The following is a 144,179-nucleotide window of genomic DNA, read 5'->3' as shown; positions in this document are numbered from 1 at the left end:
TCTTTCAATCCCTGCCTCAAAATATTGTAAATTTTGCTTCCCCACCCTGTAAGTGAAACTGTGCCTCTCCTGAAAACCTCATATTGTTTTTTTTTTTTCCTTTTTCCAGGAATGTAATCTAAAGTTTGATAAAGATATTGTTTAAAAAAAACAAAACAAGTAATCTGTGATGGATTACAGTTTGGATCACTGGCGGTAATACTGTGCAACACTAGCTACAGCTAAAAATCAACAAAAAACAAGTATCAACTAGGGATGCAAATTATCGATTAATCCATTAACCCTTTCATGCATAGCGGTCACTACAGTGGACAGTTATTCTACAGCTGTTCTCTTGTATATTCATGGGTTTTGTTGTTTTAGTTCCATATCAGCCAACACAGTGGACACTTACGCATCATCCATAACACTGACATTCATACCGTTACTGTAACTTTGCTGTTCTTGATAAACCTGATCTGCACTAACATGTTTGAGTGTAAATCAATTGTTATTTGTTAGACAAAAAGTTTTTTTTTTGCATATTATATCCATGAAGTGAGTAACAACAAGCATTAGAATATGTTAAAATGTGAGAAAACATCAGATTAGCAGCATTACAATGTTTTTATTTCATTGTTTTCATCTCACTTTCTGATATTGAGTTTTAAACAAATATTTCTTTACTTCAAAAATGAAATGCATGGACATTATGTAACTCCATGAAAAGAAAAAAAAACTCGATCACATTGTTTTTTTCATGCCTAAGGAGGAATAAAAACATTCAAGAAAAAAAAAATCTTGACTAAGGTTGTCGTAATTCATGCATCAAAGGGTTCATCATCAGTTGGTTGACCTTATCGTTCGATTAACGATTAATTGATAAGCAGTGATTTTCTTCAGAACCAGGATTATACAAGTGAAACTGTGCCTCTCCTGACAACCTCATGTTTTTTTTTTTTTTTCTCTCTCTCTCTGAAATGCACTTGGAGCAGATATGACTTTGAATATGGTAATACAGAGACAACGGTTGCCTGCATTGATGTATCTCAGATCCAGGTAATACAATATCTGTGTCAGATTACATGTGATGGCGAGCACGTACGCATCCCCCAAACCTCCGGGCTCAGGTGGCCTCTGTATCGCACACACAGACAACAACCGGCCCATTTCCATACTGATCTGCTTTTATCAACTTTATGTTCCATCTATTCCACCGGAGAGAGACGGCGCAAACATCCACACACAAACAGCAGAATACCAATTTTCAAATCTGCACAACTGATAGCCCACAGCTAATGGGTTTACATGCTTTTTTTTTCGTGATTTATGACGACGACAAACACACGGTATGATAAGACTTGTTCACCATACATTACACAAATTCAATCTCACAACAGAACGCAGCTCGGACGACATTAACCATCGCAAATGATCAGTAATTTCAAAGGTGGCACGTGTTATCTGTCATCATATCGAACGAGAAGGGTCGCTTTTAGTCATCTGCAGGATGAAGTGGACGGATGATAAGTGGGGCTTTAAATGGTGCATGTTTTTAATAAATACTGGCAACGAGCATTAGTATAGAAGGGTACTCAGACAAAGAAGCTCCGTATGACCTAGAGGTTTGTAAAGATGGGCTATAATAAGACATTTTCACATGACATTCAACATTCAACAAAAAAGGTAACACTTTATTTGAAGGTCTAGTTTATTATGCATTAAGTGCACATTCATAAGACATTATAATGCATTATAAAAGTCATTACTGTTTCTGGTATTATTTGTTATAGGTATTATTTGTGTGAATGTGGTATATGACATTTTGTTCATGCTTTCTTATATTCTTCATTTCATAGGTCTTATGTATCTCATTGTTGTTTTTTTTTTGTAGTTTTGTTTGTTTTGTTTTGTTTTCTTCTCTCTCTTCTGCCCAGTTTACTCAGTTCTGGTTGTAGTTATTGTCACCATTATAATTGTCTCCATGGTTGTTGCTGTTTTTATTGTTGATACTTTCTTGTGAGGGTCTTCGCCACCTTCTTCTCTCTTGTTTTCTCCCCTTCTTCTGCCCCCCCACCCCCACCCCCCATGTCAGGTCCGGCATCGAAATGTGGTTCAACAAAACTCATAATAAACACAGCAGAATATCTAAGGGCGCTTCATATACTTTATGAAGTTACCCTTGGCAAAGCAAATTTGTTCAGCACCAAAAGGAACCAGACTACCACTCTGCTGTTAGAACGCTGGACAAGACAAGTAGGAAAAAAAAGAAGAAAAAAAAAAAAAAAAGTAGTGTGAGATACTCCCTGGTAAAATGTCCAAATAAAAGAGGATACACAAGCAAAGGTGTTAGAAAAATGGGCAGCGATGACTAGGAGTACAGTTGGTGTCGGCTGCTGCCTTATCAGTACAGACAGCTGCCTGTCAGCCAGCTGAGCCCATAAAAAGAAAAAAAGAAAAAAAAGAAAAAATAAAATAAAAGTCATTACAACTATTAATGATCATGTACAGGGTGGGGAAGCAAAATTTACAATGAACATTTAGTTGTTTTTTCTCAGCAGGAACTACGTCAATTGTTTTGAAACCAAACATATATTGATGTCATAATCATACCTAACACTATTATCCATACCTTTTCACAAACTTTTGCCCATATGAGTAATCAGGAAAGCAAACGTCAAAGAGTGTGTGATTTGCTGAATGCACTCGTCACACCAAAGGAGATTTCAAAAATAGTTGGAGTTTCCATAAAGACTGTTTATAATGGAAAGAAGAGAATGACTATGAGCAAAACTATTACGAGAAAGTCTGGAAGATGCTATTAAAGAAGAATGGGAGAAGTTGTCACCCGAATATTTGAGGAACACTTGCGCAAGTTTCAGGAAGCGTGTGAAGGCAGTTATTGAGAAAGAAGGAGGACACATAGAATAAAAAAATTTTCTATTATGTCAATTTTCTTGTGGCAAATAAATTGTCATGACTTTCAATAAACTAATTGGTCATACACTGTCTTTCAATCCCTGCCTCAAAATATTGTAAATTTTGCTTCCCCACCCCGTACAACAACTTATACCAAGGTTAATAAAGTATTATAAGTGTAGGCATAATGTATTATAAATTCAGCTTTCATTATGTTTTATACATCCATACTAAAGTGACAACAGTGTTTGTAGGAAGAATCTCAAGTCCTGGGTTACAGAACACATTCTAACCATCATAACTCTAGCCAGTTATAAAGACGCTCTGACATGTAGTTTCTGAAACTGAATAATGCCGTAGAAACATCAATAATAAGTTACAGGATGGCTTTAAGAGCTTTTAATAAAGTGACAACACTGTATAAGGTTATTAGCAATTGTATGATATTATAACACAAATGTTTCTTTGTACATAAATAAAAAAAATAATGTGGAAGCTTTAAATCTTTGTTAATTCAAACACATACTTTTTTTTTTTTTAATAAAAATTAAATCTCTAAAATAGATGGGTATAGGGACCAGTGACAAAACCTAATTTTTTTTTTTTTTTTTAGGTTTTGTCACTGGTCCCTATACCCATCTATTTTAGAGATTTAATTTTTCATTCCATTATCTTCCAGCCCCGGATAAAGCGGAAGATAATGGAAGGAAAAATTAAATCTCTAAAATAGATGGGTACAGGGACCAGTGACAAAACCTAATAAAAATTCCCCAACTAAAAAACTAAATTCCTTCACACTGCTTCTCTGCCAGAATCCAAATCTCCCAATGTTTATCCGAGAACTTTAAACTTAAAACCAAGCATCTGAGGAACTAAACAATGCACTTTCAAGAACAAACCATAATCTTAATTTACATTTAATGTGCAATGGGCAGTAAAGTACCATTCTCCTTCATTTCCCTTATGCTCTCTTTAATCTTCCCTCTACACTTATAATGCTTTATTAACCTTGGTATAAGTTGTTGTACATGATCATAAATTGTTGTAATGACTTTTATAATGCATTATAAACGCATTATAATGTCTTATGAACGTGTGCTTAATGCATTGTAAACTAGACCTTCAAATAAAGTGTTACCAAAAAAAATGTTGCAAGAATATACAGTTGCAGAAAAATATTAGACCACCCCTTGTTTTCTTCATTTTCTTGTTCATTTTACAACTAAAGGTACATTTGTTTGGACAAATATAATGATAACAACAAAAACAGCTCATAGTAGTTTAATTTCAGAGCTGATATCTATCCATTTTCCATGGTTTTCTTGATAATAACCAAAATCACTTCAGTTCTTACATCAATATCTATGGCATTGTACTGACAAAAACAGTGCTTTTAGACATTCCATGTTTTCTTTTCTGTCTGTTTTAGTCACATGATACACACAGGAGTTAGTACTGGATTGCATAACTATTGTTTTTGATGACTTTTGATGATCTGATACATTTTTTCCGTGACTATAAATATAAAATTTGGCCTAAAACATTACAGTATGCTTTTATTTGTGTGTTTTTAGACTCATAACTGAAGCAACCCCCAGTCATAACACTGCCCCCACAGGCTTATACTGTAGGCACTAGGCATGATGGGTAATCAGTCCATCGCTCTGGACTCAAGAGACTACATGACCTTTTCTAACTGAAACCCAGTCCATTCATTAGTACCTCCACCAAGTGAAACGGCGGAGGTAAAAGTTGTGTTTTCATCAGGGTTTGTCAGCAAGATAACTCAAAAATTTATGGACGGATTTGGATGAAAATTTCAGGAAATATTGATATTGGCACAAGGAACAAATGATTATATTTTGGTGGTGATGTGGGGGGGGGATTTTTTTTTTTTGTTTGTCTATTAGCAAGATAACTCAAAAATTTATGGACGGATTTTGATGAAATTTTCAGGAAATGTTGATACTGGCACAAGGAACAAATGATTATGTTTTGGTGGTGATGGGGGGGGGGGGGGGGGGGGTGATCTGCCTTGGCGGAGGTCTGTGCTCTCCAAGTGCTTTACTAGTTCTCTTTCCAAACTGATGGTTGTTTAAGAAATGAGAAGCTACTCACTGCATCAGTTAAAGAACTTCAAACATATCATTCGCTGCAGTAATTATCTAATGGGAGGATCTGAACTATTTGCTGAGTTAAATCCAGATAGGGACTATTTTCTTGCAGTTTACCGTTAAACTGAAACGTTTCTTGTTATAACCATTTATTATTTATCTTATTAACCTGCCTCCTGAAGGGGAGGCAAGGGGTATTGTTTTGTTAACACTCTAGCAACAAAACTATTGGTTGAATTCATACCAAATTGGGTTTATAGATTACCAGTGATCCAGAGTAGATGTGGTTACATTTTGTGAAAAGTAGGTCAAGGTTCAAATTTTTTAGGAATTTTTTAAAATCTTTTTTTTCTCCCATTTACTTATAAGTGGCGAAATTTCACATGTCTATTAAAACATCAATTTTGTTTCAATTTACTTCAAACTTGGCACATATATAGAGGTAACTGATGTGCTGACATTAGCTGGATCGATGCCAAAATAAACTACAATATGTGCGAGGGGCGGGGTTTGTTGTACCTGGCACCACTGTCCTATAATTTAGATTAGACTGTCTTTGTGTAAAACTTATTACATAGATATTTAGATTTGAAAGTTCTCAGATATTATAACTGCACAAGGCTGTTTAAAGCAGACATATCACCCCAACAAAGGGGTCATGTCTCCATTTCATGCTATTTGATCTTGGAAAAGTAAGTCAAGGTGATTTTCAATGGGCTTCTGCTCCATGCCAAGATACATCCACAATATAAATTTGGTGCAGATATTTCAATGTATTCTTCAGATTACGTTGTTGAATGGATGAACAGACAAATGGACGGACAGATGACAAAATAATTACAATACCCCTTCAGCCCAAAGTTGGCCAAGAGGTAAAAACTCTAAAATACTGGCAGAACTGAGTCAGAAATATCTCCCTACTTCAAGTTTGTTAAACAGCAGCTTATCATGTTATGCTATGCTAACATGCTAATCCGTTTTTTGCTACAGTACCCTTCTATACAAAGTAAAGTGGAATGTAAAGTAGAAGTAAATACTTTATGAAATACAGAACACTAAAACAGGGAAATATAAATGTCCTGAAAAGCACATTTTTGCTGAAATCCAGTAAGTTTTTCTTCCACAACTGAACAACGTACTTGAACATCATCATTCAGTCTTTGCAAAATACTATCGAGTCGTAATACGGAGTTTGCATTGAAGTGCAGTTGAGCTCCCAAACTTTGTCAACGATGGAACAAAGAGCAAACCTTCCCTCTGTACATCTTTTTTTTTTTTTTTTTTTTTTTTTTGTAGCAGCTCTTCAGACTCAAAGCCCAACATGCCTTTAAAACACGGTCACAGTGTAACGCTCCTCAGACTCCCGTTAGGCTTTCGTTGAGGGTGGAGATGTGGTCAATGACGCAGAGTTGTCTCTGTCCGCGGTGGACCTGCCTGGGCCTCTGATGGAGCAGGAAGAGGCGTTTGGCGGCGGCTCGGTATTTACGGGACATCAGGTTGTAGACGACCGGGTTGATGGAGGCGCTGAGGTAGCACAGCACCATGGACGCCATGTTGAAGTTCTGACTCAACATGGCCGTGTCGTAGTCGTCCACCTGGGCGAACAGGTTCCTGCCGATGTGGTAAGGCAGCCAGCAGATGATGAAGGCCAGCACCACCACCACTGGAAGAGGTCAAAGGTCACATAGGTTTAATTTAGAGAGCATTACCTTCTTCATCATGTCAATTATAACACCTAAGAACTTTCATTACCTCCGCCAAGGAGCTTATGTTTTTGCCGGCGTTGGTTTGTTTGTTTGTCTGTCCGTGTGCAAGATAACTCAAAAATTTATGGACGGATTTGGATGAAAATTTCAGGAAATGTTGATACTGGCACAAGGAACAAATGATTAAATTTTGGTGGTGATGGGGGGGGGGGGGGGGGGGGCACTGATCTGCCTTGGTGGAGGTCTGCGAATGCTTTTCTAGTTTAATCTTTTAGCCATAAGATTCATAGTTTCACCTAAAATCCACTGGTGCCAATAAGTTTAAAGGAGTGATATTTTGCTTCTTTAAATGGAATTATACATTTTCAAACATTTCTCTGTGGTCTGCATAAACTGTAAATACTATACTTGAGTCTGAATTCTTCATTAATTCAACTCCACAGGTCCATCTTCAACCCTATTTCTGAGTAATGACACCTTCCAGTACTTTTATTATTATTATTATTATTATTCTTATTATCATGATTATTATTATTATTATTATTATTATTATTATTATTATTATTATTATTTTCTGATACAGTACTCTATTTTACAAGTGTGTATTTGTGTTTGTGCAATAACTGTTTTCATATGTTTTAGCTGTGCTTATGTTTTGTTTCTGTTTTTATTCAAGTCTTTTTTTTTCTTTGGATTCTGTGGTTCAGGGAAATGCACAAGAATTCCAATGTACCTATACTACAATGTATCTGTGCAAATGGCAAATAAAGTCTATTCTATTCTATTCTGTTTTATTCTATTCTATTCTATTCTATTCTAGAAAGGTCGTTTTGAGCGCTGGCTCTTTAAATGCAAATGAGCCACTTCATGCCCCGCCCCCTCCAGGTTGTTGGCTGTGCTGCTCTGTTCCATCCAACCAACAACTGAACATTTTAGGTAATCGGCTTGAAGTTTGGACATATTTTAATTTTTTACTACAACCGCTGCTGCTGATAAACATTTATGTCATACTTGGAGAAATATTTGTCTGAAGTCTTGACCTTATATGTGCAAATGTCGTTACGTAACTAGTTATAGATGCAACAAATTAAGCAGGAATTAAAACAGGTTGTAGAAATCCACTCGATTTTTGCCAAAATTAATATAAAGATAGCTTCGCAGCACCTGGAGGGTTCAAATTCAAACTTCACGAACTGTCAGGGTCCAAATATGCATATAAATGAACCACAAACTAGTCTATTATTAGTTAATAAAAGTGGGTTTAGCAAAATATGACCCCTTTAAGGGTGGTGGCATAATTTTTTTTGATTTTTGGTTTTTACAGGGTTGTCAACATGCTCTCAAATCGGGTGGGAATGTAAATTATGTTTTGGGTTTAATTTTGTCAGTTTTGTCAGAATATGTAGTGTACATTAGACAATTATCATTAGGCAGTTCCTGTTTATTACTATTATTCAGTCCCTCCAGAAAAACGTGATTATGCGATCACATAAATCAATGCATAATCAAGCAAACAGCGCACATTATGTAGGGGTCTGCATTTTTCAAAAAGGGCGCATATTCACCGCAATGATAGCATATTTCCAGGTAAAATATGTGAAATATGCGGGGCTTTATTTTCAAATAAATATATAAGGCTCAGATTATGTGTAGTGTTTACTTGGATTAATAATATTATTTTCTTGTCGATGGTCAGTCGAGAACATTGTCTGAAATCTGATGATTTAAGGTGGACTTACCTTATATTATGTGCTTATTATTATGTTTTATCACTCCGTCTTACGATACAGCATTAATTCAACACTATAAAAGCTGTTATCGTGGATGGAGACAACGGGAGTACGTGTTAGCTTGGACAAAGTGTTAGCTAATATCAACAAGTGACGGAAAACAAACACAAATGTCAGACTGTAAACACACAAACATGGGTAATGTCCACGTCTTTTGAGTATTATAAGCTGGGGTGCCGCTAGCAACTGTGGGCCCCATGAAAGCTAAATGATGTGGGCCCTTTATAAAATTCTGTCTTATCAATTTGTCGGAGCGGGGGGATGGGTGGGGGCAGCAGTTATATGCGTGGGGGTGCGGTCCATAACTAACGTAGCTAACACTGGTGTGAAGTGAAAATGAAACTTTACATGCTTTCAACATCCGACTCCTGGCTTTTATACCTCTATTATACAGCGGACCTTACACGAAATTTTAATAACTTCTAACCTGCGTCCGCTGGACCCCCTCCACTGCTCTGTGAGCCCCCCAGAAATGCTGGGCCCCATGAATTTGTCATGTTTAACCCTTTCATGCATTAATTATGAGAACCTTAATCAAGATTTTTTTTTTCCTGAGTGTTTTTATTCCTCTTTAGGCATGAAAAAACCCCCAATGTGATTGAATTTTTACCTCCGCCAAGGAGGTTATGTTTTTGCCAGGGTTTGTTTGTCTGTTTGTTTGTTTGTCTGTTAGTGTGCAACATAACTCAAAACGTTATGGACAGATTTTGATGAAATTTTCAGGGTTTGTTGGAAATGGGATAAGGAAGAAATGATTAACTTTTGGGGGTGATCGGGGGTGGGGGGGCCCAAGGGGGGGCCCACTGATCAGCCTTGGCGGAGGTCTGCGCTCTCCGAGTGCTTCTAGTTTTTTTTTTTAATCAACCTGTTTTTCATGGAGTTACAAAAATGTCCACTCAGCTACACCATGAATTTTATTCTTGAAACAAAGAAACATGTATTTCAAACCCAATATCATAAAGTGATATGAAAACAGTGAAATGAAACCATGTTTAATGCAGCTTATCTGATGTTTTCTCACATTTTAACATATTCTAATACTAGTTATTACTCACTTCATGGAGATAATATGCAAAAAATAAATATTAACAATTGATTTCCACTCAAGAACCAATCAAGAACAGCAAAGTTACAATAATGGTCTGAATGTCAGTGTATGGGATGATGCATAAGTGTCCACTGTGTTGGTTGATATGGAACTAAAACAACAAAACCCATGAATATACAAGAGTAAAGCTGTAGAGTAACTGTCCACTGTGGTGACCACTATGCATGAAAGGGTTAACCCCCACCACCACCACCACCACCTTTACAGTGCCCCAAATTCTAAGTCATCCAAATGGGAGCGCTTTAGTTGAAAATCAGTTTTTTAGACATAAATCAAGAAATAATAGGCTGATTGAAATAAAATCTGGTTCATATTGATTGTCTTACAATTTTATCTTTATCTTAATTTTATTTAGCCACTATTTATTAATGTCGCATTTCTCATCAAATACACAGTCATGTATAACGAATGAAACTGGAATGTGTTTATATTGTCGGTCACATGGTATGATACTCATCCTATAGCGTTGCTGTAAACATGACAGATAATCATTCTTTAATGAATAAAACTGATTATGAAAATTGGTTTTCTTTATGTAACCTGTGATGTATGGCGTATGATCACCTTTGACATTTATTAATGACCAGCAATGCTTACTTCACCCACACACACACACACACACACACACACACACACACACACACACACACACACACACACACACTGAATCCTGTAATTGGCTCCATCACTGAAGTCATATTTTATATAATACAGGCGTACGTGCATGTTAATTAGAGCACATGTACTATATAAAATAAAAAGACTCAGACTTCAGTCAGACAAATTCACCAGTTACTGGAAAAACTGGGTTAATTTGTAACACTATTAAGAGCTGATTGTACTTGATAAGAGTAACGTGCATATAGACCCATGTAAACCCTTGGTTCATGCTACACATTTTAAATGTTCAGTGTTTATCTTAAACATAAGGAAAGGATTTCTGGAAGGAAAGAATGGAATGGGAAATATACTTGTTATTTCCCATTAACTCTATTTTAAGTTTTTTTGTTTTTTTTTATTGATTTATTTCAAATATGGAAATGATACAAGCTTCCTGATCGCTACTAACTGACTTCTTTGCACAATATAATATAGAAATGAAAATTCAAGCAAGAATAAAATAATAATACACACAAAAAAGAAAAAGAAAAAGTTACTGTGTATAATTTTTCTATTTCTGTCATTGCTCCCCTGTATTAGTATGTTTGTGTTTTCTGGTTATTTTTCTTTACATATATAGAAGTTATCCCATAAAGACCCAGCGCTACTTTTGTGTCAGTTCCTGAATTCACTTTTCTCTATATTTAACATTTCTTATGTGATTTATCACCATTTATTATGACGTTATCCTCTGTATTTGGCAGAATTTCAGTGAACATCAGGTATTTTCCTGTATTTAATTCACTGATCATTTAGATTTTCATGAAAGCTCAGATTAAAGTTTAGGCTCATTATTTAAAAAACAGAGAAAACTGATGAAAAAGGGATTTTTTCAGCAAAATATATCATTTATTGAGCAAAAACCAAGCGTGTTCATTCACTATCATTGATCCATCTCCATGGGTTTTACTGGTGAATCAATGTTGTAGAAGATGACGGTGTTTCCACGTTCACTATGGAGCGTCTGAACATCCAAATGGGTCATATCTGATGACCATGAAAAGATGACAAATTGCGTTTTAAACTAATTATTAACATGTATTGATAGAATTAGTAGTTCAGAAGTTCTTAAACATTTTAGATCAGTAGATGTTTTGGTCGTAGGTGGCTGTTTGGGTCTTTATGGGTTATATACATGATGTAAAATGTTGATAAGATAAAGGTGCCTGAAAAAAAAAATAAAAAGATATTTGGGTGCTTCTATGAAACTGGAACCCAAAAACAGGACATGGGGGCTGAAAATTCAAACCAGATGTAGACTAACGTTATGAAGTAAGTTTGGAAGCACTTTGGGTCTATTTTAGAAATAAATATTTACTGAGATAAGAGAAACTATTTTTCAGATTAAACACATTTTTATATTATTTTACATTATTTTTGATACAAAAATCCGCATGTAACATGGTCAAAAGGACACGAAAATAACACGCTACTATTTTTTTCAAATATCTCTTTACTCTTTCACAGGTACATTTTGGGAATGGAACTAATTATGCAAGGCAGAGTGTTTCACAAAAATGACTGCTGTTGTAAAATCATTCGTGATTTATTTGTGTTTAAATGGGCAGGTTCTGTATGTAACGCAAGTGGACACGATGTGTTATGCACAAAACCTGGAATGAGACTGAGATTCATGAAAAACTCACATGTCTGGATTAAAAAAACCACAAGGATCATCAAATTTAACACAGTGTCTGTATTTATAGTGGTATTTAAGACCATTTACAGCCATGTTTTCCAGATCAAATACACTGACACCTAGGTAGGGGTGTGTATTGGCAAGAATCTGGCAATACAATACAAATCACAATACTAGGATCACGATATGATATATCACGATATATCATGATACTGTTAAAAAGGCAATTTTTTATTGGTTCTCTTTCTTTTTTTCTTTTTTTTTTTTTAAATTATCTCCTGGAAGAATTGAATTACACCAGAAATATGCACAAATACTAAACACATTTTTATTTGATCAGAACAGGATGTAATGTTATATCACAAAATGTTCCTCTATTAAAATTTAAATGATGTTTTACAGATATTACAGTTTAAGATCCTGCTCAGATGTTCATATTCGATTGGTTCATAGCTAATGTCACAACAAAATATAAACAAAAAGAAAAACAAAAATGAACCTCTGCAATATCTGCATTTAAATAAATACCTAAAAATATCGATACATTACTTTTTAATATCGATACAGTATTGTGAAATGAAATATCACGATAAATTGCAGAATCGATATTTTCTAACACCCCTACACCTAGGTAGCTTTTCATGTCCCAGTTTTGCTCCTATTTTTGGCCCCAATATTTGATTAAAAAATCATTAATTTTGGGATGGCTCAGAGCAAGAGTATAATTTTTTTTTGCATTTATCTGAGGTCATCATTAGGTACATCCTGGGGGGAAATATGCCTAAATTTCTCTTTTTTACTGAATCACTTTCATGGTAAAACCTATTTATTCATCTGGACTTTCTGACCAATTATAGGAAACGTAGGTGATAAGGCCAAAAAATTAATTATTACGATTATTTTTCAATGTTATATAGGTATGAGGTCATCATTAGGTACATCCTGGGGGGAATTATGTCTAAATTTCTCTTTTATTATTGGGTCAAAAAAGCTGATAAAGTGCCAGATACCAAAATGAACTCAATTTTATAGAAGCACCCAAATACAAAAAAATACCTAAAAAGATTTACTGAAGAGGGGACACATAATAGTTTTATTTATGCTTCCAAAGCCTGACATCTGCTGTGTGAGGCACTCCGAGTCCCTGCTATTGATCAGGAATCAGCCAAAGCAGATAAAATTATCATCAGTTTGTATAATGGGTGCAGTCTTTTCTGCAGCGATAATGTGTGTTAAAAATGAAAGGACATATTCAGTGTGACACTAATATATCAGTTTAATTATCTAAGACTTAACAGTAGCAGTAAATAAATGGAAGACCCTCCGTCGTGCATCCACGGAGTAAACAGACGTCACAGCATCGTCCGTAATCGATCATTTGTTGACCTATGGGAACGGCGATTAGCGCGAGACTCCTGAGACATGCGACACCCACAGATTAGAGCAGCACCCAGGACCGTGGGGGCATGTGGGTTTCCATTAAGGCTGATTAATGGAGGGCTCTGATGACAATCCAATTTGGGATTCAACAAATGTGGATACAAATGGGAACGAGTCTGGCAACATGGGCTCTGTGCAGTGTGTGCTCTGCTAATGAACGGCATTAATATCCTAATGGAGGACTGTGATTAACTATTTGGATAATCCAGATTGGCCAGGCCAGGCCAGATTGGCAGCCGGGCTGCAGATGGAGACAGTGTGTGCAGAGGCAGGACGTGATTAGCGTCATACGAAACAGAATTAATCATCAAACGCAAAACAACAACAACCAGCGACGACTTTAAACCCTTTAAGAGCCAAAGTTGCAATATTACGAAAAGCAACATAACTGAAAAAAAAAACAGCTTTTTGAAATCTTTATATCAAAATTGAATATTTTTGAAGAAAAAAAAAAAAAAACAAAGAAAAAAAACTCTGTTGCCTAAAGGGTTAACTCTCACAGACCTGGGACAGTTGTCGTGTCTGACCCGCATTTTACTTATTTTACCTATTTACTTACTTATTTTTCTATTCTATAATATCAGTCAGCATCAGGTGTCATCTGGTTTATTTAATTTTATAATTTTACACTTGCTTAGCTGGAGAATAGATACATTTATCAGAATTATATTGGAAAATTGCGCAAAAATTATGTGTTTTATTTCATCTTTTTTTACATTAACTTTATTGATTCCACAAAATTCAATGGTCAAGGCAGCAATGGAATAAAGTGTGAGAAGAAATATGCATGCTTAAAAATCATGCAAAAGACAAACAATATAAAATAAAAATCGTAATAGCACTGAGTAATAAACACTCTAATGACTATATATATATGTTTAGATTTCCAAATGCATTTTGTCTACATCTAAGCAAGCATCATAAGCAAGTTAGAGCAACGTATTGCTAAAATTATGATGAATTAAGCCATAACTCATTAATCATACTGGGCAAAAGTGCTTATTATGAATAACAATAAGATTCTAGAATCAAGAATCTGGTTTCTGTTTATGACAGATGATTAGTGCAGTAGTGAAATAAAAAATAGTGTCATTTTGAGAAAATATTAATTATATATATATATACAGGGTGGGGAAGCAAACTTTACAATAAACATTTAGTTGTTTTTTCTCAGCAGGCACTACGTCAATTGTTTTGAAACCAAACATATATTGATGTCATAATCATACCTAACACTATTATCCATACCTTTTCAGAAACTTTTGCCCATATGAGTAATCAGGAAAGCAAACGTCAAAGAGTGTGTGATTTGCTGAATGCACTCGTCACACCAAAGGAGATTTCAAAAATAGTTGGAGTGTCCATAAAGACTGTTTATAATGGAAAAAAGAGAATGACTATGAGCAAAACTATTACGAGAAAGTCTGGAAGATACTATTAAAGAAGAATGGGAGAAGTTGTCACCCGAATATTTGAGGAACACTTGAGCAAGTTTCAGGAAGCGTGTGAAGGCAGTTATTGAGAAAGAAGGAGGACACATAGAATAAAAACATTTTCTATTATGTCAATTTTCTTGTGGCAAATAAATTCTCATGACTTTCAATAAACTAATTGGTCATACACCGTCTTTCAATCCCTGCCTCAAAATATTGTAAATTTTGCTTCCCCACCCTGTATATATATATATATATATATATATATATATATATATATAAAAGTCATATTGATGTGAGAATAAAGTCATAATATTTCAAGAAATGTTCTAAGTTTTCAGAGAATACACATAGAATATAGAAAATATAAGCAGGACAGTCTGTCGCTTGCATTAAAATGAGGAATGTAATACAGCCTCTTAAATTATATTAACGTATAGGTTTCCCAAATCTTAAATGCTCAGACTTTTGGAATTAAAGTTGGAAAGACATTCACAGATTCACACTCCTGGGTTTCAACTGATAATTTTACTGTCCTCTTTTATTTTATTCTCCTAAAAACACAATTTTTTACTTGAACAATTAAGGCTTTTTCTTAAACTATCATGATATTTATGAAACACTTAATAGTCTTTTAACTCCATCTATCACCACATTACTGTCTTTTAATGTGGACACTGATAGAACACACTCAAATTAAATTTATGCCCCTCCAAAATCTGCCTGTTTTACTTTTACATGGAACAGTGTGCAGAGAAAACATTGAATCATATGTGTCTTTAAGGTAATGAAAATGTTTATTACCCTGCCCCCCAAAAGGGAGGAAAGGGGTATTGTTTTTGGTTCGGTTTGTTTGTTTGTTTGTTTGTAAACACTCTAGCAGCAAAACTATTGGTTGAATTCATACCAAATTGGGTTTATAGATTACCAGTGACCCAGAATAGATGTCATTGCATTTTGGGAAAAGTAGGTCAAAGTTTACTTTTTTTTTTTTTTTTTTTTTTTTTTTTTTTAGAACATTCTTTAATCTTTTTTTTTTTTCCCCATTTACTTATAATGGGCGAAAATTCAAATGTCTGTAGCAGCAAAACTATTGGTTGAATTCATACCAAATTGGGTTTATAGATTGCTAGTGATGCACAATAAAAGTCATTACATTTTGGGAAAAGTAGGTCAAAGTTGAAATTTTTTAGGAATTTTTTTTAATCTTATTTTTTCCCATTTACTTATAATGGGTGAAATTTCAAATGCCTATAAAAACATCAATTTTGGTTCAATTCACTTCAAACGTCACACATATATAGAGGCAGTTGATTTGCTGACACCAGCACATGCATAGACATGATGACATCAGCTGGATCGATACCAAAATGAGGTACAATACGTGCGAGGGGCGGGGTTTGTTGTGCCTGGCACCACTTGTTATATTGTCCTCTTTATTTGATGTTTTTTCACCAAAAATTCGGTATTTTCCCACATTCAATTCACTGATCATGTAGTTGTTCATCAAAGCTCAGATTAAAGTTGAGGGTTATTATATCAAAAACAGAGAAAACGCAAGAAAAAGTGACTTTTTCAGCAAAATATATCATTAACTGAACATAAAACAAGTGTCTCAGTCCACTGTCCATTACTTTTGTAGAAGATGACGATGTTTCCATGTTCACTACGGAGTCCCTGAACGTCCAAATGGGTCATATCTGATGACCATGAAAAGATGACAAACTGTATTTTACACCAATTATTTACATGTATTGAAAGGATTAGTGGATCAACAGGTATTAAACAGTTTAGATCAGTAGATACTTTTGGTCACCAGTGGATGTTTGGGTCTTTATGGGTTAAACAGGAAATGAATAATTTTTCAGAGGTTTTTGGGAAGCCCTGGGATCCAAATCCAATCATTGCCATCATTGGGGTTTCTCATGCTTTACCATCAGCCAATAAATATGAGAAAGTTGCTGTTTTGTTTGGTTGGTGATCGCTAAAAAGTTGATCCTGAGAGTGCAGAAGAAGGACTCAGTATCCACGTTTGACCTTTGGATGAGGGAACTGGCAAAGACGCTACATCTGGAAAGACTAAGATATTATAATGATGATAGAGGTGTTTTTTGTGTTTTTTTTTTTTGTTTTTTTTAACCAGTGTTTGACCAGATATGGCACCCCGTGTTAAAATTTCTTCAATGAGGTGACTGATGTGAGTGACTGACCTTGCTGTTTTCTTCATTACATACATCGTTGCTTTTCCATTGACCCTCAAATTGCGCAAATATAACTTGCACATAAAAATTTACCTAATGGAAAAATGACAATTTCACCAAAAATCTCATTTTTCGATTAAAAGTTTTTGCGCTGGCAAGAGGTGGTTTTTCAGGCGTAGTGCAAATGGGATATCACGCAAAACTGCAATGGAAAGACCTTTTTCGCAGCTAAAGTCAGGTGAATTAAAAAAACAGATGTTGACAGACATTACAGCAAGTGAAGAAGAAGAAGAAACGTGTCGGTATGTGTGGACACACCAGGAAACTGATTATTTTTTTAATTTAGTGCGAGATAGAGTGGTAATATCTAATAATAGTGAATATATCTGTAAATCAACACCGTATTTACGTTCGTCGCCATGTTTATGGAATGACTTCTTGCGATAATAAATAAACAAATCATCGCATTTGTGATTTACTGGAAAAACTGACCTTATGCACTTCTGTTTTTTCAACATTTTGTAAATATCGTTAAAGTTTTGCACAGATGTCAGATGGAAAAGCGTGTAGTGACCGTCTTCTTTACCGTTGTGCTTTAAGTTTCGATACTGCCCTATCTGTGCTTGTTGACGTCTGTTGCTTCTTTTATGTCTTTACATTTTCATTTTATTGTCCGTTTGTTAAAAAATGTAAAATCTGTTGAAAATAAAGTATAAAAAAATACAAACCTTTAACGTTACCTTGAGCAACTGGGTGCAGCCGGGCACAAAGTGTACGATTTTCTGATCAAGAGAAGTTTTGCGTACATGTCCAATGGAAAAGCGACTATTTTTCTTTCTCTTATTTGATAAACGATTGCTAATTTGTAGCATATAAATTTATTGTTGTCAGGACTGTGTTGCTGTAAATCAGGGGTGTCACACTCATTTTAGTTCAGGGGCCACATTAAGCCAAATTTGATCTGCAGTGGGCCCAACTAGAGAAATAATAACATAATAATATATAAATAATGTCAACTCCAAACTTTCCTCTATGTTTTAGAGCAAAAAAAGTAAAATTATGCAACGAAAATGTTTACATCTGCCAACTATCCTTTAAAACAATGTGAATAACATGAATAAACTGAAATTTCTTAAGAAAACTAAGTGCAATTTTAGCAATATTATGTCTCAGTGTATCATTTACGCATGTAAATTACAAAACGTACAGATCACAGTGGATCAACAAACACACAAAACATTTAATAACAGGCAGAAAATTGTTAAAATTACACTTCAGACATTTCAAAATGTTCATATTTGTTGAGGTTATTTGTGTTTTTGTGAAATGTTAGTTTGTTTTAGTGTAAATACAGTAAAATGACATGCAAATGTCTACATTTACAAAGGGAAACATTTGGAGTTGTGAGTATTTATAGGTTATTCTGATAGTATTTTACTGATCCAACCCACTGGAGATTAAATTGGTCTGTATGTGGAACCTGAACTAAAATGATTCATATCTTCAGTGTAATTTTTGCATTTCACAAATTCATCCCAGGGGCCAGACTGGACCTTTTGGCGGGCCGGATTTGGCCCCCAGGCCGCATGTTTGACACCTGTGCTGTAAATTCATTGATGTGTGGGGGGGTTGTTTTGTGTTGTTTCTTGTAAAAATGTATAAATACAGTATATTAACCCTTTCATGCATAGTGGTCACTCCAGTGGACAGTTATTCCACAGCTGTCCTCTTGTATATTCATGGGTTTTGTTGTTTTAGTTCCATATCAGCCGACACAGTGGACACTAATGCATCATCCCATACACTGACATTCAGACCATTACTGAAACTTTGCTGTTCTGGATAAACCTGATCTGCACTAACATGTTTCAGCGTTAATCAATTGTTATTTGTTTGATTTTTTTTTTTTTTTTTTTCATATGATCTCCATGAAAATAGTAATAACTAGCATTAGAATATGTTAAAATGTGAGAAAACATCTGATTTTTTTTTAATTTCATTGTTTTCATATCACTTTCTGATACTGGGTTTTAAACATGTGCCTTTATTTCAAAAGTTAAATGCATGGACATTTTTGTAACTCTATGAAAAAAAACAAACAAACTTGATCACACTGTTTTTTTCATGCCTATGGAGGAATAAAAACCCTCAAGAAAAATTTTTTAACTAAGGTTCTCATAATTAATGCATGAAAGGGTTAAATACATGTTTCTTTGCCTCAAGAATTAAATGCATGGTGTCCAGTTGAGTGGACATGTTTCTAACTCCATGAAAAACAGGTTCATAAAAAAAAAAAAAAAATCAATTGCATTGTTTTTTTTATGCCTAAAGAGGAATAAAAACCCTCAGGAGAAAAATCTCGACTAAGGTTTTCATAATTCGCGCATGAAAGGGTTAAAAAAAAAAAAAAAAAAGAAATGAAACTGTTAAATTATAATGCATGCTTGGTGTGGAAGTGGAGTAAAGTGGAGCCCACTCACCCAGGATCTTGACCGTTTGCCGGTGCGACCTCTCGCGGGCCAAAGCGCACGGTCCCTGGATGTCGTTTTTGCTTTTCCACAGTTTGCATCCGATGGAGCCGTAGAGGAAGATGAGGCAGAGCATGGGGCAGAAGAAGTAGGTGGTGGAAACCCAGATCATGATGTGCAGCTGCCCCGAGCTGATGGCGTAGCTGGTGGGTGTACACTGGCCCGTGTTGTAGTCGGGGTGCGTGTCGTTGTCGTACGCCACCCCGACCAGGAAGAGCGTGGGCGCGGCTGAAACCAACGCGAACCCCCACAGGGCCAGGATGATGTACTGCACTCGGCGTTTGGTCACCACCACCTTGCTCCTGAAGGGGAAGCTGATGGCGAGGTAGCGTTCGATGCTCAGCGCCGCGATGTGGAGGATGGTGGCCGCCGTGCAGCCCTCGAAGATGTAGTGATAGAAGCGGCACACGGCCTCCCCGAAGAGCCACGGCACATACTTCCACAGGCGGTAGAGGTCAAAGGGCAAGCACAGGAAGATGATGAGGTCCGACACCGCCATGCTGGACAGGTACAGGTTGGTGGTGGTCTTCATGTCTTTAAAATGCTGGATGATGAGGATGGTCATGGTGTTGCCGGTTACCCCGACGATGAAGATGAGGATGCAGATGACGGTGACCGGGATGAGAGCGGAGGCCGGGAACAGGGAACCCTCATAGTGGTGGTCGTCGATGTTGTACTGGTCCATTATGGTTTCTGCTCCACCAGCGTGACGCTCCACCTGGGCTCTGGTCCAAGGCATGCTGACCTCCACAGTGAGCAGCTGAGAAGAGAAAAAAAAAAACCCAGCAAAACCAGATGAAATGTGTCGGTTTATTCAGCCAAGTTGCCCTGTGGCACTGGAGGCAGCTGTGTTGCCATGGTAACTTAAGTAGCAACGCTGTGGTAGTATACACATGTTATATGGGTGCTTCTATGAAACTGGGTTCATTTTGGTATTTGGCACTTTTCCAGCTTTTTAGACCCAATAATAAAAGAGAAATTTCAACATATTCCCCCCAGGATGGACCTAATGATGACCTCATACCTATATAATATTGAAAAATAATCGCAATAATTAATTTTTTGGCCTTATCACCTATGTTTCCTGGGTTTTACCATGAAAGTGACTCAGTAATAAAAGAGAAATTCAGACATATTTCCCCCCAGGATGGACCTAATGATGACCTCAGGTAAATGCAAAAAAATTATACTCTTGCTCTGAGCCATCCCAAAATTAATGAATTTTTAATAAAAAATTGGGGCCCAAAATAGGATCAAAATTTGGACAGGAAAAGCTACCGAGGTGTCAGTGCATTTGATCTGAAAACATGGCTGTAAATGGTCTAATATAAATCTATAAATAAAGACTCTGTGTTAAATTTGATGATCCTAGTATTTTTTCTAATCCAGACATGTGGGTTTTCATGAATCTCAGTCTCATTCCAGGTTTCGTGTGTAACCCATCGTGTCCACTTGCGTTACATCAGTGGTTCCCAGCCATTTTTTGGCTTGTGACCCCATTTTAACATCACAAATTTCTGGCGACCCCAGACATTCAAAATGGAGACATTTTTCTCTTGGAGATGTCTTAGCGGGGCCAGGCGGGTGAAGTTCGGTCCGGTTTCAACTGTGCCCGGGCAGGTTGAAGCGTAGTAACGCATGCGGTCACATGAAGATATACCCATTCAGATATTATATCCTGCATTTTATTTGAACTTGATTTTTATTTGGAAAAATGTGTGGTGTTTTAATTATAATGAAATACATATTGAATCATTTAAAAATATTTTTTATTAGTAATTTATTTAATTTTTTTTTCAATTACTAGAAATTTCAGGCAACCTGACATGAATTCCAGGTGACCCCACATGGGGTCCCGACCCCAAGGTTGAAAAACACTATTGACTTGGTTGAGTGATTTTTACAACAGCAGTCATTTTTGTGAAACACTCTGCCTTACATGTTTAATTCGATTCCCAAAATGTACTTGTGAGAGAATAAAGAGATATTTAAAAAAATAGCGTGTAATTTTTGTGTCCTTTTTACCATGCTACATGCATATTTTCATCTAAAAAATAATATAAAAAGATGTAAAAATGTGTTTTATCTGAAAAATAGTTTATCTTTTATAAAATAGACCCAAAGTGCTTCAAACTTGCTTCATAACATTAGTCTACATCTGGTTTGAGTTTTTAGCCCCCATGTCCTGTTTTTGGACCAGTTTCATAGATGCACCCATATATCCATAAAACCAGAAGAACGTCGGCTGAAAGCTCGACAAAACCAAATGTTGGAAAAAAAAAACATTTAAATGGGCAAAAATCTAAAACAAGCTAACACTGTATGTCATGAATAATTTAAAATTATTATAAGAGCTAAGCTAACACTAAGCAGATCCAACAGTACAAGGATGATTTCTCTGCCGCTAAAACACTCAACAATAAGTAAAAATAAAAGTCGCATTATGAAGCGATATTTACATATTTTGTCTTACTTTTGCTGTTTTCTGATTGTAATTTGATTTTATTGGAATGAAGCTTCTGCTATGGGCTAATCCATTATTTTGTGTTACATTGAAATGATTCCCACCGGAAACAAATGGCCCAGGTTTTAACTGTTTTATGTGGAGTTTATATATTACAAAACTAGAACTATCAAACTGAGAGATCATCTTTGGTATCTCAAGTTGAATATCTGGAGTCGATAAAAAAAAAAAAAAAAAGCATTTTATATACTTTGAGATGTTGCAAATACATTTGTTGGCTAAAATTGGGTAATCCTATGATTAAATACAGGAACCATGTGAATACGAAGCATTAAAATGTGTCATTATCTGATATTATATTAATAATGTGAATTATGTGGTATTGACACAATAATGAAGCTTAAAGTGTAACTGTGATTATTAATGTAACCTGTGTGTATATGTGTGACAGTTTATCTGCAAAAAATGATGAATATCAAAGCATAAAATTAGAATGATACAAAAATAAAGGTGTGAATTTACAGTTTGATGATAGTGTTTTCTTCTCATTACATTTTTTGCCTAAGCCTTATCAATTTCCATTGACTTACATATATATAAGTTGTCATTCATCATAGCAACTGTATTTTTCAATAAAACACAGTATATAACATATATGAAAAAATACAATGCATAATAATAATAATAATAATAATAATAATAATAATAATAATAATAATAATAATAATAATAAATTGCTTTTATAACGCACTTTTCATTCAGCAGAATCTCAAAGTGCTACAGAGAGACAACAGTCCAATAGAAAATAAAATACTATATCAGGAATAACACATAATAATACATATAAATTGATGTATATAAAGTAGTAATAATACTAATGAAAGAGTAAAAGGCAACATAGAAACAAATGCTGCAGTAAAACTAAAACAAAACATAAAATATAGTAGAAAAACACACATAAGGACCATTTTACTGCACAAGGAAAACTGATTTTTCCTACTTAAGATACATTTTTCTTATAATTCTTGAATAATTTACTTAAATAAATGCAGTAGAACATTCTTTACTGTAGCAGAAGATACTATTAATAATGTATCAAACCTGATATGAGTAGGAAATATTACAAAAAATGTGAAATATAATAACAGAAAGTGTAGAAATACTTAACAGAATCAGTGCTGTGAAGGCTGAACTTTAGCAAAAAAAATCATCCCGTTGTTAAAATAATCCATTTTTTTTTTCTTTTTACCTTTGACAGGGAGCTGGAGGGAAACTTTAACTTTCTTCAGTTCCTGTTTGTCGATGGAAACGAGCGGCGGCAGCAGCAGGAGGGGGAGGATGCAGACATGAAGTGGCCGAGCTGGTCCTTGATGCTGAAAAGCCAGTCGAGCTCTGGTGAGATGAAGAAGACAGCGCCGCCTCCTCCTCCTCCTCCTCCTCCTCCTCCTCCTCCTCCTCCTCCTCAGCAGCACCCTGAGGAGTCGGGGAGCGACGTGGAGGCTGTCTGCAACGGGTGTGCGTCCAAGTCATCTTCATAATCAAATGATGACAGGACAGATGACGGTAAAAGGCAGAGGATGGAGCGAAGAAGCTTTCAGGGAACCCCCTCGACTCCTTCTTCTTGTTCTTCTGTTTCTTCTCTGGGTGAATGAACTCCAACTGAGAACCATGAGGAATAAACAAATAATAACAAACAACCACGACACACACATGGATGCACAAGACTGAGCAGCTGTTATGTTTTTTTTTTGCATCATTGTACACAGTCCTGGTGCCTCGGCCCTGGGATGGATCACTCCACACTTCCACCAGCTCAGATCTTTGTTTTTAACCCTTACGTTACCAGTCAGACTTGTTATAATAAACTAAGTGCTTCTTCTGTGACGGTTCCCACATGACTTTTTCCTCTATATTTAACCTTTCTTGAGTGATTTATCACCACTGACTGTAACATTATCCTCTTTAGTATTTTTTTTTTTTCGGTGCAAATCATGTATTTTCCTGTATTTAATTTACCGATCATGTAGATGTTTATAAAAACTCAGACTAAAGTTGAAGGTTAACCCTTTATAGAAATAATCTGAATTTCAAAATTTCAACTTTAGTGTGTGTTTGCAGGACATAACAAGAACAGATTAGTTTTGTGAAATTTTTCCAAAATATTTTATTGTCATGTAGAAAATCAAGGTCAGTGAAGTTACCATTTTTGGTTACTTACCCATAAGTGACAAAATAATAATAATAATAATAATAATAATAATAATAATAATAATAATAATAATAATAATAAATCCAAGTAGTATATAAATGTAATAAATAGAATAATAAATATATACCAGTTAAAGTTGTCAAAATTAACACATTAATGCAGATTAATCCATCATCATGATTAATCTGATTAAAAATTTTAATGCAATTAACTCATCTGTAGCACAGAGTGACTCTGAACGTCTCTGCCAACGCATTTCAGACAGTTTGTCCAAGTAGAGTTAGCGTCGTGCATGAACAACTAGGCAGTTGATCCAGTAGTGACAGGCAGCAGAACCGACTCATAAAGATGGAAGTGATTGATTGATTGATTGATTGATCGAATGATGGATGTGTTTATTTCGAATATGAATGTCAAAACAGAAGAAAATAAACACTTAAACATAAGACATATCATACATATTGGAAAAGGAGTGAGAAGAAGTACAATTTATAAACTCCCACCCCTTCTCCTTATATAATTAATAACAATAATAACCATGCCAGTCTAAGCATATCTATACTATATACTATAATATGACTGATACTTATTATTAAATAATTTGGTTTCTGGCTTTATATTATATGAACAAATACATTATGATTTGCACAAACACTAGTTGGTTTTGCAATATATTGTGATATTTCATTTCACAATACTGTATCGATATTAAAAAGTACTGTATCGATATTTTTAGTTTCACACGTTTGTCAACTGCATCAAACAGATGTGAACAACACAAACGAAAAGTCTAGATTACAGGATGTAAACCATCATTTATCATCTTTTTTTGTTTGTTTGAGCAACTTATTTTCTAGTCTTTTTTAATCATTATTCTAAGAAAAAAGTCAGAATTCTGAGAAAACAACCAGAATTCTGAGATTAAAGCCAGAATTTCCAGAAAAAAAGTCAGAATTCTGAGGAAAAATAGAATTCTGAGATTAAAGTCAGAATTCCAAGATTTAAGTCAGAATTCTGAGAAAAAAAGTCAGAATTCCAAGATTAAAGTCAGAATTCTGAGACTGAAGTCAGAATTCTGAGATTAAAGTCAGAATTCTGAGAGAAAAAGTCAGAATTCTGAGAAAAAATGTTAGAATTCTGAGATTAAAGTCAGAATTCTGAGACTGAAGTCAGAATTCTGAGATTAAAGTCAGAATTCTGAGAGAAAAAGTCAGAATTCCGAGATTAAAGTCAGAATTCTGAGGAAAAAAATCAGTATTCTCAGAAAAAAGGCAGAAATCTGAGAAAAAATAGTCAGAATTTCAAGACTAAAGTCAGAATTCTGAGATTAAAGTCAAATTAATCTCAGAATTATTTTTTTTTTTCTCAGAGAATTAAAAAAAAAATATTGGACCTTAATTTTTATTTTTTTCCCAGTGGTCCTAATCCTCTTCCGTTTGAAGCTGTCTCAACTGAATCATTAACTTTATTTTTCCTTAATCCTGTGGTCATTTACTGCTGTATTCCCATCTGAACCCAGTGTAGTCCTGATCAGACTCAGGTGTGTTTCCAGGTCCAGTCGTACTGGTTTATCCATGACCAGTTGGTTTTAACCCAGGTGAACCTCTGCCATCCCAGAATGCCTACGTGACCGGACTCACGGCCCACTCCTCCTTCCATCGTTTACTCCAGTCAAACCTACACAACAGGCAGAGCTTGTTTTGGCCTCGGCTTCGTCTTTGTTTTTACCGCGTTCCATTCTGTCTCTCAACACGAGCCGGTGTTGTACCAAGACCTAAACAAGCAAGCTCACTTTCAGCCTCATCAATCATGGCTCCGTGGCGTGGACAGAACTTGTACATCTGAGTCCGGAAGCTTTTTGAATGAACCAACGGCAGCATGGAAACCACCAAAAAGACAGAGGCTCAGATGTGGATTTGCACGTTCTGAGGCAGCAGGATTTAAGATCTAAGACCTACAGGGGGTCCACGAAGGCTCTTTATGGTTTAGAACATTTATGACAGAAGTAACTGATGAGATATGTTAACCCTTTCATGCATGACACATAGTTGAAGCTCACTTTCCAAAGGGTTATAAGGGTTTATATTCTCCTTTATACACTGTAAGTAAGTAAATTGTATTTATAGAGCACTTTTCACAGACAGAGTCACAAAGTGCTTTATCAATTCAAATCAGAATCAAATTAAGTTTACAGAGACCCAACAGAATCCTTCAGGAGCAAACACTTGTGATTGGTGACAGTGGCGAGGAAAAACTTCCCTTTAACAGCAGAAACCTCGAGCAGACCCAGACTCCTGGAGGATGGCTGTCTGCCTTGACCAGTTGGGGTTAAAGAGAGAGAGAGAGTAAAGGAGGAGAAAAGAGAGAGCGATAGAGATATAGAGAGACTGGGGGGGGGGGATGACACATGGAGTACGTTATGATGAATACATAGAGTGTAATCAGTTTGTGGTGGTCCTGGGTCAGGTGGGAGACTAAAAAGCCTTTATGAACAGGAGGGTTTTGAGGTGTTTCTTAAAGCTCTCTACAGAGTCCATGGACCGTAGGTGTAGAGGCAGGTCATTCCATAGATGTGGTGCCACAGCTTTAAAAGACCTGTCACCGCGTGTGCTAAAACAGGTGCGTGGAACCATCAGCAGGTGCTGTCCTGAAGACTGAACAAAAATATAAACGCCACACTTTTGTTTTTGCTCTCATTTTTCATGAGCTGAACTCAAAGATCTAAAACTTTTTCTACAAACACAAAAGGCCTATTTCTCTCAAATATTATTCATAAATTTGTCTAAATCTGTGTTAGTGAGCACTTCTCCTTTGTCCTTTGCTGAGATAATCCATCCACCTCACAGGTGTGGCATATCAAGATGCTGATTAGACAGCAGGATTATTGCACAGGTGTGATTTAGGCTGGCCACAATAAAAGGCCACTCTAAAATGTGCAGTTTTACTGTATTGGGTGGTCCAAGGGGGTCAGAAAACCAGTCAGTATTTGGTGTGACCACCATTTTCCTCACGCAGTCTTCTTCATGAATTCTCTGAAACACCTTTGGAGATGGCTTATGGTAGAGAAATGAACATTCAATTCACAGGCAAAAGCTCTGCTGGACATTCCTGAAGTCAGCATGCCAATTGCATATTCCCTCAAAACTTGTGACATCTGTGGTATTGTGCTGTGTGATAAAACTGCACATTTTGGAGTGGCCTTTTATTGTGGCCAGCCTAAGTCACACCTGTGCAAAAATCATGCTGTCTAATCAGCATCTTGATATGCCACACCTGTGAGGTGGATGGATTATCTCAGCAAAGGAGAAGTGTTCACTAACACAAATTTAGACAGATTTGTGAACAATATTTGAGAGAAATAAAACTTATGTGTACACAGAAAAAGTTTTAGATCTTTGAGTTCAGCTCATGAAAAATGGGAGCAAAAACAAAAGTGTGGCATTTATATTTTTGTTCAGTGTACTATGTGGTACTGGCTTGACTCAACTTGGCCTTTTTGCGTTTTCATTACGGAAAAGTACCTGGAATTTGGTAACCGGAACTACTTTTTTAGTACTCGTTCGGCTGAGGTTCCAAAATGGGTGAAGAGATACTAAAATGTGACGTGTAAACACTGCAGACCACTGACTGATCAGAGAGTTGTTTCTGCGTCATCAATACACCAAATTCAGATGCCAAAATTCGCAGTACGTCTTTGGTAGCGGACCCACGAGTTGCCTGCTTTCCTGCATTGGTGTCACATGACCAACCTGACATAACTTGATTGGCTGGCTGTTGGTTTAACTTCAGATAGAATCGAATGCTTATCCTTGGTTTCCCAGACGTTTGATCTGAATTTTATACCTGGAATTTTGGCATCTGAATTTAGCCTATTGAATTTGAGTAACTAGAATTTATATTATTTGATTTTTTTTTCTGAATTTATGAATATTAAAAAATAAAAGTGAAAATGGTGTTTTGAAAATATGAACATATTCTAGGTAACCCATAAGCCAGTGGTTTCCAACCTTTTTTGTCTTGTGACCCCCTTTTAACATAAATTTCTGGCAACCCCAGACAATCAAAACGGAGACTTTTTTTTTTGCTAATATTAATGTTTTTGATCATGTAATAGTTTGCTACACTATGTTGCAAATAAACGTTAATTTTCAATGACATTTAGTCTATATAAAGTATATTGTTATGGACGGAGGCAGAAAAGCCAGGTGTAGATTACTGCACAAAGTAAGAATTTTATTTTCTTGGTCAGGATATGTACAGTCAGTCCAGCTTGGATTTACAGGGTGGGGAAGCAAAATTTACAATGAACATTTAGTTGTTTTTTCTCAGCAGGCACTACGTCAATTGTTTTGAAACCAAACATATATTGATGTCATAATCATACCTAACACTATTATCCATACCTTTTCAGAAACTTTTGCCCATATGAGTAATCAGGAAAGCAAACGTCAAAGAGTGTGTGATTTGCTGAATGCACTCGTCACACCAAAGGAGATTTCAAAAATAGTTGGAGTGTCCATAAAGACTGTTTATAATGGAAAGAAGAGAATGACTATGAGCAAAACTATTAGGAGAAAGTCTGGAAGATACTATTAAAGAAGAATGGGAGAAGTTGTCACCCGAATATTTGAGGAACACTTGCGCAAGTTTCAGGAAGCGTGTGAAGGCAGTTATTGAGAAAGAAGGAGGACACATAGAATAAAAACATTTTCTATTATGTCAATTTTCTTGTGGCAAATAAACTCTCATGACTTTCAATAAACTAACTGGTCATACACTGTCTTTCAATCCCTGCCTCAAAATATTGTAAATTTTGCTTCCCCACCCTGTACAAGGCTGACAATTAATACTGAACAAACACGAACTCAAACTATGAATTATGCAAGAGCTGCAGCATCTGAAACTGACCACAATGAACATTTGAAAGATAAACAGTAACAGAACCACAGTGCTTCAGTTTCAGCTTCACAGTTTGTCATGTCTGTTATGGATTGGGATCGTCTGTCAACTCAACATTTTTTTTTTTTTTTTAACCTTCGCCAAGGAACGGCGGAGGTTATGTTTTCAACAAGGTTTGTTTGTTTGTCTGTTAGCAAGATAACTCAAAAAGTTATGGACAGATTTTGATGAAATTTTCAGGAAATGTTGATACTGGCACAAGGAACAAATGATTACATTTTGGTGATGACTGGGGGGGGGCTGATCTGCCTTGGTGGAGGTCTGCGCCCTCCGAGTGCTTTTCTCGTTACTAGTAAGTTTTTATTTTTATCGATTACTAGAAATTTCAGACGACCCCATTTGAATTCCACGTGACCCCACGTGGGGTCCCGACGCCAAGGTTGAAAAACACTGCCCTAAGCTCCGAAACCAAACAAATGTCCCAACACGATTAAGAATTATAAATCTTTTATTGTGCATGGATCCTTTGTAGATATCATGGCTATACAGATACACTTTAGATACATATCTATGATTATACATTTTCCCATAACGCACATTTTAAAGTGATATGTCTGGTAGTATGTATAGTATAACAAATTTTCATTTTGGAATGTACGGTGTATGAGGTAACTGCAAACAGTAAAATTACATAAAAATGGTCTCTATTTTTGTGCATATTTTACTCATTTTTGTAGCATTTTGTTAATCTCCCCAACCGAAGGTCGTAAACCCAGGGAAAGGGGTGTTAAAATGGCACACGTTGCAATTGCTATCAAAAATAGGAATTTGACTTCTTTAAATGACAAAGAGAAGACATTTGCAGAATGCCTCAAAGACCAAATCATGTAATTATTCAAGACGTTTTGCAAGGTACCTGTATTTCATTTTTATGGTTGCAACAGCAGTTTTCTGCCCAAACCAAACAACACTAGACCCTACAGCTCACAGATCACTACTGACAAGTCAGCGTTAGCAATCTGTTACGAATACTTAACACAGAGAAAAGGCAAATTTAGATTCACAGGAAGTACATGATATAACACATTTTGTATCTGCCGTCTGCGTTCCATGATTTATGAGTACTCAGGATTTATTATTTTCTCTGGAGAGTATTAACTTATATTACTTCAATATCATAAAAAAATATACTTCACACATGTATGACCTGACAAAAGAAATCAAAAGAAATCAGAAGTAATACACAGAACTACTTTCCATTTCTCTCACGATTACATATTTTTACTAACATCAAATAAATGTTACAAAAATAAAAGGAAATAAAACACGTTTTTAGAGTTTTTTATTACTTAAAAAAAAAAAAAAAAAAAAAAAAAAAAATCCGAACTTAAGAGAAATTAAGAAAATTCTCCCGAGATTTTTTTTTTTCCTCTCTCCAATTAAGGCCTCTGAAACAACTGGTACATGCCTTTTTTTCTGTCTTTTTTTTGTTTTTTTTGTTTGTTTGTTTTTTGCTGAGATAGATCAGCTGTTTCAGTGACACGTCATGTGGTACTACAACTTTTAAAACACCCAAAACACAAGTAGGGCTCACACAATCTTAAAGTGTGTTTCTATAAAATGCATCACAAGACCAAGACGCAGTCAGTCGAGGTTTTTCTTCCACTAAGGTGCAAAATGAATTACAGGGGGGGAAAAAAACAAAGCAAAGAAACAAAAAACAAAAAAAAAGAAAGAGAGAAAAAACAAACAAAATAAAATAAAAACATACAGGTAAGCATACATTTTTTGTGCTGAACAACAATATTTCAGAGTAAAGCAGCTGCATGATTGTAAAAACAAGCTACAGTATAACTATATGATAGTAAAAATAATTAGAATTCATTGTTAGTTTGGTTTTTGTTTGTTTTCTAACTTTATACTGAGCATTTTTTTTTTCTCCTCAAACTTACAGGTCCTTGTGTCTTCACTGTACAAAAATATACTAACATATCTCCAGTCATTTTTGCATCCTTAAACATTCTGAACATCAAAAGGTCGGAAAGTGCTAAATGAACGTTCGCTAATGTGAGCAAGGATTTTTGTTTCTTCTTCCGCTAAGACCCCTTTTAACTCCAGCAGGGGGTTAAGTCCCTTCATCTGGCCCTGAAGCTCTCCCAGCCGTGTACCTCTGTGGCACAAACTACATACAGTATACACATCTGGACACACACACCCCACTGTGCAAACACTGGCCCACCAGGTCCCAGGATCAAATAGCACATAGGCTAATGACACACCTACATACTATTTAAGGAACACGTCTATCAAAAACAGTTTCATACTGGACACGTAAATGGAAATATAAATAATGACTATTTCTATACACATATATATACTGTAATCAACAAGTACATGAGTCAAAGCATCCCCCACCCCACCCCTCCCCCAAAAACTCTTCCCAAAGTTAACCATTTCCTTGCTCGTCCGAGTTCCTTTTCGCGCAGGAAGCTGATCATGAGAGAACAGAAAACTAAACAGAACAACAGATACCACAACATCGGGACGGGGGCGACAAAGGCAGGAGAGTCAGGAAGGTTTCACAGGTGAAAACACTGCCTCAATCCCTCGCTAGCCCCTCCCGACCCGGCCCCCCACTGCAGCTAACGTGATTACTCTGTTGACAACAGAAAAACAGGAAATGAAGAATACAAAAACAACAGAGAAAGAGAGAGAGAGAGAGAATGGGAGAAAGAATAAAGCTATAACCCTGCAGCTGGGTAAAAAAAAACAAACAAAAAAAACAAAACAAAAAAAAAAAAAACAACGCTCATTTGATGACAAAGTACTGGATGACGAAAGCGATGAGGATGGCGATGATGGCGAAAACCATGAGGAGGAGGAACGCGCACTGCTCGTCCGTCAGGCTGCGTCGGGCCCGGATGGACTCGGCGCCGGCCCTGGAGCCGGAGCCGGCCGCGCTGCCGCTCGCCGCCGCGTCGCTCCGCTGGGGGGTCAGGGTCACCGTGGGGCTGTAGGGCCCGCTCAGCTCCGGGGCGTCCTGGCACTGCCTGATGGCGCACACCCGGAAACGGTAGTCGCTGCTGGGCTGCAAGTTCTGCACGTGGAAGGATGTGGCAGAACCTTTGTAGGCCTGAGGACCGAGAGAAGAGGAGATTAAAACCTGAACACGAGGAGGAGACGACTGAGGATTCAAGCACTTCACTACAAAGAGTTCTGTGCAGTAAACCATGTAATAAATCCAACTTCATATGTATAATCTGTATACATGTCTACATATACTACTAACAAAAAGATAAGGATATTTTTAATTTTTGGGCTATTTTTTCATTTGGGACTCTTGCACAGCGCTTTTTACTTTTTTGTGTCTGAATTGAAATGAAACACAATTTTAATGATCAGACATAGTTTTATTCACAAATGGCAAAAAAGACAAAAAAAAAGAAATACCCTTAACTTTTTGTCCGTAGTGTATATATATAATTAAGTGTGTAACTATGTGTATATAGGTGTATGCATGAGTGTGTCCCCTATCTCCTTATCCAACCTGTGGCATGTTCAGCATGTGCACAGCTGTAAACAGTATTTATAGCTTTTCTTATTTGTCTTTATTTTCGATTTTGCTCTTTGTGCTCCACTATTGCTACTGTAAATCTTGAAATTCCCCCTGTTGAACGAATAAAGGAATATCTTATCTTCATATTCAACTCATTTCCCATATAGGTCATTTTGATTTTTGATTTTTATTTTTTTGCTTTAATACAAAGGTGTCTGCTGAAAAAGTTACAACCATAAGGGCTGTAAATAGAGGCCCGTGTAGACATATAGCGGTGGAAACAACACAATGCATTTGTGATTTATCCTCCTGAGACCCGGGAAAGTCAACGTTTTGGGTTTTTTATATTAAAATAGTGTCTTGATTGGTGACAGAATGATGCAATAGTGTTTTGTGTGTTGGGTTTCCAAGCTTTGTTTACTGAATAACAGTTTTGGCCGTAAGGTGCCATCTTTCATGCACATTTGTACGTTTGATGTTTGCATGTTAATATTTTAATGTTCCTGCCAACAGAAAGTACATTGTGTGTGTTATTTTGTTTGTTTTTTTTCCAAATAAAACTTAGAAACCGTGATATGAAATTTTCATATCATTACGCCCCTAGCCTCCACAGCTAAACAGTGTATTTAGAATATAAAGAAAACCTCATATCAACTAGGAATTAATGTCAACTTTCAGTTCTTTACAATTTTGAGGCATAAAAAAACTTATCTGTCTCAAAGTTTTGGTCCATCTTGTGATTTGTTATAGTTAGACTGTTGGTTGCCTTGGCTGAGGAGGTAAGCCATCTGTCTTTGCTGTTTACCCAGCTGACACACCCACGAGTTTCTGCACAGCCTTGTGGACCTAATCTGTTTATTTGCTGGAATTAACTTTTTTCCATTCCCTACTAAGCATTTTCATATTTTTGTTTAAATAGTGTTAAGTATGAAAGTGAATTCCACACATTTACAGACTATACTCATAAACTCCACAATAAAAGGAGAACATAAGGAAGCCATGATGACTTAGGAGTGTGTGTAGGATGTTTTTACACCTCTCGGGGTATTACGAGGCTGTTTGTTATCCACCTGCCAAGTTAATCTCTGTTGTTTTGTGCAAAAAGTGAGGCAAATTGCCTCAATCAAAGATGAGTCCTTAGCAAATCAATAAATCCTTTTTTCAACATGGTTTCGCCTGCTGAGGCTGACAATAAGTACGGAAACTAAGTCATGCCACAGTCACATATTTCAAGTGGTGATTCAATAGTGAGGTCTGATGTGGTGAGATTAGCATAAAGCGGCAGCGGCCATTACTCCAGGTTAGCATGGCTGGAGGCCACGGACGAGGATGAATGAGCTGGCACAGACTAGACACCTGAGATACCTCGTGGATCAATGGCCTTTGCATAATGGGCAATTTAAAGCCAACACTGACTCATATAGAACGCCACAAAGCCACGGTGACCACATTAAAGCCCCGGATCCATCTGGAACCTGATCTGCGCTTGGTGAATGATGGCAGGTCAGCGGTAGGTAAAAGCTAAAAGACAGGAAATACAAAAGGCAAACACTAGCGCCACCTCCACGGAACAACCTCAGCACCTGTTTGAAATCGGAGTTTCCCATCATGCACTGCAAAGTGTAGATAATCGGGTCCCCTTTCATTGGTGGCAGAGCTTCCCATGTGACTTCGCAAGAGCTTTCGTCCAGACGCTCCACTTTAGGGGCTGAAGGGAGAGGAGAAAACAGACGGAATCAAAGATCAACAAGTGGTTCCAGGTACAACAAACCCCGCCCCTCGCATGTATTGTCGCATCGATCAACTCTTTCATCCATATTCAACATTTGTTAAATATAAAAATTATATGTGCCAAGTCTGAAGTAAACTGAAACAAAATTGATGTTTTTATAGACATTTGAAGTTTCGCCCATAATAAGAAAATGGGAAAAGAAAAAGACGCTAAAATTTAACAAAAATTTTTTTAAAAACAAGCTATCACTTAGATATTTTGTGGAGAGATGTCTAAAATAAATCTCTATTTCTGCAATGTTTTAAGTAAATTGAGTAAAAATTGACATTCTTATAGTGATTTCAAATTTTGCACATTATAGGTAAAAAACACAAAAAATTAAAAATTCATAAAAATTTGAACTTTGACCTACTTTTCCCAAAATGTAATGACATCTATTCTGGGTCACTGGCAATCTATAAACCCAATTTGGTATGAATTCAACCAATAGTTTTGCTGCTAAAGTGTTAACAAATAAACAAAGAAGCAAGTGGTTCCAGGCACAACAGCTGTAGCTTATTTTGGCATCGATCAACTCCTTCATCCATATTCAATATTTATTAAATATAAAAATTTTATGTGCCAAGTTTGAAGTAAACTGAAACAAAATTGATGTTTTTATAGACATTTGAAATTTCACCCATAGTAAGAAAATGGGAAAAGAAAGATTTAAAAATTTAACAAAAAATTTCAAAAACAAGCTATTATTTAGATATTTTGCAGAATGATGTCTAAAATTAATCTCTGTATCACTGCAACATTTTAAATAAATTGAAAATTTGAACTTTGACATACTTTTCCCAAAATGTACTGACATCTATTCTCTGTCACTGGCAATCTATAAACCCAATTAGGTATGAATTCAACCAATAGCTTTGCTGCTTAAGTGTTAACAAACAAATAAACAAACTAACCGAACCAAAAACAATACCCCTCGCCTCCCCTTCAGGGGGTGGGGTAATTAAAGGATACAATACAAGCTTTATGCGAGCACATAAATCTGCACAAATCTTACATATTTAACCTTTAACACATGGTTTAAAGTCACCATAACCAACTATCAAAATAATGAAAATGTAGTCTTTAGTAACTGGATACCGGATGAACACCGATATCTACATATCCTTCTGAGACACAGCAATGCATTTTTGCAGCAATGCAGGAGACAAAAGATTGTTTTACTTTAAAAAAAAAAAAAAAAGCTACACTGCAAAGGATATTCCATTCAAAAATAAAAAAAAATAAAAATAAAAAAGAATGTAAAAAATGTATCTGAAAAAACTGATGCATTATGCAGTTTCCAATCAAGACAATTGTTTAATGTAAAAAAAAAAAAAAAAAAAAAAGCTAAAATTTTCACTTCCTGGGTCTCAGGTGGATAAAAGAAGTAATTTCATCGATGCCAGTGGCTAATATTTATGTTTTTTGTTTTCAGAATTGTATGGTTGAATTTGTGCTCATTGAGAGTTAACGTAAAAACTTGAAAATTTCCCTAGAAGAAAATAAAGAAACTGAAAATAATCTCAGCATCAGCATAACTGGCATTTGCGATCCCTGCCTATAACTGATTAGAGCAATCAAAAAAATAGCCAAGACATCTTATCCTAGCTCAGAAACTACACAACTTAGTTTAACACTGACGTGACAGCAGATTTAACAAGCAGTTGCACATCAGAGGCAGCCATTTTGGTTGATTAGACAAGTGCTCGTCAGTCTGTCATCGGATCAAACCCGTCTCATACCGACGCCATCAACTGCCTCCTATGAGACGCCACCTTAGGGTGCGTTAACACTACAAACTGTCGCTCTTCGACGTGACAATGTGCTAAGCAGACCCACTGCCGAAACTGTGTTACCTCCTGCACCAGCTGGTTTCGCGAGATCACGCAAAAAAAACTCCAGCCCTTGTTTTTCGACACAGCCTTGTTTGATTTATCCGAGGCCTTCAGCGATGGCTCCCGTGGCGGCAACAATAGCGGCAAATTTCTACCAACGGACACATTACTTCAATCCCGTGGTGTAATGCGGCGTCATATCACTCAAATCTCAAACATGTCAATTTTCTTTTTCAATCAAAGCTCTAGAGGTTTGTCTGCGACAGAAACCAGTCTAACACTAGAGCAATTGCTTTGAAATTGAACTGCGCTGATGGATTGAGAGTTCATTGTAGGCAATTTATGTGGCTTTTCCCCCCCTTCAGCCATTACTGAGTCATGCACTTCCTTTGCTATTTTAAAGCCAAAAAAGATGGTTGTGTTCGGAGTGTTAGGGAAATCATAAAAATACACTGACGGGGGGATTTTACTACTTCATTTACATTGTGATTTTAGGTTTAACCCTTGTGTGGTGTTCAGATTTTTCTTATTCAGCCAGTGTTCGTGGGTCTGGTGGACCTGCTGCATTTGTGGGTTTTTAATTCAACATAATCCAACAATTTTATGTTAAAATATTCAACTGATGTTTACTTCATCCCAATTACAAGCAACAGTAAAAGCATATATGTTTAATATTTGCTTTTTGGTTTTGCTCGATCACATTTATGAATTGAAGTGCTACTCATTTTTAGTTTGTTTTTTTAATAAAATGTCATATAATCAACATTTGAGGAACAAATTCATTTTAAAAAAATTACTCATCATTTGTCTTTTAATAAAAAATGAAAACGGGTCCCACTGACCCAAACACCATACAAGGGTTAAAGGGGTCATATTTTGCTAAACCCACTTTTATTAGTCTTTGGTTCATTTATTTGTGTATTTGGACCCTAATAGTTCATAAAGTTTGAATTTGAACCCTCCAGGTGCTGAAAAGCTATCTTAATATTCATTTTGTCAAAAATCGAGTGGATTTCTACAACCTGTTTTAATTCCTGCTTAATTTGTTTTGTTTTATTACTAGTTACATCACGACATTTGCACATATAAGGCTAAGACTTCCGACGAACATTTCTCCGAGTACGACATAATTGTTTGTCAGCAACAGCGGTTGTAGTAAAAACTGAAAACGTCCAAACTTCGAGCCGATTACCTAAAACGTTCATTTGCATTGATGAACACAAGTGGCTGAACGGGACAGAGCAACACAGTCAACAACCTGGAGGGGGTGGGGTGTGAAGAGGTTCATTTGCATTTAAAGGGCCAGCGCTCAAAACAACCTTTCTGGTGTCATTACTCAGAAATAGGGTTGAAGATGGACTTGTGGAGTTGAATTAATGAAGAATTCAGACTCAAGCATAGCATTTACAGTTTATGTAGACCACAGGGAAATGTTTTAAAATGCACAATTCCATTTAAAAAAGCTAAATATCACTCCTTTAGAATAATGCTGTAAGTCTGAATTCTAACAGTCAGTAGTTGAGAGTCCACTTCACTTCACTGTTTGGGTAAACAAACAGTGCTGAGTGAAAAAGACAAACTAGGAAATGACTCAGACGAGGTTCAGCACTTAGAATAAAAGCCACGTCCTCATTAATGACAGAGGATCAAAAGAGACTGGACCGCAGTGCTGAACCGCCCGCCTCGTGATGACAACCAATCTCCCGCCGCTGCGTCTTAATCGAAAGCAAGTTGGAGCCGGGTCAACTGAGGTTAAAGTCTGAACACACTGCCTGTATGTCGAACGAGAACGTACGTGGAGTTAATAAAAGCTGATCCACGAAAGATGCGGGAGAAAAAAAAGAGGAGTGACTGGATACCTTTGACGGGGGCAGGAGGAGAGCGTGGGGTGGTGAATGTGTAAACACTGGAGAAGGGCCCTTCGCCCGCCTCATTAAAGGCCTGGATACGGAACGTGTAAGAGGTAGACTCATTAAGCCTCTGGACTTTGTGTGTGTGGCATGGTCCTTTATACAAGGATATAAACCTGAAATGAGAGGGACATGCAAAAAAGAGAGAGAGAGAGGATTTAATGAGCGACAAAAATATGACAGACACCTCACACGGTAGCATCAGTTCTGGTCTTAACCTGATTCAAATCCAGTCCTTGAGAGCCGGTATCCTGCATGTTTTAGATACAGGGGTTGGACAAAATAATGGAAACAACTTAAAAAAATCAACAAAATATAATTTAATATGGTGTAGGTCCGCCTTTTGCGGCAATTACAGCCTCAATTCTCCGAGGTATTGATTCATACAACTTGTGAATTGTTTCCAAAGGAATTTTAAGCCATTCTTCAGTTAGAATACCCTCCAACTCTTTTAGAGACGATGGCGGTGGAAATCGACGTCTTACTTGAATCTCTAAAACTGACCATAAATGCTCAATAATGTTGAGGTCTGGGGACTGTGCCGGCCATACGAGATGCTCAACTTCATTAGAATGTTCCTCATGCCATTCTTTAACAATTCTAGCTGTATGGATTGGGGCATTATCATCTTGAGGTGAAGGTGTTTCCATTATTTTGTCCAACCCCTGTATTTCCCTCTTCCATCAGACCTGGAAGCCATTACATCGTTATCAGGCTTCTGCAGAACTTGATGATGAGCTGATCATTAACTGAACCAGGTGTGCTGGAAGAGGGAAATATCTAAAACATGCATGATACCAGCCCACGAGGGCTGGATTTGAATACCCCTATGGTAAAACATCTGTCATTTGTTTCTACTGAGAATCATTTCAATGTAACACAAAACAATGGATTATAGCAGAGGCTTCATTCATTCAGGAAATACTGATGTTTTTATCTCAAATCAGTGTGAACAGGACATTTTACAGCTGTAGCCATGATGTGTCCCAATATTTTTGTCCATATAGTTTAAAAACATCAATATTTCCTTAAAGTTCAATGGGAGATTTTTCCTCTGAAGTGACATGTGAAGAAAGTAGATGGTTAGTTGTGGTAGAAAATTATTATTTACAGTCAGAGCATGAAAAATATTTTTAAAATTTAGAGGTAGAACGTTTAAAAGTGCGGGAGACTTTCGTGACCAATTTTTCATCAAATCTGTCAAACCTCAGTCATATCCTCAGTATCATGAATCTGTAAGTCTTTCTGTGATTACTCACCTGAATCTCTTCCATTACGGTGAACAATTTCGAAGTGCCATCCACCAGAAACAGACCATATGTTTACAAACAGAGTCGGGAGGGAACTCGGGCATCTTCGGAATTTTGTTGCAATGTGCATTGTGGGAAATGCCGGTTCGCTCCGCTGTCTGACAGCAGCAGCTGCTCAAGACACGAGGTGGAAACGGCAGGAGCTCCCTTCCCTCTATGCATATTTCTCCAGCCGTTTCCACGTTTCACCTGTTTGTGTTGTTTTTTTTTTCATCCATATAATATCATATGCTTGTGCTGCTGCTGTAAGGCGGCGGTGCAAGCCTTCATTTCCCACAATGCACGTCACAACAAAATTCCGAAGATGCCCGAGTTCCCTCCCGACTCTGTAAACATATGGTTTGTTTCTGGTGGATGGCACTAAGAAACAGTTCACCATAATGGAAGAGATTCAGGTGAGTAATCACAGACAGACTTACAAATTCATGACACTGAGGATATGACTGAGGTTTGACAGATTTGATGAAAAATTGGTCACAAAAGTCTCAAGCACCTTTAAAATCATAGTCATGGATGAAAAAACAAAACAAACAGAATCAATGTTGAGAGAAGAGACGTAAAAACCATCTCTGAGGCATTTTGGAAGCAAAGATAATTTAACCCATGAGGACCCAGTGTGAATTTTTCTCTCTAACCTTTCTTAAGAGATGTAGCACCATTTATTAAAATATTATCCTCTGAATTTCACATTTTTTCAGTGAAAATCATCTATTTTCCTATATTTAATTTACTGATCATGTAGATGTTCATAAAAACTCAAAGTACAGGCAAAGGTTATCATTTCAAAACAGAAAAAACTGAGAAAAAGGTGACTTTTTTGGTAAAATATATAATTAACCCAACATAAACAAAGTGTGTCCATCCACTGTCATTGATCCAACTCCATGGGTTTTACTGGTGAATCAATGTTGTAGAAGATGACCGTGTTTCCACGTTCACTACGGAGCCTCTGAACGTCCACATGGGTCATATCTGATGACCATGAAAAGATGACAAACTGTATTTTACACCAATTATTCACATGTATTGATAGAATAAGTGGATCAACAGTTTAGATCAGTAGATGCTTTTGGCCGACGGCAGATGTTTGGGTCTTTATGGGTTAAACAAACCCAACCAATGCAATGATATTTATCACAATATAAAACTATGTTATGATATTTGTCAGTGTTGTTTTGTATCCCAGATCTGTTAGAAAAGAAACACCTGAATTCATCATGTCCCAATACTTTTGTCCATACAGTGTAAGACAACATTCATTATCATCTCTTCATAATGCAACCTTTATTTTTGTTCTTTTTTGTGTTGTTCTGTGAGTTTTAGCAGTAGCAAAAAATACTTGTACTGTTAGATCTGCTTAGTGTTAGCTTAGCGCTGTAAAATTTGTCTGTTTTATTAATTTATTTATGACATAAACTGGTGTCAGACTTAGATATTTGTCCATTTATGTGCTTGTTATTTGGATTGTGTTCTGTTTTCGTGACAACTGTTTTTGAGGAGCATTTAGCTGATGCCCTTCTGGTTACATAGATGTACAGTAAGTGTACATTGCTACAAGCATTGCGTAGCATTACCATGGCAACACAGATGGAACTGTGGCTGCCGAGGGGGGGGGGGGGGGGGGCAACTAGGTTTAAGAGGCTATGCATTTCTGTAAACACCGGTGTCCTGTCTTATCGTCGTGTTCTGCTGACCTGCCGCTCTTGTCTCCCATCTGCAGCTGATACTGGAGGGCATCTGAGGTGGCGGATTTGGCTGGTCCGTCGCCCCACTTGAGCCTGAGGGTCTGGTGGCTGAAGGCGGTGCACTCCAGGCGGGGTGGCTGCGGGGGGAGGGGCTTCGTCTTCAGCTTAAAGGTGTGACTAAAGGGGCCTGCTCCGAGGCTGTTCAGGGCTTGAATTCGGATCCTGATGGAGGACGAAAAACAGAGTAAGTATCAGAGAGCGATGCAAGGTCACAGGAAAGATGCTGAACAGTGTTTCTGTGGCGTCAGGGGAGGCAGCAGGCATATTTGATGATGGAAGGAATCGGCATCACACAAACCGCCTGATGTGAAACTTTGCACAAAAAAGTCTGCCAAAGAGACGCCCAAGAAGAGTGTCTAAACCACTATAAAATACAAGCAGATTTAAGGACAGTTACAGCAAACACACACTGATCTCTGCTCTTTTGCATAAACATTAGCTTTATGACCCACTGCACCTCTATTTCTGCAGAAGTCCAGGTTTCCCACATTTGCTACTATATGAAATGCAAATGCGGACATATATTTAAAAAAAAAAAATTTTTAAACTTGTCTTGTCCAGCATCATAACAGCAGAATGGTAGTCTGGCTGCCTTTTGGTGCTGAACAAATGTGCTTCACCAAGACAGACTTCATGAAGTATATGAGGTTCCACTTGATATTCTACTGTCTTTCTTATGAGTTTTGTTGAACCACATTTCGATGCCTGGACGTGACATGGGGGGTGGGGGTGAGCAAGAAAGAAGAAGGTGCAGAAGACCCTCACAAGAAAATATCAATAATACAAACAATAACAACCATGGTGATAATTATAATGGGAACAATAACTACAACCATAACTGAGTAAACTGGGCAGAAGAGAAAGACAAAAAACAAAAACAAAACTACAATAAAATAAAATAATATACAAAAGACCTATTAAAGGATGAATGTGAGAAAAGAAAGCATGAACACAATATCATAAACAATGACGGCAGTCAAATGAGGACATATTAATCGGACTATTAAGAGTTTGGCTGTAAATGTTAAATGTCATGAGATGTTCTACCTCTCGGTCTGCCAACAGTTTCTTTCCCAGTGCTGTGCGTAGCCCTAAAAACTCCATATCACATACTTAATAATGTATGGTGTATGTTTTATTTTTATATGTATGTATAAATAACGCACTTTATATTCATGTACTTTGTCCAAGTGAGTGTTGGTTGATCTACGGGGGCACCTGTCTCTTTATTACTCCTATTCATGCAATTTTTCATTTTTTTTTTTTTTTTTAACCTTGTACTGTCTTTAATGTGTTTTTATGCTGAGCTCTTGCAACTCGTTTTCCAATTCAGTTTTTCCGCAAATGGCAAATAAACTGACTGTGATAACGGTTGTTATAATTAGGAGCCATATAAATAAAATTTGATTGATCGACATGCATTTATAATAATGTTCTAAATTCAATTACTATTTGGTCAATAGCAGTGTTCCTGGGGGGTGTGGGTGGTATCATTGTGGTATCTGACTGAAAACTGCATATTTATGTTCATTACCTATTTGTGTGTGTTTGCGTGCGTGTTTGTTTGTTAGCAAGATAACTCAAAAAGTTATGGATGGATTTTCATGAAATTTTCAGGAAATGTTGATACTGGCACAAGGATGAAATTATTAAATTTTGGTGGTGATCGGGGGGGGGGGCAGATGTGTCTTGGCGGATGTCTGCGCTCTCCAAGTGCTTTTCTTGTTTAATTAGTGTTTTCCCAGAGATTGAGGAACATGTAGCTGCAGGGGGAGGGGGTCCAGGGGTCCTTATGCAAGAAAATGTATGTTTACTTAATAAAAACAATATTCTCACATGAATTACTCCTGTAACTATTATCCATGTCAAAACACTTACACATTTTAGAATAAATAGATGACACTAAAGAAGAAATTTTGCCACATAAGTGCACTGTAATGACTAAAGCTGGGAAGTAACTAAGGCGCTCCACAGTTCTGTTACTTTAACCTACCTACAATGTTTTGGGTGCTCATAATATAGTCGGTACTATATATCTTATAATAGTCTTATAATAGTAAAGGAAACACAGCCAACCCAGATAAAAGCTCCTTTTGTTGAAGTGAAATCACAGTAACTCCAATTGGAGTCTCTACTATTGCACATAAAATTAGTCATTTTGAGTTTGTGGCAGTAGCTGGACTTATTAAGCATAAATATATATATAGTGAATAACATTTATGGAGTAAATGGCACATGCTGTACCGAACGTAATTACATCTATAAAGACCACCTATAGAGTGGACAGAGTAAGAACAAACATCTCACTATAAAAATAGACTGTTAGGGTTTTTTTTTTTTTTTTTTTACACTGCTTTCCTTCACATTTTTTGTTTTCACTGTTGTTGGCAGTGTTGTCATAATTTTCCTTTTTCTTTTTTTTTTTTTTAAGTGCTTTTACTGAGCTTTGACTGTGTAACTGTTTCTTGGAGTTCAACCAGGTGCCGAAAGCAGCTGGACTGATTTAGAAAAAAAACAAAAGCTACTAGGCCAAAATTCAAATACTTGTTGTTCAGTGTGTTCCAGTTCACAGTTCATGTTAAGCATCCTAAATCTGTTATTGACGTACATTCTGAGTGCTTTATTTGGTTGTTACTTATTACAGAGTTCCTACAGGTTTCTACAAGTTAAATTTAAGATTTTTTGAGACCTTTTTTAAGAGTACTTTAGATAGAATGTAATGCTCATTTCACAGGTGTTCCCTTCCGCTCATGTCAATCAGGTTGAGAATGATCGTTTCTCCAACTGGGCATTATGAAGTTTGCACTTCCCCATGCTTAGTTTTTGCTTAAAGTTCCCAAAGTCAGCTTTCTCTGTGTGACAAACAGCTGCACTTGTGTTGAACTGAATGTTGGGTGATCATTTTCTCACCTGGGGCTGCAAATTTAGCCATAACTGATGGAACTGAGTGGACTAATGTTACTTTCTTTGCAGCTTGGACATTTGCCAGACACACTTAAACACAATACAGTGAACAAGTTCAAGGCAACATAATTTAAGACATAACAAATCAAATGTAATACCTTTTAAAGACTTTTTGTAAAATTCAAAACTTTAAGACTTTTAAAGACCACGCAGGAGCCCTGATATTATTACGTATTTTTCGGTTATTCCACCCTGTTTTAGCACAGCAAATGTATTTATATAGCACCATTCATACACATGGCAATTCAAAATGCTTTACAAAGGCCAAAAGTTATATTAAAATCATAGAGAATAAAACATTAAACAAAAGGAAAAGATTAAAATATAAAGACGGAAATTAAAACAGGAATAAGAGATAGTTAAAACAAATGCTAAAAACAGTATTGACTTAAGTTAAGAATTTAATGTTAAATCAATCAAGACGGTTAAAATTGTGAGTAGCAGTGCAGGTACTAGAACTGGAAAAAACAAACAAAAATTACTCTAATCAAAGGCAGCTGTAAACAAATGAGTCTTTAACCTCGATTTAAAAGAGCTCAGAGTTTCAGCAGACCTGCAGTTTTCTAGTAGTTTGTAGTTAGTTTTGACCCTAAAATACACAGTAAAGCAAAACGACTGTCAGATCTTGAAAGTACAAGGATTCCTGAAGGAGAGGAACATTGGCACTTTGAGATTCCGCTGAATGAAAAGTGTTTTATAAATGCAATTTATTATTATTATAGTACTCACAGCAACTTTTTTGACACTGAAATAGACGTAGAGTCCGAACAGCCCATTTAATTGAAATAATGTCTGAGGTGTTAAAGGGTTAGGCTTACTCGTATATTTGTCAGCGTCCTCCTCACCTGCACCCCCACAGCAGAGCTAAACCGTAACACATCTTAAAACTGTCGCTGCTTAAACTCCACACAACGGCAGAGTGAGTAAAATCATCTCCGAACCCTGAATGATGAGTTTAACTGAGCTGTAACACATTTGTTTTGTGAGTGCCAAGTCTGACAGTTTCCAACTCTCAATCGTTTTGCGATCTGAAAGGTGCAACATTGCGTCGTACAAACCTGTAGCTGGTGTCGGGCTGCAGATTCTGGATAATGTGTTTGGTGATGGGGCCGACGACGACGGGCTGCCGCTCTCCTAGATCTATCAGGTAGGACGTGATCTCGGCACCGTGGTCGCAGGGCGGGTCCCAGCAAATGCCCAGGCAGGTCGACGGCGAGTAGAGCGGTGGCGGCGGCTCGGAATCGCCTTCTTCTTCTTCCTCGTCTTCCTCTGCGTCCCCTTGAGCGTCGTACCTTTGCAGATCCAAATCCTTCAGCGCGTAGATGTTACTGACCGCCGCCGGGACGGAGCAGGGAGTCTGGCACAGGACGGCCTCGCTGAACGGACCCACTCCTGCAACATTCACAGCCTGCAGGAAAACAACACAACTTAAATGTGATATTTTGGTTTTTTTAAACGGAATTATGCATTTTCAAACATTTCCCTGTGCTCTACATAAACTGTAAATGCTCTGCTTGGGTCTGAATTCTTCATTAATTCAACTCCACAGGTCCATCTTCAATCCTGTTTCTTTTGTTTGTTTATTTTTTTTGGCTCTGTCCCGTTCAGCCACTTATGTTCGTTAGTACAACCAGCAACTGAACATTTGAGGCTTGGACATATTTTCAGTATGGACTATAACTGCTGCTGCTCACAAACAATTATCCGATCTGATCCAACTTTATCTGAATAGCATTTTAAAACAACCAGTGGACCAAAGTGCTGTAAAGAAAAATAAATTTAAACCAAAATAGCAGCGTGAAATACAAGAATAGATTAAAAGATATAGTACTACTGTAAAAAAAAAGACATAAAATAAGTAAAATAAGTAAATTAAAATGCGTAAGAATAGATAAAAACCTTAAAAAAAGAATAAAATACAATACATCCATACGATTATGGCATATTCTGAGAAATGTTCGTCTGAAGTCTCGACCTTATATATGCAAATGTCGTAACATAACTAGTTATAGCCGCAACAAATTAAGCAGGAATTAAAACGGGTTGTAGAAATACACTCAATTTTTGACAAAATGAATATAAAGATAGCTTTGCAGCACCTGGAGGGTCCAAATTCAAACTTCATGAACTATTAGGGTCCAAATACACAAATAAATGAACCAAAGACTAATAAAAGTGGGTTTAGCAAAATATGACCCCTTTAAAGTACACATTATGAAATTATGAATACAATTTACAGATCACAGTGAATCTATAAATGCACAAAACATTTAGTAACAGGCACACTATTGGTAAAACTTTATTTTAATGTGAAAGGATAAATTGTAAACATTTTCAAAATATAATTTTAGTTTTTCACATTAAACCAAGAAAAAATACAGTTGTCATTACTTTTATATTATATTATTATTTCACTTGAGATCAAATTGGTTTTAACTACAATTATTCTGACACCAAAGACCAATAAAAGTGGGTTTGGCAAAATATGACCCCTTTATGTGGAGATTAATTATGAAACTATGAATACAACTTACAGATCACAGTAGATCTATAAATCCACAAAACATTTAGTAACAGACATAATATTGTTAAACATACATTTTATTGTGAAAGGATAGTTTGTAAACATATTCATAATATAATTTTTCTTTTTTCACTTTAAACCACAAAAATACAGTTATCATTACTTATACATCATATTATTATTTCACTTGAGATCACACTGGTCCGAACTAAAATGATTTTGACACCAAAGACTAATAAAAGTGGGTTTCGCAAAAATATGACCCCTTTAAATCAGCCCCATATGCACTGACGTGTACTGTATGTAATGACCTAGTTTGACCACCAGGTGGAGTTGCAACGTGCTGGTTAAGCTTCCAACAGGTTCCAAACAACTTGTTATTCATTATCCAGTCAATAAAGGAAAAAATGCAAAGAGACAAAAACAACACGAGATCAAATTACACAAATGAAGAATTAATAGCATATGTCAAAGGCTTTAGTCAGAGTCTTGTTCCAAGCCTGACCAGATAAGAACCAAATGTGATCATGTAATTTACAGGAAGTGTTAATTTGCTTATCATCCAATGCTCACACAAGGGGGAAAAAAAAAAAAAAGTCCTCTGGTTGAACAGCTTTGAAAGACTCAACACGACACGGAAAAAAGTAGAGAGGAAGTAAACCTCAGCTACTGAACTTCAAATACATAAAGACCCCCTTAGCTCTTACTGTATGCTATAACCTCTTGTCCATTATTTCTTTATTCTTACATGGTTTTGTTAAGTTTTGATTAGTCATGGATGGTTGCCGCTGTACGGATAAGACACGTCCCTGTGCTTTAAGAGTTCCAGACATAGACTCTAAAGGCATGTTTTGTTTAGTGGAGGCAATTAAAATGATTTCAGTCATTTATGAGACATTTTACACTTTGGATTTCTTAAGAAAATAGCCGAGACAGACTTTACTGTGACACTGACTCCTTCAGCGTGATTTACATCCGACATTACAGGGGTTTACTTCGTGACAATGACTGTCTCTCCGTACATTATTGTACATAAAATGGAAGAACTTTTTATATCAGTTTATGTTTAGACTGAAAATACCACAGAGACCCGATGGCTTGGTGTCATTATCACTGTCCTGTTCTCAGATACTGCATTACACTGATATTAAAAGAACAATGCATGGGTATATATGTAGCCTGGAAAAACTCAAAATGACAAAAAATATATATATTAAACATAGATACAACACTGAAGCCAAATTAAAACACTAAATGACTAGACAGGGAATGTGGAAAATTTGATGTAGATCACACGTCTTTTGGAAATGTGATAAAATAACTGTGTTTTGGGGGATAGTGTGTGGAGTGCTCAAACAAATAATGGGGTATGAGATTCCAGTGTTCTGTAATGGACTGTATTTGTGTAACGTGTTTGATGGAAATGTAGTGGGAAACGACATATACTTGGTTAAGGTACTTTTAATGGCTTGCAAAAAAGATTTTACAAGGAACTGGGGAAAGACAGAATGACCAACAAAGAACCAATGGATCACAATTATTGAAGGAATATATACAATGGAAAAAATAACTCAAACTGCGACTACGAGAAGCACCAATGGACAAAAAAATGGAATAAATGGACTGATTACAGAGGTGTACGGAGGTAGAAGGACTGAATAATGTGACTATAGTGTTGTGTAGTGTACCCAAGCAAGGTTTGATTGTTCGTTTTTTGTTGTTTATGGTGACTGTTTATAAAATTTCAATAAAAACTAAAAAAAAACAAACAAACAAACCCAAAAACAAACAAAAAAAAAGACTAAATGACTAATGGTTGTATTTGGTCCCCAGTGGACTAAAATACCACATTTTCTCTTCTCTTATTGTTCTTTTTTTTTTTTTTTTTTAAATTGCATCTTTATTTGGAATGAACATGTAAATTCACCAGCATTTCAACATCGGTAAAAAAAAACAAAAACCCAAATGTCATTCTAGTTTTTGTTGAGTCCAGGAGACGCACTTCACCTTCCCAAAAATAAAAAAGGCTCGAATCGTGGAACAAAGTTCGTTCATCCTTGTAATGGTCATTCTCCTTCAATATCTTAAATTTAACAGCACTGGCACTCAGGTAATTGTTCATTTTTTAACGTCTTTTCATTTTCCCAATTTTTGCGCACATATGGTAATAATAATTGTTCAAAATGATGAGAAATTATACATTATATATCGAAAAACTATTTTCTTGTGCCATGCGTGCATCTAAATCTACCCACAAACTTATCTTATAACCTTTTAACTCATTTATAAACCCACCTGGAATGACTCCCAAGACTAAACCGAGGTCAGAAGTTGCAGTTCCTCTTGTTATATTTTCTCCCAAACACTCCCAGCGTGGGAATATGTTTGCTGTTGCAGTGATTTTTCATTTCATTTTGGAAGCCTCTGACCTTTACCTAGCCTCCATAGGTTGAATCTATACTGAAATAGCTCCAAAACGTCTGTAAAAATAAACTGTGGGTCTTTGCTCACCTGTACCCGGCAGAAGTAATTGGTTGCGGGCAGCAGCCCCTTCATCTCATGGCTGAGCCCTGGTCCGCTGTAACACACCTGCATGCTGCCCTCGGCTGCCCCCCACTCCAGACGAAACTCTGTCACGGGAGCACCGTTGCAAGGGGGGGTCTAGGAGACAAGCAACATTCATTAAAAATAGGACCGGCATGATCAAGAATCAAGAACAACTTGAATTTGTGTGGTTGTCAGGTTCTGTTCTACGTTAGAGTCATGTGGTCTTGATGCAGGAGATCAATCCAGGGTTCCCACTCTTTCCCTGAAATTATTTTCCACGACTTTTTCAGTGGCTACAGAGACAAGTCATCACATCATACACTAATCCATTCCCCTGTCCTCCCCATTCTTTGAAAGTGTTCTTTTTGACAGCTGTAACCTGCATTTACCCAGATTGTTTCTGTTTATTACTCAGACATTTGATGTGCAGTCTATGGCTATAATTTATCTATGAAAAATAATTAGGACAAATTATTATAGAATAATGCAAACACAGACAGATTACAGCGTAGCACTTCATTAGCATGACAAACTGAAGTTACAATGTTCAACTGGGCAATTCCCAACTCAACTTTCTCTAAAAATATTTGTATATTTTCAATAAATCACTCAAAAACTATTTCCTTTGTTTCGTGTCAGTGTAGATACACAAGGTCACAAGGCAGGGGGAGGATAAATAATTTTACAGGATAACTTAACCGTTTCCAGGACATTTGACCTTTTTTCTCATTTCCCATATGTTTTCAATGACTGGACATTTGGTCAATCGTTTTCAAGGTTTTCCAGGATGCATGGGAACCCTGTCAACCTCCCAATAGAAGTGGGTGGCACTTTCACTGGAGGATAAATCAACTAATTAAATGAAAGTCCATGTATGACTTCCTATCAGTGCTCAATAGCAACTATATTGATAAAGATGTGTAAAAATCTTATTTTCTGAAATATAATCACAATGAACGCGAATACAACAGTAATAGTTATTAATGGTGTGTAATTATTTGTTCTCTTTTTTGTAATTTAAGGACTAACCTATTCTTTATATGGATGTATATATATATATATATATATATATATATATATATATATATATATATATATATATATATGGCATAGGACAATATAAACTCAGCTTCTTCCTACTCCTTTTTGGATATAAAGTATTGTAAAGAACCACAATACATTTGTGTGATATTTGTTTTTTCTTTTGGTTGATTTATTTCCATATATTACAGTGTCCTTTTAAATCTGCAATTTCTTTTGCCCACTTTTGTTCGAAATAAAGTCTATCTATATCTACATGTAACCATTTCCATGTTATAAACCATCAAAATATGATCCATTATACGTAAAGGTGAATTTTTACTAATTGAAAAAGTCGACAAAATTAAAAAATCTAAATTTGTAAAAACTGTGAGCAAACTTTGAAGACATTGTCCCAAGGAAGCTACATTAAAAATTTGAAATGAATCCGAGTTTCATCAGAGAAGATGTTGAAGAAATTGCTAACGAAGATGATGACAACAAAGACGACCACGCCGAACGCAGCGCCTTTACAAAAGCAGCTCATCCAGCACATTGTGGTTGTGCTGAGGAATAAAAATGGTGTGCTGGAAGATGAGGTGATGAGGTGTACAATATGCAGAAGAATAGCACATTGTGTCTTAACAGGCATCTGGAGGAGGATTTTTTTTTTCTTTGTTATGTTATGTTGCATGTCACCAGGAAAGAAGTCCTAAAAGAGGTCATTTCATACCCACATAGAAGACTCACACCTTGATACACCATCGCTGAGCAGAGCTTCCTATACTCGTGGAATGATTATACAAGCTGCTACAAACCGTGAACACGCTCAGGTATTTAGCATTCCTCAGCGACGCTGCTGCTAAAGTGAATAAACTGAACTTGGAGATACGAGGCAAAAAAACAACAATATAATTGACATGATCTGCACTGGGGCAAAGACACAGAACAAAGCATCAGAGTTTTACAGATTCTTCGCTTTGATGTTCAGGTGAAACACAGGACTTCTACTGACACAGAGGATGTGATCAGACACGAATCCCAGCATAACAAAACCTGCTCTATACGAGTGTAAATCAGCCCTAATTATGCTCCAGAGTACGCTGAAAACACTACTTAAACGACCAAAAAGCCCGAACCCAATTCGCAAGTGTGTGTGAATTCTTTAAACACCTAATAAAACGCTGCTCTACACACTTTGTAAAACTGAATGAGGTGGAATTGATGCCAGTGGCTGTAAGGAAACACCGCTTTCTAGGATATATGGAAGTTGTAAGTAGTTTGTTTATGTGAATGTAGACCAATAAAACTAACAACACGAAGCTGTAAGTGAGTTTAAGCCATCGACTGCAGATAAATAAGAATATTTCTCATTCAAACTGGCAAACTAGTCAGCAGAATACAGTAAACATCTTTTCTAATTTGGTGTAGACTGCATAATGTTAAATCTACAATTATACAAATACTTATGGGTGCTTCTATGAAACTGGTCCCTAAAAACAGGACAGAGGAAATGTAGACTAATGTTATGAACCAAGTTTGGAAACACTTTGGGTCTATTTTAAAAATAAATATTTACTGAGATACAAGACAAACTATTTTTCAGATAAAACACATTTTTATATTATTTTTATACAAAAATCCGTATGTGACATGGTAAAAAGGACACGAAAATTAAGTGCTACTTTTTTTCAAATATCTTTTTCGTCTCCCACAGGTACATTTTGGGAATCAAACTAATTATGCAAGGCACAGTGTTTCACAAAAATGACCACTGTTGCACAATTACTCGCAATTTAAATGCGTTTAAATGGGCAGGTTTTGCATGTAACGGTAGTGGACACGATGGGTTACACATGAAACCTGGAATGAGACTGATATTCATGACAAACACACGTCTGGAGTAGAGAAACCACTAGGATCATCAAATTTAACACAGTGTCTTTATAGCGGTATATAAGACCATTTACAGCCATGTTTTCAAAATAAAACGCACTGACACCTAGGTAGCTTTTCCTGTTCAAATTTTGGTCCTATTTTTGCTCCCAATATTTTATTAAAAATTCATTAATTTTGGGATGGCTCAGGGCAAGAGTATAACTTTTTCTTTAGATTTATCTGAGGTCATCATTAGGTACATCCTGGGGGGAAATATGTCTAAATTTCTCTTTTATTATTGGGTCTAAAAAGCTGCTAAAGTGCCAGATACCAAAATAAACCCCGTTTCACAGAAGCACCCTTATATAAACAGCAGATTTCTTTTTTCTCTTTGTAGTTGTGGCTTCACAAGAATATATTTTCACCCCGTCTTCCTGCAATTTTTTTTTGTTTACTGCTGTGAACTGTGTAATTTCCCCCATGGTGGGATCAATAAAATCTCATCGTATCAATGACTGGTATGAAAAGATGCCTTTTAAATCCTTGTGCTTTATTATTTATGCGAGTAGTCTACAGTTTAAACAACAGTAACAGGGAAATTATGGCTTTTAACCAGAAAATAACTGAAAGATATATTACTCAGCTTATTGAAAAAGAAGTCTCTACGTTAACTGATGGACACATAATCATTATTTGCAGGCTTCGGAGATCCTATTAAAAAAAAGTGTGTCCATTTTATACAGTTGCGGAAAAAATTATTACACCATCAAAAGTCATCAAAAACAATGGTTATGCAATCCAGTACTAACTCCTGTGTGTAAAACAGACAGGAAAGAAAACATGGAATGCCTAAAAGCACTGTTTTTGTCAGTACAATGCCATAGATATTGATGTAAGAACTGAAGTGATTTTGGTTATTATCAAGAAAACCATGGAAAATGGATAGATATCAGCTCTGAAATTAAACTATTATGAGCTATTTGTGTTGTTATCATTATATTTGTCCAAACAAATGTACCTTTAGTTGTACCAGGCATGAAAATGAACAAGAAATTGAAGAAAACAAGGGTGGTCTAATCAATTTTTCCACAACTGTAGAACTCTCTGAACATGTGGATCTTGTGACACAGAGTAATGTCAGAGTCGATCTTCTGCATCTGTGCTGTACATTCTTCAAACATACTACTAAGATGACATGTGTGGTAATTTGTGTTCAGTACATTAGAGAAGAGATGGATGTGGACTTGGTCTTACCTCCCAGCTCACAACCACACAGCTGGGGGATTTGCATGTGGTGGACGGAGGCTTGCACTGCTCAGGGGCCCCGGGGCCGGTTGTAACCTCACAGCGCTCTGAAAGCGGCCCGAACTAGAACAAAAAAACGAACGAAGTGCAAGTGAGCAACATACAATTTAATGTCTACATTCTAAGAGTTGAAGAATGAAAGCCTGCAGCAAGAAAAAAAAAAAAAAAAACCAGGAAAAAAAACAACACACACACAAACCCAATCCCGTCTCCTGTTATTGATAAATCGGTTTTGACAGTCTTTCTCACCCCTGCTTTGTTTGCAGCCTTGAGCCGGAAGCTGTAGGTTTTTCCAGGCATTAAACCACCCACAGAGCAGTCCAGCTCTGGACCCTGGTAAACCTCCCTGCTCTCTTCAGACTGCAGCCCACTCACTTCTACGCTGTAGCAGGACACTGGACTGCCTCCGTCTACCTGAGGGGCACCTGGGAAATGTATGCATGTAACAGTGCTTAGAAAGTGGCGCGAATCAAACGGCCTAATATATTCACTGTATTCAGAGATAAAACAGATAGTGTTCACAATCAAAGCTAATGTCTTTGAGGTACATCAGTAGACAAATAAATGCATCGACAGAAGCTAGAATACAGCCCACACAGATCTGAGTTGGAGAGGAATGACTCACCCCAGCGCAGTTGCACCTCCCTGGCTTTGGGCTTGCCCACCAGCCGAGGGGGCTGGCAGGGCCCTGGGGGCACTGCGGGAGTCTGGACCTGCAGGGTCTCCGACAGCTTGTAAGGGAAGACAACACACGAATTAGCACATAGACCAAACAACAAACGGGCAATCCCCCTCCTCCCTGGTCCTCATTTTCTCTTGCTTATCAAACAGATTTTGGCTGTGACATACTAGAAAGCAGACAAATACGGCTGCTATGTTTCTTACTCGGCTATAGATAAGTCGGACGAGGGGAAAAATAGGTCTTTTTTCGGGCTCAGGTTCTGTGATAAAAGGCGAACATGTGAGTGTTATGTCACATTGTACTGGGCCAAAAGGCAGGAGCTCGCCACCGTGAGTCATATTTCTTTACAAGCTCAGTCATGAATAAATGCATGCGCTAACAGCTGATGAAGAAATTAATGAAGAGCGTCTGTGAACTGGACTAATTAAGAAAAACATCCTCTGACACATGCAGGGAGGGTTAATCGATTAGTGGGGCTTTGTCTTGTACTTACACACCAGGAAGCATAGTCTAATCTCCCAACACAGGAGACTGAATGACAATTTCCTATTAAAACTTGCCATAAATAGAGTGCATATCTGGAATTATTCATGTAAAATTTATCAGATTAAGCATAGGATGGGAGTTATAACTGCCTCCCTTAATAATTACTGTACTCTAAGGGCTGTGAAATCAAACGCCAACAAAACAGCATAGGGAAAAAGCAGTGCATGGATTGATACAGCTGGAATGCAGAAAGGGGGGGATAAAAATGTACATATGCTGATGTGTGTGTATGTGTGGGTGACTAATAATACATGTGTCAGAGTTAAAAATTTAGTTGCTTGTGAATGCACAGTAATGGAATAAAACAGGCATAAAGTAGTGACTCCACCTGAAATTTACTGTAACACGTCAACAAAATTTGGGATGCGATGGCGTGTGCGCGACTGTGTGTCCACGTGCACTGATGCTCAGTGACTCACCGGGCTCTGCCCCCCCTCGCTCATGCAGTAAACTCGCGTCTGGTAGGAGCAGCCGGGCTTCAAGCCTTCACACACATGCTCCATAGCTGGCCCTGAATACACCAACTCCCACGACAAACCTGAGACCAGGAAAGGTATAATGCATTAGAATGGAAGCAGAGATTTTTTTTTTTTTCTCTTTTGTTCAGTACATCTTGTTTTAATTACTAGCCACGCGTTTTCTTTATCAGCCCTTGTTACTCACCGCTTAAGCCTTCAGACAGCTCCACCACGTACTTTGTGACTTCTGCTCCACCGTTATCTTTCGGGGGCTCTGAATTTAAAAAAAAAAAAAAAAAAAAAAAAGACCAAAAACGTTAGAATATTGTCAGACTGCAATACATGGTGAGTAAGGAAAAAAAGATGAAATGAAAACTGAAAAATAAACCTGTATTTGTTTTATTTTATCTTATTACTACTACATTAGGATTAACAATCGAACTTCACTATGATCAAGTATCAAAAAATATTTAATCATTTATTACCAAACTTCAAGATGCACCCACAGCATTTTATATCTTTTTGTTGGTAATGTTACCTTTACAGGTAACTATTTTTATTTTTTATGTTGTAAAACTGTACTCAGTGGGAAAAACGACAGTTGAAACAGAAAACTGAAGTGCCACATTGTCATGACCTCACACCTCCAAGACACACCTCCAAGCTGACGTCACAACCTGATGACAGTCATCACACACGTATTTTATATTTTTTATGTTATGAAGCTGATGCTATTGCATAAATGTGCAGCTGATTTGTACCATTTTGTACCGATTTGTAACAATTTTCTTTTTCCAAAAATGTAAAAGTATCGTTAGGAATGACACCAAGCCATAACCGTCATTGTCACACCAGTTTCAACAACAGTGTAGTAAAAGCTTCCAACTGTCAACCTGTTAAAAAACAAAGACGTTGCCCCAGAAACAGTTAAAAATCAGGCTAAAATATGGGCTTTTTTTTTTTTTAGACAAAACAAGTGGCTCTGGTGAGGATGCTACATTTACTATGCTATTATCAGCAGTAAAGCAATCATACTCAAGGCCACAGCTGCAGATAACTCGTATATTATTAAAAAAAATAAATAAAAAATAGAAAAACAATGTATTAGAACTGAAAAATATTTCAAACAGATTATAGAATACATATGTAACATAACAATAGAACATAAAATGAAAAAACTCAAATAAACACTTGTTCTATTATAAAAGAACTAAAATCCATTAATAGATAATATAAACAGGTCGAATATTAGGCATTTTTCCTCTTCTAAGTTTGTTCAAAAAATCATTTTGGTGAGAATACCAAGAAATCTGACACTGTCTCCAGAACTGCAGACATGTTTTTCATTTTGAAAATTGGAAGCAAAGCCCAAGCGCAGCAGTGAGTGATGTGTTTGTCCAGTGAGGTGTAGGAAGGATTCGTGCTGATGTCTGCATGAAGGAGAGAACTGTCAGTCACCTATTGTACAGACTACTCAGGATGTCATCTGTCTCTAGCAGATTCATTTATGGTCTTGCCAGAGCACAATGAGAAATGTGAAACTGTTAACTGGCCTTGCCAGGCTGTGAACAACATGTTGGACTGAAAAATGTTTGGTTGAGGGAAAGGGGAAGTGGCAGGAAAACGCTTACCCCAGGCCATCTTGAAGCTGTTTGGCTGGACTCTGCCCCTGATGACAGGTCTGCAGGGACTGCCGGGTCTGTCGGGGTTGGTGATGAACTCTACCACCTGGCTAGGGTTACTTTTACCCTCTGAGTTGTATGCTGCCACCTGGAGGAAGTGAGTGAACACTAACAGTTAGGACCATATTTTACCGTCAGACAATTGGCTGCTGTTTACACAGACAGTCAATGAGGGCAAGTGTGTAAAGGTCAGTATGTTTCCTGGTAACAAGCGCCGACTAGAAGGGTAATGAAGGGATCTGAGAGAAAGGGAGAACACGCTCTAATGCCTGCAACATTAACACCCTTAAACAAACAGGAATCATCAAAGAGCTCCAGCTTTTTAAATCTACACATACTATACACCATCTCCAGAGACTATACAAACACCACAAGACAAAAATGAGATGTTAAACTTTAGAGATATTTGCATTTCAGCGTGGCATATCTGCGATAATATGGAAATGTGTGCAGGCCTGCTGAGTACAGCTCATGCTCATACAGTAGAAAGACAAACCTGCTCAGCAGCCGGCGGCCTCTCACACTGCGCAGCTGGATAATTAGGAATAAGGGAGGGAGTTTTCAGAGGGACTATGAAGTAATGAGCATTGCTTTCATTTGGGCATATGCTGGGTTGTTTGGGTAATGCAATACCATTTATGTCTGCATCATGTTTAAGGAAGCTGTGGCGCTTGCTAATTCTCTTATCAGTCTACACAATAATACGATTTCATGTTCTTAAATGCTAGAGAAAATAAAAAGAGTGCTGGTTGTTGTCGGTGGCTGCAGGCGAATTAGGAGCATTAAGTAGCGAGCCTCTCTGAAGGCTGTGATGCAGCTCCCAGCTTTAATCCACTTAAAAGTATCAACAAAGCTATTCAGCCAATATGACTATGAAAATGTTGTGAAATATTCCAGGAATAACAACCATGGCTTAAAATTAAAGCCAATGAGGTAGTTTATGTTAATGTAAGCCATCAGACGCTCTAAAGCATCCCAGTTGAAATGGATTCACATTCAAAAAACCATCACACTTTAACCAGAAGTCAGCTTTAATTCAGGACTTATTAACATTTTAGTTGCATTATTTGGACTCCGTAATAAGTGCACTGCTTCATTAGTGTGAATTAAACGCTTCAGTGTCTGTTACATAGGCTTTGACTGACAGATGTGACTGACAGCTTTCTCATCTACTTTCAGTTTACTGAATAAAGGGTACGATCGAGCGAAAGTGAACATCAACATTTGCACACATCATGTATCAAGTGCGCTCATTTTTTAGCTAAAGATCTCTATTTTATATAACTGTTAACCTTTTTAAAATACCACTTGAAAAAAAAGTGATAACCCATTTTATAAATTGTACTTTTTACACCGTAGCCATGCCTCGGATATAAAAATATCACTCAAATTTGATGCTAAAAATTATGTCTAAAAATTTTTTAAATTTACTCAATCTGACACATTTAAAAAGACTATCTGTGAACTGTTACCAAGAAATTACTCTGTATTTGTAATTTACCTATATTAGTATGGACTAGGGATGTCACGATACAAAAAATTATTCAGGAATTGATACCGATACCACTAAAAGTACACCATCCATCCATCCATCCATCGCTTATCCGGGGCTGGGTCGCGGGGTTAACAGTCTAAGTAGGGATGCCCAGACTTCCCTCTCCCCAGACACATCCTCCAGCTCTTCCGGAGGGACCCCGAGGCGTTCTCAGGCCAGCCGAGAGACATAGTCTCTCCAACGTGTCCTAGGTCTTCCCCGAGGTCTCCTCCCAGTGGGACATGCCCGGAACACCTCCCCAGGGAGGCCTCCAGGAGGCATCTGAAACAAATGCCCGAGCCAACTAAAAGTACACGATTCTCAATACCAAACTGATACCATGGTAAAAAAAAAAAAAAAAAAAAAATCAGAAGAACCCATGAACTTAAACAAGAAATACTCTGAGTATTTGCAAATGAATATTGCTGTTGCCTCTAACTCATCTGTTGTACTCTCAGTCACTGTTTACTGCTTTGAATGCACAGATGTGATTAGCTGAGTCGTGTCACATGGGATGCTTCTAAATAAATGCAATTGGTCGGTGCATTTCCTCATCTACTCTACGGTAAGCTGCACTGGTTAAAATAGAAGCGCTCTACCACTGGCTGTAGGTCCAGGTCCGTGTGCGACGGCTTCTGGGTCCAGACCTGGACCATGGTCCACCTGTAAGTGACCGCTGGTGTAGTTTCTTATTGTCAACATTTCGTTTCGGCGGTGGTCCGAACAGGTCAGGCTGTAAAAACTGCGTTGGACCATCGGACCAGTGCCAATGTGGAGCCCTGATGATATTGCATATCAAATGTTTAATGCTGAATAACCGAAATCACGTTGAATTCTTTAAACAGATCTGGGTGCCTGTCTCGAACGTGCTTTGCTAGGTTCGTAGTATTACCTCCCTTCGTTTGAATTCCAAAACAGATCATCAAGATTTGTTCCTGAAAACTATGGAAATAAAGCTGTTTTGAAAAGTCTAAAATTTTAGAAAAAAGGAGAACACAATTTGTTTTGCCGAAAAACGAATTCCAGCAAAAAAGAAAATTACATGAGCTTGACTGTCTCTCAGTACTCTCCAACTTCGCTAGTGGTCTGACTCATCAGTGGCTTCACGACTCGATTAGAATTCGCCCGTCAACCATTCATGATGCATCTTACTGGTTACGTCGTCAGTTTTCTATAATTATGTACATTTGCTTTTCCATCAGCGAATGCAGTTTTCAAACAGGTGATTCTTAACTCCCCCCCTTATTAAGAATGGATTAAAATAAATAATGAGGCTACAACAGTCTGTCATATAAACAGCTGTATTTTCCCGCAGCAACTTCTGTGTGAACCACCTCAGTCTGTGACCATGACTAAACAAAACCTAAATCCATCTGCAGACAGAGCATTATGAGTAGAGATGGAGCTGATAAAAATACAGTTTGTTTTCACACAGAAAGGCAATGTCACCGCCCCAAATAAACATCCCAAACTACATTCATTACATGCTACCCAGTGTTTCCCTTCCACAACACAGACTACAGTGGCTTTTCCATGGACATAAATGCAAAACTTTACAGATATTTACTAAATATCGAAAAAACAGAAGTGAGTAATGTCAGTTTTTCTGTTAAATCACAAATGCGATGATGTGTTTATTATCACTCTAGAAGTCATTCCATAAACATGGCGACGAACATAAATATTGTGTTGATTTACAAATATATTCATTATTATTATTATTATTATTATTATTATTATTATATACTAACCCTCTCTCCCGTACTAAATTAATAAATGATTAAGTTTCCTGGTGTGTCCACACAAACCGCACCATGTTTCTTTCAAAAGTCTCCTTCGCTTGTTGTTACGTCCGTCAACACCTGTTTGTTTGTATTCAGACGACTCCAGTTGCAGAAAAAGGTCTTTCCATTGCAGTTTTGCGTGATATACCAATTGTGCTATGCCTGAAAAACCACCTCTTGCCAGTGCAAAAGCTTTTAATCGAAAAACGAGAGTTTTGGAAAAATTGTCATTTTTATGCGCAAGTTTTATTCGCACAATTTGTGGGTCAATGGAAAAGTTATGATGCTCTGCCATAGTCTTACAATGAACTGAAACTATTTTAGTGAACAGACTCTCACTTAACCGAGTTGCTAATGATGTAAATTCATTTGGGGATAAAGTTAAAGTGCACTGTTATCGTTAAAAGTGTACAGCAATGAAAATTTCACGAACCACACAAACTCCATTTTACAACACACAAACCAAACCCAGAACCCACAGCTTCTGAAACCATGAAAGCTACAGCTGCAATGAAGAAATGAACCAACTCAATGAGGTGAGTAGAAATGTTAACAGCAAACAAATCAGCATTAAATTATGAGACTGAAAGCTGCTCTGGGCATGTCTGTGTTTTAATTACAGCGACAGAAACTGGTCTGTTCTTACTTTTGATTCTGTACAGATTCTCACTGCAAAGTAACTCTTCAGTGAACATCTGTCTCAGGATGGAGAGAAAAAAAAAATAACTGAGAACTTGGTGGAGTAGAAGGAAGCTGTTCACAAAACATATGATTCAGCGTCAAATGAGCTTCAAAACAGCACCCCAGCAAAAGTGGACCATAACTACCATATAATGGAGATGCTGTGTCTGTCTGTTACTGCGCCTGAGAAAAATTCTAAATACTTCAATGGTAAAATGAAATAATTTTACAATATCTATCATAATATTTTTATTTATTTATTTATTTAACCTTAATTTAACCAGGTAAGTTAGTTGAGAACTGATTCTCATTTACAACAAGTGGTTCCAGACATAATCAATTCTTCAGCAGTAAAATGTAATAATTTTACCGTATCTATCTTAATATGGACAAATTAAACCACAATTCAAAGCATGAGAAGAACATAGCAACATAACTTCACGACTATATTGCTTGGTCTGAGGCTGAAAAATCAAAGCATGTTATCTTGATAAGTACAATTTGTATTTATGTTGCAGACTCTCGATTATTTACTGCATTGGTGCTGAAGTCTGCATTGTGATGCATGTTAGAATCGAGAAACGTCCACATATGTATCCCTGTCTGTGGTTTGACTGTGGTGTTCAGAGGCGAAATTGATTTGGAGGGTTGGGATGTTGGTGATAATATTTCCATTATCACCCCCATCCCAACCCAAGGTGATGGACAAAGAAATATAGTGCGGAACACTTGCCTGCCCCCACATTTGGTAACAGTACTGCCAGCCAAGAAGTCACAGTTGCTCTAATAATTTGCTTATAAGCTTCTCACTGGGGCCACACATGTGATGAGCAGTCGAGTCCTCCTGCTCAGACTGTCATTTGCCCGCTGCCCTGCTGGCACAATCCTGAAAATAGATGAGTCATAAGGCCACAGCAGGCCTTAGCAACCCCCCTACCCCCACCCCCTGCCTGAAGCCCATCCCCTCACACACTCAATTAAATCTGCAGATCATCTGCTCAGCTTTGGCACAAACATCACTGGACTACCTTACCCGAAACTTGTACTTGGTGCTCCTGTGAAGGTTCTTGATGGTGCAGGTGAGCTCGTCGCCATCGTAGCTTGGTTGGAAGCCGTATCCCTGAGACAAAGAGGGGAAAAAAAAACAACCAGGTGAGCGATGAGTTCGCAGTGGAGTGCAGAAAACAAAGCAGTAGGCAGCAGACAAACAGCTACAGGGGGAGAGGGGAAGTTTTTGTGTATTTTCCCTGGCAGGCATTATGTATGCAGGAAGCAACTCAGGAAATGGTGACAGCAGAAGTTAATTTTAGAACAAACTTTGAAGTGTCACTAAAATAAAATGTGAATTGTACAACTGTTTTCTTTTGGCTAGGTGGAAATGAATGAACAAAAATAAAAAATACACAAAATAGAAACATGACAGCGCATATCAACCATGAAAATCTGTTCCAGTGTGGCCGTGAGGATTTTGTTCTGGCTGGTGTGGTGTCCAGAAAGGATTTATGCTACCAAGTAAATATAATGTTGATGACAGCAACAGTGGTAATTAAGCCAAACATACCCCAATGTAGTGGTTTAATACAGAAAAATTATCACTGTAATGCTGCTCTGATTTGCATATTTTTTATTTCATTGTCAAACAGAACACCTATGAATTAACATTTTAGTTGCAGAATATAAACACTACACATTAATAATGTCTTAACCATCTTCAAGCTGCTATGCTGAGGTGTTAAAACTTAAAATCTGAATTACAAAATTGGTAGTGATATGTAAACATATACATATGTTAAAGACAGTAACCATGCATGGACTTCAGTGTTGTTTAAAATAAAACAAGCAACTTTGAATGTTCGAGGTGAAACGGAGTCCTTGACTTTATCTGTTGTACAGCCCTGTGTGACCCTGGGCATCTTACATCAGCAATAAACTAGAGACTGAAAACACAACAGCAGTAGGTGGAGTTTAATCAAACAATAAAATCAGAGGTCTTGTGACATGTCAACAGAAAAACAGTGTCAGCTGACTGGATTTACACAACTGTTGTTCAGTTATTCTCTCGCTACAGTCCACAAATCCTGATTAGCACCAGTGACAAGACATGACGACAAAGTGTTAAAAATAATACAACAATTAATATCGTAGAGAAGAAGGGAGGTTTCTGTGGAGTTAAGTTTTAGTCGTAGTTTTAGAGAAATAAATGCAACTGATTTGGACGCTAACCAGGCAAAAGCTTCAGTTGGCAGAAGTCAAAGGGAATATATCAGAATTTAAAAACTCTTAATTTAAATTTTATGAGTAAGTCCATTGAATTTGCTGTAGAAGGAATGAATGAATCAAAGGTTTCGATGAAATTCCATTGAAAATGAATGCGGGTCATTTTGACCCACCTATGGACTGTTGGGGTAGTAAAACAAAAACTCCAATTTCATAAAATCTATAAAAAGTAAGTTAAAAATTTAAATGGTATGATGTCCATAACATGTTTTTTTTTTGGAATACCATGAGTATGAAATAACTAGCGCATTGACCCGTGGGGAACCAGGGGTCATATTAATACCGAAATATAGGGACTAAAGTTAGTAAATGCATTGTTCCTGTTTTTAAGTTCATTTCCTGTCATGCAGCGTAGTACTGTACTTCCGGTCAACCAAGAAATGACTGTAAGGCTATTGTATTCCAAAATGACTAATATCTCCAAAAATATTGATCCTATCAACTTGCTGAGACATTTAATGTGGAGATGGGACTATTCCTCAACTGCAGGTACCAAATTGGGCAGTTAAAAACATCTTAATTTCTCAGAACTGTGCAGACACACACACACACAGAGACCTTCCAGTATTATGATATCGATAATAACTTTTCATTACAAAGATATTGCAACAAAACGGCCTCACTAGGTCATTTTTGACCCACTTCGGCATCTAAGGGTGAAAGCTGTGTTTTTCAACCTTGGGATCGAGACCCCACGTGGGGTTGCCTGGAATTCAAATGGGGTTGCCCGAAATTTCTCTTAATTGATAAAAAAAACAACGACTAAAAAACTTACTAATTAAAAATATATGGTGAGTTAAGAGAGACAATCACAATCCATAAAAGACATGACAAACTGAAGCTGAAACTGAAGCACTGTGGTGCTGTTTATCTTTCAAATGTTCATTGTGGTCAGTTTCAGATGCTGCAGCTCTTTCATAATTCATAGTTTGAGTTCTTGTTTGTTCAGTATTAATTGTCAGCCTTGTAAATCCAAGCTGGACTGACTGTACATATCCTGACCAAGGAAAATAAAATTCTCACTTTGTGCAGTAATCTACACCTGGCTTTTCTGCCTCCGTCCATAATAATATACTTTATATAGACTAAATGTCGTCTAACATTAACGTTTATTTGCAACATAGTATAGCAAACTATTACATGATCAAAAACAAATTAATTTTAGCAAAAAAAAAAAGGTCTCTGTTTTGAATGTCTGGGGTCGCCAGAAATTTGTGGTGTTAAAATGGGGTCACAAGCCAAAAAAGGTTGGGAACCACTGTTTTATGGGCTTGTGTTATTGTCTGTTTCTCTTTACTACTGTTTTTACTGGGAAAAAAACAAAATCTTACCAAGTGTATTTTTCTCATTTATGGTCAAAATATCTCATCACACTTAAAATAAGACATAATCACCTAAAGAGTAACTTTTCAGTGAGATAATAAGAACTTATTTTTAGACAATAGATCTTGAAAGTAAGTGATCCATTAAAACAAATAAGGGTTGGGGAGACATACCGAGCCCTCTTCCTCCATCTCCAAAATGTAGTAGATGTCGTCCTCCTTTGGAGAGCTAGTGGGCCTCTGCCATTTCAGACACAGCCAGGTCACTCCTGCCATCTCCAGCTCTGGAGGGAAGGGTGGCAATGGCACACTGCATGAGGTGAACAGGTCCACCACTTCACTGAACTCGCTGGGGAGGGCAGAAACACAGGACGGGAGAGGATGGGAGAGAGACAGGAGAGACGGTGTGAGAGAGAGACACGTGTTCACACGGATGGAGACGGTGAATGAAACGAGTCGAACAGTCACATAAATATATATAAAAAAAAAACAAAACAAAACAAAAAAACGGACGACGGGGAATGTACCATCCCGGACGCCAGCGGGTACGTGAAGATGCCTACCTCACGCCCATGTCATTTTTGGCTGCGAGGCGGAACGAGTATCTGGAAGCTGGTGAAAGCTTGGTCACTCTGTACTGCTTCTGAGGTCCATAGTAACACTGTTCAAATGTCCCAGTGCCCTTTCCCTTCAGAGAACAAAGAATCAAGCTTTGAGAACAAGGAACTCCATGGATTCATCTGCACAGCGCATGGCTGAGTTCACATTTCCTTCATTTTACCACAAATGTCATACCTCATCCCATTGGAGAATGTAGTTCTGGATTTTGGAACCGTTGTCACATGGATTCTGAGGAAAAATAATAAAATCACAAAAATATATGAAAAAAACCCCACAATTATTTAGATTTTATACATGAAGAAAGAAACAACGAATGTACTTTAGGAAGATTTTAGCAGGTTTTGACATTCCTGTTCCTAATTAAAATCTTGCACTTAACATTTCCAGAGCAGAATATGGTTGTGTATAGAGAAGAAGCTGGTGATATCATATCTATCACGATACAGCATTTAATAATCAGTGTGTACCAGTACGTCATGATACAGTGAAGTTTTTTTTTTTTTTTTGTTAAGTTTACTTTCTCATACAATTTACTGTTTTATTGGACTCCCGCTTAACACCAGAGTACTACTTTCTATGCTTTAACTACATCAATATCAAATAAGTGTTCATACTTAAGTCGATAAAAAGCTGTAAACAGATGGTATTAGCATTAGCCATTAGCTGTGCGTTATTAGAATGGTATGTTGCCAGGAAAATGGAGACATTTTCCTCTGTTCACCACGCTGGTTTACCACATTGTTCAAAATTCTTGTCAGTTGCCTGAGCAGACGACACTTCAGTTCTGTACACATCAGGATCTGGTCTAATTTTTTGTAAAGTTTGTTTTAGTTCTTTTAGTTTAACTTTAGTGGTGTGTATGGTACTTTCTGTCTCTGTTTATGTTGGTATTTTGAGGTGAAGTGAAACGGCTGATGGTTATCCAGTAGCCAGGTGGTTAAAATACGACAAAATAAACGTGTTTCTGCTTTGATTTAAACTATTATCTAAAAATTGACATAATACTCAAGAACAGACTCAGAAGTTCAGTACTGCAAAGAGCAAATGAGGTGCAGAGGACTCATTCATTAAAGGTTTTCTGACCATGACCAGGGGTTTTGCATCCATGTAAGGGTGCAATGCTCAACAGTTTAGTACCTGATTTTAATGCTTCGTTTATACAGCTGGAAAAAATTATTAAACCACCAGTTTTCTTCAGTTTCTTGTTCATTTTAATGCCTGGCACAACTAAAGGTACATTTCTTTGGAGAAATATACTGATTACAACAAAAATAGCTCATAATAGTTTAATTTCAGAGCTGATATCTATCCATTTTTCACGTTTTCTTGATAATAACCAAAATCACTTCAGTTCTTCCATCAATATCTATGGCATTGTACTGACAAAAACAGTGCTTTTAGACATTCCATGTTTTCTTTTCTGTCTGTTTTAGTCACATGATACACACAGGAGTGAGCACTTGATTGCATAACAATTGTTTTTGATGGCTTTTGATGGTCTAATAATTTTTTCCACGACTCTATAAATACTATAGACATTACTTTCTGTCCTTTTTTTACTCTTTAGCGTTTTCTACCCCAGCTCAATCTTCCTTGTGTTTTACCTTCCATTGGAGTACAAGTGTGTTCTTGGTCCCATTGGCCTTCTTGGGAGGATTAGGTGGATCTGGCTCACAGGTTAAAGTGGTGAAGCTCACAGCCTCAGACAGGCTTCCCTGTAAACAGTTACACATGGCCTGGACCCTGAGGAGGAAACAGAAAAAGCCCAGTTGTTAGAAAAACAAGTCTCTGATGCATTAAAGCTGTAGTTAAAACCCAAAGCAGGTGGAGGTGGTAAAGGCCCAACCTGACATGATAATCTGTTGCTGGTCGAAGGTCTTCTAAAGTTGCACTTAATTCTTCCCCACTGCAAATAAAAAGATGTTGAAACACATTTTAGTGGTGTTCTGAATTAACAGTATTTCTAACAACCAGTTCTCACATTACAGTGCTAGCAGGGCTTACCAGTACATGCTCTTGTACTTCCCATCTTTGCCATTAAAGGAGATGGAGACCTCGTAGCTGAGGGGCTCTGGGGGGCTGCTGTCATCCTCCACATTTCCATTCTCATTATCTGATTTGGTGGGTGCACTCCAGCTCACTACTGCTCTTCTGGCCTGAATGTCCGACACCTACCACAGCAAAGTATCATAGGTGAGAAAAAAAAAAAAGTAAAAAAAAAAAAAGACATTTTCTCACTTTCTTGCACCTGGCAAATATATATTTAATTTTACTACTTCAAATCAAATCCCAAAGAGAATTACATCTGGTTATTATTTTATTATTATATCAGGACTTGCTCTTTAGAATTTGGTTTTCTTCCTAAATTCCCAGCTTACCTAAAAATATATATTGCTCATATGTTGCTAGAAAAAGAAACGGGGATTGACATATTCAAGCTGATGCATCAGTAGGGTTTTTTTTAGCACTTTCTGTGGAATCACATGATTTTTCATTCTGTTTTGAGGAGGTTTAAAAATAACTTGAGCTCAACACCTGTGGAAGATCTCAATCAGATCACATCACCTCCTCGGCTTACTCCTATAGCTGGCTTCTCTGCCCTTCAACAACACAGTAAAGAAAGCAAGAGCGCTTTTAGAGTTGGATTGGATGTCTTACCTCGTCATCTTTAAAGTAAATTCATCTGGTTCAGATCAGTTATACGTGACTTATAGTTTAGGGGTGTCACAGACAGCCTGCGGGCCAAAATCAGCCCGCCAATCTAGCCCTCGGGATGAACTTGTGAAATGCAACAATTACACTGAAGAGAACCTACACATACACTGAAGATATTAACAATCAATGGTGTCAAATCATGCTAGTTCCGGGGCCACATACCGAACAATTCAATCGTAAGTGACTCAGACCAGTAAAATAGTAATACAATAACCTATATATAATGACAACTCAAAATTTTTCTCAAAAACAAGTAAAACTACAGTCACGGAAAAAATTATTAGACCATCAAAAGTCATCAAAAACAATGGTTATGCAATCAAGCAATAACTCCTGTGTGTATCATATGACTAAATCAGACACAAAAGAAAACATGGAATGCCTAAAAGCACTGTTTTTGTCAGTACAATGCCATAGTTATTGATGTAAGAACTGAAACGATGTTAGTTATTATCAAGAAAACATGGAAAATGGATAGATATCAGCTCTGAAATTAAACTATTATGAGCTATTTGTGTTGTTATCATTGTATTTGTCTAAACAAATCTACCTTTAGTTGTACCAGGCATTAAAATGAGCAAGAAATTGAAGAAAACAAGGGTGGTCTAATAATTTTTGCCCGCGATTGTACACGGAAATTTTAAACATTTACAAACTATCCTTTCACAAAAAATGTGAAGAATCTGAAGAAATACACACATAAAATGTCTTAAGAGAAATGCAATTTTAACAACATTCTACCTGTTCCTAAATGTTTTGTGTCTATGTAGATCTACTGTGATCTGTCAGGTGTTAATGTGAAATGTGAAAATAATAAACTGAGACACAATATTGTAAAAATTGCACTTATTTTCCTTAAGAAACTTCAGGTTGTTCATGTTATTCACATATTTCTTTTAAAGGCTTGTTTGTAGATGTGAACATTTTCATGATGTAATTTTACTTTTTCACTTACTATTTTACTGGTTCCACTTCAGATCTCATCCCCTGAACTAAAACAAGTTTGACACCCCCGGTCTAGTGTGTCTGACTCTCAACCATTCTCTGTCTTTATTCATTAAGCTGCTCTAAACACATGACGATCCATCTTTATGGCTATTGCAAATAACTGCAAAGCCTGTTTATATTTAAGTGTCTCAAGTGTAATCTTACATTGTGCAAACACAAGTTAAAAAAAAGTACTTCTTTCAAAGCCAAGCTCATATTTACTGATTGCGTGAATGTTAAGTGGCACATTAGGGAAAAAGAAATCCCCACATGGATACTAGTCAGCAAGTCTCACTCCATTAAGAAGATGGGAGTGACAATTCATCATGGATGTTAATAGAATGTTTAATGATGCAACACTTTTGCACAGTTACTACTATTTTTTAATGAACACAGCCTTCAACAGTCTTTTAACATCATGTAAATTACTTTAATTAGAGCAAGAAAGCAAAAAGATGATGATAAGATAGTGAAAGAGTACTAACCACTGGTTTACTGATGGTACTCAACAGAGCCAACAGGGCCTGAGCTTCTTCATCCAGCTCTGAGGAGACAAAATATACACATATGAAACATCATCTCAACCTCATAACAGCAGGAAACGGAACTAATGAACCGGATGACTTGTGATCTTCTCTGTGTGAAGTTTAAAATTAATATGTTTCAAGGCACACTGTTGTTTTAAATTACTGATGGTGTTCTATATGCATGTTCTTAGTTGAGTGTTTTATGTATGGTTTAAGAACTGACTTGCATTGTGTTATATGTATGTTTTTTGTGTGGATGTATGGCTGTGATTTCTATTTTGTGTAATTTCTGCTGCTTCCGTCTTGGCCAGGACACTCTTGAAAAAGAGATTTTTAATCTCAATGAGCTTTTTTCCTGGTTAAATAAAACTTATTTTAAAAATATGTTAGGCAGTAAATCAATGGTCCTCATTTTTCTTTTTTATTTCCTTTTTTAATTATTATTTTTTTCTCTTTTTTTTGTTTTGCTTTATTTTGTTTCGTTTTGGTGGTTGGGAGTTTGATGTTTATTTTCTGTATTGGAAAACCTGTCTTTCATTGAACATGTATTGTATCGCTTCTTTCACGCCAGAAAATCAATAAAAACATTTGATTAAAAAAACAAAAAACAAAAACACTGTTACAAAAACATGCTATGGTGTAATTTTGTCTTATTTGGACCACATAGTACTGGCCATAATGATGAACATTTGACATTTTGTTTCCATTTTTATATTTTAACTCCTTTTTAGCTTACCAGCCAACAAGCTGTAAGCTATTGTCGTCATGCGGCGTCTGGCGGTGTCTGTCGTCGTCCGTTACAAAACTTTCAATCATTTTCTCCGAAACTACAATTCCGATTAACTTCAAACTTGGTACACAGCTTCTTTATGATGATGTCAACAAAAGTTAGTGAAATTATTTCCATCTGGATCTGATTCTGGATTTCGTGCAACTTTGAAAAATTTCCCCATTATTAGAGATGGGAAGTGGATCGATGCAATCACTCAGAAAATATAAATGATATCAAGTTGAAATTTCTACAGTCCAGCCCTGATGGGGAGTTGACCACAACATAATGGCCACATGTTGATCAGGATCTTCTTCTGGATCCGGGAACTTACGGAAAATTTAACATGGGCTCTTATGGGGAAAAAATGTCAATCGTCTTTTGCTCCGAAACTACAGTTCTGATTGACTTCAAACTTGGTATACAGCTTCTTTATGATGATGTCAACACAAGGTACTGAAATTATTTCGATCTGAATCTGATTCTGGATTTGGTGCTACTTTGAAAAATGTTCCCATTATAAGAGATAGGAAGTGGATTGATCCAATAAATCAGTAAGTATCAATGATATCAAGTTGGAATTTGAATTTTTTACAGATCTGATTGGAATATGACCAAAACATGGGCTATTTCTGTAATATAATAAATACACAGAACTGGTTGATAATAAATGGCATCTGGATACATTTCCCAAAGCTTTTCATTTGGCCGGTGAGCTACAGGGCCATTGGTCCTATTTTATTTATTTGATATTATAGCTTCTTGACGCTTTTATTACATTTTTATTGGGGTTTTAGTCTTCTCTACAGCACTTTGGTCCACTGTGGTTGTTTTAAAGTACTTGATAAATAAAGTTGGATAGGATTGGATGAACAATCGATGATAATGATAAACTACTACTAAATAAAATGCAAAATGAAGAAAAATAAAGTGTAAAAGGGGCTTTTGTGGATGGATACCAAAACCTGTATCAAAAAATATTCAAGAGTCACGATAAGCCTTGATGGTATCGGTTCTGCTCTCAGTTGTAGAACAGAAAAGAGATTTCTTCTTTATCATTGCTACATAAAAGTTATCTTCTATTTTTTTTTTCTTAATGACTTCACTTCTGATGAAGACATTTGTCTGTGATGCAAGTTTGCTTTTTTCAATCCAGGAGAGAACTCTTGTCTCTCTGCCTCCGAGCGAGACGCAGGGCAGGTTTGTCTCTTGCAAACACAGCGTCACACACAAACTAACACAGCCAAGTAGGAACTAAACCATCAAAAAGTCTGGGGAGAAAAATCTGTTCAAACATCTAATAAAGTCCGTCACGTACAGGCAGTTTTAGACTGGCTCGTAGTAGGACGGAATTAATCTGTTGTTGCCTCAGGTATTTTGTGTCTGCTCACAGCCTGGTGTCCACACGGAGTTAACTATGCTATAAGAACATTGGTTAATGATTAAATGTAACCATTAGCAGGCTGACTGTTTAGCTTTGGGTGTGTTCAGAAGCAGAGCATCATCTGAGCTAATTCGCACTTTCAGTTCCTGACACTCAAAAGTTTTTAGTGAGCACCATTTTACCTGGAGGCGAATCAGATAGTGACATTTTTGGATCTGAAGAGTGAAGCAGGAGAGTTTTTAATCAGCACAATTTCTGACATTGACATTTAGAGTGTAGCTTTTAATTTTTATGTAATGTTAGAAAATTTAATAAATATTTTATAATGGATAGTTCCACTTCTTGGTTGTGGCAGTCAAAACTGCAGTCTACAAATACATAACCAACTATTACTGTGAAACAAAAATGCTATTTATTGTGAATTTGTATTTACCTCAACTAGTTAAAGTGAAACTGCACGGTCCATTTGCAGTTGCGCTGAGAACAGTTCAAAAACTTTAATGTGCATTAGAGGCAGGGAAATCATGTCTGATAGGAAATGAATGTGCATCATACATATGACATCACTATTGTTAAACTGCAATGATACGAAGATGCTGGAGAAACATCCTCACTTCAGGCATTGTACAATTAAAACACACCTGTATGGAGTCAAACAGCCCGGTACCGGCAAAGAGGAGTGTGGACATAACTGAAAATAGTACAACGGCTTCCCAATTTCCCAATTATAGGAGATATCCAGATAGGTGTCGATGAAAAGCCGGTGTTTAAGCATGCTTCCCACTGCGCCTGTGTGTTGCTTGGAAACCATTATCCTGAACGTCACTGAAGGACTACATGGCTTGGCAGAAGATTAGTTGTTAGCAATGCATTATTGCATTTTTTGCAGCTGTGTGTTTGTTATATGAAACCCTGCAGGTGCACGCAGTAACCCTTTTCCAAACAAAATAAGCCAAGGCCATGATATTTGGGTCATTTTAGAACAGCAGGGGGCATTTTAGACACAATACTAAGCCTCTTAAGGCCTAAAACCCACTGCTCTCTTAAGGAAATAACAAGAAAAACTGATCAGATTTTTACCAGTACCAGATGAATCACCCATATTGGTAGGATTAGTAGGTAGGAGAGATATTCTGTTTGTGGTTCAGTGCTTCACAATTTGAGCGTTCTTCGTGAAATAAAATTATGCTCCCACTGCTTAAAAAACTGACAGTAATTCCGTAATTATCCTCTGGTGTCGCCAAATAGCAGTGTTAAATTCTGTGATTAATGAGCAGTCGGAGTTCATGTAATCAAGAGCAAAGTTGGCCATGTTGCTGATTCCTCTGTGTCACCAGCTGCTGCAGCTAATGAGGAACTATTCTCAGAGCTAAAACAACATTCTCGTAACATCCACAAAATGCTGAATGGCCAGCTGTAAACCTCTAATGTCCCTACCTCCCGACTCTCCGTTCTTTCCTCTCCCCGTCTGTCTGTCGGTGCCGGCCACAGCGTGGCTCGGCTGACCTTGCTCCGCCTCCAGACTTTTCCCTCCAACTCCGTTTTGAACGTCCAGCGTTGAGGGACTGCTGCAAGTCTTCTGTGGCGACGGGGGAGGACTGTCTTTCACCTGCCCTCCTACTCCGCCACCCTGACGTTCCTTCAGTTTCTTTTGCAGCCGTTCATACGTTTTGCTAGTTCTATCATCTCTGTGAACGAAGGGTGGGCGTCCATGTTGGGTGTGAGAATCTGCAGAGACTAAACAGAAAAAAAAAACACCTTACAGTTTGTATGACAGAGAGGCAAGAAAGTCAAATTATGGTTAAATGGTTGAAATCAGTTACTATGAGGACATAAAAAATAAAATTAGTTACAACCAGAGGAAAACAAGACTTCACAGTCTGACTCAGTCCTTGACTACACAGCTCAGCTGTGCAAATAAACACTGAGGACGAATAAGTATAATCTTAATATAGCTATAAAACTTGAGACACTGCTGGCTCAACTCAACACGGCCGACTTACCCTGCTCTGAGTAAATATGAGCTGGGTGGTACTGGGAGATGTACTGTGAGCTCATGTCACCCACCCCCCCGGCCATGCCCGTGTACAGGTGTGGTGGTGGTGGCATCATGGCAGGGTGTGGGATGAAGGCGGGCAGGTGGGCGTGGGGTGGAGGTGGAGGGTGGTGGAGAGGGGAGTGGCCCCCAGGGTGGAACTCTGGCTGCTGAGGTAAAACCAGAACCCGGCGCACTCCGTTCTCTTCTATGATCTGAAATAAAAGCACACAGTGGGGTTTTTAAGGCCGCTCCACTAACTAGTTCTGCAGCTCTGACTGATTCATTAGCTGCTCCTCTGGACGACCCATTCTAGCATCAAGCAATCAGCTGCATTGTGGACTAGCTAAGCTGCTTTTTTAGTCTTTTACAAGCCTGAATTATTACTGAAAGGAAGCATAAATAAGCTTTAAAAACCTTTGATTATGTGAAGTTGTTTCACTGTATGTCTGTACAGAGCAAAAATGAATAGATTCAGCAAGTCTCCAATACCACCTTGCAAAAGTAAAACAGTGACCAAAATTATTGAAGAGAAACAAGTCATAGAGCAAAAGGCAAAAATATGATGAAATCTTTATCACAACACTATCGCATTAATATATGGTCAATCAATCAACTGTTTCAGCTCTACTTCTACAAATATTCTGCTTAACATTCACATATTTGTTCCCCTAAATGTTTAATTGTGCAAGTTTTTTTGTCAAATACAGGCCAAGTGGGAGAAAAAAGAACAACTAAACAACAAAATACAGGTGTCCAGCCACTAACAGCCAAAAGAGTAACACCCAATCAGAGCAGACTGTCCCTCTGGGTGATCAGTCAGGGTGCTTACCTGTGAAACGTATCCAGGAGGCACATAGATTGGAGGCACTGAACCATTTGGAGACATCATGGGAACCTGAGCAGGACCTGTGAAGACATAAGGAAGGACGACTGTCAAACACTGTCATTCTCAGGGCGATGCTGTGGTTAACGTATTGAAAGTACTCAAACAGTGAACAGGGTAAAAGTCTGTCCCAGTCTGACTCTTGGACTCAAACTCTCTGAATCTCAATTATTTACACCCCTAGTCTCAAATGCAACATAAACACAGACCTACAGTGAACATTTCCAGGCTTTTATTTTTATTCTGGGACTGTACTGGAGTAGTTTTTACAGCTCAACAAATACTCAGCTCTGATTGGCCCACATCCACAAAGGCTATCAGTACATTTAATTAGCTCCGCCCACTTTTTTTGCTCAATAAAAAGACTGAAGCAGGGTTATTACAGTTAAGTAGGCATGACAAAATAACGTTCCCAATAAAAATGACAATTTATAAAATTGGCTGAAATAAAATGGCAGGAAAAGTACTTAACTGTACTTACTTCAGTGTAATGGGTTATAGATCTAGAATAAAAGAGTTTTACACCATAAGAAATAAAGCTCAAGAATAAATAAAAGTACTCAAGCATTTGTAAAACTGACTTAATCTAAATGAAAATTGAAGTCCAAAGTGAAAGATTGAATATAAATAAAAACTAGGGTTGTACAGCTGATCCATTTTAAATTGAAATCGGATTTTTTATTTAGGACTAGGACTGCAAAATATTGAAAAAACTGACATTGTGATTTTTTTTTAACTCTTGGATATATATTGCGATATGAAAAAATACTCAGGAGTATATAATAGCTGTGTGGTACTGATGTAAATGGTCAGACGAATTAGTTGTTACCTCTCGTGGCAACAGGTGCAAGGCACTAACGACACAGAACACGTGTTTCAACATCATCCTTCTTGTAGCCAAAATAATTCCAGATAACTGATGTTGCTTTTTATTTTTAGCACCAAGTCTTTGTTTACAGTGATTTTCTCTTGTTCGTTGCTCATTTTTCAATGTTGTTATCAGTGACTCACTCCAAACTAATTAAGAACGGTTGTGATTGGTGGATCGCTGTGCGCAGTGTGTCAGGTACCCTTAAAATTTGATGAGAACACATCGAGTTCATTTGCCTCCTACATTGCAGGACCTGCAATTTGAATATTGTGCACACGTACATCGTGATGACAATGCTCTAATTAGTGCAGCTCTAATTAGAATGTTTAAAAAAAAGAGTAATCATCAAATGGAATTTCCTCTCTCTCCTGTCTCCAGGCCGTGCGCCTCCGGGCTACCGTAGGCTCCTCCTCCTAACTGTAAGAGCGGTCTCCACAGTCTTTGGTCTCCACACACCAGTACAAAAATGCCATTTGCTAAGGAGAGTGCGAAGTTCATGACTGAAAATAGCAAGAGCAAGTCAGTTGTGTGGAATTGGTACAGCTTCGAAGTTTCCAGTGAAGACCAAACCATTCCTTGCTGAAAACTCAGCCTGAAGGTGGTATCAGTCAAAGACAGCAGCACAACCAACTTTTTTCAGCTCCTCAAACATCATCACATGCCAGATTGGGAGCAGTGTGTTGCATTGCGGGCTGCGCACGAAAACGACATGCCTTCTAAAACGCCACCACCAAACCGAATCGAAATTGGAAATTGAGTTTTTAGAGGAAAAAAATGGGGATTTTAGCCCTAATAAAAATTAATGACAAATGACAAAACTGTGGACACAGAAGGAGAATTCCCCTTCTTTATCCCATTCTTTAACTGAAGTAAAACCTGTGTTTATATTTGAATCTCAACACAAACAACAACATCAGCGACAAACATTCCTGCAGGGTGTCTGGGAAATATTACACTCTCCTTCACCTGCTCATTGTGTGAGATATCTGTGGATCTGGCGGTGCTTGCCTTCACCTCCTTAAACAGGTGGACACGTGGCATGACATGGACTAGTCGGTAACTTTCGGCCTGGTGCAGTTGTGTATTTTGTGTATATTTCATGTGCGTGGAGTTGAAAACAGTTTATAGACATCTGTGACAAGCTGACCTTGATTCGTGGCAGAGGGAAGACAAAAATGCAGACGAAGCTGTGGGAGCAGCTGAAGCCTGAGTTTTCGCCTCATAGGGAGAACTTGTACTTTGACCACATAGAAATAAATATAAATCTCCAACATTTTAACTTTTTATACTGTATATAAGACAAAGTGGTGAAAAGTATAGCACTTCTTTAAAGATCAACATCATGCTAACCACTAGTTAACACATCATATGCACAAAAACAACGTCATAAACAATGTTGGACATTCACCTGACACTGTCTATGTTGACAAAAAAAAAAAAAAAAGGAGTTTCATTATGTAACAGACAATAAAACTCATTCTCTGCAATCCTGTGGTACATGACCACAAAGCAGCGTGATAAAACAATCTCCAAACGATAAACAATCTAAAAATGAGATTGTGATTGACTTTATGTTGAAAACTATGATAAGCAGTGGGCATCTTTACTCTCCAAGAGGCGATTCAGCATCAAGACCAAGTACATGTTTGTAAAGGAGAAGGTGTCTCGTAAAACAAATCTGTACTATGTTTTATATTATGTATACAGGGTGGGGAAGCAAAATTTACAATGAACATTTAGTTGTTTTTTCTCAGCAGGCACTACGTCAGTTGTTTTGAAACCCAACATATATTGATGTCATAATCATACCTAACACTATTATCCATACCTTTTCAGAAACTTTTGCCCATATGAGTAGTCAGGAAAGCAAACGTCAAAGAGTGTGTGATTTGCTGAATGCACTCGTCACACCAAAGGAGATTTCAAAAATAGTTGGAGTGTCCATAAAGACTGTTTATAATGGAAAGAAGAGAATGACTATGAGCAAAACTATTACGAGAAAGTCTGGAAGATACTATTAAAGAAGAATGGGAGAAGTTGTCACCAGAATATTTGAGGAACACTTGCGCAAGTTTCAGGAAGTGTGTGAAGGCAGTTATTGAGAAAGAAGGAGGACACATAGAATAAAAACATTTTCTATTATGTCAATTTTCTTGTGGCAAATAAATTCTCATGACTTTCAATAAACTAATTGGTCATACACTGTCTTTCAATCCCTGCCTCAAAATATTGTAAATTTTGCTTCCCCACCCTGTACATGTTATGCTTCTGTTCCTGCTGCTGTCTGAGGCAGAATGTGACACAAAGATAGGAACGGTTTCTAACTATGTGTGTTCCTTTTTGTCATGGGGTCAGGGGTCACACTAAATAATGACTTTAACCTTTAGAACCCATTTTGTTCAGTTTTTTGTGTGTATTTTAAGGCTGTGCACATATTCCCTGTATTTTCTCGTTGTACGTGAAGTTACGAGAATGAAAAATAAATATGCATGCTCATTTCAACCCTCCAAAAACAACAAGGTGGCCTAAGATTTCAGTACTGTACATATATAACAGTGCATCATTTTCTACAGGTAAACGCTTCGTCATAAACGTTCTGACGTTAAGTAAATGAACTTTCTGACTCCAGCTTTCAGCATAATGGGACTAATACACAAACTAGTAGCATTATGATATTATATACTGCAATAAATATGGTATCAATGATGGCAGTTTTTTGCAAAAATTGTCCACAATTGTTATTTTCTCTGAATCCAACTCCAAACGCTGCCCTATATGGAACCCCCTCCCCTATACATAACTCATTAACATCAAACTGGCTGCATTTTTAGTGACTCTTATTTTTTAAATACCCAAGAAAAGGCAGAGATGCACTTTTTTTTTTTTTTTTGAAATCCTGGCAAGAAGACCACTTTACAAAAGTGCTGAGAAACAACAAAGTTTCCTGTGTGGCTGCGTTGTAGGGGCCAGTGCAGCGGCTTAGCTCAGCTCAGGGAAATGACAGCTCAGCAGAAAGTCGAGGAGACACAGGGAGAGAGAGTAAAAAAAAAAAAAAAAGGGGGGGGGGGGGGCCCATGTGCCAAGTTTGCACATTCGCACATTTCTCTTCTTACGAACCCAAGACATAAACACTATGAGCCTCAGCACCAGGTGTCATGCAGGAGTGCAAAAAGATCTGCAACTCACACCGGCTTCCCAGCTGCCTGCTTGAGAAAGAGAGAGCGAGAGTTCTCCGTCATGTTGTCAAAACTTGCAGCAGAGAGGAGGCATGTTTACATGAGCGGCCACGAATACAGAGACTGGACTGTGTAATGATATACTGACTGAAGCCTCCCATTCCCCGCCTGAAGAACCCCCACCCCTCACCCCCCCTTCCTCCCTCAGGTGATCAAGTCCATTCCCTCAGGGCAGAGTTAACACAGCAGTTACACTGATATACCAGCCTTGTACCCACTGCCTGTAAAAACATGTTATTGCTCAGATGATTTTTATTTTGATCAAACTCTTTACGACCCTGTATCACAGTGGACGCGGAGCCGGTTTGGCCATTGCATTTAAAATTTTACATTATTTTAAAGAATCACCAGTAAGTACAGATGTAACGGTTGTGAGCAACAAAAATAATCTATATAATAAGATGCAAATGTAACTAGTCTGACCATCCACCTTAAAAACTCATATCTCAATAGGCTTACGAGAAGTATTTACAAACAGAACCTGAACACAGTGAAATGTAAAGTATTAGTAAATATTTTATACACAGCCAAAAAAATTATAATAAAACACTGGATTGCCTTCAGCTTTGATTAAGCATACATTCATTATATTATCATTTCAATTAGCTTGTACAGTATAATAATCTTTAGATCAACAATTTTTTTTTTTTTTTTAAGAAATCAGAAGCTACTCGCTTCATCAATTAAAGGGTTAAATATAATAATCACTGCAGTAATTACCCTACCTAATGGAAGGTTCTGAACTATTTGCTTACTTAAATCCAGATAAAGACATTTTTTTTGGCCCAGCTGAATATATCAAAATAGTAAATATCAAACTTCATGTCTACTATGTAAAGAGTAAAAAAGACATTTTTAAAAGACAATTCTACACACGCCAAACATCTTGTTCAAGCTGTGCCTAATGATAACAGTTAATCTGCCTATTACTTTCCCAATCCATCAGTTCATTGTTTAGTTTATTAAATGTCTGAGTTGTGAAAAAGTGTTTTCCAAACCCCAAGATAACATCCTCTAATATGTTCTTCAGTCACAACCCGGAGAAAGTCAATTAAATGTAATAGAAAGGAAAGGAAAGGAAAGGAAAGGAAAGGAAAGGAAAGGAAAGGAAAATATTTGCATTTAATGAGATGGAAGTAAAGAAATGCTAAATATTTTCCAACCCAAGTTGTGTGTTAATCGTTTAATCTTTAATCAGTTAATTGTTACAGCTCTATATCTTGTGGTAAAGCATTACTCTTTCCCGTCACTTTATTTTGGAATAGTGGGTAAATTAGAACAGGGGTAGGGGTAAAAATGACCTGAGTTGTTTGGTTAGTTCTTGGAGGACATTGAGTACAGGATGCTCTGACTTTGGATTTGCAGAAAAGAAGCATATCATGATATCAAAATGGCTAAATCCCTATAAAACAAAACAAAAACAGATATATCTTTGGTAAAACTTGCCATTTTCAGGGCGTAGGTAGAGCTCGGGGGATGTTGTTCTTTTGGGTATTGAAGAAAACTTTGAAAATGCAGTTGAAGGACAGTGAATGAACAATTTTGCCACTGCACGACTGAAACTCAACCTTATTCTAGCACAATACCAGCAAGACCAGCAGACCGGTTAAGGATGAAAGTAAGGTCAGTTGCTTCCAACATAAAAACCAAATTCTGTACTTAAATGAAAAGTCGTTTAATAAAAACCATCTGTAATAGAAAAAAAAAAAAAAACATCCTAACCTGTGTGGACAGAAATTCAAAATAATGAATTTAGTAATTTCTTAAACCATACATGACTACACATTGTCAAATATAAACTGACTTGTTCTGTATTCCACCCACATGTATAATAGTTTTAAAGTGGAAGTGTGAGAAAGTTATATTTGTTTTTTTTATACACAGAAAAAGTCCAAGCAAACAACTCTAGCTCGTGCCAACCAGAAACCTTCAACACATAATGGAGATAAACAACACCTTTTCCAGTAAATCCGTTCCAGTAATTTAATCCACGGCTCTAAATTTCCAACCCTGGATCCCATTGAAAACCTCTGGTATGCGATCAAGAAGAAATGGATGGACATGAGCCATCAAACAAAGGCGAGCTGTTTGCTTTTTTGCGCCAGGACTGCAACACCCATATTCACTGTGAAAGTCTAGTGCAGTGAACACCAAGATCTGTCAAGTGAAAACATTAATATTATACTTAGGAATTAAAAGGAGATTGTTTTCCATGAATTATTCAAATTCTGAAAACTCCAGGTATCATTTTCTACAAATAAATGCATCAGACGACAATATTTTTTATTTGGAACAGAGGAGAAATGTTCTAAGTAATTTCTAAATTTCACCACACTGTAAACAGTAATCAAGTGGTGAAATTATCTGAGACACCATGACATACTGTGGTGAAGTTACAAATCACAAATAAGTGATAACTCCCCCTCTCCTTCCCATACAGCAGCTGCTAAAAACACAGAAATCCCCTCATAAGATTAGAGTCAGTACTTTGTTCCGAACTTTACTTAAAGTGTACCTGTACTGGTCATGCTTATGACATTAATTGTGCTTTGTGTATTACTTATAAGTAGGGCGGCGTAAAAAAAAAAAACAACAAAAAAAAAAACGATTGGATCGATTTTGGATCAAATTTCTTTAAATTTTGTGTTATCGATTAATAGTAGATGAGATCGACTTTTCAGAGCAGGACCGCGAGTACCTGACCCAGATACCGCCAACACCAAGGCAAGTGATGGAGTGTGAGTAAACAAGCCGCAGTCAGTGAGTGAGATTGAGTGAAAAGCACATATTTGTGCTTGCTGTTCGAGTGGCTGTCAGCTTCACACTCCACCATTGTCCTAGGAACGTGACCCAGCACTGGCCGATAATGTTTCTACTTACACTAGTGTCTGTGCATGGGGATTAGTCCATCGCAGTCCAGCCAATTGGACAAACTAATGAATCTGCATCACGACAGGTGTTGGGACAGCCTGTGAAGGAGGCAACATGTCTCTGACCATGCCCTACTAACGGAGCAGTGTCTTAGTACTTGTACTTCACAACGGGCTGTAACATAAGTTACCGAACGGAACCGCTAGTATTATACATGATTTTCTGAAATAGCTAGCAATGAACACTCAACAGGTACCCTTTACATCTGCTGTAAAAACATGGCACCACAACATCCTCTGTGGATACTTACTGCCATTTGTTAACTGTTTTTCTGTGATTATACAGAGAGGAATTAACATAATTATTAATATTCCATCAACTTCTACTGTTAGACGCTCTTAAATCCCCTAAATCTTTCACATAAAGACCTTTAAATACTCCACCTGTTTCATTATTATTATTAGAAGATAATGCATTTGTGTCTTACTTTATATTCCCTCTTACATTAAAAGAAAGGCAAATCTGATGAACTACTTCAAAGCATCCATATTTCCCAATAAACTACATGAATACATACAGTACTTTGCACAGAATTGTCGTAGCGGTCCTTTAGCCACAGGACAGTGTTGACTCTTCTTAAAACCTCCTAATTGTCTCCATCTAACGCCGAATAGCTTCACAAGTTATTACTTTCCGCTGGCAGAAAATTCAGGTGGAACATTCTGCATCAGCCTACCTGCCAATAAACGTTATTGGATGGGGAAGATAGCAAGTATGCCTCTTATACTAAAATCAAAAGGGCAAAGAGCTTTGAAGCCCCTCTTAGTACACTGAGCCAGCAGCAGACGGATAGGCAGTGAGTCATTTCCCTACCTAAGAACACAGGGTGGGTGAGGTAAAACCGTCTCATTTCATGGAGCATGGGAGAGCTCGTGCTGCCTGAATGAAAGCGGCCACATCAGCTCAGTCCCCACTGATTTCACATTACAATATCATTTGAGTGGGAGTTCAAAGTGTGTAGTGTGAACTCGGCTCGTTTTTTAAGACTAATAAATATGTTGTGCTGATGTTCTATAGCTCATCTGTGCACCTGTGATGACTTTATTAAGGCATCTTCAGTTTGCACTACCAATGCTGACTAACAGGAAATCTGATGAATCACATGAACATTACATACATACACACACCGTTCTTTTTTGTTGTTGTTAGAACTCAAGGGCTTTGTGTGACCACCTTGTAGTTTACTCACAGGAAGCACAGGGTGAGAGAATTAGGATGTGGGACCTGCACACATCTAAGAGAGAGAGAGAGAAGTAGAGGAAAGAGAGGAGGGGTGGGATGGGGGGGGGGGGGCACCCACTCTTTTACATCAGACTGACGCACAAGTGCTGACAGAGATCAGATAGAAAAGGCCACATCCCCCCTCCCCTCCCCCTGAGTCAACTCGAGCATTGGTTGTGCTGACGTGGCCGTGGAGTGCCAGCCTTCCAGAGGAAGCAGCCACGGGAAAAACATCAGTCCTCCTCCTCCTCCACAAAACGGCAGGCTGCCACTGAGCCAAGAATAGCCATAAACAAGCTGCCCGTTCCGGCAGTGTAAACAGAGACAAGGCTAACACTTTGGGAACGCCATCGTCTCCAGTCAACATCACATAAGCGATCTTCACCTCCACGCCTTCTGGGGAGGCGGCTGACAGGATCAACTGTCACGGTGTGGCTGAGGCAGGCGGAGGGAGGGCCGTAGGTTAGTGCTGTGAGTGGGAGATGGGGATAATTGTTCTGGTTGGGTGGAAAAAGTCAAGGACGGGCATGGTCATGGTAGATGTAATCGCTATTAAATTAATCGACAGCTACTTTAAAGCCGATAATCACTGAGTAATTTCTTAAGACAAAAAGACTGATTTTAGCTCCTTAAATTCTAAATATGTTCTGGTTTCTTTCCTCCTTTAATGACAAACTGAACATTTTTATCTTGCAAACCAAACAGAATACTAAAACATCCTCTTGAGCTTTACGAAACATTTTTTTTGACACTTTTATTGCTTCTATTCTGCAAAATGACAAGGACTTGACAAGACATGTGAACAAAACAACCATACAAACATCAGGAACAATAGGGTAAACCACGTAAGTCATCGCAAACACAAGGGGAAGGAATTAAAGTGAGAAACTGTGAACTAAATTGATCCAATAACAACAGAAAAAGAGAAGGACAAGTGGCAAATTTAATGAACCTAACAATTAATTAAGAAAATTTTCGCCAGATTAATTGACGAAGAAATAATTTGTTGCAGTCCCAGTTCACAGTAAACACACACACATACATACACAGGTGTGAATAGCTGCTAAAACCAATCTGAGCCTCCATCTGTTTCCTCTTGTCTGAAAATGGATCGAGATCATAAACAAACTCAAGTGGGACTTCACACAGATCTTTTCACTCGTACTGAAAACAGAGGGAACTTGGCAGATGTGGCACCGAAGTAGGGCTGGGCAAAAGGACCAAAAAAATTTGTTTTTCCCCCTCTCTCCATTGGGGACGATTCATGATTCTAATAGATTTTTTCTGTCTACGTGTACACAGTGGTGATGTGAAGATTGGACACTATTTGAATCCACTTGGATGCATAAATCAGCCACCCACCGCCCAGCCAAACAAATTAGTTTCTCCGATTTAGAAACCCATCTGAGCATACTTCTATTACTTTTCAGTGAGAATGTGATGATATGGTAACATTGCACTGAAGCAGAAGTAGATGTCAAATAGACATTTATAGTAAAAATTTCACATCAATGTATCAAACTGTGATATATTCTTAAAGAGCAACATGACACTTTTTTAAAGCACTTAAGCGTTTACAACAATAAAACATTACGACAAATCATGATTAAAATAATTTAGTTTATTAGAAGGTTAAATATGCAAGATCTACATGTGTTATTACATTGATATGCAAGATCTACATATTGAATTTCCCCTTAGGGATCAATAAGCTTCTTTTGTATCTCTACCTGTATGCGCTTTTGATGGCAAAAAGCAGCACTTGCAAATAACAATACTTAGAAAAAATTAAACAATAACTCACAATGAATATATTTCAACAAACTTTGGATGTAGGATTTTGCAATTTTACATGACTCAAAAGGCTAAAACTTGATCAGTTAAGTCCTGGGGTTTGTAACCATTACTATACAAAGAGCTATTTTTGGTCAAAAAAAGAACAGAATACCTCTAGAGACACAACAAACAATAGATTCCACAACATACATATTGCACATTAAAGTTTATAATTTTTTTTTGTGTATAGTCTACTAATAACTTAAAAACTTGCTATGATAATCACAGCAAAATGTTAAATAAAAATAATCATTATTCATTTCCACTGGCAAAACAATATAAGTACTTAACCATTTTGTCTGTGCTGTAGAGTTACTATACATTTATGGGTTAAAAAAGGTGACGCTTGTTTCCAAAGGCATCACCCGTCTTGGACTTGAACATGAGCAAAATTGTTGTTATTGGTGGATCAATTCACCTTCGACTGAACCGTCTAAAATCCAATCTCTATTTAGGTCCATCTAGAACCTGTCCACTTCTGCTGCACTAAATGAGCAGCTGACTTCGGAGGTTTCATTATCTCAAGCCCCTTTTCCACAGCACTTTGGTTGCAGGAATATTTCGTCTTGATTCCAGAATGATGTCTGTGTCAACGAAATGCTGGGATCATTTGGTCCCACCTTTATCGCGGCTTTGTAACGCCTCTGGAGGTAGTAACAGAGCCATGATAAAGGTGGAATCATGATTCTGGAATGCTATGTAAAAGGAACATCTCTTGTTCCGCAACCCAAGTGCGAGATCTTGGGGAGACTTCGAGATCTGCCAGCTGTTGTCACTTTGGGCAGAGGACTCTATCCATGCTAACATTTGTGGAACGGTCAAAGACGGGCTGACTCTGGAGAGGTTAGCGCCACGCTATGCTCTGGGTATTTCTGACGCGAAAGTGATACGTCACACTATACACTGCACTGTGTCACCACCCCTTTGATTCCGGAATGCAGATCCCCTGTGTAAAAGTCCAGTCCGTTTCACCTCTGTTACTCCTTTGGCTTGGCTGTGGAAATCGGTCAATGGTGGAAAAAAGGTGGGATCACCACTTTGCCTTTTTTCTGTGTAAAAGTGGCTTCAGAGGGAATTTTTTAGATTGAAGTGACGCCAAATATGTCAAGATAAAACTACTTAAGGCCCATGCATGCTCGCTTTACATAGGTATATACATTTCAAATGGTGTCAAGCATCATTGCGTTTGTTAATCAATTCACCAGAGGGCACCACTCTCAATTAACATACTGGGAAAATACCACAAAGAAGAGTAAACTTTTTTGAGAAAAAGAAGTAAGTCATTAACAAACATGGCAATCACAGAGCAGACATTACTAATGTGGATACTAATGTTGATACTGAAAAGGGTAGTTGTCATAAATATGTTGGTCGTTGTTCACTAACTGACATTGTCGCTCTTTGAAAAGTTTCGCCATTTCTTTTGAAATCTCAACACTGCCTCCAGAGTTCCCGGTGGTACTGCTCTGCAAGCTCCCAGGGAACGGAGAGAACTGCACACGTAATGAGAACAAAGGATAGACAGAACACTCAATCCGTAAATGTATCTGTCTTTAATGTAGAGCATGAATGGGCCTTTGTATTTTCTTACTCTTAAAGGTACAGGGACTCACATGTTGCCTACCTCTGGCCAAACCCTATAATGAATCAACAATCCTAGCATGGCAATGACAAATTAAGCCTCAATTAGATATATAGTATAAAGAATAAAAGTTAACAAGCTCATCAGACAGAGGCAGAGGTTTCGACGGCTACACAGACAAACACAGAGCGGTTTCATTTGGAAGCTCTCAGTGGCAAAATGATCAACTGCCCGCCTATAAACATGAAGTAAGCTCAATTATTAATTAGACCTAATAAATCGTCTCCATTCTGCAAATAAGGCGGAGCAAGGATAGACAAGACGAAGCAGACCATCTGACAAGAGGTTAATAATTACAACCAAGCAGGGGAACGAGTGACCTGTCAATAAAACAGCAAAGTACTAATTGCTAGTTAGATCCCTAACCTTATTTTTTTCACAAGCCATTTCTTATAAGGCATGGCACATTTTTCTTGCTGGCAAGAAAGCTCCGTTATCATTAAGAAGGCAGTAATTTGCGGTAAGCGTAACAATCTATTGGCAGATTTGAAAATGCGGATGTGTCCTAGGCCACTCTCCTAAATGTGCCTGTTAGCATCCAGCCACCACCGATCCAGACAGACAGATGAGTAAAGCAGGGGAGGGAAAAAAAAAAAGTAAAGGGCATTCTGTTGTTGTTCTGTGTGCAAAGCAGAGCCTGAGGGAGGGAGTTGTACCATAAACAACAGAACTATTTAATAAGAACAGTTCTTATTAAGGTGTTTGTAGGCCTTTTTTTGAGAATTCCAGATGAATCAGAGGATATTTGTGGGCAGGAATGACGTTTACAGATGGGGAGGGAATCTGTAACCTCTCATGCTTCTCATTATTACAGAACATTGCATTGAGCCTGATGCTGCTTCAGGCAAAAAAAACAGAGAAGGGCCAAGCTTACCGGGGCCATATTGTTTTAAATGATGAATGATTTGGCTAGTATACACAGATGCAGCTATGGAGGTTTCACTCTGAAAGTCTTCGAGGTGCAACAAGCAGCACATCTACCAAACAATATTGTGCATATTTTAGCCTAACACCTAAAAATAAATCTGTTTGGACATGGTATCATGTTGCTCAGGATATCCAACCCTAAATAAACATAGAAGAGAAAAAAAACAAAAAAAAAAAAAACAGTCTCATCATCTATTATCATCCTTTTCATCCTCCCCCTTGATGTTAACGCTGCACTGGAAGAATGAGTCACAAGCTCAGTCATTCTTAAAGCTACTCACTGCAGAAGATGTGAATGAACCGCGCCCGTGTGCGTCTGCGCGCTCATGCTTGTGTATGTCTTCCTCAAATTAGGTGTGTGACAATGGATGGGGATGAGTATAAAAATAACATGCTAATGTGGCTAATGTGTCTGATGTTTGTGGTCCAATTATATGAGCCATATGTGATGGTTTGGAGAGCATGCTATGGGGTGAGGAAGCCTGCAACCACATGTGCACGTTTGTGTGATTTAATATGTGGCGTGTTACTGAAGCCAAAGTAATGGAGTGACTGCTGAAGCCATAATACCTGCGCCACCACCCTGTCAATGTAGGCCCACTGTTTTCTGATGGTTATGTGTCCTTACTGCTCGCTCGCCAACTACAGTGTAAACTCATTATGAACGCTGTGAATAAAGAGAAGGGTGGGAGGACATGGGACAGAGTGTGAGTGTGAGAGGAAGCGTGACAAAACGGAGGGATGTGGTTGTTTTGGATGCTGATAATTTTTTTCCAGAGAAGCTGATGATATTTTCTGCCAATATTTACCGGTTTTATATTTAGCTCAAGTTCCTGCCTTGATATGAACATGTTTTTTTTTTTTTTTCTGTGATTTTATGATGAGGAAGCAGATGATCAACTATGGTTTAAAAGTCTCAAGTTTAGTTAGGGTTTTTTTGTAATATTTCTTGCCTTGACCCATAGAGACCCATTGAAAGTTCAAGTCCTGCTTCCTCTCCTTCAGAAAAAAAGTAATTATCAGTCAACAGCGAGAAACAAATTTATTTTCTGATTCCTATCCGATTTTTATCTTTTAAATTGACAAATGTGCACATGATAGTATAATTCAACAGATCAAAAAAATTACTTGCCTTTCCCCACTGATTATTGTCCAAATTAATGTCTCATGGGGCACAAGTGGAAGATACAGGACTTAACACTCAATAGCAAGCTAGCAGACCATATAATTAAACAGTGAATTAATGCTATGTTAGCACTAACTAATTTAGCTATGCTATCAGACTGGTCAGACTAGTGATCAATGGGCCATTGTATGTATCATTTTTGTGTTCTTAAATGAAGCTGGTATTGGAGTCTATTGCCGTGTTTCCACTATGTGGTACCAGCTCGACTCTACTTGGCCTTTTTGCGTTTCCATTATGTCAAAGAACCTGGAATCTGGTACCCGGTACTGGTTCTTTGATATCTGCTCTGCTGAGAATCCAAAATGGGGAAAGAGATACTAAAACATGACATGTAAACACTGCAGACCACTGATTGGTCAGAGAGTTGTCTCTGCGTCATTGCATTATCAATATGCAACCTGCCATTGTAAAAAAACAGATTCGGAAGTTTACTGTAAATATAACGGTAGGCTAATCCACACGATGACAGCCCGCAAAACAGCCATTTCTGTCCTTGGTGGCTGACGAAAAATTCAGGGTAAGCTTGACGGGGCAACACGCAACCCACGAGTTTATCAGCAACTCTCTCAGCAGAAGTCACGGAAGTTGCATGCCGTGTCGCTATGATGTCCAGGTAGTCTAAAGTTGGTAGTATCCTGTAATGGAAACGGTCTCCAGGAATAGTGTCTGGTGCCAGAGTCAAGTCCAGTCGAGCCGGTTCCATGTAGTGGAAATGCGGCCTATGTTGTCCTGAAAGCTGGTTGTTTATTGATGCTATACTCTTTCATTTCTTAGCAAAGTTAATGTTATTGTTGCTGCTGTAGAGGAGCAGCCCAGAGTCCTCTAAGCAGAGATCAGTCTATAGGCTTTTACCATGGATGTCAAATGAGAAAATTTGAAAGGCATAAAGGTATGTTACAATCTGTTTAGACTGCATATACATTTTTCCCCACACATGTTACAGATGCACTTTAAAGTCAATGATAACCTTCATAAAACATCGACATGACAGAATTCTTTGATGGTCTTGTTAGTGTAATGCTCTAACCACAACTACAGTATCACTGTCTGTTAGGAAAAAATCCTTTTTATCCAACAAAGAGAAAGTCAAACTAAGTAGACGAGTGAGCTCTCAATCACACTTGTCAATCAGAGCTCACAGAACAGATATCAAAGCCTTCTTTAGCCCTAGAATCTTATTAGATGAAGAGTAATTCACAAAAGGACCTCCAGTGCACTTATTAGAGTGTTCGAATAAAGCAATTGAGACCAGACTTGCTCCTGGAAAAAACAACAACTTAATATTGAATTTGAATGGCAGTCTGTTGAAGCAAGAATTTCTTGGAGCAGCCGGGAGCTGTTGGTGTCAAACCTTCAGATACTTCAGCACTGACTTCTGTAAAGCTACGGTTAAAGCTGTGGTTGCTGCCCTTTGAATTTCATCTAGAGAAAGTGTGTTCAATACATATCCAGAGATGACCGTAACAAAACGAATGTGATGATTTGCTGAAATCTTTGGAATACTTTGTCCCTGTCTCAGCCATACAAAAGTCTGCTGAATGTGAATGTCTACTGTAAAAGTAAAGCTTCCCAAATTGAAATATAGTGCAAGACACGGCCTGCTACACAACGGTACTGACAATACAGATAGCCCCACAGCACACAGTGTCAGATGTTCAACAGTGCATGTCCTGGCTGCTCAGTTTCAGCCACAGGGGACATGACAGCCTCAAGTCCCACTGATGGAAAATAGACTATGCACATCTGCAGCACCATCAGGAATGAGATGAGGTGTTTCACAGCTACAGCATCGCAGATAAAGGACAAGTGGGCAGATGGGTTGGCTGGCCAAACAGTATCTAACTGAGAGAACACTGACCACATTGCTACCAACTGAGCCAGGTGCATGCATGCACATACAAATGTTCAGTCACACACCCTCACACACGCTCTTTAACTCCCTGTCAAGAAGCCAAAATGGCTATCTTGGCTTAGAGGAGAGCACATCTCTATCAGGCTCAGTAAGCCCTGTGGAACTAGACAGTGCTTTCAGCCATCAACCAGATACTGAATCATCCAAACTGATGTGAATCACCGGCTGGATAAGTCACATAGAGAAGTGTATCTAATCAACCCAATGGTCCTAATGCTGACTTGCCTCATCAGTCAACAAGCTTATCGGGTGAACTAAGGCTCAGTGCCAGCGATACAACCTTCACATCTCCAGCAGCAGACATTAAGCCGACACAAGTAGTGCAGGGTAAAACTTGTCCACCACGACAAGGAATTCACCTTTTGGAAAGACAGACAAGACACAAAATGGTGACTCTAAACAGCTCCTCAGAGGCAGATATCAAAAATGCCTTCTATAAACTGCATTTTACAGGATTGTCTGTTCCTATTAAGCAGGCCGTCATGCACTAACACAGAGCAATTACGCACATCCAGCTGCTAAAAATACCTGATTGAAAAAACACAAATCGGTGTAGGATGGTAGACAAGTCCTGAAAAAATACGTGTAAAGCAGATGCTGTTGACTCTGTGACTCTTGTCACACCGTCAGTGTCGGTACACACTAGGGTTAAAGGGGAAAGCTTTCTTATGCTCAACAGACACTTGAACACAGCACAAACCCCGACCAACAGACCGCGCACGCATACATGACTGCACGCATGCCCGCACACACAAACGCACACTCCTCTTCCTCCCCCCTTGCACTGCGAGCGGTGAGTCATCCCTCTATTCACGTCACCAAGAGATGAGTGCACCCTGTGACAGGCCAGTTAGTAGCAGTCACACTGATCTATGTGGCACCTCTCAGCTCTTTGTTTCTCCTCTGATGGAGAGACTATGTATGCTTGCTCCCTATTAGGCAGGTTTACACAGCTCATAATGGGGGGTGCTAGTGTGGAAGCTCTGTCGGATGGGAGTCGGGAGAAGAGACCCTGCGTGAGCAAACTGTATGATGGCTTCATGCCTGTGCAGTATCGCATTATATCTGCACTTTTGCTCATCTGAACCTGGATGCCTGTGAGCCGCTGCACGAGCTTATTGTCCCATTGTTATCTACTTGCGTCACGAGACATAATCAGTAGCTACACACAAGTCTTTTAACTGACAGATATGATGCACTGGGCCACGCAAGGTCAACAAATTTATGCGAAAATGTCTGAGCGCCTGTCTGCTACAGTCCCAAAGAGTAGAGAACGTTAGTCACTCTCGAACCATTATTACACTGTCATCTTATATTTCTCTTTATGGAATCAATTTAAACGTGGAAGGAGACAAACTCGAGTGACAGGGAGCTCATGGAAATGTCAATACATAAAGGGACATCCGCAGAGCAAGCCATAAACAAAGCTAATTATTTTCAGATCAATGTTTTCCCAGACATTTACATTTTTATCATAATCATTTACGATTACGGGCACGCGGCCCAACCTCCTACAACTACTCCAGCTGTCTTCCATTCACGATGTCAGCGATGTGTTGGAGCCAGACTTCATTGTTGCTGTCACAAAGCCAGCACAATCACCAGCAATTGAGGAAAAGGAAACGACTGCCACCAAATCAGAATGCGCAACACATCTTACTAAAACAACATGCTTCTGTTGAGTTGTGTACCAACATGTTGTAAATTACAGTGCGGAGATGGGTCATATGATCTCTGTATAATTTAGCTGAATGGCAAAGAATACAGAAGAAGTATCAACAAGTATCTCAGTATATCTTCTAAAGCAGGTCTGTTTATGACTGTATTAATCTTTCACTGAAATAACTACAGTAATCAGAGGAAAGTGCTTTCTATAACAGGGCAATTAAGCTACAGGTCATGGACATAATGTAAATATAGTGTTTGCTCATTGACATAAGTGGCAGACCTAAGTGTTATTTTTTACGAAGTGGTTATTGCCACAGTACTGTGGGACTACTTTTTCATTTGTCTATTACCAGAGAGCCAATCAGCGCCCTCCTTATATCATGTGTAGACTGGTAACCTGTCCCCCTGCTGCCACAGTACTGTGGCAATAAGCAGCACACATGCCATGTGCCTAACTGGTTACAGAAAAAGGCTGGGGTACCAGTTACCGGAAGCTGGTTTGTGCACCTATTCACACTTTCTATTTCAGCATGCAGGCAAACATGGAATGTGGTGACTATTTTGCCTCATATGACGAATTTGACCAGGTTTTTGATGAATATAAATCAGCCAATGGGACAATGTTCAGAGTGCAGAATTTGGATCATCTGATTGACTCTGTGGCAACAGCCAAACCGATGTTTCTTGCCACAGTACTGTGGCAGTAGCCACTGCCTATTTTTAAACACAATAATTAACACCTAACTCCATCTGATACAGGTGCATTAGGAGGTTAACTCTTAAGAAGAAGATCCTGTACACTGCTGTATTTCAGCATAACAACTTATTGATTGCACTAATGTTTTGTCCCTAGAGTGTAAGTATTTTTCTAGTGTATGATTATTGTTATACTCTTGATCCTGAGAGGCTGAAATTGTAATTTGATTAGTGTGATGATGAAACAGAGCTGTGTGCAGCATCTTCTGTTTGAAGCCCAACTGTTATGGAGATGCATATGAAATATGAAAATACAGCTGGAAACACAGATGTAAAAATATCATAAATAATAGGCTAACACTGGCAAATAATGACCAGTCTCTGATCTGGTTTTCATTGTTTTAACTCACAGCTTAACAAACCATAAGTCTGATTTTCACACTGTTTTCTGAGCTTATTTCAAAATGTCTGCCTGTTTGCTTTGGTCATCTCACAGTAAAGACATCGCTGAAAGACATTTGATGTTTTCAGACTTAATCATTTTCAAGACTTAAATACCCTTGCTAGCCTAGTAATATTAATGCAACAAACTACCCATGATGCAACACTCCCTGTATTTATGGGTACTTTCATTGTGTGCATGAGAGGGACAGAGCCATACGAGAGAAAGAAAACGTCAAAGGGAGTCTCATGTCATTGGCTTAAAAAATTACAAGATAATTTGTATTCAGTGTTCGAGATATAATTATTTACAACATCCCTGATAGAACAAGCCACAGTACACCAAGTATATTATATGTATCACCCAGCTCTAACTGTAATTACAACACTGACTGATTTTCCATTATGATAGTCTGCCATAAAACGGTGCATCCTCTGTCAGCTTAAACAGCAGGAGTAACATGTCAGACCACATTCAAGTAGCTGACAGGGGAAATAAATGTGAAAAATATGTTGAAATCTCTTGTTTCTCCCTGGATTTCTGGCTTTGAAGTTTGGGAATAAGAAGATATACATCCATATGTTTCATCTGTGACCTACAGCATGTGATCTACTATATTTGTCTACAAATGTTTTTTCAGTTTTTCTGAGTATTAAGTACAAGCAGAGCACTGAGCTGTGAATAAACCATACATTTCATGGAGCGAGTAACAGAGGCTTTGTAATGAGTGTAGCCAAGAGGCCATTTGTTTTGTAGTCACATTGCTCTGGAAACCACACAGTAACACAACAATATATTGTCTGCACTCACTGGAGAATTCTGAGCTTTGCAATCGAGCTCTGCTCACTGAATGCACCTTCTGCAGCATTTTATAGTACTGTTTACCGGCTACATAATAAGGCGTATTATAAAGTGCTATTTACAATTTACATGTCTTGATATTTCTGAGAAAATGGCAAAAATGTTAATGGTGCAGTTTGGAATGTTGCAGTGTAACATGGAATTTTTTTTAAAAATTATGCTTTTCAATTTTGTTTTTGGCATATGAAAGTTTTAATGTGTCTGGAAACTGACTACCTTTCTGTGGATTTAGTTAAAACTTGACATTATGAAAAAAAAAAAATTTCCAACATACAATCTATTATTAGACTGGATTGTTAAAAAATGCGAATTCAAACCCAGAATCACATTGATAAAAATGAAAATGTAATACAAGAGAGGAGCCTTCTTACCTGTGATACACTGAAACTGACCATCCTCTCGTCGAATAGTGAAGGATTCGCCTGGGTTTACCTGCACCAGGATTACCTGTGGAGACACACCGGGAGATATTTCACTCTGTTGTCAATGTCTGGGTTCACACTTCTACAGACAGTAAGACTGACACCTCTTTTATTGCAGACAGCGTCACAATTTAGCTTTTAGATAGAAACTGACATTGGTTCTGTCAAGGCTGAAACATAAGATCTTTTAAGAGTTTGGCATATTTTGCAGACATAATATATAATCCTATAATTTGGTTGTAACTATATCTTTGATGGCAAGTTCTAGTCTAGTCACGTCTCTTCCTTTCAGAGAATCTTTGTGATTTTTAATACAAGACAGAAATTGACAGAACAAGCCATTAATCTGACCTTTATTTTTTCTGAGTAATAAGTATTCTTTCTTTTATGTAATAACAAAGTCCAGGTTTTTACATATGTTGTCTAATATAGAAAAAAAATAAGAAAAAACTCAAGGCCAGGGTGTGAAAAAAAAACAACACAATTAGCTTGTCTTGCCAATATTGCAGCACAAAGGAATCATGATTCATAGTATTGTACTCGTATGTGGGATGAATGTGAAGAACGACTAGAAATATCAGCCTTTACATTAGTTTTCTGAAGTCCTACATTTAACCATTATCTCATGTTAATACCTTTTTCTATCATACATTTTATTTATATTTCATAGTTCATTGTGAGTGTCAGGGCCAGACTGCTGCCCCATACTGAGTAATTTTGCTTCTGTCATTACAAAAGACCTGAGCATCAGGTTTTAACAATAATTTGAGGAGCTGATATAGATTTTTTTTTTATTTCGTCCCTTTAGACAAGTTCCTCTGATGAGAAGCCAAGGAACGAGGCTCGAGGCGAGATTACCGTTTAAACTCAAAACCTGAAAACTGAACCTCAAACTCCAAAACAACACACAGAATGAGTCCTCTGTTCCGCGGCGCTGTGTGGGTGGGCGCTGCTTTACCTCACTCTTGTGGAAGTCGCTGTCATAGAATGTACACTCCCCTGGCACAGAGATTTGGCTATGGTTCCCTTCGAGCACAGAAATCATCAGCACCTCCATCTCTGACACTACTCCCATTCAAGTGCTCAGCGGGGAGAGGAAGAAGCCCTTTGACTGCCCCGCACAGAATCTCATATGCTCATACACACCCACACAACCAGCGTCAGCAGCAAGTGCAGACGGTGGTGAAGGGTGGGGGTGGAGGGGTCGGGGAGAGAGAGACAGAGTGAGTGAGTGAGTGGGTGGGTGGGTGGATGGGTGGACGGGGGTTAACAAGAGGGGTGCAGGGACAGAAGGGAGTCTAATAGTATCAAAGCTTTGCACTTCACTCAGGTTTGTGTGTATTTGTTTGGACACTCCTTTTGGTGTGAAGCAAGCACCCCTCCACGGAGGATTTCATATTTAATCTTTAACTCGGAAGTTATACTTGATGTTTACACTGTGACAATCAAATCAAAAAGGAAGGAAATTTCACTTGCAAAAGGTCCAACTGTTACTTACTGTTGCCCGCATTGCTTTTTCTCATTCAGGCGTCGCTATTCATGCAGTCACAGAGAAGGGAAAAGATGATCCAGGGTCTAGCAGACCCTCTACCACTTCACCCAACCCTCATAAGGAAATCACATGACCTGCGACGCTAAAACACATCTGGCTGAGCTCCACTCCTACCAACTCCTGCACAAAATCCAGAAACTGGCGAAGGAAACTAACAGTGCGGCAGGAGTTCTACGTAGGCGGATAGGGGCTTAAGTCTCTTATACTGGAGGATGTAGCCCTTACGGAAAGTGTGGCGTGAATCTCATGTTTGCTTAGCCTGGTTCAGCCTCATCTGCTCCATAGCGGCGCTCTCTGCAGCAGGCGGCTTGTTCACTCTTGCCTGTGGCTCCAGTGCAGCCTCCCTACCGTCAGTATCCACAGCAACCCCTTCAACAAATAAGCTACAGCGATGTCCGTGCCAAACCTTGTGAGAAGGGACTGAAACCTTATCAGCAGTGGCCACTCTCCGGAAAGAAAAAAAAAAAAAAAAAGGCAGGAGAACAAACCCAAGAAAACAGGACCAGAGAGCAAGCAAAAGAAAAAAGAAAAATCAGCAAGACTTGGGATGATGCCTCAGTTTTTTGTTGCTGTCTCTGTCACTGACTGTGTGCCAGCTCAGTTAACGCCTGCTGTGCTCCATAATATGGTTAATTTCAATAGCATTCCGTCAGGGTGTGATCATAGCACAGCTGAGCCGGCAAACGTATAAGGGTTCCGTAGCGTGGGGAGTCCTTTGTTCTGCCTTTTTTTTTTTAACAACAACAACGGCGTGAGAAAGCTGAACAACCCACGCAGCTACTGAGGCTGACATATACGACTACGCTACAGTGCCTCTCCCTCCCTCTCTTCTCTCCCTCCTCCTCATACTCTCCCCGGCTCTCTCTCCCATTCACAGAGCGACATGCCACACACCCTCTCTAATACTCCGATCGATGCGAGAGGAGATGAGGTGGTAGGAGTTCAATTGCAGAGCTCCGACACTGGCGACAATAGCAGCCTCGAGTTCTCTACTGTCTTCAAAGATCACAAAGCAGCCCACTGACAGTCAAAACAGAGACACTATTTGTACAGCGACACAATAAACAGAGCTCGCAAGTATTCACTGCTTCTGTAACATCTGTCCCCATTCATCCTAAATGGATCATTCCTTAAAGCGACAGCGCTGATTACTTGATCAGCATGTGCCAAGTTACCAAGATACCCTGCGTCACTGATACTGCTGCACAAGGGGTACATTAATATCCTTCACCAAATACTTCATATACTTCATTTTACTCTGGAGCTGGATTTAAGGAGTTATGTACACTCTTCATCGCTGCTAGGAGCACCGATTCTGAAGTGCAGGTACAAAGGAAATCTGTTCTGAAGAAAGATGACTTTAATTTTGGAAGAGCAAAGAAAAACAACAATACAGTGGCCCTGAGGGTCAAAACACAACAGTACTTGAGAAGACAACACCTCAGAACAAAGAGCACACAGAAATTTCATAATATACATATGTGAAAATGCAAAACACAAGACACCGTGACATTTCACAAGGTACAATTTACAAAACACACTTTTTCTATCCCTTCCTTTCACTTTCCATGATGTGAAATGGTGTTGTGTTATCGTATAAATCTGTTGACTTGAGAAATGTTTTGTTAAACGTTGTTTTTCAAGAATGGTGTAGTATTTTTCTTAGATACTGTGTTTTCTAGAATGCCGTGTTTTTCCTAAAATGGCACTGTGTATTGCAGAATATCACAGATTTTGTAGATAGTCGTGTTTTGCAGAATGCTGTTGTATTTTGCAGAATGCCTTTCCATTTTCCTATATTGTCATGGTGTTTTGCAGAATGACCTTGTGTTTTTCTATAATGCTGTGGTGTTTTTCTAGAATAATGTGTTTGGTGGAAATTTTGTGTTTTTCTAGAATGTTATGTTTTGCATAATGTAGCATTTTTCTAGAACGTCACAGTGTTTTTCTGGAATGGTGCCATGTTTTACAGAATGTCTCGTTTTGTAGAAAGTCATGTTTTACAGAACGCTACTGCAAATTGCGAAAAATCGTTTGTTTTGTGCAATGCTGTTGTATTTTGTGAAATGGTGTAGTGGTTTGTGAAATGCCATTGCATTTCACAGAATGCAATGACAGAACAGCATTTTCCAACATATCAAATTTCATAAAATGTTATGTTTGACCATTAATGTAGGACCGCTGCACAAATATACACTGGTCAGATCAACATTAGGTTTTAGCTCCAATGTTAAAACTGTTTTGAATGTGCATATTTCTGCAACTGGAGTCTGAGTTATGGACCAAAGCACAAGGCTCACTTCAGACTGATTTAGTTTCTCTGTTCATCTGTCAAACATTGCAATAAAGCTTAATCAGTCACTTTAGCTAAATAAATAAAAAATACTTTGGAGCGTAATGTGATTAATGTTTTACATTCACAACATGGACAGTTACAACTTCATAAATAAATGTTTAAACTGGTGATTATTTAGCAATGAATTTTAAAGGAGCAGAACAATTTGTGCTATATCAGTGTCAAGAATTCAATGGAATAATCTTGACTTTCACCTATATTTGAGTCATTTACAGCATGGTGACTTGAATAACTGATTAAAATAGCAAAAACATGTCTGAAATTGCTTAAAGATTAATGGATTAGTCAAGGCCACTTATTTAAGACTCTTCGAAGCTGGCGTCTTCATCGCCCACAGTGTCAGCTCTGATAAAAAAAAAAGGGATATTTAATTTACAGCTCACATTCCTTGCTATTGAGTGGATACGAGTGTGGGTGGGTGGATATCAACTATCACTTAATTAGAATTTGTACTTTTAAAAATATACGTTTAAAACACTTCTGCTGAGAACACAGTCTTAAAAGCGTCATACGGATGGAGGAGACTGCTTAATTCGGAAGCCGATAGAGTGATATAATGCTAGGATACTGCAAAGGTTACTTTTCACATGGATGACTAAGCACCGTAATGTGCAAACTTTCTTGGTCGCATTCACAACAGCGATGATCTATACCACAGAGCTCCAGACAAAGGCGGCATTAAGAGAACAGGAACAATCAAAATCAGCAGGACAGCAACTGATTTATAGCACAGTATGTACTGAGGGGAAAAAATACGTCTGCTCACACCATGGGAGGATTTACGTCCGTGTACTGTGTGATCCCTATGCAAAGGCAATGGATCAATCTGCACACAAATTCACACAGGTGGTCACTGCTGGGTTTTATTACCCAGGAGGAAGGCCCCGCTCAGTGTGTTCGTGGCTGTTAGTGCTGACGTTTCTCGGCTGTTTTGTGACTCACGGTTCAGGTTTCTCACTATTTGTTCCTCTTAATTGTTTACTTGCATTAATGTGACATACCAGCTGGGTTAACAGGAAACAGGAGCCAAATGATAGGGAGGGAAAATCCTGCCCATGTCGGAACTAGCCAGGAACTAACGCACTCTCCCTGCGGCTGACGACATACGCTTACTTGCGCAATGAAAATACGAGGCAATTTGATAATCCACCCTCCAGGATCACCTGGAAACCACGCAAAGCAGGAGGATGGAGACAAACAGGAAAGAAAATCTTCACAAACAAGTGTTGGGGCAAAAATACATCCACTACAGAGGAAGTAATCTGTTGTGCCAATAGAGAAAAACACTGAAGACTCTACCAAATACAATCGTATAATGTGAAAAACCTTAGCTACTCAATACTTTCAAGTCTGAGTTATATTTCGTCCAATAATGACAACACATATGTCTCTGTACATGCACCTACATTGTCCAGAGAAAGTAATTCTCATTTTAGTCCTAACATTTCAAGACTTCTATTATTTTAGTTCTGTCATTTCACAATAATAAGCCCTTTATTCTCAACTAGTGACCAAGGTGCTTCGAAAGGGATCCGACATGATATACAATACATCTCTGCTCTCTGAAAAGCGGCCTAAATGTTGGATTGTAATCGCAATGAAATGTAAAGACAGGGTTTTCTTATCTGTTCAAAAGAAATACAGCCACAAAATGCAATAGTTTTAGGAAGAGATCACTTACAGAAAACAGTTTGGCTAGTCCGCTTTAACCTAAAGTAGTTTGTGTAACATATTTTTAGAGAGTGAGGAATTTTAGGCAATGTCTGGTATTTTACAGTGTTGCAAACAGTTTCACTACCCTATGGATGTGTAGCATTAATGTTGCTAGCATAGGTCAGCAGTTCAGTGAATTTAGACCAGAATAAATGTGCTCAGTTGTAATTAGTGTATATAACTTTGTTGACTGTGTTTTATCTTGATTTTGCACTTCTTTGCTCTTGTGTGATTGTACTTTGCTGCTGTAAACCTGAAATTTCCCCTTGTGGGATTAACAAAGCTTAATAAAGTATAATAATAATAATAATAATAATAATAATAATAATAATAATAATAAATTTCAATATTAAATATAAACTTTTAAAAAATATACAATAATAAAAATAATAATAAAGCTAAATCTTATCTTATCTTACTTAAAACTTATACTTCAATTCAAATAAATATAGTAAACAGGTCCAAGTTCGGATGTTACACTACAGTAAGACTAGTAGTAGGCCTGATTATCCATAGATGCTTTGCCGAAACAATAATGTTGAACAGAAAAGTAGAGGGTTTTTTTAATGTTATTATGAGATAAGTAAGATATTTAAATTTCATGAAACTGGAGACAAATTCTACTGCAGCAGGTTAGGGTGAGAGAGGAGCAGCAAAAAGTGGCATGACGTCATGGAAAGGATGGGTTATGTAATGCAACATCACAGTTCATCAAGATAAATTCTACTGTCTATATCTCAGCTAAAAATGTATCAATATACCTTAAAAAAGTTGATATACCCCCCCACCTCTACGTCTCATATTATATTAGGACCCATTGATTGTACACTGCAATGGGCTAAGTACAAATATTAGAAATCAATGGTGTTTGAGTGGTGCTCAGATCAGTATTTCTATCTACTGACAAACAAGATAAGGCACTCGGTACTTGTTGTGAAACCAGTGCAGTAATACCGATATGGTTTGTCTCGGGGGCTTAGCAGAAAGTGTCCTAAACACTGCTGAGTCACAGTGTCCACCTCCTCACAATATTTGACAAACAGTGGGCTCACCCCCCATTGATGATTCAGTGGCTGACGGGAGTGAAGTAGAGTGGGTTGCATATTTGTCGTGCCATCTAAAGCACTCTGGCAACTTGTGAGAGGCAAGTGTCCAAGGCCCTGTCTCCTGTGTCTGGCTTCAGCATACAAGGCCGACACTGAAGAGTCAGGAGAGTGAGGTCTCACTGTCCCACAGTAACATTAGCCCACGCATGGCGGGTAGCCACGTAGGGACCACACACTCATTGATGTGTGCTCCCTGTTCAATTTGTGCAGTTGCTATTTAGTGCCAAGTGTTCACATCATCAGAGAAGGGGAAAAAAAAGAGTAAAACAGATTTTTCTGGGGGCTGCGGTTCAGTAGTGGAGTGGTTAAAGGCTCTGACCATGATCCACAGCTCCTGCCTCTCTCACTAGAGTCATTTGATACACAAAAGCACAAAAATGCTCTAAAAGATGGTATGTTACTCCTGCTGCCAGAGGTATCTAAGGATCTCTCTGTCAAAATAAAAACAAAACACATACAAGTAGATGCCATCTCTAAGTAGTGTGGGAACATGGGACTTGGTCATATCCCCTTTACTAATACTGACTCCAGCATTATTTGTGGCTCTTTTTGTATGTAAATATAAATTCATCTGCTTGTGTCTGATAGATGGTTATAAGAACGTGAATATTGTTGGACACATCTGATATATTAGGAAGACAAACTAACAAAATATATCACATAAGATGGCCCATGTTTAGCTATTTTAATGCAGGATTGGAACAGAAATGTTACACAATACAGCTTTTATTAGAGCATGTACAAAGAGAAATTAACTAAAAAAACATAATAGCTAGTCTATCAATGACTGTTCTTTCCCAGGGTGATAAATTGATTGGGCCAATTACATGCCATTTTCAGATAATTGGTCATTTTCAAGGCTAGCGGTCACTGATTATTTCATCAGGTGGGCAAACTCTCATCTGCAGTGCAGGCTGCAGCAAACAGCTTTGTCAGTGTGGTACAATGATAACACCCCCTGTTTTTTAATTTAATATAAGTGCACTGCAGAATAGGTCTACTTAGGCAAACAGACAAGGTAGATATATTAGCGTTAAATAAATGTTGACCCAAGTTCAGTAATTTTGTGTCTCATTTGTTATTATTAATGAACGTTATCAGATGACAAAAACACTGCCTGATATGAGCATTATATACAGTATCAGCCACTGTGCTCTCTAATCTTTAAATAATTGGCATTAGCCTTTGAAAAATCTCAACTATCCAATGCTTTCTCAAGCATCTTTACTTACTGCCGGAGGTCAAATACAACCCATTGTCAGTGGTAAAAAAAAAAACAGACCCATTAAATTCAAACACGGCCAAACATATGCAATTAAGACAATTATTTAAGCTGTGTTTTATGCAGATAAAACGGCCTCAAAGAAATGGATGGGACTAAAATGTGTACAGACCACTGAAAACATGGGCCAAATGGCAATTTAAACACAAGATTTGATGGCTGCAAATATTGTAAAAAAGGATTAACTAACAACACTCAAAGTTTGAGAATGTTGCCACCACTTTTAATATCACTAAATATATATAGTTTTTAATTGTACTTCTTCATTTCATTAGATAAAATAAGACATGACATTATGTGATAGATGCTTTTTCTCCTACGAAAACCAAATAAAACACAACCTCCTTGCTTAATTTTATATAAATATAAGATTAAATTAAATACTTGATGCCAGAGAGGCTACATATACGTTTTAAATAGATCAGTGGTTGAAAACTGAGATAGTTAACATAATATGTGTAATTAATATAACTGTACATATTTTCAGAAAGTTATATTCTCCTAAAAGGGCACAGGATATAAAGCAAAAATGGTTTTTTAGATTACTTTCAGTCTTTACAAATGATGCCTTCAGATTGATCTCTCACACCTCCACCCTACTCTGTTTTATTATTGTTTAGGTATTGTTGTTTTTTGTTGTAATTTGTTCTGTCTACCAATTAGTGTCACATTTGATACATCTAGGTAATGTCTAATATTTAACAGTAAACACAGGTATCTACAAGCTACGATTTTTTTTTTTTTTTTAATTTATTTCCATTAGCTCAATTAATATTCTTGTACACCACAGATTTGATACTGCTTGTACTTATTTGATTTTCTACTGCTCAGAGACTGTTGTGATGTTCTTGTTTCTGCTGTTGCCCCTTCTCGGAGGGCTTTGGGGTTGGATTGGGAATGGGGAAAAATGATATAAAAAGGCAATGTATAATGAATGCATTGTATTTATGCTCCTTTGTATGCTCTGTTACATTGCTCATAAAAAGATAAATAAAGCAAAAATGGTTCTGAAAACCAAGCAACTCACAAAGAGATGCAAACACAATGAAGAGAAAACATTAGAGAGCAGGTCTACTGAAAAGTGTAATGAACAAAATGGAATAAAATATATATCAGGGTAGAGACTGCGATCTGGTAGGATCGGCGATTCTACCAGTAGAGACTACGATCGGAGTCTCTACTGGTAGAAACTCCAATCAGAGTCTCTACTGGTAGAAACTCCGATCCTGCCAGTAGAAACTCCAATCGGGTTAGGGTTAGGGTTAGGGTCAGAGACTCTGATCGGAGTTTCTACTGGTAGAGACTACGATCGGAGTCTCTACTGGTAGAATCGCCGATCCTACCAGATCACAGTCTCTACCCTGACATATACATACCCAACATCCACAACTGAATGCATACTTCATTAGCAGTATTTTAACGCTGACAAAGACAGACCGATTCATCTGTTACCAATTTGACTACAAACCAAAGGGCAAAAGCGTGGAGGTGGAGTTGGGGGTGGGGGTAGGAATGGGTTTCAAATGGATGGAAGCAGTGAATCAGCCAAAGTCATCTCTAAAAAGGAATCATCTCAGGTAATGACCCCGAGACAACAGCTTCCTCTCTGACTCAGAATAATTGGCCCAACAGAGCGTTAATACCAAGCCAAGACTGGGCTAAAGAAACCAAGAACAAAGAATGAGGTGTCCTTGCAGCCTCTCCGACTAAAAGGTCACAAACGGAGGGGTCAACCTTCGCTGTGAATAGTCTTCACTGTCACGGTGGCCCTGCTTCGCTCTGTCAGGGCCAGACCCCTCCAGTGGTTTCTGCTCCTCATTCTGCAGCTGTCATGATATTTACACACCTCCTGAGACACACAAACACGTAAGCTACATCTTACTCAAATAATAAAAGGAGAGGGGGGCGGGGGGGTGTCCTCCTGCAGTGGATAGAACACAACAGCCAGAAGAAATCTCAAATTTGGAGTATGTCACATACTGTCTTCAAGGAATTAGGCCTTTCATGGTCATGTCACAAAAATAATCCCATTTATCGTCTCCGTCCACCTGGTTCCAATTGTTTAACTGGCACTTTTTTAATGTTTTAATCTTTTGCATTTCATCCTTCTTCTGTAAGAGTTCACTGGAGAACTAGGACTGCAAAACTTTATGTTAATTTCGTTCCGAGGTTGAATATTAAATTAAATGACCCTTCCCTGAGCCCCTACTATCCATTCATATGTTAGCAACTGTAACTGCCAAGAGCTCATGGATATGAAAATATATCTATATTCAATCATATAATGTGTGCCAGTGATTAATGTACGCTATTTGTCGACTAGAATCATTACATCACTGTTATAATTACAAGTTTAAGTCATAATTTAATAGCATATAGCTAAAAGTACCCATAAGGACACACTAGCATTATGCACAGCGAGTCATTAAATTATAATTTCATGAATATTATCTATAATGGAATATGCAAATCTGACAGCACATACTGTATAGATTAGCTTTAAAGAGGGGTGTCATTTTTTTTTTTTTTTTCTGAAGCTCAAAGCCACTCAAAACTAAACATCAGTGACCACGTTATTGATAACAAAAACATGAACTGAGAATTTAGGAGGTTCATTACTGACCTTGGAAACACACAAATTAAAAACCATATGAGGTTTTTTTATTTTAAGTATGTCTGAGATCGTTTGAGGAGAGTTTTCAAATGGTTTACAGTGTTAAAGTAACTGAATGATCAGTCCAATGTAGATCAGAGAAATAATATCAAATTTCTAGAATTATGTTTCTGAAATACTAGAGATATGTAGACAGAAAGGACTGTAATATGCATTTTGAGCTACTTTCATAATCTGGCCTTAATGAAAGTCATTAAAACTCAGATTCTTTAAGGTCAGAGACTAGCTAGAGTTGGCAAGATTAGCACATTGTTAATAGCAAACAATAAAAATGTATGTGAAATCAGTTTTATCTGTGTTTCTTTTACATGCTTTACAGTATTTATTCAGCCTCAAATGATACACAACCACTTCATTTAACAGTGGTATGAATAACTTCATTTAAAAAAAAAGTCAACTGCCTTGTTTGAATATCAGCTGTATGCTAAACAAGCTAGCAGTGATTAGCATCTTGCCTTAGTTGTTGTTGATCAGATTAACAGTGTGTTTGTTAAAGCAGCTCTTCTAGTCCATTTTCTGTGACCCTCTCTGAACTACTTCATTTGTATTATCACAGAAATTTCCAGTAATTTCCCCCAAATATCTCTGTGATAATAAGAAAATGCTATAGAATGAGTGACATGACTCCCAAAGTCATGTTACATTCACCATTTTTAAAAGTACTTAAACTAAATATACACGGTGGAAGTTTATAGTTAATAGAATAGAGATTAATGGCATTAATCATTTATTTGTTTGACATTTAATTGAAGTCTTGACAAAACAATGGCAGGATTACAACCATGAAATAGCAACTGATACAACCCAAATTGACCATGCTTGGAAAATATTTCTGCAACTGAATTTTACAAACACCACCACAACAGCTTCAGCGTTATTACTGTCACTGCGCCCCTTCTTTATAATTTAGTTCTTCATTATCCTTTTGTCACATTTTGTTAATTCTGATTGGAGTCATTGTTGTATAAGCTCCTGGATGCTCCTCTTTCTCCCAGGATTAATAAAGTACCTAATCTCAGCTTGAAAGCAACTGAATCCCAGATGAATAAAAATCATGTCATATCATCTTTCAACCACCAAGCATTGGATTACAACGAGCTACCGATTTTGTATTCATCTGAACACCTTGTATCCGAGTGTTGATATGTTTGCAACACTCCACAAGCACCCCCCACCACCACCACCCCCATACAGAAACAAAATGAGCATGTTATTCATTCAACACATTTCAGCACATTTCAGCAATAATAAACACACTGTGTGTCGGATTGGTCTGAACAGCAGCCTGCTAATGATATAAGCTGGGATGGAACTGCAGCATTTTATTCCATTAGCGCCTATAAAATAATGTAAACGCTGACATGTGACGCGGGCAGGTACTCGGGTAGCCTTGGTAGGAAGTGGTAAAGTAAATGGATTCCATGAGAACACCAACCTCACAACCCAACACAACTAGAAAATGTGGTGTCTACTGGATGAACAAAGCCTGATTCTGATGAAGGTTTTTCCGCTGTGGAGAACGATAGAGATGGTCTGAAAGGCATGTTCATAGGGCAGTGCTAATATTAGCAAGTCTTATCTGACAAACTGTATAATACAGAGGAAATGACAGAAAAGATAGCACTGGAGGTTCCATGCAGTCCCCCAGGAAATCATGGAAACTTAAGCAAATCGAAATGATGACCATCAAAATGACAGGGAAATCACCGAGGCTTGTCGGGGCCGATAAATCCTACTTTGACACTGACAAGAGATGATGGTGGGGTGTATCAACCCCACATCCAGCACCCTACAGCAACACTTTAACTCAGAACTGAAACATGTGGTTCATAACTAATCAACACCTGTTGCTTTGAAAATAGTTACCACAAACGGCTGAAACGAACACAGTGACCAATGCTGTTTCACTATTGTTCTGAGCAACAATTACAGATGCACAATTTGTTTAGCATCAAACACTGCAGCTTTTACAAGAAGAATCCTCTAAAGCAAGGGTGTCAAACATGCGGCCCGCCAAAGCATCTGATCCAACCCGTGGGATGAATTTGTGAAATGCAAAAATTACACTGACAATATAAACAATCAAGGCTGTCAAAATCTCTCTAGTTCAGGTTCTACATACAGACCAATATGATCTACAGTGGATCAGTCAAACCAGTAAAATACTATCATAATAAGCTATATAATTCCCTATCCAACCTGTGGCATAATCAGCATGTGCACAGCTGTAAATAGTATAGATAGCTTTTTTGATTTGTCCTTATTTTTATTTTGCACTTTCTTTTGCTCGTGTGCTTTTGTGCTTTGTTGCACTAAATCTGTATTTTCCCCTTGTGGGAGTAATAAAGGCATGTCTTATCTTATCTTATAAATAATGAAAATGGCAATTTTTTCTTATTGTTTTAGTGTAAAAAGAAGTACAATTACATGAAATTGTTTACACTTACAAACTATCCTTTTACAAAAAATTCAAATAACCTCAACAAATATAAACATGAAATGTCATAAAAGCAGTAAGTGCAATTTTAACAATATTCTGCCTGTTACTTAATATTTTGCGTATTTGTAAATCCACTGCAATCTGTAAGTTGTAATGTACATGTGTAAATGATAAACTGAGGCATAATATTGTTAAAATAGCACTTATTTTTCTATAAAAATTTCAGGTTGTTCACATTTTTAAGGAAACTGTAGTTCTAAATCCTTTCATCATGTATTCATGTGTATAAATAATGTCATTATTTTACTGGTCCGGCCCACTTGAGATCATATTGGGCTGAATGTGGCCCTGAACTAAAATGAGTTGGACACCCCTGTTGTATAGGATGCAATCACTATATGAGTATGTCTGTGAAAACTTTCAGTCACTGAAGTATATCGAAATGTATTAGGTCAAAAAAGGGCTTTCTTCAGGCTGAAGCAACTCGGGCACTAATGGCTCTAATGCTGTGTTGGTCGCACCAGGGTGTTGTCTATCATTATAAGGTTTAGGTGAAGTGCCCAAGCCATTCCTGACACCGCAGAATAAACAACTTCAACCAGACCTAATGACTGCAATTTTCACAAGGTTCATTTTTGGATGTTTATTTAGTATATCATTTGTCTTCTTTTAAATGTTATACACAGATATAACTATAATATGGGTCTGAAATCACACAAAACTGTATTTTTTACTCAGAAACGATACATTTTCTTTTGGGAGAACCCACAACTTGTGCACCAATGCAAAAAACCTCTAAGGCCTTTGAAAACCAAACGAAAACCCTGCAAACCAAACATTATCATCAAGCACATTTGGAGTCTCACAGAAAAAGAAGAAAGCATGAATTTTCCATCAACTGGTTTGGAGTGAATAACCTGGCCTACCTAAAGTTAGCAGATGGTGGTGTTATGGGCTAAATACGAGGGCTGGGGTCAGACTAACGATTTTAATGGATGAGAGCAAGGACTAATCGGGCCTCATCTTCAGTCCACATGTACCTGTTACTGTAATTGGTCATGCTTTTACATTTTATGGAAATAACTAGGAAATTTGGTGTAGTGCCAAAAAGTGATGTAATAAAAACAGACAACCTGACCACTGTTTAGATCTTTAAATTAGTTAGAAAAAAAGGGTTGGATAGGCTATACTCTAGGGCACAGAGCTGGTGCAGAGTCATAAGGATTATTGCAAAAGAGATCACTTCTTATATAACTCAACTGTAAATCCTGTTATAAACCGCTGATTTAGAAACATAACGTAACAAGACACACCAAACATATTTAAATATCAGAAAAAGTGCAAGTATATATTAAAAGAATGTTAATGTCATGGCTGAATAAACCGTAAACCATGCTTATGTGGCCACAAGTGTTATTATCTAGTCACAAAAAAATGTTCAGGTTTCAAAAAGATATACCTTTTCCGTTAGAGAGGAGTTGTGAAGTTGTGTATTTGCATGTTACGCCTGTCAGATTCAGATAAAAGCAGCTGTGGAAGGATATAAACTGAGGAAAACACCGGATACCCTCTTCTAAAGCAGCACTTACTGAAGATATGCTGATGTAAACAGTTAGTCGGTGTCAAAGTCTGCATATGTAAAGGTTTATCAATTTTTACTCACTCAGACGCAGATTTGCCAATGCTTTTTCACAGTTAAAAACTTCTACTAAAGAGGCACAGTGCAAATGTACAGTTAGTTTTGCACCTGGCCTTATTGTATATGCATCTGTAGGACTATCCCTTTCATTTAAATGATTTACCAAGGTTTTTAGTTGTTAATTTACTGCCACATGCACCATTAGGCTATGTCATGCTAAAATCTGCAACTTGAGAATTCCATGTGTTTTTCATGGCTCTGTAGCCTATGCAGACGGCGCATATTTCTGCAAAAAACTAATGTAGACTATCGGTCAGGTTTAACCACAAGCACAACAGCAGGGATGTTAGTTCTATGTAGGGCTGGGCAATAATTTTTTTCATATCAGATGATATCGATATGTATCACGATATAAATCAAATCACTATTTTTGTCAAGCTTAAATTTTTTTGTAACTCATAATTTAGTTGTGAAGACATCCGAAGGTTATTTTTGATTGAAATATGATTTATTTTCTGTCAGAGGTTGAACATGACAGATGTGCTTTTGAAACATTTTACAGCTGTTTCAGATAAATAAAACAGGTACATATATTTAAAACTAAACTAAAAAGTCTGACCAGCAGGCAAAAGCTTTCAACTTTTAAAAAATAACACAAACAAAACAGACCATCTTCACGAAACAATGCCGGTGGTATATACTTGGGGGTGTGTTCCCGAAAGTGAAACTTAACATGCTTTGAACGTCTGACTCATGGCTTCTACTGTACGCTGGAAAGGAAACAGTTCACACCCTACTTTTCAGTAGTGATGTCCTGATCTAGATGTTTTTTGGATCCGATCCAGTTTTTTTAGGATCAGTTTTGCTGCTACTGATCTGATACCGATCCGATACAAACTTTTTACATTAAATTTTTTATTTAAATTTGCAGTTATTATTTATAGGTTATGCTATTATTTTGCTATAGATCACAATTTGGCTGAATGTGGAACCTGAACTAAAACAAGTATGACACCTTCGACTCTTAATAATTTCAGTATAATTTTTGCACTTTCCAAATTCATACTGTGGGACAAATTAGAACTACTGGTGGGCCGGTTTTGGCCCACGGGCCGTATTTTTGCTGTTGTTGCACATCTATGGATAGTTCTGTCCAGGTATTATATGGGGGTGCATCCCGTGCCATACATTAGCGATGCGCACATCAGTGGGTTACTCGCGGGTTGGGTTGGGGCAGGTCAAAAGAATGTCAGTTTATTTGAGAGTTGGGTTTGGTCGGGTCAAATAATTCCACAAATGCCCTGAAAAAAAACCTGACTCGCACATCACTACCGGACCTTAAAGTGAAACCTATAGACACTTCGTCTGTAGGTGCCAGATCGGCAGCCGATACCGATCTGCAGATCGAATTGGGACATCCCTTCTTTTCAGTAACCTGGTCGCCGGAGTTCTCCGTCAATTTTCTCCAGAGGGAACACTCATTATCTCCCGCTCCAGCCCAAACATTAGCGTGTGTTGCAGCTGCTCTTACGCCTGTGCTGTGTGCGTCAACCTAACTTGATGTGGCTCTAGCGTGATTGGTTCGGTGTGGCACTACTTAATCATGATTGGCTGTTCTTATGTCTGTCAAAACATGGACGAATGAATTATATCAAAATTGTATTGAGCATGTCTCATATTTCTATCGAGGAAAAGTCATTTCACGATCTATATCATTATCGTTTTATCGCCTAGCCCTAGTTCTATGGCAGCCGACAAATGTGACGTCTCTTTTGCTTTATGCATCATGCAATCTTCTGTAATTTTCTGTGTGCAAACCATCCCTCTCTCTCCTTTTCATACCTCACCCACAGCAGTGTTCAGATGTTTAGTTAGAAAATAAGTTGGGCATTGTGTTTTAAGTATTTTAGGCACTAGAAACTGTTACATTCATCCACCAACACCGCAGAAATACGCATAATTCCTACACTTGTGTTTGCCATTGTGCAATAACATGCTGTGCCGGTGATTTCAGTAGAATCCCTACATCCTTAAACAATCTGCCGCTGCGCTAAAATACACCATCTTTACTGAAATTAACTGGCTGCATCTGTGTTCATAAATTTCCCCTTTGTTGGTATATCACCTGTAGAAATGGCCCTACTTGGCTCTTTCTGGATTGCATCCTTAAGATAATTTGCGCTGTTGAGTAAATCAGACTCCAGGTCCCTAATGTACTATATTTGAAGAGACCATACCCGCAGCCTTGGTGGAAATCATCGTGCAAACATTTCTGACATTTTTAACCTGAAAAATTACTTGACTGGCATAAAACATCCCACACAAGAAATTACACCGACATTTTCTTCATCAAAAGGTTTAAAAAGTCCAACAGTGAAATGCAGAGTATCAACAGAACATCTCAGCACCTCACAAGGGAGACCGCAAACTGGTAGTAGTAGCAGAAAGGAGTAAGAGCAAGGGAGCTGAGTGTGTTGGGGGGGTGGGGGTCTGAGTGTACCTGCTGGGGGCCCTCCCCATTGACCATGGCTGGGGGTGGTGGTGAGGCCAGGATCGGGAGTTCAGGGCTGAGAAGCTGGCCGGACTCCAGAGGTGGGGTGTGGTCTGCCATGTTTCCCTCATTCACACCACTGAAGAGGTACTCCTGCAACACAGACACAGGAATCAATGCAGTTATTTAATTACAAGACAAAATATACCAGAGGTTGTGTAATGTACTATCTTCCAGGAGCTTCTGTTTCCCTCATACTATACATTATCACTGATAAAAACCCAGATTTTTTATGTTTTACTGCAGGTATTTTGGATAGTTTAACAACATTACTGAATATTATGGGAATTCTAGTTGCTTCTGGCTACAATAATTAAAAAAAAAAACACTGATGAAATTAATCATGAAGGATTGAAAAATGGTTCAATGAAGGGACAGATCTATGTACATAGCTAACTACAATAAGATGATTTAGGGCCTATAGTAAATAACTAAACATTCAAGTTTTTTTTGTCATGCTGTGGATGATTCACATTTTTTTCTTACAATATAAACTCAGGCTAAAATATGGATTAAAAAGTAATTTCTTCTATATGTGTTCACCAATTCAAAATCTGATAGAATAATGATTCTAAGCAGGAAAAATGCACTAAATAATTAATAAGCTAACATCTTCACGGTCAGAAATTTAGTCGTTGATTAAATTAGAAACTTGCAAACCGCTGAAACAAGCATCTATATCAAAGAGATGCATCAATGAATCTAAAACCGAAACTAAACTACGTGTGGTTTTCATTTCTTCAAAGTCAGTGTTTCCAGCTGAGAAACCTCACAGTCATCAGCCACTATCTTAGTTGTGTCTGCGCTGATATTTTGTAAATTGTTCCACTGACCCGAATTATCTCTATTTGCAAGGGTGTCAATGTGCATTATCTGTTCAAAATAAAAATTATTTTGGGAAGGTAATGACCTGTTAAACATATCCACAATGACTAAATTACATTAAACAAACAGGTTGCATTCTGATTTTTTGTTGGGCAAGAAAGAAAGCTCTGCTATTTAAGATTTAGGCATTTTTAAAACTGCTTAAAAAGCAAAAACTGGATTAACTGAATTAATGTGATGTATTGGCCACCCCTACAATGATGTAGCAGAAACCCAGAACAAGTGTTTGTTTGAAACCAACAGTACTCCTCAAGATTAATGTACAAACTCAGCAGCACAATTTCTGATTCCTGAAGCAGCATCTACAAATCACTTATGTTAAAACATCTTGATCCATAATCAACAATTTAAGTTAATGTAGGTAAATGCAACACCTAACTTTGGCACTGCTCTCAGGTCCTCCAGACAAAACATTTTTAAAGATTTTGTTTGTAGTTAAAAAGTTGGACACTAGTGTTTATTGTGATTTGGTTTTTCTTCATAAAGTAAACATAGAATGATAAGAATTCCTACATTTAGCCATTTTAACTGATGCCATTTCCAGTATACAAGGCATTTAAGACAAAGTACCTCTAGCTGCATCGTTTCCAGTCAAGTAGTGAAAGGCTGAATCACGCAGGGTGGGAATTTGACGCACAACATAATTAATTTCCAAACACATCCTTTCTGTTTTCCATTGCCAGTCATGCACTGGCAGTATTTTCTGGCACAGCAGCCCAATGGCTGACTCTGAGAGATTTTTTCTGATGGCATCATTGAACTACTAGGTTAGGCCAGCTGTTCCATCTAAACTTAACAAGCCTGATCACAGACTAAAGAGTGGGCTGCTGGAACACATTTTCATTCATAGGATAAGAATTCGTCATCTAGGTAGAGGTCAGCTAAATCTCCCTGGTGCTGTGCAGAACATAAAAAACACTTATACGACTGAAAATGCAGTATAAAGTAGGAAGAGTAGTGAACAGAATAGTAAATCCATAAGCGGTACAGATGTATGCTGAAAAAAAAAAAAAAAAAAAAAAAAAAACACACTGCGTGCATGATGCACGTAAAATCAAAGCATCAACATGCACAGCCTGAGCCAAGATATAATCAAAAAGATGCTTGCCTGAAGCAGTCTACAGGAGAAGAACGGCTTATCAATCAATAATTAGATACAACTCTGCTCACTCTGTCGGTATTTTGAGTTGATGCAAACCAGGTTTCACAGTGAAATTGAAAATGTTTTTTTCTGTCATTTTTCAGTTTCGAACAGGAAAGATCTCCCTTCCCTCATAAGACAGAAAGAAATCTATTTGAGAGGCAAAGACTTACTGAGTGGCATATGGTACTGGAACACACTGTCATGTAACTGACATCATGCACAAAATATTAAGTATAAAAATTAGCACATTTTGGGGGGGGGGGTGATGGTGCACTGTGTATGAGGAAGAGGGCATATGACAATTTTTATTAATTGTAGAAATAACTGTAACTAAAATCAGATGAATGTGATAGTGCCATCACACCTAGATACTCAAGCTGACCATGGAGATGATGCCATCCCTGAGTAAAATAGAGTGCAGTTATAGAAAACAAGTAGTTACTGAGTCACACTGATTAAGACAAAGGCGCTTACAGACAAACACAAGAAGAGAATAAAAAACAACAGAATACCAAGAGAGAAATGTAACATGTGTCCTTGAACCTAATTACAATCTAGCGCATGCGCCCCTAAACCTCACAGTGATCTGGCTTATCTGTTAGCTTTAACCCCTCCCCTCCTCCTTAAGCTTAAACAACACAGTCAGTTTACAGTGTGATGGTCAATGAACTGGATTCGAGGGACCCATTGCTACAGGGAGAGATTAGCCTGTGTTATTAGCAGATCATAGCAGGCTCCTTCTGTTGTCATCTGGCCTACAATCACTTGACATACTCTAGCAACAATAAGCTTGTTAAATTTTTCACATTTGCAATGATATGTTTACTGCTCACAGCAGTTTCCTTTAAGGTCTGTACATAGAGAAGTAACAAAGAGAAAATCCCTAGTCATACATCCATTCAGCTTTTTTATTTGCTCCCAAGCAGCCACTAACACACATTTCAATATACTTGTAGAAATATGACTGTGTTTTCACAAAGCAAACGAACAGTTGAGTAATTTTAAATTGTTTTGTACATAATGTATTATTTCATTTAAGTGAGTCAATGATTACTAAATGGTTTGTATACTTCAGTTATAAACCACTAGAAATAACTTGTAGAGGACATGTGCTTAAATGTTACCTGTGTATTAATAGGGGCACAATAAAACAATGCTTTCCTGATGGTATAAAAGTTGCAGACAAATACTGTTCAGGGTGTTCAGCAAATCTTTAGTTAACTCTTAAAATGCTTTGTTTCCATTACACTAAAATTGTGAGCAACAATAAAGCTTCCTGGTCTTAAAAAAAACATAAAACAAAGAAATAAAAAAAAACCACTGTGGTCACATCTGTTGTTTGTTCTGACTGTGGTATATGTGACTGTGGTTGAGACCAGAGGATAAGGACACAACAGCTGTTTTTCGGTAACAGTTTTGGTACAAAGGGGAAAACACCCATTTGTACTTCCCTCATTGTTGTGTCAAAATGTTATGTAATGTTTCTGACAATGAAAAATGAGATTCAATGTGTATGGAGTGGCTTGTTTGGTTACAGATTTCTTAAGGCTGAAAGAAAATAGCAAATATAGTGTATCTTATGAGACACTTAGCATAAAGCTGAGGGCATTTTTGCACCTGCCATTCATACCCACCTGCTTCTGCGACGTAGCATTATATTCCCACTGTCCATTAGCTTGAGCTAGCTTAATTACACTCACTTTGAAAGCTTTTTCTCCTTCTGTGCTTCTCTTGAAATTAATGTAACAAAATCATACTATTAAACTCTTAATGCTACCGATATTGTTGAATAATAATGCCTGTTGGTGGTTAAGTAGGTTAGCACCAGTGTTTACTCTAGCTACAGGTGTGTCCTGCAGCGTTATGTCATAGCTGCTAGCTGTCTAATATCCACATAAAACAGCCAGGTAGACAGTAAGACGAGCGGTGAAATGCTTATTTACAGTTAGTTGAAATGACTATGCCAGCATTTCAGCATATGCTCCGAAGACAGTGTGCAGGTCAAGTGAGTAGCTCAACAGCCCGTTACTCACTCAGTCAGTCGGGACAGCAGCAGTCTTGACACGCCGATGCACCGTGATGATTTCAACGCAGCTCTTCTCGAAATGTTTCACGTCAGCGAGCTCCGATGACCTGCTACTTTGTGCACCACCTGAGAAGGGTAACTTGCTAGCTACCTAAATAGGCATAAGACAAGGCAAAATGTGACATGCTAGCGTTAGCTACCTAATGCTACCTAGCTAATAGTTAGCAAGATGAAGATGTGCTTTTCCCCTAATATGAACGTCGCTCGCTGGCATTAACTGGATCCAAAACAGATCGAAGTAACTAGCAAACAACAGTGACACTGCTCAGTGTCGAGAATGCAAACCCAATTGCCAATTTTATCGAAACAACTTTTCTTCCAACCCTGCTCCTTGTGATAAAGGCAGGAATTTCGCCATCGCTTACAGGGCTGTGGGCGCATGCGCATTACGGCAAAGTGTGACGAATCCCAAATTCCAAGATACCGAACGCAAACATTAATAATTTCTGTTCAGTGCTTTTATTTTTGGCATCATTTATGTTCTCGATATAGACGCATATTAAGCTCTATCTGAGTGTGTACACGCCCATTCTGTTGTAGAGGACCTTAAGGTTGACGTGTCTCTGGTCTGTTCGTCCATCAGGTCAGTGAGATGCACAACTCAATGAAAAAGGAGGAAAAATAGAGAAAATCATTTAAAGCAATTTGCAAATGTGGATCCTTCGAGATACGCCGTTCATAGTCGAATTACCGACCTATTATAATAATGCTGAACCCCATCCACTTTCTTATAATGACCATTTTGGTGCACTTAAACTGCATCGTATCCTTAAATGGCTTCTAACCTGCTGTTCATTCATTCACAAGAAATACAAGAAATCGTGTTTTTTTTAAGCACTAATAAAAACATAGAAAAACATTTAAGCCATCGTCAACTTTGTGTTTATCATTTGAGTGAAGTATCTAGCTATCCATTCCTGCAAAATATAGATCAAGTCATATTTTTACGGTTTGATCATCTTAAATTATAAGCCATACGCTCCCTTCACTTGTAAATACTCGAATTCAGATCCTTACTATTTCTGAGACCCTAATGTCGACCTTGTAGAACGTGGGATTTAATTTTTTATTTATATATTTGGTTAATACTTCAATGTCTTTAAAAAGCCAAAGATTACTGCATGATTTTATCTTCAAATAAAATTTATTCAAGGCAAATAATGATAAAGATTTATCAGAGGTACTGTGTCTCATGCAGTAAGACTACATAATGGCTCCACCTGCTGGGTTTAATGGAGGACTACTTACCATAGCAGTCAATGCAACTAAAAAAAAATTTAAAAAAATTACTACTCCAAGCCATGTCTGTACACTATTGATCAGGGGTGTCAAACTCATTTTAGTTCAGGGGCCACATTAAGCCAAATTTGATCTGCAGTGGGCCCAACCAGAGAAATAATAACATAATATACTGTATAAATAATGTCAACTCCAAACTTTCCTCTATGTTTTAGAGCGAAAAAAGTAAAATTATGCAACAAAAATATATACATCTGCCAACTATCCTTTAAAACATTGTGAATAACATGAATAAACTGAAATTTCTTAAGAAAACTAAGTGCAATTTTAACAATATTATGTCTTAGTTTATCATTTACACATGTAAATTACAAAACGTACAGATCACAGTGGCTCAACAAACACACAAAACATTTAATAACAGGCAGCAAATTGTTAAAATTACACTTCAGACATTTTAAAATGTTCATATTTGTTGAGGTTATTTGTGTTTTTGTGAAATGTTAGTTTGTTTTAGTGTAAATACTGTAAAATGACATGCAAATGTCTACATTTACAAAGGGAAAAATTAGGTGTTGTGAGTATTTATAGGTTATTCTGATAGTATTTTACTGATCCGACCCACTGGAGATTAAATTGGTCTGTATGTGGAACCTGAACTAAAATGATTTTTATCTTCAGTGTAATTTTTGCATTTCTCAAATTCATCCCAGGGGCCGGACTGGACCCTTTAGCGGGCCGGATTTGGCCCCCGGGCCGCATGTTTGACACCAGTGCTATAGATCCATGAAACAATAAAAAATAAAACAGACTGTTAGTGGAAGGTTTGTGCGTCTTTGCCATTTTTCTGCATTGATTAGCAACAAAGAGTGTCAACAGGAGGATGCATGAAGATGTTTGGAGTTTGGATTGTTGGTGCTAAGAGTTTATGAAAGTCATATTTAGTTGATGGTCATGAACTGGAACTGATATGGAACTGTGATATTTGTAAAATATCAATCAGTCTATATGCAACCTCTTTTTCATGCAAATTATAGAAAGAAAATAGAGTAACAGAGGGATATGACACAAAAGAGGCTACAATTATATGAATGATAAGTAAATCTGTGGAGCATTTTAATGTTGCATTTAAAGACAAATTGCAAATTAACATAGAGATGTCACAAGAAAAGCTTTACAAATACAGAAAAGGACGACAACAGAAATAATACCGAAGAGTCAATTTCTTTCATATGTTGAAATATTTGACATATTTCTTCTTTATTTATTCACTTACATACGCTTGTGAAGCTTTTCCGTGTCCCCATAAAAAGTAAACATTGGGAGTCTCAAAAGTCCGATTTTAATGAACGCACCGCCTAATACAGGAAGTAAGGTGGTGCTGTGTTTTTTTCAGTCGGTGTTGTAGCGAGCCAAGCTAACTATAACAAGGTTTAAACAGGGCTGTTCATGTGGATAAATTGGTACCAGATTGTCAAGATGATTCCGTCTGCACCGTGAATTGCCAAATATGTTGGCAGAGAAATATTCATTGTCACCGTCGATTAGAAAAAGACGTCGCGGACAAAACACAAGCTAAAACAACAGTAAGGTAACGTCAACAGTTTGAACCATCAGTATCTATGAGCAGCAACACTCTTAACGCTAATTAGCTTAATAGTTTTTGTCAGTTATCTCATAGTTGAAGCAATAAGTCGATGAAAACTAGTTTTAGCTTCTAAATTAGAAGCTTTGCAACGTAATGCACTTTTGTTTGCGTTTAGGCTTGCGTCGTCAGTTGACTTTAACTTCGGTTCTTGTTTGATTTTCTGTGTTAAACCTCTCATTACTAAAGGTGTTGTTTAGCTAGTTTTGAAGACATTCGCAAGACTGAAGCTCATTTCAGCAGCAGCGTTGTCATCAGCTGTCAGATACAGTGTAGTATTAACCAAGCTAGACATAAGAACTCATGACTTCTTATTATGAATGTAACTATTACCTCGTTTAACCTAAGAGGAGCCAAGTAGCTAGCTGTAGCCTGCTCAAGAAGTAGGAATGATGAGCATGTGCTTGATCTAGAAATTCTGAGTCAAGACCTAATTCAGCTGGGTTTCAGTATGTGATCTGACTGCACCACATTGCAATGTTCTCGAAAAGCTGCAAAGTGCATTAAAACAGAAATGAACAAAAGGTAGCTCGGTCAGCAGACATATGTTAGAATCCATACTGGGCCCAGTGCCAGGCTGCTGTCTGGGCTGTTGGCACTTTTGAGTACTTACTGGTCTTGGTTATTATTTTTCTGCATTAGTTGCCACACTTTTACAATAATTGAGTTTGAAATGAATGTACAAAGCATTTCTTCTTCAGGCATATTGGGTTACATCATCCAGAAAAATATAAGCATACAGTGAAAATAACAACTGAAATATTGCTTTGCATTCAAGAATGTAATTGATTTAATATGGCAGCTTCATCATATCCCTGCTTGTCCCATTCTTCCTTTTTTCCTATACGCCCAATCTTTAGGAATGGAAATAAATGAAAAATATATCTTCTGAAGGGAACACCCTGGTCTTTCCTTAATGCCTTTCACACAGTGCCAGTTTTGCACAGTAAACTGTTTATTCAGAATCTCTAAATGGCACTGATTCACATCTGTCTGGCTGTATTTTCTCCTCATTTCACAGCTGAATAGTATGCTGGACGTGGGGAAGTGGCCAGTGTTTGCACTCCTTCCTCCTGAGGAACTGCGGCTTATCCGGCAGGCTTGTGTCTTTGGCAGCGCCGCAAATGAAGCCCTCTATGTCACAGTTAATGATGAGGTAACACTTGTCCCTAATCCGTCTGTTTACATTAAATTGTTTTGTAAATCTCGGTAGACTTAATCTGCTTTAATAATATTGGTTTGATTATTTAGAAGTGGATAGGAAAATGCTGCAAGTGTCTGAATTGCAGGTCGATACAGGCTGCACTTCCAGGCAACAGGATAAGCAGATAGAATGAAGCTATCTTTAGACATATAGGCCTAATACCCAAGCAGTCTCCATTTTCATCCTGGGGAAAGGTGTAGCACATGCTTAATCTTTCCCGCCTTTCTCTTTGTTTGTCCCTTTGGCTAAATAATTAGGAATGCAAAATGCACACTTATTAATTTGGCCAATAATGTTGTTTCATACAGATTGCAAAATCTTAATTGAAATCCTAATGAAGCACATTTTATTTTGTTTCCTCTCATTATGTCCTCTCACCAAATAAATTATTTTTATTGGAATATGAGCAGAAGTAAACATCAGAATGTGTTATTTCTGAATCCTTTCTTCATATCAAGGCCAGTTCAGCTGCAGTTTTTGGGGTTTTTTTTGCAGGTCTTTGCTCTGGGCACAAACTGCAGTGGTTGTTTAGGGCTCGGAGACCTTCAAAGCACTATTGAGCCACGGAGGATTGATGTTTTGTGTGGAAAGAAGATTGTGTCCCTAAGCTACGGAACAGGGCCGCATGTGGTTATCGCAACTGCAGGTAGTCCAGTTCAAGATGCTTTTATCCGTGCCTTGAAGTGAATGTCCTCAGGAGGCAAATGACATCACACCAAAATAAGACGATATGTGCAAGTTTTTACTGTCTGGTTTGGTGACTTTGCCAAGTTGATAAGGCCTGTTTCATCAAAACATCAATAAAAATACTGCATTTTAAAGTTGTTTCAGTGGTGGAGGAAGTATTCAAATCCTTATATTGAAATATAAGCATACTCTAATACCAAAGTTTTATCCGAAAAGCCCTGTTTAAGTAAACGTACAGTAGTATTAAGTCAAAATAAGATAAAGTACTGTATATTTGATCAAAGTACTGGATTGATCTCGCTGACTGATATGTTCTATTCTATGTGACATTAGATTATTACTAGTGAGGCATCAGTGTTCTTGTGAGCTAATTATGGATGATTTTTTTTTAAATACTTTTTTATTGGGTTTTGCAGATGTATACATTTGTATTTAAAACATTTACAGATAGTTAAGTATACATTTTTTCTTTTAAGAAAAACCACAGAAGGAAAAAAGTGGTTATAGAAGTATTGCTGCATGCCCAAACAATGTATATAGAATCTAGAATAACTACAAAAAGAAAATTAAATACAAAAAACATAAAAATAGGATGAGGAAAAAAATAGACAATTTAAAAAGGGGGAAATAAAAGAGGGGCACATGGGTACATCAGTCAGGTAATAGTTAACTGCAATAGAGAAAGCCACAGACATCCCAAGTCAAAGTAGTGGCATATAACCCTCATCACAGTCGAAATAACATATCTTTCTCGCTAAGCTCTTTAGTTGTGTCAGTCGGGGGTGAGTAAAAGATCCGTCTTCTTTACCAATTGAAGGAGTGGGCCCCATAATTTCCCAAATTTACTGGAGCAGTCAATTAAAGACAATCTGATTTTCTCCAACTTAAGAGAATAAAGGGTGTATTATGAATGATATCTCGAGTTTTCTATAAAGGTAAATCTCAGGGCTCATCACATGATTTGGAACAAATAAAATACATATACACGGATGTTTTCCTTTGTGTACTCTTTCCAAAATGCTTGATTTTTACAACATTAGTTATAAAAATGAAACCATGTCAGAAGTTTAGAGTGTAAACATCAATAGTTTAGTAGCGCTTCTAGCAACTCATTGAAATGTGAGTCTAAACAAATACAGATTTCAGACGCCAAAAAGTTCAGAAAGTCCTGATTTAATGTTTGACAAAGTGTTGTATTTTAAAAGCCTGGTCTGTTATCCATTGTGCCAAATTTGCAGCTCAATAGGAACAGAATGGAGTAAAATGTTCAAGATTTGGCTGTAAAATGTAGTGCAATGAAGGTATAAAGTAGTAGGAAATGGAAATCCTTAAACGTGATAACGTCAGTGCTGTACTTCAGTAAAAGTATCTTGAATATTAGTCTCACAGTCTCTCATATTTCACACCCAAACAGGCCAGAAAATAAAGTGTAGCAGTGTTTCAGTCCTTTATATAACCAAATAATAAAATATTTAGTTGTCTATTGTCAGTCATTATGTTACAATATCAGTATTACATATAAGGTATGATACGACAGTCTCTTTTTTTGTTATAGTATAGTCACCTATATAACAAAACTACTGAAAATTGCATGTATCAAGTAGAATAAATAGATGAATAAGTAAAAAGAAAAAACACTAAGATCCTACAGAAGCTGAGTTACGACAAATATTAAGAAATCATCATAATGCTGCACATGTAGTTGATATTTCACATTTTGTTAGAAGCTCAGAAAAGTTCAAGGTTGATGAATAAAGCAGGTTTTTTCTCCATGGACATAAGGCATGTTGCTACATTTTATTATCTGATTTGATTTGTCGTAGTTTACAGATGCACATTTTCATTAACTGAAGATAAAGAAGGGGGGGGGGGGGGGTCACATGATATGAGGTCTTTTTCTGAGCCACTGGTTTCATAAATGCCATGTAAACCAAATCTTAATCACTGTGATTATCTAATAAGAGCAGAACTTGAACCTCAGCTATAAATCATACAAACTCAGCTGCTTCTTATTTGTTCATTAAACATTAACCACTCGGACAACACAACTAGTAGTTTCCTTTTTGCCTTTTTAGATGGGGAGGTGTTTGCTTGGGGACACAATGGCTACAGCCAACTGGGCAACGGTACCACCAACCATGGTCTGACCCCGGCTCTGGTGTCCACGAACCTGCTCAGCAAGAGAGTAACAGACGTGGCCTGTGGCTCCCACCACACCATCGCCCTCACCACTGATGGAGAGGTCATTTACCCCGAGTTCTGTTCCCCCCCTGCGGTTCTATGGTTCTAATCTGTTTATTCACTGATAATGCAAACAGTTTATCTCCGGCTCTAGGTTTACGCGTGGGGTTATAACAACTCAGGTCAAGTGGGTTCGGGGTCTACAGCCAACCAGCCAACGCCACGCAGGGTGAGCAGCTGCCTCCAGAACAAAGTGGTGGTTAACATCGCCTGCGGTCAGCTCTGCTCCATGGCCGTACTGGACAACGGAGAGGTAATGGTTCACAGCAGTCTGATATGTAAACCAGGCTACGTTCAGACTGCAGGCAAATGTGGCCCAAATCCGATTTTTTTGCCCATATGTGACCTGTATCCGATCTGTTGCAGACAGTTTGAACAGCACTAATCCAACCCAGGCCACTTTCATATGTGGTATGTGATATTTTGCAATGCGACTTCAGTCTGAATATCCAGGTCCCATTTATTCAACCTTTACGTCATTGAAATGCGACAAATGTCACAATTCTGCCTCCCAGGAATGTTACTTCCATAAACTCAGTGCGTGCCTGCGTGGTCATGTATTAACAGTTGCCGAAAAAAATATTAGACCACCCCTTGTTTTCTTCAATTTCTTGTTCTTTTTAATGCCTGGTACAACTAAAGATACATTTGTTTGGAGAAATATAATGATAACAACAAAAATAGCTCATAAGAGTTTAATTTCAGAGCTGATATCTGTCCATTTTCCATGTTTTCTTGATAATAACCAAATCTCTTCAGTTCTTATGTCAATATCTATGGCATTGTACTGACAAAAACAGTGCTTTTAGGCATTCCATGTTTTCTTTTCAGTCTGTTTTAGTCACATGATACACACAGGAGTTAGTACTTGATTGCATAACCATTGTTTTTGATGACTTTTGATGGTCTAATAATTTTTTCCGTGACTGTAGCTGTACCTGCGTCCTGCTGCTTTACTGCAACAGTCTATTTTTATTCATTTATTTAGTACTAGAATTGTTATAATAATGTAATTTCTACTACTGTTTTAGTAATGTTTTGGATTATTTATGGCATTTTCTTTCTCCAGTTTCCAAACACTAGGCAAACTACATATATTCTATCAGTCCTCTATGACTAGAAGAGTAAATTTACAGCAACATTCTTACAAATATATTAGGAAAAACAAGGTGATTTTTTATTTATTTTTTTTTATATATGTAGTCATGAATTCTTGCAAACTTTGTGCTTTTTTTTCCTCTCCCTTTAATCTCAGATTTTTTTCATGCAACTTTATCACTTTCTTCAAATACTACACACATCCCACAACTCTGCATTTCGTCATGCGGCATCCATTGTCATCGTCATTGTCTGTCGTGCGTTACAAAATTTTCAATCGTCTTCTTCTCCGAAACTACAATTCAGATTAACTTCAAACTTGGTATACAGCTTCTTTATGATGATGTCAACAAAAGTTAGTGAAATTATTTCGATCCCGATCTGATTCTGGATTTGGTGCCACTTTGAAAAATTTCCCCATTTTAAGAGATAGGAAGTGGATCGATGCAATAACTCGGTAAAAATAAATGATATCAAGTTGAAATTTCTACACTCCAGCCCTGATGGGGAGAGGACCAAAACATAATGGCCACATGCCGATCAGGATCTTCTGGATCCGGGAACTTACGGAAAATTTAACATGGGCTCTTATGGGGAAAAAATTTCAATCGTCTTTTGCTCTGAAACTCCAGTTCTGATTGACTTCAAACTTGGTATACAGCTTCTTTATGATGATGTCAACACAAGGGATTGAAATTATTTCGATCCAGATCTGATTCTGGATTTGGTGCGACTTTGAAAAATTTTCCCATTATAAGAGATAGGAAGTGGATTGAATCAGTAAGTATCAATGATATCAAGTTGGAATTTGAATTTTTTACAGATCTGATTGGAATATAACCAAAACATGGGCTATTTCTGTAATATAATAAATACACATAACTGGGTGCTAATAAATGGCATCTGGATACATTTCCCAAAGCTTTTAATTTGGCCAGTAAGCTACAGGGCTATTGGTCCTATTTTTATTATTATTTTTATTTTTTTTGCCTACAATGACTCTAATACAGTTTCATCCTAGCCAAACAAAGAAGCAAAATACATAAGCTAGAATAGAAACTACCAGACTACATGTTCATATCTTTATGTGTGTTATAGGATTTTTAACTTCCTGCATGCATTTGGGTTGTGTTTGTAGATTTACGGCTGGGGCTACAACTGCAACGGACAGCTAGGTTTAGGAAACAATGGAAATCAGCAGACCCCGTGCAGGATCGCTGCTCTCCAGGGAGTCAACATTGTGCAGGTAGGAACAACAACAGATTCCTACAAAGCTGTGTTTCCAATCATATGCAGCCTAATAACATTTCCTTTCCGTGTACAGGTTGCTTGTGGATATGCGCATACGTTAGCTCTAACAGACGAGGGGCTTGTTTACGCCTGGGGAGCCAACTCGTACGGCCAGTTGGGAACAGGCAACAAGAGCAACCAAGCTCTTCCCACACTAATAAACACAGAGAAGGAGAGGTTAGTGCTTTGTTTTTCATCCCCAACCTAAAATAGAAGCGACACTTCTTTGCTACCAAAACAGGTCACTGAGAAGAGCATGACAAGGTCCTGACACACACATTCTTTAAGATGAGAAATGCCTCAAAGGTGTTTATGCATTCACAACTAAATGTCTTCTAATAGATGTGGGTTTTTTTTTTTACCCCACTTCAGGCTGGAGTTAGTACTCTGAAAGTCTAGACAATTCAACTGTTTAATTACAGAATTTAAGGCCATAAAATGTTTTGTCATAGTGATTAAAGGTCCTCTGTTTTCAGATGAAATCAGGTTTTTTCAGTCACTACCTCACAAGTACTGTCAAATTTGCCTTTATTACTTTACAGTCATGGAAAAAATTATCAGACCATCAAAAGTCATCAAAAACAATGGTTATGCAGTCAAGTACTAACTCCTGTGCGTATCATGTGACTAAAACAGACTGAAAAGAAAACATGGAATGCCTAAAAGCACTGTTTTTGGCAGTACAATACCATAGATATTGACGTAAGAACTGAAGTGATTTTGGTTATTATCAAGAAAACATGGAAAATGGATAGATATCAGCTCTGAAATTAAACTCTTTTGAGCTATTTTTCTTGTTATTATTATTTTTGTCCAAACAAATGTACCTTTAGTTGTACCACGCATTAAAATGAACAAGAAATTGAAGAAAACAAGGGTGGTCTAATACTTTTTTTCCATGACTGTAAATAAAGCTTTGAAAATAATCACTCAGTGAATTTTAAAAAGTAGTCAAAAGTCAACATTTGTCAAAAATATTACCTGCAAGCTATTAGGGTTTTCTTGTGAGCAAATGGGAGGCAAAAAGCTGACAAAAGATGCATTAAATGTTTGCTTTTCAAGTTTATAGACACACATAGTTCTAATTAGAGCTGTAATGATTGATACTAAATCAATCCACTACTATTTTGTTCATCAATGATCGGTTGGAGTACTTTTTAAGAAAAGAAAAATAAAAATTCTGATGTTCTGCTTTCTTAAAGTGAGAATTTTCTGGTTTCATCTTGGACTTTGAGAAACTCCTTTCGAGTTTTTTCTGATGTTTTCAAAACCAATTACTCACTAAATCGAAAATCCACCACAAACAAAAAGTTAAGGATATTTCTTTTTTTTGTTGTTGTCATTTTTCTTTGTCACTTTTGCCATTTGTAAATAAAACTATGTCTGGTCATTAAAAAAAATGTTTCAATTCAGTTCACACACAAAAAAGTAAAAAGCACTGTGCAAGAATCCCAACTGAAAAATATAGCCCAAAAATTAAAAATATCCTTAACTTTTTGTTTGTAGTGTATAATCAATGCATTAATACATGTGTAAAATAATCATTAGTTGCAGCCGTGGTTTAAAAGAGAGACAACACACAAATACACCCAACATATGAAAAGAAAATGGGATATTAAAAAATAACATTTCTAGAACAGCAAGTCAGATGTCATGTTGAAGCGCTGTTGTGTTGAATCTGTTCAGAAAATCCCAGATGGTCTAATAATAATTACCGAAGCTTTAGTGAATATTCCATGGTTTTGTTTTTTGTGACCAGGATGGTGGAGGTGGCAGCGTGTCACACCAGCCACACATCTGCTGCCAAGACCCAGAGTGGGCAGGTCCTGATGTGGGGTCAGTGTCGAGGTCAAGCCGTGGCCAGCCCCCACCTCACCCATTTCAGCAGCACAGACGATGTGTTTGCCTGCTTTGCCACGCCGGCGGTCACATGGCACCTCCTCTCAGTCGGTAAGCAGAGGATGACGAGACCCCGTGACGTCCCCGTAATTATTTGCCCTCCCACTCACTGGTCAGATGCTTCGGCCACAGAAATGTGGGTCCGTCCAGTCCGAATCCGCACCCTGAATTCTGAATTCCAGTTAATGTTGTGGATTTTCTTCTTTGCACTAAATATGATGTAATTAGAGAGGATGTTTATAAATGTATGGGTATGAATGAATGAATTTTTATTATTGTGCCCTGCATAAGAATATGCCCAGCCCTTACATGGGCTTATAAGACGCCAAAAACATAAACCAAAGACCAAATACCAGACAACAGGCACAATAGATATAAACAAGACAATTTACTGACCTATTTAAACAAACGCATCTGCCGCTTTTTCCAGGTTTTACAAACCAATAATGCTAATTTATATGCAGTTGCAGAAAAAAAATATTAGACCATCAAAACTCCTGTGTGTATCATGTGACTAAAACAGAAAAGAAAACATGGAATGCCTAAAAGCACTTTTTTTGTCAGTACAATGCCATAGATGCTGAAGTGATTTTCGTTATTATCAGTGTTACGTATATGCCAGGAGGTCTAGGGTGCCGACACGTAACAAAAACTAAAAGAAAGAAAAAGATGTTCCGGGAGACAGCCAAGAAAAATGTGGAGAGCAGGTCGCTTGTAACAAAAAGACGAGGAATTTATTATACAATAAGAAAAGAAAACAGTAATTGTACACGGCCAAATTACTCAAAAATTAAGACATGCTGAAGCAAAAAAAAAACAAACTGCAACGATGGACCCACTCGTCTTCTTTGTTGGAGCTTCTGGTTTTACAGGCTGGTGAATTACTGGCAGGTGTTATCAATCGGCCAAACAGGAGGTGGAGACAAGGGGAAAAAAAAAACAATTAACGGCCCCAGCAGTAACAATCAAGAAAACCATGGAAAATGGATAGATATCGGCTCTGAAATTAAACTCTTATGAGCTATTTTTGTTGTTATCATTATATTCGTCCAAACAAATGTACCTTTAGTTTTACCAGGCATTAAAATGAACAAGAAATTGAAGAAAACAAGGGTGGTCTAATAATTTTTTCCGCGATTGTACATTTGACCAAAACAACCATTTCATCTCGTCATCGTCAGTGCTCCAGAACACATCAGTGTTTCGGATAAACATGTCATTAAGCAAAGAGGCTCTCAGGTCATCATATAGAAAATGTGATTCATTTTCCCCTTCCCCTAAATCACACAGTCCACAAAGTCTGTTTTCTTCTGGGATTTGGGTTATTCTCCCAGTTTCTAAGGCCAAGGGAAGGATTCCTGTACACAGCTGAGTAATTAGGTAATAAATATTAACTCTTAAACAAAAAATAAATACATATATATATATATATATATATATATCAGTATATCAATGTATAAAAATTTATATCAGTTGTCGCCAGCAGCTGTTTAGGTCTTAAAGGGTTAAGAGACTATATTAGTACCAGACTTGACTTTGGTTGCACAAAAAGTAAAAACTAGTCAAGATATTAATTTTTGAAAATTAAAGATTCTTTATTCAAATTATTTCTAATTATTGCTTCGATTTCATAGATGAGTCTTTACATAAATACATGTTTCTGATGATGCCCCAACATTCTGAAACCATGTCGGTTCAGACCAGTGAACTGAGACTGGACAGACGTCGTTTCAGTAGCGGCAGCTCTTTGTACACTCTGTACTTCCGTTCTTGTCCGTTATGCTGGAAGTACTCTGCTGGAATAAGGCTGAATATTTCCGTCGTGCAGTGGCAGTGGTGGCAGAATTATCATTCTGCTTCCTTCCTCTGTCTGCACTTTATCACTTGGAAAAGTGACAGAACAGAACATCCCCCAAGCTGCAACTACACCCTAAAAATGGCATATTTCCACAAAGACAGACTTCTACACTATATGGACAAAAGTATTCGGACCTGTTGAATTCAAGTGTTTCTTTTCTAATGGGTCTGGGATACAAAACAATCATGACAAATATAATATAGTTTTATATTGTGATAAAGATCATTGCATTGCATTGGTTAGTTTGGTTTAAATTGTTTTTTTTTTATTTTGCTTCCAAAATGCCTCAGAGATGGTTTTTATTTAATTTCTCTCAACATTGATTTTTTTTTTTTTTATCCATGACTTGATTTTCAATGTTTTGCCTCTAAACTTCTAAAACATTTTTCATGCTCTGGCTGTAAATAATCATTTTCTATCACAACTAACCATCAACTTTCTTCACATGTCACTTACGAAGAAAAATCTCCCATTAAACTTTTAGAAAATATTCAAGTTCATAAACTAGGCCTATATGGACAAAATATTGGGACACATCATGACTACAGCTGTAAGATGTTCTGTTCGTGCTGATTTGAGATAAAAAAAAAAAAAATCAGTATTTCCTATTTTGGATAGTATTTATTTAGCGGGTAAAGCCATTCCTGTTTAAAGGATTTAGTGTCACTTCTTGTAAGTATAGAAAACACAGACCATCGAAGCAGGATTTACCAGAGGAACAACTATTAATAAACCTGCCCTTTGTGATAACAGGTCAACTACAGTCCAATAATAATGAAAAAACATACACTTTGCCTCTGATGATGTGATTAACTGAATCTTTGCTGGGATGATCCAGTTCATAGTGTACAACCTTTATCTGCAACATTCTAAAAGTGTTTTAACACCCTCTAGCTGCAGTTCTTTGGTCTGAACTGGGCCTTAAAGCACACACTTCAACACTACCAAGTGGAAAAATAATCTATTGAACCTTAGAAAACTCATACTAAGATGAGATTTAGCTGCGAGGGACCAACTAAAACTTGGACTAGAACTTTGGGATTTCAAAGGTTCAGTGAATTTAATGGAAAGTTTTCACGTGAGAAAACCAGTGATATGAATTGTGAGAGCCTCGGTGAGTTGGACTCTGTGAGAAGGGTCTAAATTTGTGGAAACAGTGGAAGAAATAAACAGGAACCTCTTGTTTCCTTTCCACTTCAAACAATCAGACAATCAATTGATTGATCTCAGTCGAACTCGCCTCAAACTGAGAAACACTTCACTCAGTTTGAGGCTCAGTTAAGAACCACATTTAATGACTGTAATCAAACCACCAAAACATTTGACATCATCGCAATTACCTCTTTTTCGCAGGGTTCTTTTAATTCTTTTTACTAACCCATAAAGACCCAAATATACACCAACGACCAAACCAATCTACTGATCTAAACTGTTTAATACCTGTTGATCCATTAATCCTATCAATACATGTAAGCAATTGGTGTAAAATAAAGTTTGTCATCTTTTCATGGTCATCAGATATGACCCATTTGGACGTTCAGGGGCTCAGAAATGAATGTAGAAACACCGTCATCTTCTACAACATTGATTCACCAGTAAAACCCATGGAGTTGGATCAATGACAGTGAATGGAGACGCTTGGTTTATGTTCAGTTATTGATATATTTTACAGAAAAAGTCACTTTTTCTTCAATTTTCTCTGTTTTTTTTATATAATAAGTCTCAAATGTAATCTCAGCATGATGATTAATCTATGTGATAATAAATCACGGAAAAAATTATTAGTCATCAAAAACAATGGTTATGCAATCAAGTACTAACTCCTGTGTGTATCATGTGACTAAAACAGACAGAAAAGAAAACATGGAATGCCTAAAAGCACTGTTTTTGTCAGTACAATGCCATAGATATTGATGTAAGAACTGAAGTGATTTTGGTTATTATCAAGAAAACATGGAAAATGTCTAGATGTCAGCTCTGAAATTAAACTCTTATGAGCTATTTTTGTTGTTCTCATTATATTTGTCCAAACAAATGTACCTTTAGTTGTACCAGGCATTAAAATAAACAAGAAACTGAAGAAAACAATTATTTTTTCCGCGCATGTATAGGAAAATACTTGATTTTCACTGAAAAAATGCAAAATACAGAGGATAATATTATAATAAATGGTGATAAATCACTTAAGAAAGGATGATTAGAGAGAAAAAATAATTTGGGAACTGCCACAAAAGTAGCACTGGGTCTTTATGGATTAATATATCAAATCTGTGTCTTTCCAAATGCCAGATGGTGATGACTACCTGACCGTTGCCCAGTCTTTGAAGAAGGAGTTCGACAGCCCAGAGATTTCAGACCTGAAGTTTTTGGTCGACGGGAAATGCATCCATGTTCACAAAGCCCTGCTGAAAATCAGGTACAGACACATTTAGAATAAAATTGTAAGTCGCAAAAATGTTTTATGCACCTTTTAATAATTTGTAATCATTTAACAGCAAGGTTTGTATTCAACGTCCACGTAGCAATAACAATACTGTACACATTATGGTTCATATCTACAAATTTGATGTGTCAGCAACCACAGGCTTTTGTTCAAGGGGCAAAAATCCTATAATGACCCTTTGAGTATACTGTAATCCAAGTGGTCTGAGAGGATGTGACACTTCTGCATCTACTCTTTCAACTAAAATCTACCATGTGGCATCCCATTTTTATCTAATCACAGGTGAATTTAGACAGGTACCAGGTAGTAATTAACAATCGCTGATCTCGATCTGATTCTGTCAGACGTGACCTGGATGTGACTGTACTGCTCAGTTCTGAGTCTCACCAAGACTAGAACAGGTTAATGATGTTTTAGCATTTTGTGATAAGATAAGATAAGATAGGACTTTATCAATCCCACTGTGGGGAAATTGCAGCGTTTACAGTAGCACTAATACAAAACATAACATTCACACACTTGAAAACCCTCGGCCTCCAGATAACATCACAGTCACCTAAATGAGAGAGAATTTAATTGGAAAAATCTAATTCGTTATTTCATCACACCTAAAATCAAAAGTAAACAAATGAATACTCAAGAGCTATGTTGGAGACTTTGTAATCACATGGATTCAGATCACACATGTTTTGGAAATGCGCAGATATTCAGTCCTTTTGGGGGGAAGGTTCGCTCAGTTCTTTGTGATGTGTTGGGATATGCAATCCCAAATTCTTGTCTTGTTCTTTATCTCGGACATTTGGAAGAATTGATGCATTAAGGAGACAGATATCTTGTCGAGATACTCCTGGTGGCCAGGAAGAAGGCCATAACAAAGACCTGGCTTTGGACTGATGCTCTGTCTTACAAACAGTGGCTTTCAATCATAGATGATATACTTGTTATGGAACATCTTACATATAAACTGAAGATGAAAGAAAATCCCTGTATAAAAAAAATAGGGAAAATGGCTGACATTCAGGGAAAAATATATCTATTAACTCTTTCAGTGCCATGGGCTGATTAAATCGGCTTTACGAATACAACCTTTAAAGTGCCGCAGGCCGATCAGATCGGCTTTGGAGAACACGCCGGATGTTACCGAGCGGTTTCCTGCAGGATTCTTCGAATATTATTAAGACGACGCGAAATACTGAAAAATTCTGTGGCACTTTTAAGGCTTTTAAGGCTTATTAGCCCCTTAACTGTCTGGCACCGAAAGAGTTAAGGGACCTTAAAATACTCTGACACCAACGCAAGCTGTTCTTTTCATTTCTTTGTTTTTCTGTTCTTTTGTTTTTCTTCCTGCTCGTCAACCAGAGGAGATTGTATTGTACTGATAAAAATGAGAAATAAATAAAAATTGTAAAAAGAAAAAAAAAAAAAGAAAACCCTTAGCCTTCAGTCCACGCCAAAGTTTTTGCACATACAGACGGATGGACGGAACTCAGTCCATCCTCAATCCGGACCTCAATACATAATTGTACAAGTAACAGGACCGACTTGTATGTGGAGGACGTGTAAATAGAGCTGTGAGAAAGTGAAAGTGAGCTCCCCTCACCTTATCGTTGACTATCTGCTGCCCCCCGCAGTTCAGAACCAGCGGTGCATGCCAAAGTTTTTGCGAATACATGGACAGACGGACGAACGACCAGCTGATGACAATACAGTAAAAGCAAAGTGTAAAAAATAAAAAACACAGGCGGAAACATGCAAGAGTAAACAGGAAATATAAGAGAGAATCTTCTATTTCTGTTACTCCTTCTGTACATATAGTTTACAGATTTGCATATAGTTGTACATGATGTTGATATTGGTATGATAGGATGAGGGCTGGTCTGTTGTATGGTTTGGATGAAGACAGTTTTCTCATTTTCATCCCTGACTTTTCAAACCCTAGGAGCAGAACAGTATGTGGGAGTTTAGCACCGTCGCCTCACAGCAAGAACGTCCTGGGTTTGATCGTCTGTGTGGGTTGTCTCTGAATACTACACCTTCCTCCAACCGCCCAAAGACATGCACTTTAATAGGTTAATCAGTGTAATCAGTCTAAATCACCCGTGTATCAGGCTATAGAGTGAGCAGTTGTAGCTGGGATAGACTTGAGCGTCCCCACGACCCTCTTGAGGATTAAGCAGTTCAATGAAAGAACAGATGACCATCATATCTGTGTGACCAAAGTGTCCCCTCCTTTTGTCTTACCCGGTCAGAGTCCTTCTTCTGTTTAGAATGACTCCATTCTGTTTCAGTCTCTTATCACTCGGGGCTTTGCTTAAACCCAAGCAAATCCACTCTTCAAACACAGGGACTTAGAAATAAAGGCCTTAAATATAAACCAGCTTCAATTAAAGACCTATTTCCGGCTACTGTTGCAAAAATAGCATCATTTCTTTTTTCTTTTATTAAAAATTTGTAAACCGTCTCCTTAGGATGTTGAAAAAATGCAATATTACCAGCATTATGTATCGAGTTTTAGTTCAGTAGTTGAAATAATAAAAATAAATTCACCCTACGCACTCAGCACTTACTAACAGTTCCTTTTTGTGGCCACCTAAAAGTCACAAAATTATGTTATTTTCAAAAATGAATGAATATTAATAGGACTTTATTGTCACTGTTACAGGAACAATGAAAATCAGTGAAAATGTGAACAGACAGTATTAAAAAGATCAGTATATAAAAGACTGTGTAGGCTGTATAGAAATATCACACAAGTTATACCAAAACATATTGACAGTATACAGAATTACAAATACTAAAATACACAAAAAGCCAACTCTATACTACAAATGTAAGAAATATGTTTTATATTTTTGAATAGACATCCCTTTGTATACATCTGTAAGTAAAGGTCTCGGTCACTGTTTGAGGCAGTGTTTGTCAGCCTTGGGGTCGGGACCCCATGTGGGGTCGCCTGGAATTCAAATGGGGTCGCCTGAAATTTCTAGTAATTGATAAAAATAAAAACTTACTAATAAAAAATATGGTGAGTTGACAGAGACAATCCCAATCCATAAGACATGACAAATTGTGAAGCTGAAACTGAAGCACTGTGGTGCTGTTTATCTTTCAAATGTTCACTGTGGTCGGTTTCAGATGCTGCAGCTCTTTCATAATTCATAGTTTGAGTTCTTGTTTGTTCAGTATTAATTGTCAGCCTTGTAAATCCAAGCTGGACTGACTGTACATATCCTGACCAAGGAAAATCAAATTCTCACTTTGTGCAGTAATCTACACCTGGCTTTTCTGCCTCCGTCCATAGTACAGGGTTATTCAAAAAGAATGAACCGATTTCATGACGCTTTACTTCAGTTCTCAAGCATCGTCATGGAATGAGTCAGTGACCATTTGACAGAGGAGTTTTCTAAGTTCTGAATGGTGGCCTCTATGACCTTAAACATCAAATAACAACAGCGAACAACTCCGTGGACTGTAATATGCTGGTACGCGTCTGGGAGGAATTCTCTGATCGCATTGATGTTGTCCGTGCTGCAGGTGGCGGCCACATTGAACACTTGTAAGACAGGAAATAAAAGTTGATTGTGAGTAGAATACTTGTGACTTGGCTGGAGTTTTCTATTGCTTTTCCTTTTTAAAATATTGCGTAATGAAATCGGTTCATTCCCTTTGAATAACCCTATAATATACATTATATAACCTAAATGTCATCTAAAATTAACATTTATTTGTAACACAGTATAGCAAACTATGACATGATCAAAAACAAATTAATTTTAGCAAAAAAAAAAAAGTCTCTGTTTTGAATGTCTTGAATGTCAGAAATTTGTGATGTTAAAATGGGGTCACAAGCCAAAAAAAGGTTGGGAACACTGGTTTGAGGTTTTGCAGTACGTTATACTAAACTGCACTCAAGTCTCTTTCTAACTTGCTTGACCCTGATATTTTTCTAGACATATTTTCCTTTTGTTCCTCACAAACACAGCCTGCTTCTGCATCCTGACTTTCATTTTGGTCTCATGACTGTATTGTTCACCATCAGGAGTTGCACTTCATCATGGGTAATAAAAGAAAAGTCACAACAGGATTTAACCACAAACAGAAACTCACTTTGATTATGCACGCTGTTAATTATAGAAACACACAATCATGACCGGGCTATGTCGTTAATCATGACAGTAAACAGTGAACAATCTGAAAGTGCGCAGATGAATATAACATATGCTTACTGTGCATCGAGAAGCCTGTATTTAAATACCATCTGTCGGACGCCGCTTCCTTGTCTTTCCCGTTAATGTCACGGGGCAGCGAAGACAGACATATTGTTTCCCGTTTTTTCTTTTTATAACCACACTCAGACACAAAGTATCTGCATTCCAGTCCCTTGCTCTTTTGCACTGTCAGTAGGAAGGAGCCAGACTGTCTGCGACTTCAACCTTTAGTGCACACGCTCACACCAATACGCAACACTGCACACAAGCCAACGCCGGCTTTGGCAAGATCACATGCAAACGGCACGTTTGAGATGCGCTTAGAGGATGAAGACTCGCTTGTTTATTCAACCATGTCCTGAGAACAAACACTGGGGAGGCAGCATTTCGAGGCAAGAACAGATTAGATTTTTAAAGAAGGAAAATGCTAATCGGTGTTTTTATTTATTCAACTATAAGGAACAAATATGTGAAAACACCGTGGGCTGTAATTGTTGGCAGAGTGCCTTTGCTTCACCTCGGTGAATGTTTTCTGTCCTGAAAGTGAATTTAAAGTTGAATTTGTCCCTGTTTTATGCTCTAATAAATAACATTTCTACATTAGAATATCTACAGACCTTTGGTATATATTTTATGGACCTGTGTGTATGTTATAACATCATATAAATATGTTTACGGTGATGTTCATATTTGGATTAATCCATTTTATTCACTTTTACAGGCTGTTAAATTTAGCTACAAGCCCTTAAAGGGGTCATATTTTGCTAAACCCACTTTTATTAGTCTTTGGTTCATTTATTTGTGTATTTGGACCCTAATAGTTCATAAAGTTTGAATATGAACCCTCCAGGTGCTGCAAAGCCTCTTTATATTCATTCCAGAAAAAATCAAGTGGATTTCTACAACCCGTTTCAATTCCTTCTTAATTTGTTACATTTTGTAACTAGTTACGTCACGACATTTGTGCATATAAGGTCAAGACTTCCAACGAACATTTCTCCGAGTACGACATAATTGTTTGTCAGCAGCAGCGGTTGTAGTAAAAACTGAAAATATGTCCAAACTTCAATCTGATTACCTAAAATATTCAGTTGTTGGTTGATCAGGACAGAGCAGCACAGCCAACAACCTGGAGGGGGTGGGGCCTGAAGTGGTTCATTTGCATTTAAAGGGCCAGCGCTCAAAACGACCTTTCTGGTGTCTTTACTCAGAAACAGGGTTGAAGATGGACCTGTGGAGTTGAATTAATGAAGAATTCAGACCCAAGCAGAGCATTTACAGTTTATGTAGACCACAGGGAAATGTTTTACAATGCAGAATTCCATTTAAAAAAGCCAAATATCACCCCTTGAATTCACTGATCATGTAAATATTCATAAAAGCTCCGACTAAATTTGAGGATTATTATATCAGAAACAGAGAAAACTGAAGAAAAAGTGACTTTTTCAGCAAAGATATTATTAACTTAACATAAAAACAAGTCTCTTAAACCACTGTCATTGATCCAACTCCATGGGTTTTACTGGTGTTGATGATGGTGTTTTCATGTTCACTACGGAGCCTCTGAACGTCCAAATGGGTCATATCTGATGACCACGAAAAGATGAAAAACTGTATTGTACGCCAATTATTGACATGGATCGATAGGATTAGTGGATCAACCGATATTAAACAGTTTATGTAGACCACAAGGAAATGTTTTAAAATGCACAATTCCATTTAAAAAAAAAAAAAAAAGCAAAATATCCCTCCTTTAACACAGTATATTTGTTACAGTTATGTCCATTGCATCAAATAAATAAATGCTGTCCATTGTAAAAGGTAAACAGAAAAGCAGATGTGTATATACAGTATGTGTTCAAGTGTTCAGTGGCTCCGTGTGGACAAGTAAACTATTGTTACTCCTACTTGTTCTCCAGGGTTTTCACTCATCTGTTTTGTGGGTTGCAGTGTTTTAAACATGTGAAACACTTAAAAGCCTGTTTGGAGGTTAAAGGGTCTTCCCTCAAGAGCATGTTGTTTTTCACAGAACAAAATACATAACATGAGGCCATTGTGTACCAAGTACAATGAAAAGTATGTCACTACAACAGTCATTGTCTTATCTCAAAGGAACACGACACATTCAGCTTTAAAAGCTTCAGAAGTTATTCAACTGTAAAGCTTATTTTTAAAAGCCTACATGGTCCTGTTCATTCTTTTCTCATTTATTTGGTTCATGATATCAGTAGTCAGTCACAGGCCTCAGAAAACGGTACATTTCGCATCAGACAAGACTGATTGTCCAAATGATGTGAAAAGACAACTTCAGTGTGTTAAATTATGGTTAAAACAGAAACACTTTTTTTCTTTTTTTTTTTAGTTTAAATTTTTGTTTGTTGTTTTTTGGTTTTTGGAAAATTGGACGTGCTTATACCTGTGCTGAGAGGATATGTATACTGAAAATGTCCTAATAAAAAGATCATAAAAAAAAAACCAAAAAAAAAACCCTCAAACACACATGTATGTTTCTTATAGATTGGAGTGTTTTATAGACAGTTCATGACAAAAATGGACAGAAAATTTGGAAAGATATTGATAAATGTCTCCTTGTTTGGTCCACAACGTAAACATGCAACATGTGTTTTTTGTCACAGAGGAAAAAAATGCTAATTTGTCCTGATGTCAGACAGTTTAGATTCTTTTAATTGCTCTTGGTATTTAGTCAGTCACAAATAAGGTTGTTAATGATTTTAACGGTAAATAATCAATTAATTGTTGCAGGTATGGCTAGGTAGTTTTCGGGGGGGGGGGGGGGGTGAAGTGGCTGATTTGCATTTAAAGGGCAGCATTCAAAACGACCTTTCTGGTGTCATTACTCAGAAATAGGGTTGAAGATGGACCTGTGGAGTTGAATTACTGAAGAATTCAGACCCAAGCAGAGCATTTACAGTTTATGTAGACCACTGGGAAATGTTTTACAATGCAATATTCCATTTAAAAAAAGAAAAATATCACTCCTATAAACACAGCCATAAATATTTGATCCATGTTAGTCAGAACAAACAATTAAAATCAAAAATAAAGGAACAATTTTACTACTAGGCCATTTTGTATGTGGTTGAAGCAAAAAAATTAAGAAAAACAAAAAAATAACATAACACTCCAATCTGAAATCAGAGGAAGAGCCTCAACTGTGTCAGTCACAGCTGCTACTGGTAGAAATCAGGGCTTATAAAGAAAACCCTCTATTATCAAATCAACAGAAAAAAGGGATTCTGACTTTATTGTGTCCACAGCCCTATGTGGCACTAACTCTCATCTCTTATCTCATGCCGTCTTTGTTCTTCTGTCCACAGGTGCGAACATTTCCGAGCGCTGCTTAACGAGACCGAAGAGGACGCCATCGAGATCCACCAGTTCTCCTACCTGGTGTACCGAGCCTTCCTCGAGTACCTCTACACTGACACCATTAGCCTGCCACCAGAGGATGCTATTGGTAAGTCCATGCTTAGGAGCACCGGGGAGCATTGGCAGGAGTCGGTGCAGGATTCCTCTGATCCCACTGGTCTACAATTTTTTAGAAATGATTTGCTTCAGACATTAAATGTGCTAAATGTTACGTATTTTAATAAGATTAATTGGAAAATAAATGACAAAAGTGCCGGTTTGCTGATGTTTTCAAGGTAAATGATTAAGTGTTATTACACATATATATTGGTTTATGTACATTTATATAATAGTTTTATAAATCTTCCACTTAATAGAACCTGTAAAGTGAATGTATTCTAATGTGCAGACAGTGTTTTGAAGTAGATCTTGTAGCTCTGAGACAAATATTCCTTTTGAGTCAAACCCATTCTCTGGTTAAATCTTGAGTTTCACATTTTGACCCAAGGCTGTATCTTGGAAAGTTCAGCCAACCACCATTTTTTACTTGATTTTTCTTTATCAGTGACTCTCATGTGGTAAAACTGCATTACTTTTATTCTGGAAGCATTTTCCTTGTAGACCAGTGTCCTCTGTCCTGTCCTCCTTCTGTGCAGGACTGCTGGATTTAGCCACTTTCTACCGAGAGATGAGGCTCAAGAGGCTTTGCCAGGAAACGATAAAGAGAGGCATATCAGAGGAGAACGCCATCACTCTGCTCTCTGCTGCTGTCAAGTATGAGGCCCGGGTAAGCTTGTAGTCCCCCCCGACACATGGCGGTGGTGGTGGCGGCCCTTCTCAGTAGCTAGTCCAGTTGTACTCCTCATCCCGCACTGACCAAGACAAGCCCTCTTCATTTCTAGGACCTGGAGGAGTTCTGCTTCAAGTTTTGCGTCAACCACCTCACGGCCGTCACGCAGACCCAGGCCTTTGCCAACATGGACCACGACCTGCTCAAGAACTTCATTAGCAAAGCCAGCCGCTACGGGGCCTTCAAAAACTGACCGGGACGCGCCCGCTCGTAGCGACGGATTTAGCACAGAGAGGTCCCGAGAGTCGACCCTAGACCAAAGTAAACACCAGGACGACGAGGGCTTCGAAGGCTCCTCGCTGGGGGTTGTGAACACCAGAGAGGCGACGGGTTTAAGGTTCCACCGAGTTCACTGATGTGTCCGCGTCACTGCCCTGGATCTAGCCCCAGCGCAGCCGCCGCATGAGGTAGAAATACTGGGTTAAATCACTAGAGTAGCCACAGGAGGACAGAAGGATGTGCCACGGGTCGTCTTTCTGACACTGCTTTTCGTAACTGACGGCTAATTTGTCGTTTGATCGGCGGGTAAGAGGAGCGCAACAGCGACGCCTCCCAAGAAAAAAAAAACCCAACATAATCTGCTGCAGTACGACGTTTGTGCATTTAAGTACAGCAAGGTGCAAAAGTCTGGAGCTTTGTTTTGGCAGGGATGTAATGAGCATACGTATTTACATCGAAGTCTCTTGAAGGAGAAAGTCAGAACCAAATGGCTACACCACTATTTAGTCTGAACTCTTAACGCTACATTCACACTGCAGGTCTTATTAATGCTCACTTCTGATTTTTTTTTGCATGGTTGTTCACATTATAATTCAAACGTGACCACCATCAGACTCCTGAAGTGACCCACATGTGCAGACGTTTGCAGATGTTTACAGAAGTAAATATGGACCTTGCCTTTTTCACAGAATTATGACACGTGTCGCATTTCGATGATGTAAAAAGATCAAATGCGACGTGACCGTTCACACTGAAGTCACATGCAAAACATCAAATATGTATCCAGTTTAGGACCACAGACAAAAGTGGCCTGGGTCTGAATTGAAAATCAGAAAAAATCAGATTAAGACTGTTCAGACTGGGGATGTACCGGTACTCTGGAAAACCATGTAATGTTCATTCTGCCCTGTACAGGACAATCCACCCTTATGGACCATGGGATTCTGGTTTTACAATTGATTTCTCTCTCTCTCTCTCTCTCTCTCTCTCTCTCTCTCTCTCTCTCTCTCTCTCTCTCTCTCTCTCTCTCTCTCTCTCTCTCTCTCTCTCTCTCTCTCTCTCTCTCTTTCTCTTTCTTTCTTTCTTTCTTTCTTTCTTTCTTCCTTTCTTTCTTTCTTTCTTTCTTTCTGGGCGGCTGTGGCTCAGTTGGTAAAGTGGGCTGTCCAATGACCAGAGGGTCGGCAGTTTGAATCCTGGCTCCGACTGTCCACATGTTGAAGTGTCCTTGGGCAAGACACTGAACCCTAAATTGCTCCCAGTAGGGCCAGGCAGCGCCCTGCATGGCAGCAGCCACCTGCTGGTGTGTGAGTGTGTGTGAAGTGTAAAGCACTTTGGGCACCATGAAGGTGTAGAAAATGCACTATGTAAGTTCAGTCCATTTACCATTTTCTCTCTCTCACACTCATTCACTCACTCATTCTCTCTGTCTCTCTCTTTCTTTCTCTCTCTCTCTTTCTCTCTCACACTCACTCATTCTCTGTCTCTCTCTCTTTCTTTCTCTTTCTCTCTCACACTCACTCATTCTCTCTGTCTCTCTCTCTCTCACACTCACTCACTTATTCTCTCTGTCTGTCTCTTTCTCTCTCTCTCTCACATTCACTCACTCACTCATTCTCTCTTTCTCTCTCTCACACTCACTCATTCTTTCTCTCTCTCACACTCATTCACTCACTCATTCTCTCTGTCTCTTTCTTTCGCTCTTTCTCTCACACTCACTCATTCTCTCTTTCTCTCTCTCTTTCTTTCTCTCATTCACTCTCATTCTCTCTGTCTCTTTCTCTCTCTCACATTCATTCACTCACTCATTCTCTCATTCTCTCTGTCTCTCTTTCCCTCTCACATTCACTCACTCATTCTCTCTTTCTCGCTCTCACACTCACTCATTCTCTCTGTCTCTCTCTCTTTCTCTCTCTCTCACACTCACTCACTCATTCTCTCTCTCTCACTCATTCTCTCTCTCCCTCCCTCTCATACTCACTCACTCATTCTCTCTGTCTCTCTTTCCCTCTCACATTCACTCACTCATTCTCTCTCTCTCTCTTTCTCGCTCTCACACTCACTCATTCTCTCTGTCTCTCTCTCTTTCTCTCTCTCTCACACTCACTCACTCATTCTCTCTCTCTCACTCATTCTCTCTCTCCCTCCCTCTCATACTCACTCACTCATTCTCTGTGTCTGTCTCTCACATTCACTTGCTCATTCTCTTTCTTTCTCTCTCTCTCTCTCTCTCTCTCTCTCTCTCTCTCTCTCTCTCTCTCTCTCTCTCTCTCTCTCTCTCTCTCTCTCTCTCTCTCTCTCTCTCTCTCTCTCTCTCTCTCTCTCTCTCTCTCTCTCTCTCTCTCTCTCCCCCCCCATGCATGTGCGCACGCCCCTCTGAGACAGACAGTGCAGACAGAGAAGCAGCTGAAGACTCAACACACTTCAGAGTCCTGCACTACTTTTCCAAAACCCTCCCGTACCCACATACATTACACCCACGACCCGACATTAAACACATTGTCTTCACAGTAACTCAATTTTAAGTTCCCAACCCGGTGCAGCACTCTGACACACATACAATACCATAACACACTATCAAAAGAAAATGCGTTCGGTAGATAACCGTGGCATTTCTATACCGCCATTTTCTTTTCCATACTTATGCAGAGCAGGCATTTATTTCTTTAAAAAAAAGCCCCCTTTGGGCCCTATGTGTGCACGTGCCTGTTTTCTACAACTGTATACAAGTAGTCAAGGAATAAAAAAGGGTGATATTGTTCAGGACAGAAAGTGTTATTTTATTTGTACAGTGATAGAATTTGTAACTACTGTAAGCAAACACTGACGACCAAAATAAAAAATACAATTTTGGGAGAAAAACTGTTCTTTTTACGTACAAAATGCAGACCAAAATCTTGGCCCTAAAAACCGAGGTACAGACCGAACCGCGGGCTACCTGTACCGTTGCACCCCCAGTTTATGCTGTCATAAAAAACTCGGATATGGGTCGCATAGGGGCAAAAAAAAGTCAGATTTGGGTAACTTTGACCTGCAGTGTGAACGTAGCCTTGGTTGCATTGTGCTATATTCATCCACGCTCCATCCAGGTCTTCAGATATGAGACTAAGAAATGCATATGTATGGTCGTTAAAACCTTAAAAACACCAAATATAACAACGGGCTAAGACGTACACACAGTGCTGTACAATTTATTTTATCACACTGCCCAATATTAGTAGTAAAAAGTCAAACCGATGGGTGCATTTATCGTAGAGTAGTGCATTAATCTGACCGGTTATATATAGATTAGCCATAAACTGAACCGTTACATCACGCTGCTTCTTATCCAGAGCCTTGAATCTCTAACTTTCCACATCAAGACGTAGTATTTAACAAAGAGAAACGCAACTGCAACCTGGCAAAAGTTTTATCGTGTTTCATTAAGTAAATGTATGTTTTGTCGCCTCACAGATGGATTTTGCTGCTTAGTTTTATGAAGTCGTTCGCCTTTGCCATCTGCGTGTTTGTATGAGTAACACTAGCGCCGTTTTTTTTTGGGGGGGGGGGTTGTGTTATTTGGTGCTTATGGCACTTTGCAACAGATAAGAACATCCCACTGCATGTTTACCTGTGTTCAGAAGCAGCAGGCGACGGTATCAGACTAGACAAACGCATTGATTATTCAATAGAGATGCAGCTGATTTCACAGTTCATTGGGATTTGGCATGTTTACAAACTTGTTTTTTTTTTTTTATATATATTATTCTTATGTTATTGTTATTATTATTATTGTTAATGTCTATGTGTTGGCAGCATACATTGTGTTCAAGTGTTTCTTTATATCTGTCCCCTGTGGTCCTGAAGCTGTGCAGGCCTGGTGGAACTGCCAACCATTGTGTTGAATCTGGTCTCAAACAGGACCACAAGGACGTTTTATGTAGTTACCGCTGAATTCCACTTCCATTAATACGTCTAAATTGAATGTAATAAAATGCTTTTACTTAACAGGCCAATTATTGTATATCGTTTCTTTTTTTTTTTTTTTTTTTTTTTTTTTTTTTGGTGGAAAGTTTTGCATTTTCTAAAAAAAAAAACAAAAAAACTTGCCAGTGTGTTCATGTTTTGTATGGGAAATGCTATGTGCACCTACTGACAGTGACCGTTAGAATATGAGGAATTAAAAGGTTGACATATTCACATACTGACTCAGACGTGTTTTATTGGTGTTACAGAACAGACGCTGACGTTTGTTTAACTATGTCTGTATATTTAGACTCAACTGCAAACGTCTGTTACCAGCTAAACAAACTCGACTTTTTTATGCATC

The 144,179-nt window shown here is 37.9% G+C and overlaps 3 protein-coding genes across 6 annotated transcripts; 1 reads left to right on the top strand and 2 right to left on the bottom strand.

Annotated features, from left to right (window-relative positions):
• Positions 1 to 6,341: 6,341 nt before the first annotated feature.
• Positions 6,342 to 20,262, bottom strand: mlnr (motilin receptor). Its single transcript, XM_030152357.1, has 2 exons — positions 19,470 to 20,262; positions 6,342 to 6,675 (listed from the first exon to the last, which is right to left on the bottom strand). The coding sequence occupies exons 1-2, from the start codon at positions 20,254 to 20,256 to the stop codon at positions 6,368 to 6,370; spliced, it is 1,095 nt and encodes a 364-aa protein (XP_030008217.1). The 5' UTR covers positions 20,257 to 20,262; the 3' UTR covers positions 6,342 to 6,367.
• Positions 20,263 to 29,579: 9,317 nt separating this feature from the next.
• fndc3a (fibronectin type III domain containing 3A) lies at positions 29,580 to 115,999 on the bottom strand. 2 transcript variants are annotated; one of them, XM_030151907.1, is made up of 26 exons: positions 115,571 to 115,999; positions 111,458 to 111,601; positions 94,145 to 94,220; positions 74,291 to 74,367; positions 73,427 to 73,673; positions 72,861 to 73,160; positions 69,229 to 69,287; positions 67,046 to 67,212; positions 66,888 to 66,947; positions 66,646 to 66,784; positions 65,216 to 65,269; positions 64,984 to 65,108; positions 64,595 to 64,769; positions 61,855 to 61,941; positions 56,772 to 56,910; positions 55,346 to 55,414; positions 55,102 to 55,220; positions 54,080 to 54,185; positions 53,704 to 53,879; positions 53,404 to 53,517; positions 49,216 to 49,365; positions 45,239 to 45,588; positions 41,166 to 41,378; positions 38,111 to 38,277; positions 34,229 to 34,353; positions 29,580 to 32,222 (listed from the first exon to the last, which is right to left on the bottom strand). In XM_030151907.1, the coding sequence occupies exons 2-26, from the start codon at positions 111,566 to 111,568 to the stop codon at positions 31,899 to 31,901; spliced, it is 3,729 nt and encodes a 1,242-aa protein (XP_030007767.1). In that variant the 5' UTR covers positions 111,569 to 111,601; positions 115,571 to 115,999; the 3' UTR covers positions 29,580 to 31,898. The 2 variants fall into 2 exon arrangements, with proteins under 2 accessions (XP_030007767.1, XP_030007766.1); XM_030151906.1 differs by lacking the exons at positions 111,458 to 111,601; positions 115,571 to 115,999 and adding an exon at positions 95,154 to 95,270.
• A 2,246-nt stretch (positions 116,000 to 118,245) lies between these two features.
• On the top strand, positions 118,246 to 140,893 carry rcbtb2 (regulator of chromosome condensation (RCC1) and BTB (POZ) domain containing protein 2). 3 transcript variants are annotated; one of them, XM_030152793.1, is made up of 12 exons: positions 118,246 to 118,453; positions 119,529 to 119,663; positions 120,207 to 120,357; positions 122,474 to 122,640; positions 122,734 to 122,892; positions 124,876 to 124,983; positions 125,062 to 125,204; positions 126,787 to 126,977; positions 131,074 to 131,200; positions 138,774 to 138,982; positions 139,431 to 139,591; positions 139,707 to 140,893. In XM_030152793.1, the coding sequence occupies exons 2-12, from the start codon at positions 119,538 to 119,540 to the stop codon at positions 139,845 to 139,847; spliced, it is 1,683 nt and encodes a 560-aa protein (XP_030008653.1). In that variant the 5' UTR covers positions 118,246 to 118,453; positions 119,529 to 119,537; the 3' UTR covers positions 139,848 to 140,893. The 3 variants fall into 3 exon arrangements, with proteins under 3 accessions (XP_030008653.1, XP_030008656.1, XP_030008655.1); XM_030152796.1 differs by having other exon boundaries at positions 138,774 to 138,913; positions 139,461 to 139,591; positions 139,707 to 140,889; XM_030152795.1 differs by having other exon boundaries at positions 124,876 to 125,204; positions 138,774 to 138,913; positions 139,461 to 139,591; positions 139,707 to 140,892.
• Positions 140,894 to 144,179: the final 3,286 nt, after the last annotated feature.

This window comes from Sphaeramia orbicularis, chromosome 13 (assembly GCF_902148855.1).
Source record: "Sphaeramia orbicularis chromosome 13, fSphaOr1.1, whole genome shotgun sequence".
Taxonomy (NCBI): domain Eukaryota; kingdom Metazoa; phylum Chordata; class Actinopteri; order Kurtiformes; family Apogonidae; genus Sphaeramia; species Sphaeramia orbicularis.
The sequence above is the reverse complement of the archived record's forward strand: the minus strand, read 5'-3'. Positions and strand labels throughout refer to the sequence as shown.

Coding starts and splice junctions, on each gene's coding strand:
- fndc3a (XM_030151906.1), bottom strand. CDS start 95,270: ATGGGAGTAGTGTCAGAGATGGAGGTGCTGATGATTTCTGTGCTCGAA. Junction 73,161..73,426: donor TCATATTTACTCAGAGCAGG/GTAAGTCGGCCG, acceptor TTTTCTGTTTAG/TCTCTGCAGATTCTCACACC. Junction 67,213..69,228: donor GTACCATCAGTAAACCAGTG/GTTAGTACTCTT, acceptor TTGCTGTGGTAG/GTGTCGGACATTCAGGCCAG.
- mlnr (XM_030152357.1), bottom strand. CDS start 20,256: ATGCCTTGGACCAGAGCCCAGGTGGAGCGTCACGCTGGTGGAGCAGAA. Junction 6,676..19,469: donor GCAAACGGTCAAGATCCTGG/GTGAGTGGGCTC, acceptor GACCTCTTCCAG/TGGTGGTGGTGCTGGCCTTC.
- rcbtb2 (XM_030152793.1), top strand. CDS start 119,538: ATGCTGGACGTGGGGAAGTGGCCAGTGTTTGCACTCCTTCCTCCTGAG. Junction 122,893..124,875: donor CCGTACTGGACAACGGAGAG/GTAATGGTTCAC, acceptor TTGTGTTTGTAG/ATTTACGGCTGGGGCTACAA. Junction 131,201..138,773: donor AAAGCCCTGCTGAAAATCAG/GTACAGACACAT, acceptor TTCTGTCCACAG/GTGCGAACATTTCCGAGCGC.